A 144179-nucleotide genomic window follows, 5' to 3' on the forward strand; every position below is an offset into this window, starting at 1 on the left:
GGACCTGTTCTGCTAGCATGTATGTGCCAGGACAGATTGTGTTGGCCATTGCAAATTGAAAATGTAGTCACTATTTCACTAGTTTTACAAAAAATGGACTCTCCAAATAAAGCCAATATACAAATATTCCTGCACAATTATTTAGGTTTAGGGTTACATATTAGACCTTTCTATGCATTACTTGCATGTAGGGAGTAAATATGTAGGGTGAGGAGTGGGGCTGGTGCTTTTGGTCCAGTCCCCAATGTCATGTATTTTTCTCTCACCATCTGCACATTGCGCTTGGTTGCATGAGAAGAAAGGTACCTTCCAGCTTAATAAGATACCCCAGTCATACACACTTTATCGGGGTTGCCATATTTTGAAAAGTTGTGTTGAGGTGTTGTGTTGTTGTTGTTTTTACAACGTTGTTGAGCTTTTTTTTTTAATGGCAAATTCGCCAAGAAAAAGAAAACGTTTTTGAGCTATTTTTCAGGAAAATCGGCAAAAACAATATGGCCGACATGGGTTGACATTTTTTTTGTGCGGATTTCCACCTGGACACTGATTCCGTGTATGTCCGGGAAATTCCAAATCTACGGCAACCCTAGTTTTCTTTTCTTTTCACGCAGCAGCGTACATCAAGTGGTTCGTGGAAGAAAAATATGCAGGGCAGAGTCTGAATACCAGTTGCAGGGAATCACAAAGGGGAAGGTGCTACTGCCCCAATATCCTGCATGTTCTTCTGTTTTTATGTTCTACAAGCATGACCCTTCTCAGTCTGCTCAAAAGCTCTGGAGCCAGCTGAGGATTCTCAGGTAAGATCCTCCCTCTATTGTGTGGGCAGGTAGTCCCTTCCCCTACCTGGCCTGGTCACCTTGGCAACGCTTCCCCAGGCGGGATTGGGCAAGTGACTGAGGTAGGCGGAGACCTTCAGGTATCCCACCTGGGGGAAGGCGAAGCCAAGCCTGTGCTAATGGGGCCGCATAGGGTCCAGGGGCTGTGTGCGCAAAGGGCACCCCCCCATTTAATGTGGGGAGCGGTCATTATGTTCTACAAGTATGACCCACTCAGTCTGCTCAAAAAGGGCCTCTCTTGTACCTGTATATAATAGAGGGGAGGGGGAATAAGAACAGCAGTGCAGCTAGAGATGGACCTCTCCCACAGATCAGGCCTCCCCAAATAACCACTCAGAGAGTGGCAGATGATGATTAGAGCACGGCAGACAGGTCTCCGGACCTGGGCCAGCATGGAAGCGATGCCACGGGACAGTCCAGATCACAAACACATAGCTCCTAACACTCTTTTTTATTATTTCTTTAGCCCTCAGACTTCTTTTTTAGCAGTTTACAGTGGTACCTCAGGTTAAGTATTTAATTCGTTCCGGAGGTCTATTCTTAACCTGAAACTGTTCTTAACCTGAAGCACCACTTTAGCTAATGGGGCCTCCTGCTGCTGCTGCTGCACCGCCGGAGCCCGATTTCTGTTCTTATCCTGAAGCAAAGTTCTTAACCTGAAGCACTGTTTCAGGGTTAGCGGAGTGTGTAACCTGAAGCGTATGTAACCTGAAGCACATGTAACCTGAGGTACCACTGTACTGTAACTCCTGAAACGCATTCCATTCTGCACATGGATAACTCCGGTGGTAGTTACTGGTTAGCTAGCTCCTCACTCACTTGTTGATTTTTTTTATGGCCGCATTACACCCATGGACCTGAGGCTTTCCCCCACCCTAGACCATATTCCCTGCCCCACACCAGCTCATTGCCCACCCTAACTGGCTTAATTCTGCTCCCTCCACTATTCTTCCAGCAGTCATGGTCGGTTGTCATAAGCCGAGTTCACCATTCCTACTTCATCCATCTACTTCCCTTCTGTGGTGGCTATGGAAGAAGTGAAGATGCTTCTTCAACGGCCATAGCAAGAGTCAGTCAGGCTAGCAAAGTGGTTTTGCTTCGGCAGCCTTCTTGCCTAACATGAGAGAGTCCCTTTCTCACTATGCAAGATGAAAATGAAGTGAGGTTTGTGTGTGTTTATGAGGTTTATGAGGAGAGTCTGCAAAGCATGCTATGGCATGACTCATTTGCATCATACTGTGCTGGTGGGTGAATTCTGTCACCCTGCAGTGTGGACAGGAATAGGTAAAGGTAAAGGGACCCCTAACCATTAGGCCCAGTCGTGACCGACTCTGGGGTTACGGCGTTCATCTCGCTTTATTGGCCAAGGGAGCCGGCGTACAGCTTCCGGGTCATGTGGCCAGCACGACTAAGCCGCTTCTGGCGAACCAGAGCAGCTCACAGAAACGCCGTTTACCTTCCCGCCAGAGCGGTACCTATTTATCTACTTGCACTTTGACGTGCTTTCGAACTGCTAGGTTGGCAGGAGCAGGGACCGAGCAACGGGAGCTCACTCCGTCGCGGGGATTCGAACCGCCGACCTTCTGATCGGCAAGTCCTAGGCTCTGTGGTTTAACCCACAGCGCCACCCGCGTCCCTATGTGGACAGGAATAGCCAGAGCTTATTTCATTGTATGCCATCATGTGTATGAGACATTTCCCCTACAAGTCATGGGACAACGGGCCTTGCGAGTGGATTATGCAAGGGGAGCATCTTAAATTGGTCAGACAAATCTCTTTCTAAACTACATTAATAGATAGAATCTGCAGGTCCCTTATATGCGTGTGTTAAATGTAACTTATTTTATGCATTCCAATTTAAGAGCACATTCTTTGATATGCTAATGTGGATTTGAAAGTGTCATAACTTCCCTTTTAATAATACGTTCCGTGATAGTGATGCAAACTGTAATTATATATCATGGGCTCAAGCCTAGCATCTACTTATATGTGTGTCAAGTGCATTTATTTCTAAATATATAACTGTGTCAAGTACTTAGAATAGTAGGCAAAAATAAGGGGGAAAGCAAGGGGAAATCTCCTAAGGCAGACTGCGATCTACTCCCACTATTAACAAACTGGCAGGGATCTACCCACTGGATTGACCAAAGTTGTTGATCAGTGGTTAGCCCCGCAAGAGTAGATTGCTGTTATGTACTGAGTTGAATAGGATCCAAAATGCAGCAGTCTGATTGGTCCTAGAACAATAGGATCCAAAATGCAGCAATCTGATTGGTCCTAGAACAATAGGATGCAAAATGCAGCAGTCTGATTGGTCTGCAGGAGCCACCCAATCCAGCTCCAGATGGAAGTGAATCCACAACCTGTTTGGCCTACAGGAGAGTTCCAGAATTAGCCAATCACGTGCAGCCCATTGTGTAAATAATGTATATAAAGCAGATACTTTGGGGAAACTTTCATTCCTCCTCACCACTATGAGCTGAATAAAGAGCATGAAATCCACTCTCGACTCCGAGTATATTTCAGTTGCGATCGACCAGTTGGACATGCCTGCCCTAAGGCGTATGAGAATGCAAGGAAAACCCCAGGAAAGAACATATGGACTAGAGTATTTGATGATAAAATGGCATGCCATATAATAGCTTTTAAGGAGGGGGGAATTGCAATAACCTCAGTGGGGTGAATGAAGAGGTTGCAGAGAATTACAGTCATCAACTGCATTCAGACATCACAAATCATGGGCGTAGCCAAGATTTATTTTAGGGGGGGCAGGCTTTATGTTGGGGGGGCAGAACCAAGTTATCTGTAATGCAATTGGTCAGTTAGTTAAGAATTCCCCCCATTTATTTATTTATTATTAATGTTGCAATACATACAGTGGTACCTCGGGTTACATACGCTTCAGGTTACATACGCTTCAGGTTACAGACTCCGCTAACCCAGAAATAGTGCTTCAGGTTAAGAACTTTGCTTCAGGATAAGAACAGAAATCATGCTCCTGTGGCACGGCAGCAGCAGGAGGCCCCATTAGCTAAAGTGGTGCTTCAGGTTAAGAACAGTTTCAGGTTAAGAACGGACCTCTGAAACGAATTAAGTACTTAACCCGAGGTACCACTGTATATGGAATCTTTACATACATTACTTTTCTGTGGCGATCACACAGGGTCCCCGGACGTTTCACCGTCTGTTGATCCCTGTGCCACCACTTTATTTCTCGCTGCCACCACCCAGGCCCTACCTGGTAAAATACTGAGTCCAGTCAGGGTTAAATTGGAACATAAACTTCTGTTTATTTATTGCAGTTTAACAAGCGTGTGGTTTCATAAACAGTATCGGTCCATTACAATCATGGGGTGCCTATCCAGACCTATAACTCCTGCTAAATCACTCACTAAACCACCTCTCAGATTTTTACTTGTGTTCCTGACTCAGCTTATTTCGCTACACTAACTCAAGCTACCTACAGAATACATTATATTCATAAATTCACATTTTCACATTTCATTATGTACCAACATTTATCCATTTCTTATTTCTTGAACTGTGTCTTCCCTCCACCCATGCGTGACTTCCTTGTTATTATTTTGTTAAGAATTTTTATTAATTTACTTGATGGGGGGCAGCTGCCCCCCTGCACCCCCCTGGCTAAGCCTATGTCACAAGCCATAGTTTATCATGACAAAAATGAGCCTGGGGTTGTGTGCCCCCCCCCCGGCACAGCCATGATGAGGCGTTTGCATGTTTTTGCTTCTTCCACTTTTGATTAATCTCAGTTAGCATGGCATTTGAACCCTAGACCTGGACTTTTTGCTTGCACTCTGGACACTGTCTGTTTCCCCTGCAGTCCTACAGAACTTGACCGCGGGGAAACGTCTATTCAGCTAGATGGATCAAAAGGGTAAAAGAGTATTGGGAAATGATATATAATGAATTGGGTAAAAATATTTTTAAAGTACTTTTCAAAAAAAACCCAAAGTCTTTTTTGTTGGGGATAATTCAGAGGGAAATTCCCAGGTGTCAAAAGAGACTATTTATGTATGCTACTACGGCGGCCCATGTTTCGTTAGCCCAAAAATCGAAAACAAGCTGGGTTCCAACCAAAGAAGAATGGCAACTTAAACAGATGGAATACGTGCAGCTTGAAGATTTAACATATAGAACAAGAGAACAAGAAGAAAGTACGTTTAAAGAAGACTGGAAAATGTTTACTGAATATATAGGTGAAAATAGTGTTCATTTAAAAATGCTGGTAGCATTAAGATAAATTCAACAGTGTAAATAAGTTTTGATGGATGTAATAATGGAACACTGAACGGTTTAGTTCATGTAAAATAGGCAGGGATGTATGGTATGCAAAATGAACCAAGGAAAAGAGAAGAAGGGAAGTCATTGATTTAAGGTTGTTTAAATGAGTATTTTGAAACGGAAATGATAAAATTTAATAAAAATGATAAAATTTATGTATATATGGGATGCGGGTGGCACTGTGGGTTAAACCACAGAGCCTAGGACCTGCCGATCAGAAGGTCGGCGGTTCGAATCCCCACAGCGGAGTGAGCTCCCGTTGCTCGGTCCCTGCCCCAAACCTAGCAGTTTGAAAGCATACCAGAGTGCAAGTAGATAAATAGGTACCACTCCAGTGGGAAGGTAAATGGCATTTACGTGCGCTGTTCTGGTTCACCAGAAGTGGCTTAGTCATGCTGGCCACATGACCCAGAAGCTGTATGCCGGCTCCCTCGGCCAATAAAGCGAGATGAGCGCCACAACCCCAGAGTCGGCCATGACTGGACCTAATGGTCAGGGGTCCATACACACACACACACACACACACACACACACACACACACACACACACAATGGCCTGATTAAATATAAGGCAGATTCCTATGTACCTATGATCCCGCAACTCCAAGGGTTTTTGATGGGGGCAGGCATCTTTCCCCCAGCCATTTCCAAGGATGCAGACTCTCCTTTCTTCCAAAGCAACTTCATCGACAGAGCAATTGCTCCATTAGCTTGCATAGGAGAAAAGAAGAGGCTGGGAGTCTCGTCCCCTTTGCAAGGATGCTTGAGGTAACAGGGTCCTTGCTGTTGGCGGTTGCATTCCAGCCCTACTCATCGCTTGGGATCCAACCTATTATTTCCTCCTGTGCACATTAATGGAGATCTCTCACACTATTAACTTGCATTAACTGTATTCAGACATGTGCAGGCATGTAGTAAAAAAAAGGGGGGGTGGCTGTTCCACCAACCTCCACCTTGTGTGTTAAATAGTAAAGGTAAAGGACTCCTGGACGTTTAAGTCTAGTCAAAGGCGACTATGGGGTTGTGGCGCTCATCTTGCTTTCAGGCCGAGGGAGCCAGTGTTTGTCCATAGTCCATGTAGCCAGCATGACTAAACTGCTTCTGGTGCAATGAAACAGCGTGGTGAAAACCAGAGCGCACGGAAACTCTATTTACCTTCCCGCCACAGCGGTACCTATTTATCTACTTGCACCAGTGTGCTTTCGAACTGCTAAATTGGCAGGAGCTGGGACAGAGCAATGGGAACATAGCTGTCAACTTTTCCCTTTTCTTGCGAGGAATCCTATTTGGAATAAAGGAATTTCCCTTAAAAAAAGGAAAACGTTGACAGCTATGAATGGGAGCTCTCTCCGTCATGGGGATTGAAACTGCCGACCTTCCGATCGGCCGGCCGAAGTGGCTCAGTGGTTTAGACCACAGTGCCACCCGTGTCCTGTGCTGGCAACATAGGACTGTATGGTGCTATATATGGGGATCACTTTATCTTCTCAGTGTCATCTGCTATCAGGAAGCTCTGGGTTCCACATCTCTTACTTTGTGTGATGGAGAAAGGTGAGGGCCTAAGACACTCTTTTTATTATACTTAGCAGAGTCATGTATCCCATAATGGTATTATAAATGAGAGAGATTCAGGAGTGTATTGCATACTGCGTGCTCATGAGCGGTAATTGCCAGTACAGTGACACCTTCCAAACGAAAAAGGCTCCAGTATGTGGAATGTACCCAGAGCACTACATTCTCCCGAGACAACTAGCAAAGACAGGGTTAACTACTTTTGACAAACTCCGCTGAAAAATACTGGCATGAGACTTGCAAGCAGCTACAAGGAAATGTAAACATAAGCTGAAGATGATGAAAACTAATTAGCTAAGTCTTCTGGAATCAAATCTTAACATGATGTGATTATATATCAAGAGGAAAAACACAATGTTTAGACTGCATGTAATTTCAGTAATATGGTAATGAAGCACAGTGCATAATTTCTGACCCAACTAATCCCGCAGGCTTTTGAAATTTCTGTTTTTGACAACAAATCATTGGTAGCGTTCCAGCAGTCGGTGACAATATTGTAATGGATACCAAGAGACCAGTTAAGTATTGAAATGTGAATGAAAATCTCCAGCATTTGTTAAATAGAAAACAAAAACACTCCCGTTTCTGCCAGCCTGGTGAAATTGCAAGCAGGCTGGCAGTTTCAAAGCTCCCAAGATCAGAGACTCTGAATGCTTGTTGATGTGGATCATGAGCAGGAGAGGGCTATTCTGGTCCTATCCTGCTTCTGGGCTTCCCAGAGGAAGCCAGTTAACCACTGTGGAAAAGAAGTTGCCTCTTGAACTAGTGGAGTTTTCCTGAGCAAAATTCAAAGTGTTTTTGCTGACCTTTAAAGCCCTTAATGGCCTTGGCCCAGTATACTTGAAGGAGCATCTCCACCCCCATCATTCAGCCCGGACACTGAGGTCCAGCTCCGAGGGCCTTCTGGCAGTTCCCTCACTGCGAGAAGTGAGGTTATAGGGAACCAGGCAGAGGGCCTTCTCGGTAGTGGCACCCGCCCTGTGGAACGCCCTCCCACCAGATGTCAAGGAAATAAACAACTATCTGAAGACATCTGAAGGCAGCCCTATTTAGGGAAGTTTTTAATGTTTGGTGGTTTATTGCTTTTTTATTAATATTCTGTTGGGAGCCACACAGAGAGGCTGCGGAAACCCAGCTATATGGGCGGGGTATAAATTATTATTATTATTATTCATTGTTCAAACTAATTGTATTGACACAGAACACCTACATGCAAAATATTGTTTTTCAACATTAGGAAGACGTGTGAAAATAAGTACAGGGGAGATATTTTACATCCCACTGGCTTATCTGCTACATTTGCAAAACAAGTGAATAAAATGCTTTAAAACCTGGGGAAAAAAGACCTTCAGGAACAAGAATAAAACAAAGTTCTGAGACCTTAGTGGACTTAAGTGGAAAGAGGAAATGACTAGCCATATTTAGATATTTGAAGTCACCTGGATGAAGGAGCAGATCTGTATTCTGTTGCTCCCGGGGGTGGGGGGTGGGGGTAGGACCCAAAGCAAATGGTTGAAATGATAAGAAAGGGGATTTTGACAACACTACCATCTGCAGTTTTGCAAGGTAGCTTCTCGAAAATCCCAGACAAAACAGGTCGAATCCATCACACATGTCTTATTTTATTGCCCATTTTATGCAAAAAATATATGATAAGCATTTGGGCAATGAAACAGACTCCCTTAGGAGGTAGTAGACTCTCATTCATTTGAAGTTTCTTAAGCATAGGCTCATCATCATGGCCATCTCTTAGCAATGCAGTGGATTTCCTGCACCAGCAGAGAGGTGGACTAGATAACATTTGTAGGTAACAGGTAAAGGCCCCCTGGACAGTTAAGTCCAGTCAAAGGCAACTACAGTGGTATCCTGGGTTACAGACGCTTCAGGTTACGGACCCTTCAGGCTACAGACTCCACTAACCCAGAAATAGTACCTCGGGTTAAGAACTTTGCTTCAGGATGAGAACAGAAATCGCGTGGCGGTAGTGGGAGGCCCCATTAGCTAAAGTGGTACCTCAGGTTAAGAACAGTTTCAGGTTAAGAATGGACCTCCAGTACAGTGTTACCTCAGTTTATGAACTTAATCCATTCCGGTAGTCTGTTCTTAAACCAAAACTGTTCTTAAACCGGGGCACACTTTCCCTAATGAGACCTCCTGCTGCCAACGCCCTTCCACTGTTCGGATTCCATTCTTAGACCAAGGTAAAGTTCTAAAATCGGGACACTACTTCCAGTTTTGCAGAGTTCTTAAACTGAATCGTTCTTAAACAGGACTGTTCTTAAATCGAGGTACCACTGTATGGGGTTGCAGCACTCATCTCGCTTTCAGGCCGAGGGAGCTGGTGTTTGTCCACAGCTTTCTGGGTCATGTAGCCAGCAGGACTAAACCACTTCTGGTGCAACGGAACACTGTGACGGAAACCAGAGCTTCTGTTTACCTTCCTGCCGCAGCAGTACCCATTTATCTACTTGCACTGGCATAATTTCGAACTGCTAGGTTGGCAGGAGCTGGGACAGAACAACGGGAGCTCACTCCCATTGTGGGGATTCGAACCACTGACCCTTCTGATTGGCAAGCCCAAGAGGCTCAGTGGTTTAGACCATAGCGCCACCCTTCCAACTGTATGAGTCTATTACTTGACTACAAAGACATAATTAAATATAAGATCATGTGCTGAAACTCAAGTTCTACTGCATGCCTTGCGATTTCATCACTGAAGTCAGATGCTCCAGATCTACATTTTAAAATAAAATCTTTAAACTAATAATTACCCCACTTCGACACTGACCTGTAAGTTTTCCCTTGTCTTATTTGAGAGAATATAAGTACTTCTCCAGAGTGGCTTAGTTTAATTTGTATGATAATGATTGCTGCAAAATAGGTATCAAATACAGACCTTACGCCATCTGTAATTAATGGCTTCACGACATGCTTTAACATAAAGGTGAAGTTTAAGAGTCTCGTATCTTACCTTGACCTATTTTGGGCAGGTTTGGAAGCAGATAATTTGGGGGCCAAATGAATGCATTTCTTATAGCCCTGATGTAGCAAGAGGAACAGCCTTGCTCAGTGGTCGCAGTGCTGCTGTTACAATTGGCACTGCCCACAGGAAAACAGCTGCAGCCTGCCCAAATGGAAAATGTGCAAAATCCTTATTATTCTCGATCAACTGTCAAAATGCCAATAAGTACAGCATGCGTCCTAAATGTCTGTGTACTACAAAGATACGCACTCCATCTCTGTGCCCTAGGAATACAATGACACCCCTTTGGGTGCCCCCCCCAGACCCGTACAGAGCTTGTCTGAGGCCTGGGACAGAAGTCTTGTTCGAATAAAGTTCTAAACTCAAAACAGCATAAGTCTGGCAGGTCCTTGATGTGCCCTCCAGCCCTCTGAGGCCAGTGTACTTGGCTGCCCAACCCCAGCATGGCCCTGGGTGTCCCTATTAATGAGGGCTTGGTTATTCAGTCAAGGGTACAGGGGAGGTTTTGCTCCTGTTGCAGCACTGCATTTAAACCCCTTCACGGCCTAGGACCCTCGTACCTACGGGACCGCCTCTCCTGGTATGCCCCGCGGAGGACCTTAAGGTCCATAAATAGCAACACTCTAGAGGTCCCGGGCCCTAAGGAGGTTAGATTAGCCTCAACCAGAGCCAGGGCCTTTTCAACACTGGCTCCAGCCTGGTGGAACGCTCTGTCTCATGAGAGCAGGGCCCTGCGGGATCTGATTTCTTTCCGCAGGGCCTGTAAGACAAGGTTGTTCCACCTGGCCTTTGGCTTAGAATCAATTTGATTCCCTCCCCTCCCCCTCTTTCTTTTTTCCTTTCTCCTCCTGTGAAGATTAATGTTTTAATGTTGTATTTTAATCTTGTTTTTAATCAACTTATTTTTATTATTGGTTGTTAGCTGTAGAGCGCATTGGTTGTTACCCTAGAGCGCATTGCAGTAGTCCAAGTGGGAGATAACCAGAGCATGCACCACTCTGGCGAGACAGCCCGCGGGCAGGTAGGGTCTCAGCCTTCGTACCAGATGCAGCTGGCAGACAGCTGCCCTGGACACAGAATTGTGCCACTCTAGGCACTGTGGGTTAAGCCACAGAGCCTAGGACTTGGTGATCAGAAGGTTGGCGGTTCGAATCCCCGTGACAGGGTGAGCTCCCGTTGCTCGGTCCCTGCTCCTGCCAACCTAGCAGTTCGAAAGCACGTCAAAGTGCAAGTAGATAAATAGGTACCGCTCCGGCGGGAAGGTAAACGGCGTTTCCGTGCGCTGCTCTGGTTCGCCAGAAGTGGCTTAGTCATGCTGGCCACATGACCCGGAAGCTGGCTCCCTCTGCCAGTAAAGCGAGATGAGCGCCGCAACCCCAGAGTCGGCCATGACTGGACCTAATGGTCAGGGGTCCCTTTACGTTTAGGATGTGCCCAGGTGCTTTAGGTTTGGGATATGGTCTCCTAGTTACTTGATGGTCTACACACTTTCTCTTCCCAGTCTCTCTCCCCCTGCCCATCTCCTTCCCCACCTTGCCCTTTTCTGGAGCATTTCGCTCATTTGGTTCTGCCCTCTTCCTGCAAGGTTTTCTCCAGGTCCCAGACTTCTTTTGTCTGCCAGGTGTTGGCAACCCTGTGGCATCAGCAGGTGTCTCGTCCTGCTTTCGGATGCTGCTGACCCAGAGACCCTAATTGTCATCCCTGCCCATAATCTGGTGTCAACGTTTGTGTGAAGAATACAAAGGACGCTAGAGAGAACCATTTCCTTCTATTTGCAGATCTGAAATGGAGCAACTTCAAATGAAGAGATGGCTTTTTTTTTTCCCCAGAGGCACCGGCTTTGCTGAAACCAATTATCAAGGGCACTCTATTCTCAAGAGTATCTAAGTGTTTTCAGTGAATAAGGGCCCCTTTTATCTCTTAAGGAGTTAAAAAAATAAATAAATGCAACACTTTTGAGAGCGATTGTTTGGGGGTTTTCGTCTTCCGCGGCTGCCTGTTGCTCTCATAAGAAACTTCCTGCTGATTTGACTTCTCCTTCTGCTGTGAGATGGTTGCCAGGATTTACATGATTGCCAAAAGGAACAACTGGATTGAGAATAAAGAATAATAAGAGCTTTTCCCCCAGGGAGAGAATAAAAGCAAAGGGGGGAGAGAGAGGTGGCTAAACTATACTATCTTCCTATTCAATTACTTTATTCAGCCTCTATTTTGGATTCTACTGCATCTAATAAAAGCCAGAATAGCCTGTTGGCCTGGAATGGAAGGCTGAGATTAACAAGGGAACAATTTCAATTTCAGCAGAAACCCATTTGTAAAAGCGGCTGTTCTGTTCTGCAAGCATGTTGCTTTTGACTTAAAAGTTGACCAGGTTGTAATGCATAGGGGCCATTACAGTTTTGTACATTAAGTTTTGCGTTTGGGGGGGTAGTGGCAGAGGGGACAAATATGAAAAATGTAAAGGAAGATCTGTGTCAACATCATGGCTACCACTTCTCTGGTTTTTTTAATGTGTTATAACATTTTAGGGTGCACACACATAGCAGACACATACTCTGCAGAAAACCAAACCTTCACCCTTCAAAATTTAGGAAATATTCCCCAATGCATGATGCCTTTTGGGTGGTCTTTGGTTAAGGTGTAAAGCAATTTCAAGTCTTAAAAAGTTCTTGCACAGCTTTGTTCTTGGTCTCTTCACCTCCTTGCAAGTGGGGATGGGGAGACGACTCTGCTGCAACAGAAAAATAAAGATCTTCCTTTCTTATGCCGGATCTTGCCTCCATCCATTCTTCTCTGACCAAACATGAACTTAGGGCACACCGAGGCCCTTGGGGAGTTGGGCTGCATAAGCAAATCCCAAATTTTTCTAGAACATACTGGTACGTTTCCGTCACTAAAACGGTGTGCTTAAATGCTAGTATTTTTGTACATGGTGCTTGCAACTGTTTAAACCCTTTTAAAATATGTCCAAAATTTTTTTGCATTGTAGATAGTTGGTAGCAGAGGTTTTTTTTCTGGGGGTACGCAGGGGTACACATACCCCCTAAACATTTTGTGAATCTAAGTTTGGCCTCATTGAGGAGCAGTATTTCAATATGAGTAAGAAAAAGAGAGGACTCCCTAAACCTTTTTAAAGAAAAAAGCACTGGCTGGTAGTATTTCAATTTGTATTTAGCATAAAAGCTCTATGGAGCTAAATAAAGGTAAAGGTACCCCTGACCATTAGGTCCAGTCGCGGACGACTCTGGGGTTGCGGCGCTCATCTCGCTTTATTGGCCGAGGGAGCCGGTGTACAGCTTCCGGGTCATGTGGCCAGCATGACTAAGCCACTTCTGGCGAAACCAGAGCAGCGTATGGAAACGCTGTTTACCTTCCCACTGGAGCGGTACCTATTTATCTACTTACACTTTGACGTGCTTTTGAACTGCTAGGTGGGCAGGAGCTGGGACCGAGCAACGGGAGCTCACCCCGTTGTGGGGATTCGAACTGCCAACCTTCTGATCAGCAAGCCCTAAGCTCAGTGGAATAGAAGACCCCATAATGATTGTCTGTTGGCAACGTAGGACTGTATGACGCTACATATGGGAATCGCTTTATTTTCTCAGTGTCATTTGCTATCAGGAAGCTCTGGGTTTGTATGTAGTTTTGCAACCAAATTTGTATTCCCATAGCTCAATCAGAGATAAAAGGTTGGTAAATCAGGTAGCGTCAGAAATGACAGGTAAAGGAATTGTACAAAAGCAGTATCCAGGAAGCTACTTCTAATGGGACGTGTTGACTAAATCTACACATTTTTAGCTGATCAACATAAGCACAAGAACGATCTTTGAACTGTAAGATGCATCACTGTCCGTCTGGCAATCACAGATTCAGAGAACTGGAAATTGCTGACAAGCAACTTTGGTGATGCTTGCCATCTAGTGGATGCTGCTCATATGCACACGTAATGAAAATAGTATTTTATATATAAATTACAGTTAATATTAAATGACAAGCAGAAAAAATTACAGTTAATATTAAATGACAAGCAGAAAAAAGTAAGTCTGGGTAATAAGACTTAAGCACAGAGCTTAAGTCCAGTTGCGACAGGTATTAGAGATAATGCGATCCCAGAAGTCTCTACACTAGTGCCCAATGTATTATTTCATTTAGTTGAAATGAACTTTGTACATTCTTGCTGCTTGAATAACCTGCTTGGGCACCTTTGTTTAATGATTGGATTGTTGCCTATTATCTTGTAGAAATATTAAGAGAGAGGATGGAAAAACAATTTATATTATCTGTCACAATTCAGTTGGATATGGTTAACCTTTCATCTTTGCCTTTTTCAACCTGTCCTCCCTTCAACCTGCCGTTTCCTCTTAGCTCAGTGTTTTCTAATCAGTATCTGCCAACATGGATAGATATTTGTTCAGTTACATTTAATGTGCTTTATTCCTGCCTCCGGGAATTAAAGAAAAAAAGACCTTTAAGGGGCTTGAAGGGAAGGGATTTGGTCAAGCTTGTTGTTGGTAGCTGTCTCAAGAGACTTCCAGGGGTGAAGTCAAACCACAGCAGTGAAGCCTGGGCAGTGCGTATGTGTCAGGGATCGTGCTGAGGAGGGCTGCACTGAGGAGGAATGGCGGGAGCCACCCCCTCCTCCTGATCCTGATCCTGAATCTCCCTAGGAGCAGTGAGACAGAATAGATTTGGAACAGTGGTTTGCCGAGGGGCATAGTTCAGAAGGAAGATGCTGGAGAGAGCCAGTGTGGTGTAGTGGTTAAGAGCGGTAGTCTTGTAATCTGGTGAACCAGGTTCGCGTCTCCGCTCCTCCACATGCAGCTGCTGGGTGACCTTGGGCTAGTCACACTTCTCTGAAGTCTCTCAGCCTCACACACCTCACATAGTGTTTGTTGTGGGGGAGGAAGGGAAAAGAGATTGTTAGCCGCTTTGAGATTCCTTAGGGTAGTGATAAAGCGGGATATCAAATCCAAACTCTTCTTCTAAAAAAAAAAAGAAGAAAAGAAGAAAAGAAGAAGGAAGAAGCTGGGAAATACTGGATGGGGAACAGCTAGGAGAAGAAACACTGGGAGAGAGAGGGTTAACAGATTCAGTCATTGGACAGCATTCCTCCACCCTCCCCAAGGTCGAGGAGAGCTCAGAAAGTCTCAGAACAGAAAGCAGAGGGTACAAGCTCAGATTACAAGACGTAGAAGTGACGTAGAATAATAGGGACGGAGGGGGTGTAAGCCTTAATTCGGAGCACCGCCATTTCTAGGAGACTTGTTATTTGTTCTCTCTCTGTGGTTATTAAAGATTCTAACTGGTCAGACGTTTACTGCCACAGGGGAGGAAGCCAATTCCTTGCAGCCTGGCAGCCTGGAGGTCCTGGGCTGCCCATACAAAAAGACCCCCCTCTCAGCCTCACTGATGTGGCCCAAAAGAAAGCAGAGCAATACATTCGGCACCAGCTTGGCTGCAGGAGTTGCCGCCGGAAGGAGGCATACAAAGCGCCATCCAACCATCTTAGGGACTCCACTCTGGATTTGTGTAGGATTCCTTAGCCTTTTCTTCTCCTGAAGATATCTTGCAAGGTAGCAGAGGTTTAGGACCAGTTTCCCTTCTCCTACATGGGCTACCTTCCCAGGTGGACGAGTCCCACCTGGGGCATCCTACAGAACAGAATGGCCAAGGTAGTAGGTGGGAAAGATGAGCAAAACTCAGGTCCTTTTCACTAAAGCAAAGAGACTGTTGGATACAGCCCATTTTGTCCAACCATACACATACCGCTAGTGATTCCAGCCATTGTATTGGACAACATAGATTTATTTCCTTTGTGTCATACTTATTCCTTAAAATGGACCATAAATAGAAGAACATTACCTGCTGCTAACCTACCAGAAATTGCTAACAGCAGGGGCCAATGCAAAAAATAGAAACAAAACACTTTCATTAAGTATTTAGCAAGCACCGGTGTTGCAGTGCGAATTCAAAAAATTGAACTGATGCTTTCCATATTGAAATTTGGCTATTACACCAGGTTAACATTCTGCTTTTTGTAGTGTATAGTGTGATCCGTAATGGTTATTACCCTAATCTTACTTCATTTTGGTTGGTAGGAAGCACAAATCCATCTTTTGAACATCTGGAAGAATAAATATACTCAGTGCAAAATAAACCCAATTTCTCTGGTAATATATAATCCCCGGTTAATTTCTGCTATATTACAAAGACTTAGAGTAGCATTTTAACCTGTTCGAATTGCGACTGAGAAGATAAATACAGGGAACTGGTGGAAAACAGCATGTTTAATAACTTTTCTACTGACAGTTTAATGATGTTTGCGTGGTGTACAGATGCCAAATACTGCTGCTGGAATTAAAATCTGTACTGCTTGCTCACTGCAGAGTTGAATTGTTGTATTTCCTTTTCTTTTTATTTCTTGCTGTGTGATGGCGAACATTCATTTCAGTGTATGGAAATAATCCAGAATGCGGATCGCAGACAAGGTAGAGCGTTGCAGGAAAAGCAATCAATAAGAAAACTATTACACAGTACAGTATCCCCAAAGCCTCAGTTTGATCTCTTATGCTGAAAAGCAAGCTAGTGAGTTCTTCAGCTGATAAGAGGATCATAACATTGGTGCATTGCCTTTCATAGTTCATTCTCATTCGAACACTCAAAGATGTTCGAAGTTAATGTTAAGCTTTGGCACACAGATCTTGGGGCTGGGGTGCATAGCCCAATGAAAACTTTGACCCAGTGTTCAATTACAGTGAGGGGAGTCTAATTCCACGTTGGGGATCATTAGGAAGTTGCCAATATCAGAATGCAGTTATATAAGTTATATACATATAAAGCATGGGACGCGGGTGGTGCTGTGGGTTAAACTACAGAGCCTAGGACTTGCCAATCAGAAGGTCGGCGGTTCGAATCCCCGCGACGGGGTGAGCTCCCGTTGTTCGGTCCCTGCTCCTGCCAAGCTAGCAGTTCGAAAGCACACCAGTGCAAGTAGGTAAATAGGTACCGCTCTGGCAGGGAGGTAAATGGTGTTTCCATGCGCTGCTGTGGTTTGCCAGAAGCGGCTTAGTCATGCTGGCCACATGACCCGGAAGCTGTACGCCAGCTCCCTCGGCCAATAAAGTGAGATGAGCACTGCAACCCCAGTCGGCCACGACTGGACCTAATGGTCAGGGGTCCCTTTACCTTTACATATAAAGCATGGGTTGGCAAACTAAGGTCCGCGGGCCGGATCAGGCCCAGTTGCCCTCTGGATCCGACCCACAGATAGTCCTGGAATCGCTGCTTGGATTGGCGTGATCGTTCGGGCTGCACCATTTTCCCCCCATTTTGGGGGGGGGCGCCTTCCCCCCCACACACACCATGGCAGCACCTCCTCCCTCCTGGCTTCTCCCTGCCCTGTGGAGTTAGGGAGCTGGGCTTTGATTGGTGCTAGCCAATCTGAAACCTCGCCACCCGCCCACCAGCCTCTCCATCTATGGCTGCGCTATGGGCATCGTGTTGCGGGGCTTCGGCTGGAGCTTGGCACGCCTGCTGGCCCTGCGCCTGGCGCCCAGGAAAGCTGGCCTGGAAAGGAGAGGCGCCACCACCACCGCTGGCTCCCAACACTGGCAGAGCGATGGAGGAGGTAGGAAATCAGGGGGAGGGGAGGGGAGGGGCTGGGGTGAGAAGACACCCCCCTCCGCCACGCGCGTGTTTGCATGCCGTCTGGCTCGCCACAAGGTCTGAAGGGTGGTGAACCGGCCCCCTCCTTAAAACGTTTGCTGACCCTGATATAAAGGAAGAAGTCTTGGAGGAGCTATGCAAGATGAATTGACCTATCTGGCTTAAGGTCAGGGCTCTCCGCTACTGTCAAACCTCGGTTGTTGAACGTAATCCGTTCTGGAAGCCCGTTCGGCTTCCGAAATGTTCGACAACCGAGGCGCAGCTTCTGATTGGTTGCAAGAGCTTCCTGCACTCAAGCGGAACCTGTGTCAGATGTTCGGCTTCCGAAAAACTTTCGAAAACCAGAGCATTTACTTCTGGGTTTTCGGCGTTCGGGAGCCGAAACGTTCCAAAACGGAGCCGTTCGGGAACCGAGGTTTGACTGTATTTGCTCAAGTTCTACACTACCTCAGGGATTTATTTTTTTTAATGTTTTGACTTATTTTCCATATTACAAAAACAATGAAAGAACAAATTTTCCAACCACCAGCAACAAATCAATTATCCTGGTATTTGTACAGATGTGTCATATGTACTGTAAATAAATACCTATGGGAATTTTGAAGCACCTGCGTGCCTCTAGATATCCACAACCTCAATCTACCCTGTCTTACCTGCTGGCGGACCCTAAAGGCATGCAATGAACATCTTACATACCGTATTTTTTGCTCTAGAAGACTCACTTTTTCCCTCCTAAAAAGGGGAAATGTGTGTGCGTCTTATGGAGCGAATGCAGGCTGCGCAGCTATCCCAGAAGCCAGAACGGCAAGAGGGATCACTGCGCAGCACTGCCTCTCGCTGTTCTAGCTTCTGGTGTAGCCGCGTGAAGCCTCTTCAGGGCCCACGGAGCCTTCATCCCGCTGCCCTGAAGAGGCTTCGCGTGGCTAAGCCAGAACAGCAAGAGGGATAGCTGCGCAGCAATCCCTCTTGCTGTTCTGGCTTCTGGGATTCAGAATATTTTTTTTTTCTTGTTTTCCTCCTCCAAAAACTAGGTGCGTCTCATGGTCTGGTGCGTCTTATAGTGTGAGAAATACGGCAATTGAGCTATAGTTTACCTGCTGCTATTTACTGGGGCTCTCTATGGGTCAAGAGTGCCGGCATCCCCATACCTCTCTAGGCCAATCAATCTCAGGGAGGGAGACAGGTACAGAAAGTTGTCCTACTTCAAACTCTGCCTTCGGACATTGTGTCCAGAAGGAATACGCCAGCTGAGCTATTCAATCGGGATTGAACGTTTGCAGTCCTTACATCCATTTGCTTGAGTGCTTACGTACTTTGTGCAGAGGTAGCTCTGAGGGATATCAAAGCAAGCTTCCCCTCGTCATCACCCAAGAACCTGCAAAAAAACCAAAAAAACCTCCATCTCCTCAGAGTATTGCGAAAGAATGATGTCAATCAACATTTGATGATCTCCTTCTACCGGTCCACAATAAAAAGTGTCCTTTCATACTGCATCATGGTGTGGTACGCTGGTTTGACATCAGCTGATAGGAAGTGCCTACAGAGGGTGGTGAATACAGCACAATATATTATGGGCTGTCCCGTGAATCCGCTGGATGACATAGCGGAAGAATGTTACATCAGGAAAGTAAGGAAAATTCTCAGGGATGATTCACACCCTGGCCGGCACTTTCTTGATCTCCTGCGCTCGGGCAGAAGATATAGAAGCATGATTAGTCGTACCAACAGGGTAAAGAACAGCTTCTATCCGTGGGCTGTTAGGCTGCTGAATGAAAAGATAACAACAGGGCAACTGACTTTCGGGTTTGGTGGGTGTGCGTCAGTAAAGAAGGGGAATTAAGACTAAGAGAGCTGAGTGGGGGGTGCTCGTGTACTCTCACTGTATGCAAGTTGTACAAGTGACAAAAAAGTATTTCAAATTTCAAATACAGCAGTAGGGGCATCGCTTTGGGCTGCGTGTCTGACTGAATCCAGCACTCTTTCTCTCTTGCCCTGCTTCCCTGTGGCATTAGAGCCAAGAGCAGTCACCAATTGGCAATATGCACTTAGGGCTCCCAAGCCTAGATAATAGTAGTAATAATAATTATTTATTTATTTATATCCCGCCCTCCCCAGCCGAAGCCGGGCTCAGAGTGGCTAACAACAGTAAAATAATACAGCATTCTAAAATCAATTCATTGTAAAAGCAGTTCAAATCAAATTCATGGCAACCATTGGGCTAGAGTTCTGTGAGGATTACCAAAGGAGGGGGTCAGGCTATGCCTTGGCCAAAGGCCTGGTGGAACAGCCCTGTCTTGCAGGCCCTAAGGAAAGATGTCAAGTCCCACAAGGCCCTAGTCTCTTGTGACAGAGCATTCCACCAGATCGGAGCCACAGCCGAAAAAGCCCTGGCTCTGGTTGAGGCCAGCCTAACCTCCCTGTGGCACCGGGACCTCCAAGATGTTTTTGTTAGAAGACCATAAGGTCCTCCATGGGACCACATGTTTGCTTTTTCACAGGCCACCAATCACTGTGCTGGTTGGAGTGTTGATCCACCTATGGAAATCTATTTCTGGATGTGGACTGGTTTTGAAATAGGTGCCTGTTGCCATATTCCACTAGCAGAACGGGACGAACAAGCAAGCCTGTTGCAGAAGATTTTCAAGAGAAATCTTTGGAAATAAACATGTAGGAAAGATTAACCTCACGCCGCCACCCCCCAAGCAGCATGGAGACTGATTTAGAAAGCTTTTCATTTCAGTTTTAGTCTACCACAGTTTGCCTGTGGTTACCGCTAATTGTTTTGAACAAACCAGCTTCAAACCACTGCTTGAACTGCTAACTGACCACAGTGTTAACAGCAACTGGTCACAGTAAGTGCCAGGAGCAACTGTAGCTAGCAAAAAATAAAGTAAAAACACCAGTTACTTTTCCCATTGTGTGGAAGGAGCGGAGTGTGTGTGCCGGAGACCTGCTGTAGTTCATACACATCACACCAAGCCATGTTACTTGCATGCTATATTTAAAAGCTGCCTCAAATGCAGCTTGACGATTCATACCCCCAACATAATGGGACTACATAATACCCCGAACGTAAGACTTCATAACTTTTATTGCAATATAAAAAAAGGAATGTTAACAAAACATTTGCCCCCCTTTTGCTCTGCAAAATAAGCTCTGCAAATGGAATATATTCAAATGGATTTTTTAAAAAACACATCTTTGGTAATTAGGAAATTACAAAATATTTCCATTTCCTTCTATAAAGAGCTGGGTTATCATTACCAATATACACTGCTTATTCTTATTTACAATACTCTATGTATCTTCTTAAATATACTTAATGAGAAGCATACCTTCAGCTACTGATTTTATGAAATAAGGCAGCCATTGATATAATAAAAAACAATATTGCAGCCATATACGTTTTTCAAAATAACGAGGGCTAGCACAATACAACTTTCAACATTACAACTTTCAACATTTTTTGACACTGCCAGAGCTTACTAAACTATTGCACAGCTCGCTGAACAGGCATGAGATGGTATTAGGTTGGCCACAAACACCACACCGAATATTAACAGACTGATCTGTTCAGGAAGTTCACTTTTCAAAAGTTGATGATATGGAAGCTCATCATGATAGATGACCTGGGCTTACATATAAGCAGGAGAACCAAAGGAAATGAGAGTGTGAGAAAGAATATGGCCACACCCTCTATCACATGACATCCAACCACTGTCACATGCCATGGGGGCAAAGTGATTGTTAATGTATGCTAAGACTTCTCTCAGGCTCGCTTCCCACTGCATTGCTGCCTAGGGCTGCAGAAGGGCTTCTAGAACAGGCCATTCACAGAGGTTGTCCACTCTTTCCCCCAGTAGGCCTGGTCAGAAGATTGGCATGCACGTATCCAGCTTAGCTTCCGATCAGCTCTCTTCATTCACAGACAAGTGCTGATTTTCATTAGAATTCAGTAGAACAGGGTAGTACAAAGTATGAAAGCCTTTTCTTTACACAATGAAAACCAGCATGTTTCAGTTTTGAGCCAGAAAGGGGGGTCAAACAATACCAGAGAATTTTTATAACGAAGAGACACAAACAGCAGATTTGGCCCTGAAGGTCCGGTTGCAGTTTTCTGTAAAATCACATCAGCAGATACAGCGGTACCTCTGGTTGCGAACGGGATCCGTTCCGGAGCCCCGTTCGCAACCTGAGCAGAAGGCAACCTGCGCCTGCGGGTTGCGATTCGCCGCTTCTGCGCATGCACGTGACGTCATTTTGAGCGTCTGCGCATGCATGAGCGGCAAAACCCGGAAGTAACCCGTTACGTTACTTCTGGGTTGTTGCGGGACGCAACCTGAAAAGATTTAACCCGAAGCCTCTTTAACCCGAGGTATGACTGTACTGACAATTTACAACATATATGTACAACAGTCAACAAGCTTCCATAGATTTCCGGTTATATCCCAAGGCCCTAAGAAATCATTCCAGAATCACTACTTCTTTTGGGAAAATCTCAGCATAGTGCTTTCAGAATTGAAGCTAGCCCGAGATCTAAAAAATAACTGCTGAATATACTGCTTAGCATTACCTAGAGTCAAGCTGGCTTCCTTACATTTTACAAGATTATGTAACATTCCCTAATGTGTCCACGATAAAAGTTCCAATTTCAATTCCAGGGCCTTTTCTTTGTAACCTCCTTCCCTCCCCAGATCTCTTTGAAACTGCAGCTCTTATAAAGAAGACCCTTTAACAAACGATGCAACTATAAATAGCATCCAGCTCCTTAAATAAATAGCATTATGGTTTGTTTAGATGAATGAGGGTCCCGTCTCGTCAGATTGCTATTTGGCATATAAACGGAAAGTAGTTACTCGTCTGTGCGCTGTGCTAAATGAATTTATTCTAGAGAATTAGAATATCGACTGTAATAACGTGACCGTGGCGAGGGCTTTGTTTTTTTTGTAAAGTTACAAAGTGCAGGCTGTAAACTAAAGGTAAAATGCCTTTGCATAAAGTTTTCCTATAGCGAAAAGTGTGCAAAGCATGCCATCATTCTTCTTACAGTTATTGAACATTTCTACCAGTGCCTTTAAGAGGTCAATATTCCAAAGTCTTTTGAAGAGGACTGCTTTAGGATGCAATCCACCAACCTCTTAAGGAAACATCCTTCCACTTATATTGGATTTTTGTCCCACTGGAGTCACAGAAACAAGGGGACCATTTTAATCCAAACACGGTGGCTGAGCAACCTATATCAATTTCACACTGTTGTGCAGAAACACTCTTGGTAGCCGTACTTGATGGTCTATGCCCTCCAATACTGTTAGGGTGCCAATTATGTGGTTTCACGTGAGATGAAGTGTGCAATGTAAAAATAAAAAACCTAAACACCAAAGCTTGTGTGAAATCAAGGGATGGAGGAGTTAGATGTTGCCATGCCATTTGTGTAAGATAACCTAGAATGGCACAAACAGAACTCTGATTGCACTTCTGAGACTATGAGGCCCGATATGAGCAACACTCATAGGAAGATTGTAATCATTTTGGCAAATCTTTATGCAATGTCTGCCCCCCCAAACCTTTCCTCTCTTTCAATACCTGTGCTATCCTTCTCCTAATTGGTTTATATGCCATTTTTCTGGAGACCCTTCCGTTACAAACACCCTAACGTTTTATTTGTTTTAGTGATAACATTGTCGTGGCGATGGTTTTAGGATCTGCTCACCCCCGAAATATGGGAAGGAATGGAACACCACACTGGCAAGCTGCTCCTCAAAGAGATTTGCCAGCAGCTCAAGACAACAGGCCTTGTACCAGCAGAAAACTGACACGCTTCATTCCAGCCCCATGTCGATGAAAAGTTACATTCAGAACAACTGACCAATAAACACGAGTTCTTCTAGAATCAAAGTCCTTGCCGCCTCGTCATCAATGAATGTCCCCGTAGCAATAAGCAAGCAATGTATATTGTGTTGTTGCACAGCTAAAGAGGCGAGGGAGAAAAATAGCCCTTTTGGTATTGAGAGATGTACGGCTGTAGCATCCAAAACCTTCACATGGTTGACCTCTGACCAGCTTCGTCCAGTTTCAGATTGCGTTTCCTGGCTGCCTCGCTGTTGAACTCCACGTCAGACTTCTCCGCGTTGCTGCAGTCCGTCATAGTCGATCCCTCTTTGTCAAGCGTTCCTCCGTTTCGGTGGGAGATTTTCAAATCCGGCTCCTGCGGGCGCTTCCAGTGGGGCCTTGTTGCCATCCACAAAACAACAGCACCAAAGACCAAGATCAGAACACCAAGAACGTTGACAAAGATGGCCTCTGGGGGAGAATCTTTATATTGATATCCAGGGCTCGATCTGGAAAAAGAAAGCTGTTATAAGAGCAGCACTCGAGACCAAACAAGAAAAACACCAATAACTTTTTTAATTTACGGCGACGTAAATAAAAAATACTTACAAAGCAAAAATAAGTTTTTCTGTGAATCCCATGAGGGCTGTCGCAATCACCGTTCCAAAGATTAGAAGGCCAAAATAAGCATGAACTGGCATCAGGGTTGCCCGAAGAGAACCGGGAGCAAAGGGAAGCAGGAAGACAGCAACACCTAGAACAAGCTACACAGAAAGAGCAAGTTATTTTACTGGTATATGTTGTTTAAACACAAACACAAGGACTAAAATAACTACTGCACCAGAATGGGAAATGATGTACCTCACTTATGCCTCACTCCCCCCCCCCCCGAAATTCTGACTGTGAAAAGTTGAAAGCGTGGCTTAAATTTGTGACCTTACAAAAATGGGCTTTTACGATATTGCTGCTGAAACAGACATACGGTAAAACGGAACAGGTGTGAGTGCCTGCAGAATTTTAAGCAAGTGGCTTATATTAGGGCATGGGTAGGCAAACTAAGGCCCGGGGGCTGGATCCGGCCCAATAGCCTTCTCAATCTGGCCTGTGGACGGTCCAGGAATCAGCATGTTTTTCCATGAGTAGAATGTGTCCTTTTATTTAAAATGCATCTCTTGGTTATTTGTGGGGCCTGCCTAGTGTTTTTACATGAATAGAATGTGTGCTTTTATTTAAAATGCATCTCTGGGTTATTTGTTGGGCATAGGAATTCGTTCATTCCCCCCTCCCATTAGTCCACCCCCCCAAGGTCTGAGGGACAGTGGACTGGACCCCTGCTGAAAAAGTTTGCTGACCCCTGTATTAGGGCATTGTCTTTCTCTCCCCCCCCTTTTAATTTTAAAGGTGCGGCTTATATTTGGGTGCGGCTTATATTTGGATCAATACAGTAATTGTAAACCTGAAAACTAAAAATAAATAAATAAAAATTAAGGAAAAGTATTGAAGCAGCCATGATGTATTCTCTCGGAGCACACCCAGTCACATGTTCAAGATAAGTCCCCGTTTGGCTTAGCCTTCCATGCTAACTCAGCCAAGGAGTCCTGTGGCGCTTTAAAGAATATCCAATTAATTGCGGCATAAATTTCCGTGGGCCAGAGCCTACTGAGATGCATAAACTGTCAAACACACATGCAATACAGACAGAAGCCAAGAGGAGGATGCTGTTAAAACCTGGAGCCAGAAGTCCAAGCGATGCAAAGCAGAGTTATGCCCTCTTGCCTTGTAGAGCAGAAAAGCAAACGAGAACCAGACAGGAGGGTAAAATATCACATTAGGAGTGGGTGTGACTGTGACTCATTTCCAAGTCTTTCTTTTTAATGAACAGGCAAAGCAAGATGAACAGCGCAAAAGAGGGACAATAATTTTCGGTAGTGAGCTGGCCGCTCCCGGTCCTACGTCTGATGGAATTCACCTGTTCCCTAGTCTGCCTATAAACACTACAAGGAAGAAGGACAGAAGCAGAGCAGCAAGCTAAGGTCTATATTTCCTATAACTTGATTATTTTTTTTTAAAATATTTTTATTCAAGAATTTTTCCATATAAACATAACATACATAAACATACAAAGACAAAAACAAAACAAAAAACATGTACCATTTCATATCCTAATTTCTTATACCTTCCTTCCCCGACTTCCTCATGCCTCCCTTTTCTGTATTCCAAATTCTTATCAATTACTCAGCAAATCTTCCCTTATTTTAATTTAAGTTTAAGCTAATCTTCCTTATTCTCCTTGTCTTAACCATTACTAATAGTAACCGTTTACTATTGATTTTTTAAAACCTCTCCTCCAGGCTGTTTCATCACATGTGATAAAAATGTTCTAAGCCCAACAACTACTGGAATATGTTTTGGAAGCTGTAATGGAAATATAATGCTCCCCATAATTACCGTATTTTTCGCCCTAGAGGATGCACTTTCCCCCCTCCAAAAATGAAGGGGAAATGTGTGTGCGTCCTATGGGGCGAATGTAGGCTTTCGCTGAAGCCTGGAGAGCGAGAGGGGTCGGTGCGCACCGACCCCTCTCGCTCTCCAGGCTTCAGGAAGCTATCCGCAAGCCTTGGGAGCCTGCGGGAGTTCCCGCCAGGGGCCCTCACACGGCTTGCGGAGAGCTGCCTGCATCCCGAAGCCTGGGGCGCGCAGCGGAGCACACCCGGGCTTCGGGCAGCTCTCCGCAAGCCTGGGGAGACCAGCGCGACGTCGCGCCGAGCTCCCTAGGCTTGCGGATAGCAGCTTGTTCTGGGAGCTGGGGTCGGGGCAAGCTCAGGCTGCGCCTGCGGGGGAAATAATTTTTTTTCTTTATTTCCCGCCCCCCCAAAAAAACTAGGTGCGCCCTATGGGCCGGTGCGCCCTATGGGGCGAAAAATATGGTATATTAAAGGGATTTATTATTACTATTATGGTTTATGAATCGCCTTTCATATATATTTTGACAATATTTACAATCATGAAATAGAAACACACACACCTAAAAGTAGATTTAAACACAATACAAACCATCATCCAAGCAAGAAAGAGACCCAATTCCCAACCTGGCCAAAAAAGCATTTTTTTAAAAAAAACCACACATTTAAGTTGTTTCTGGAAATTGCTAGTAGCGGAGACCTGCTATATCTCAACAAGGCTGCTGCTCCACAAATGGGCAGGCAAAAGTAGGGGTATTAATTATAATTATTATTTATTATTTATACTCCACCCACCTGGCTGGGTTTCCCCAGCCACTCTGGGCGGCTCCCAGCAGAATATTAAAAACACGCTAAAACATCAAACATTAAAAACTTCCCTAAACAGGGCTGCCTTCAGATGTCTTCTAAAAGTCAGGTAGTTGTTTATTTCCTCGACATCTGATGTAAAGGACGATAGGGAAGAAATATTTAATGTAGTTTTCTTAGCTGTACTTTTATGTGGAAGGCACTGAAAACCTCTAGACCAAACAGTGACCATATCCAGAAACAGATTTAACTTATCTAAATAGTGATTAAATAAAGGCGAAAGTAATGCTTAAGCTCATTAAAACTATATCGTTTAAAACCAGAGCTCTTAACTTGTTGGCAAAATATCGCCATCATGTATGGAGCTAAGGTTGCATATTTCTGAAAATGCTACATGTTCACTTTAAATGCTCATCACCTTACACAACAGAGAAGATGAGGTCATTTCAAGATATTAAAGAAAACAAAAACATATTTATATATATTTTTTAAGGTAGGGTTAAGGATTGTCTGCCTAAGAACCAACTGCTCTGTTTCTTACTATTCTGATACGTTGTTTAGCAAGCATGAAATGAGGGCATGTTATTTATCGATGGGTTACTTTGCTCGTCCCAACTGTCTTGAAACGTCTCCCTAAGCAAATAAACGAAGCCCTTGTCAGCTAAAATCCAAGCCAGTGCATTCCTAGTGTGCACCTCCAAACCAAAGAGCCGGCCGCAACACAAGCAAGCTGGGCACTCATCCATGGAGCTGACAGACCAGTTTTGAGTGGGCACAAAGAGTGAGCGCTTTCATCCTCAAAGTAAGTCCCATCACACAGGTGCTCTGGCAAACAACGTGGAGGCGGGGGGACGGGACACAAAATGGTGCTACTCACTGTGTTGCATTCACTCTGTGGATTAGGCTGAGACCCTACCTGCCCGCAGACTGTCTCGCCAGAGTGGTGCATGCTCTAGTTATCTCTTGCTTGGACTACTGCAATGCGCTCTATGTGGGGCTACCTTTGAAGGTGACCCGGAAACTACAACTAATCCAGAATGCGGCAGCTAGACTGGTGACTGGGAGCGGCCACCGAGACCATGTAACACCGGTCCTGAAAGACCTACACTGGCTCCCAGTACGTTTCCAAGCACAATTCAAAGTGTTGGTGCTGACCTTTAAAGCTCTAAACGGCCTCAGTCCAGTATACCTGAAGGAGTGTCTCCACCTCCATCGTTCTGCCTGGACACTGAGGTCCAGCGCCGAGGGCCTTCTGGCGGTCCCCTCACTGCAAAAAGCCAAGTTACAGAGAACCAGGCAGAGGGCCTTCTCGGTAGTGGCACCCGCCCTGTGGAATGCCCTCCCACCAGATGTCAAAGAGAAAAATAACCACCAAACTTTTAGAAGACATCTGAAAGCAGCCCTGTTTAGGGAAGCTTTTAATGTTTAATAGGTTATTGTATTTTAGTGTTTTGTTGGAAGCCGCCCAGAGTGGCTGGGAAAACCCAGCCAGATGGGCGGGGTATAAATAAAAAATTTATTATTATTATTATTATTATTATTATTATTATTATTATTATTATTATTATTATCCCGCCTTTCTCCCAGAACCAGGACTCAAGGCGGCTTACAAAAATTAAAGCAAACATGAATAAAATGCAGAAAGCTAATAACATATATAAAAGCTGATGCTTAAAAAGGATTTAAAATATAGCAAAGTTAAACGGATATAAAAACAAACCCATTAAAATACGGATAAAAACAGCACAGCACTCTTAAAAGCCCCTTCCTTAAAAGCCGCCAGTTCCCAATACCCTGCAGAAATAAAACAGTCTTCACCTGCAGGTGGAAGGAAAAGGAGCCAGTCTTAAGAAGGGAGTTCCAAAGGATGAGGAAACGCAGTGCTGCTGAGCTCTTATCTTTTGTGAACAGCGGCGTCAGGCAACTTTACCTAATAGCCGGAATTGATTCAGGCCGCATCAATATTTGAGGCTTACTTCAGAATCTCAGTGGCTATCTTGTGTCCAGGCCCCCACTGCTTTCTAAGCTCCTACCATTGGGTTTCCCTTCTCACCTTTCAAGTGTTCCTGAAGAATTTCTATTATATGGGAGCTTTAGAATAAGGGTGGGGGTCCTCTGGTAGATCGGCAGGGCATCCAAAGGGCATCTCCTATTATCCCTGAAAATGCTGGCCGAGGCTGAAGGAATCTGTATCCCAACACCGACTAGAGGGCCACAGGCTCCCTGTTCCTGCTGCAGAGCTTCACACTGAATCTAACATTTCTCTTCCTTCGTCTACCATTTTAAAGAACCATTCTGTTATGTACTGAGTTGAATAGGATCCAAAATGCAGCAGTCTGATTGGTCCTAGAACAATAGGATTCAGAATGCAGCAGTCTGATTGGTCCACAGGAGCCACGCAATCCAGCTCCAGGTGGAAGTGAATCTGCAACCTGATTGGCCTACAGGAGAACCCCGGAATTAGCCAATCACATGGGGCCATTGTGTAAATAATGTATATAAAGCAGACATTCTGGGGGAACTTCCATTCCTCCTCACCACTATGAGCTGAATAAAGAGCATGAAATCCACCCTCGACTCCGAGTATATTTCACATTCTAAACCACCTCAGGTACGGTCTTTTATGAAATACACCTAGTGTCATCCATAATGAGGTGGAGGAAGGGGAAACTTTTTGAACCCAGGGCAGATTTTTACTTTTGAAAGGCAAAGGAATCGCGAACGTTTGAACAGGAACCCACACAATGACTTTGCATAAAATCTATTTTTACCCTGCATACAGAATGCTGTTTCCTCTTTAGCATGGTGGCTTAGTACTTGGAAATCATTTTGATGCCCCCCTCCCCCGAAAAGACTAAAATGGATAGATTTTTTTATCTTGTTTTTCCTATTCAATGGCATCCTGTGGTGTCAATTCCAAGATGCTGGCAAACTATTTCTTTCTCCCACCCCCCTAGCCCAGGTGTTGCTTGATTACCAGGGGAAAAGCATTCTTTTTTTTAAAAAAAAGTGCTTGAAATGAATGAATTTGTATACTGAGAATCTAGCCTGCATAAAGAAAACTTGCACTTTTTTACATAATCTATTCTGCTTAAAATGAACAGTTTGGCTTACCTGCCTACAAACTGTTGCATTTTTGTAGTAAATACAAAGTGCCCAATTAAAGCGATTCAAACAGAGGCCGTTCAGCTGTGCAAACATACTCTTAATAAAGATAAGACAGAACAACTTATTCCACCTCTTTAAGTGCCGTTTATAAACGGTGTCTAACCTGCAGAGCATAACAAATGACAGCAGTCAGTCCGATCCAGCTGTGCAGACTGTACATGTTGGGAATACTCTTGGCATTGTGGAAATCCCAAACAGCCACCAGAGCAATAACTGCAAGCACCAGAGCGATGGTATTTAACCCAGCATGGATTAATTTCATCAGGAATTTGCTGCATTTCCAGGTCCACGGTAACCGGTACACAATGATTGCTAGAGGTGGAGAAAGAAAGAGAAGAGTTCAGAATTTTTTAGAAAACTAATTTCTCTTCCCAGAATGTTAAAGGCCGTTCTCGTGTTATTCAAATTGTACCTATCAGCTTTTGAGGATTTAGCTAGGGACGCCTGGCTCAAGAAGTTGCTCCCTCTTCGAAAGCCAAAACTTGCTCAAGAGGAGAACCAGATTTTCACGTGGCACAGTATGAGATTCCTGTGATAAAGATAAAGGTAAAGGGACCCCTGACCATTAGGTCCAGTCGTGGCTGACTCTGGGGTTGCGGCACTCATCTCACTTTATTGGCCGAGGGAGCCGGCGTACAGCTTCTGGGTCATGCGGCCAGCATGACTAAGCCGCCTCTGGAGAACCAGAGCAGCGCACGGAGCGGTACCTATTTATCTACTTGCACTTTGACATGCTTTTGAACTGCTAGGTTGGCAGGAGCAGGGACCGAGCAACGGGAGCTCACCCCGTCATGGGGATTCGAACCGCCGACCTTCTGATCAGCAAGTCCTACACTCTGTGGTTTAACCCACAGCGCCACCCGCATCCCAACATTCCTGTGATGCTTCCTGCTAAACAAGCCACGTTATGCAGCAATGGAGCATGCCAAGCTGAAACGTCACTTCTCCTTAACTTTGGCCCATTCCTTCCGTGATGCCACTAACTCTTTTAACTCCAAAAATGGGGAATTCCCTGATCATTGGGCCACACTGGCTGAGGCTGAAAGAAGCTGGGAGTCCAGCAACATCTGAGAAGCTTCCCATCCCTGCTTTACACTCTTTTCGGGCAACACCTCTGCCGGGAAACTTTTTTTTTAAAAAAAGATGTTTTTCCCTACCATCTTCCCTCAGGACATTTCTCCCAAACATGCATTTGTACCTAGTTTACCAGAGCAATTGTTAATAGTTCCCCCCACATGATTCTGAATGTTGCCAAGGTGAGTCGATTTATATACATGATGGCTTACATCAAGTTTCCTCAGAAACTTTATTTTGCTTTGTTTCCCTGTGCATTAGATGATAATGATAATGATGATGATGATGATGATAATAATAATAATAATAATAATAATAATAATAATAATAATTTATTTATAACCCACCCATCTGGCAGGGTTTCCCCAACCACTCTGGGCGGCTTCCAACAAAATATTAAAATACAACGGTCTGTTAAACAAGCTTCCCTAAACAGGGCTGCCTTCAGATGTCTCCTAAAATCTGGTAGTTGTTTATTTCCTTGACATCTGGTGGGAGGGTGTTCCAGAGGCCGGGTGCCACTACCGTGAAGGCCTGGTTCCCTGTAACTTGACTTCTCGCAGTGAGGGAACCATTAGAAGGCCCTCAGCACTGGACCTCAGTGTACGGGCTGAACGATGGGGGTGGAGACGCTCCTTCAGGTATACTGAAGCTATTAAACAGCACATGGACCTATTTGCAGAAACAACTTGTTCCCTTTGCTTGTCCCTCCTTTTTCCAGGGTTCTAGGCTAGCTTCCCTTCCCCTTTTCTTAAATTTCACGTTTGCACAACAGAGATTACAGATGTCTGCAAATACGCCTTTGCCCTGCCACATGATTTCCACCCTCTTCCCCACGGTCGTGCTATAATCATGTAGCAGATTACATCTGTATCAGCATGGCTAATGCTGACCAGGTTCCCCCAGAGCCAGGATTTGCATGCCAAAGGCTGATTTCAAAGGCAATCTTGCTTGTTGACAATGTAGACCAAAGCACAAGAAAAGGAAACAGTACATAAACCCAACACTCCTGTTCTCTTAACCATGGTTTGGAGATCAGGAATGCTGCATCTGCATCAAACCGATGCGGATTGTTGTGTCTGCATCATGCAGGGTGGGGAGGGGTATGGTTTTCATTCAATTGTTTCAGCAGTGTTGCTCTTCAACCCCACATCCTATGGTCAGAATTGCTGGACAAGTCGATGCCTTACAGAAGCACTTTCCAAACTGCGTGTCACGACGCGTTGGTGTGTCGGCTGCAGTGTGTAGCACTAATAATAATAATAATAATAATAATAATAATAATAATAATAATAATAATATATTATACCCTGCCCATCTGGCTGGGTTTCCCCAGTCACTCTGGGCAGCTCCCAACAAAATATTAAAAACACGATAAAACATTAAAATCTTCCCTAAACAGGGCTGCCTTCAGATTTCTTCCAGCTCCTCCCAGGGCTGGAAAGGGGTTAGTTCAACCTCTGGTTTGCTAGTAAAACTGAATTACAGTGGTACCTCAGGTTAAGTACTTAATTCGTTCCGGAGGTCCGTTCTTAACCTGAAGCACCACTTTAGCTAATGGGGCCTCCTGCTGCCCCCGGAGCACGATTTTTGTTCTCATCCTGAAGCAAAGTTCTTAACCCGAGGTACTATTTCTGGGTTAGCGGAGTCTGTAACCTGAAGCGTCTGTAACCTGAAGCGTATGTAACCCGAGGTACCACTGTACTGTGTCGTGAAATGATGCATGTCTAAAAAGTGTGTGCTCAGCATGAAAAGTTGAGAAAGCTCTTCTTCGGCAGAAGTAGATTGGAAAAAATTTAAGGACTATTTACAGAAATATTGTAAAATTAAGGAATGCTGAATGATGTTGGATTGAAATTGAGTGGTTTCTAGCTGTAATGATATAAAGGAACATGGATGAAAAAAAGGGTTTGGATAGAAAATAAGGTGATATTATAAGCTGTAATGCTTTAAGTTAAGAATTTGCTGAACAAATAATCTGAAATGGAATACAAGAAGGGGAGGTATGAGGAGGTCAGAGAAATTTGTTATTGAAAAGTATGCTTTATGAAATATATGTTTTTTTTTAATCTCTTTGTTTGTTTTTTGTTTGTATAAAAAATTGGAAACTTTAATAAATATCTTTTTTTATAAAAAAAAAGAGAGAGAAAGCTCTGCCTTACAGGTTTTGGGATGATCCCAGGTCCCAGTCATTCAGGCCAGTCAGTTGTTTGATTCAGCTCACAGGTCCTTTGGGGACAGATCCACAGTCCCCAAGCATATTAAAGCATAGTCATAGAATCAAAGAATTGTAGAGTTGGAAGAGATCACAAGGATCCTCTAGTCCAACTCCCTGAAATCCAGGAATCTCTTGCCCAATGTAAGGGCTCAAACCCTCAACTCTGAGATTCAGTTTTTCATGCTCTACCGACTGACTGAGCTACTCAATGCATATTGAAAGCACATGAGTTCCCCCAAATAATTCTGGATACTGTCGTTTGTTAAAGGTGTTGGAAATAGCTCTGTGAGGGGGAAACTACAGTTCCTGGAATTTTGGGGGAGAAGACATGCTTCAAATGTGCATAGAATATGATTTAAATGTGGCTAGCAGTGTGGTAAAGACAAAAAAAAAAAACCCCTAACCTTCCTACAACTTTATTATCTATAGTTCCTTGGAGGCAGAGGCAACTGAGATTTCCTGAAGTGGCATGTCAGTGTAGAAAGACTAAACCCAATCCATTTTCCCCACTCTTCTCCAGTCACCTGGCCAGGAAAAAGCCAGTTCAGGAAGAAGGGGTGAACACAGCAGTTGCTTGCTATGAACAACATCACCTTTAAGGCTCTATAGCCTTATAAAACATTCTAATTTATGTACAGTGCATGCCAAGGTCTACACATCCACTACATAAGTCATAAAGAAAACTCTGTTCCTAAATGGAATGTCCTGGAACTGGAACCAATGTATATTTCCCTATGCTATAGGAAGCACAATATTGACATTTGAAGACGTCGTTTTTTCAAGTTAACTGTACACAACCTTTCTGCAATTTCACAGCTTTTTCTTCCACCCCTCCAAGGAGTTGAAGAAAAGCACATTCAGACTGGAAATATGGTAGCCTTGTTTTCAACAGGTTGAGGGAAAGAGCACCAGTTTAAACACAGAAGAACAAAGAAAATTCAGCTATTAAGTGCTTACATGCAGCTTCTCGTAGGAATGTTTGTATGCCAACAAGTCCTGTTGAGTCCAATGGGGCCTAATAAGCCTTTGGCAAGCAGGCACAGAGATGCTTAAAAAGTGTATCATAATTTTATTTTGGGGCAGGAAGAAGGCTGCACACAATTCTGTCCACGTAGCTCCCCCCCCCTTTCTTAGAAGCATTTTGGCTTCCTCTAATAAGAGCGTCAAATGCTAATAAAAACCTAGTCCTGTGACAGATCACATTCTTTTGTTCCTGGCACATCCACTTACAAACCACACAAATGGATTTGCACGTTGCAATTTTACGAGCACACGTATATTTTATATGCGTTCGTAAAAAGCTACGTTGTGTGAGCTGTTCCGCATTACTGTGCGTCTAACGCGACAGGTAATTCAGGTGAATGCAATTGCTAAAGCTGAAGAATAATGTGACCTAACCGCAGCAAGCTGGCTGAACTGAAAACAGACTGTTGCCAAAGAATGCGCATAGTTAAGTTCTTTCATTTGCCACATACCCTTCTGCTTTTCTACAACTCAATACTCCCTTTGTCTTCCCGCATTCTTGATAGGCATTCTTAGTCTTGTCAGGCTGTGCAAAGACTTCTCTCCCTTTACGTTAAGTATTTACTTCACTTCTGTCACACTGTCCTCTCGTACCCAAGTTATACCTTCTTTATGTCGCATCTTGTCAGTTTGCTTACCCAACTCCCCTCTGCACCTCAACACCGTTTTATTGACACATACAATGCAGCGATGGGTACCCAAATAAGAAATTTGAAATCAACATTAGGAAGCCAAGTGTTGCTCCCTCAAAAAGTGGGGGACCATGTAAAAAGGTGGGAATGTAAAAAGGTGAAATGCTTCTGGGAGATGATATATAATGAGTTGAAAAAAATGTTGAAATATACATTTATAAAGAAACCAGAAGCATTTCTATTGGGCATTGTGGGGAGTGACATAAACAGAAAGGAATGTAAACTCTTTTTATATGCAATAACAGCAGCAAGAACATTATTGGCCCAAAAATTGAAGCAAGAAGAGTTACCGACGATTGAAGAACGGAGGATGAAGTTAATGGACTATGCAGAATTAGATAAACTAACAGGAAGGATTCGAAATTCACGGAAGACTGGAGTAAATTTATTGACTATTTTAAAAGTAATTGTGAAGAACAGACGACGTTTGTAGGGTTGCAAGAAGTTTTGTGAGGTGTATTATTAGAAGTATTGTAAAAATGGACAAGGGGGAGGATGATTTGTTAAGAGATGTAAAGGAATATAAAGTTAAGAAATGCATAAGAAGTGGTTAAAATGGTGGATCATCTAAAAAGATTGTATAAGTGATAAGTTTTGTGGTACATTTTATAATTTATATGTTAAAATTAATAAAAAATATTATAAAAAAGAAAAAGAAAAAGTGGGGGACCAAAATAAAACGCAGTTGAGAAAAAAGAACTAACCATGAATAAGATTATTGTACTTCTTAATATCATCTCTGCTCCTCGTCTTACTTGCCACTTCCCTCTCAGCATCAATAGGGGGGTGGGAAAATCTTGGCTTTCCAAATGTTGTTGGGTTACAAATCCCATCATCTCTCACCACTGACCATGTTGGCTACAGCTGATGGGAACTCTAGTCTAACAAGCTCTAGAGACCAACAACTTCCCCCACCCCTGTTCTAAATAGTATACTGACATAGGGACGCAGGTGGCGCTATGGTCTAAACCACTGAGCCTCTTGGGCTTGCCAATCAGAAGGTCGGCGGTTCGAATCCCTGTCACGGAGTGAGCTCCTATTGCTCTGTCCCTGCTCCTGCCAACCTAGCAGCTCGAAAGCACACCAGTGCAAGTAGATAAATAGGTACTGCTGCGGCGGGAAGATAAACAGCGTTTCCGCAAGCTCTGGTTTCTGTTACGGTGTTCCGTTGCGCCTGAAGCAGTTTAGTCCTGCTGGCCACATGACTCAGAAAGCTGTCTGTGGACAAATGCCAGCTCCCTTGGCCTGAAAGCGAGATGAGCGCCACAACCCCAGTCACCTTTGACTGGACGGTTGTCCAGGGGTCCTTTACCTTAGTATATTGACATGCTGCACATTTTTAAGCTTAAGGTTGTAATTCTATACTGGATACATGTCTAAATATGTCTTAAGGTTGTAATTCTCGAGTAGACATGCAGTGTTACTGATAGCGTGCTGCATGAGGACAGCCTGTTTTTGGCCACAAATTTTGGCTGGGCAGGGGCAGGGGAGATAAAAAAACTTAAATACTTAAGAAGAGCCTGCTGGATCAGGCCAATGGCTGCCCCATCTAGACCAGTATCCTCCTCTCACAGTGGCCAACCAGGATACAACTGCAAGCAGGATACAACCCCAAGAGTAACCTCCCCTCCTGTGGTCTTCAGCAACGGCCATTGTTAAGTATTACTGCCTCCAACTGCTATTGCGAGCATAATAATCATGGCTAGTAGCCACAGATGGCCTTCCACTGCAATCCTTGCAAGCGTGCTGGATTGCGGAATGCGCTGGTCAAGGCTCGAGTTGTGTTAATTTTCTACCAACTGCACAATGCTCCCAAGGCAGCTATTATCATCTACAGCCTTGGGCTAAAATCTTAAGACAAATCTACTCAGATTAAGTCTTTGGGTATACATGTACCAATTTCCCACCTTAAAGGTTCATGACATTATTTTTCTTGCTCATGCACTATCCAGCTCAGTCATGGTAGATAAAATACCGCCCCCCCCCCACAAATTTACAACACGATGAAACAACTTAAGCAAAATCAAATCAATTCCCAAATGAAAAGAAAAATAAGGAGGCTCAAACATTCCAGTTTTCAGTTCACATCAAGTGAGTCAAACATCGGTAAACAGGAAGCGCAGATAATGTTAAGCCTTCCTGGCTTGACGGAATCCAGATGTGGTTGTGACCCTGCCACAAAAAATGCAGTCATGGGAGGGAGTGGGGGATAGAAGGCTTCTTCTTCTTCTTTGCTGCATGTTGTATAAGAAACTGATTGTGTAATTAAATAAGTGGACTACGCCTCAGAAGAATGCATTTTTGGAGCATTTTTGGAGCACACTGCTGGATCACATTTACTCAGAAATAAGTCAAGTATGTTTTGCACTGCACAGTTCTCTGGACAATGAATGCGTTCTGCATTCTCCCTTATCCCCCCCCGGGGGGGGAGTCAAGAATTCAGCAACATGGAATACTTAAAGAGCCCTGCGCTCTGGGACTGATCTGTGTGTTAACAATTCTGGCTGCGTGCAACAGAGCCGGCTTTCAAGAGCTTCAACTTGTTGCAGAAAAAGCAGAAGTAGTGGCAGCTGCGATCTTAATTTTGCTTAAGAAATTTAAGCTGCAATCCTGGCCAACCGAACGCAGCAAAACTGAAAAGTTATAAAACATAGTCTTCTGCAGCCGCAAGGAAACTCAGCAATCCCCATTCAGTTCAATGGAACTTCTTCTTCTTTGGTTTACTCTCAAGTCGCCACGCAGTCTTAGCGAGTGCACACTCGCTTTCTTTTTCTCTCTCCCCCCCCCCATTTTTAACACATTCATTGAAAATGCAAGTTCGTCTTTTCTCTTATTTTTGTCAATTTCCCGCCCCGTCCTCCATGGAGTTTTCGATTCTCCCCTTCTGAACTTTATAACCTCTATAATCGAATCCCTTCTGTTGTTCATAGCTCAAATCCTGCTCGCGAGTTCATCGTACTCCTAATAGTCCAAAACAAGGGCATCCATTCTTTCATAAAACACTCATCGTTAGAGGTGATCTCTGTTGGAAGCCGTCCAGAGCGGCTGGGGCAACTCAGTCAGATGGGTGGGGTACAAAAAACAACATTATTGCTGTTGTTGCTATTTGTCATCGCTCTTGATTTTGCTGTTAATTTCACCAGTTCTGCATAGCCATAGCCATCTGACTTATCCATTCTTCTTTCCTGGGAAGTTCTTCCTTGCCCAAAAAAGAACCCTAGCTGCTGTCGCTACACACCTAAACAACTTTCAATGCTTTCTAACGAGCCGCAGAAGTTTGGGGCAGCTGAGATGCAAGCAGCCCCGTTTCTCTCCATGTATAATTTTTATTAAATTTTCTGTTTTACAACTTAGAATGCTCATTTAGACATCCTTGAAATATCCGTGACTTCCCTTCTTCTCTTTCCGTGGTTCCTTTTCCGTATCATAAATCCCTGCGTATTTTACTAAACCATTCAGTATTCCATTCTTACATCCGTTCAAACTTCTTTTACACTGTTGACTTTATCTCAACGCTGCCAACGTTTTCAAGGGTACACAATTCCCCCCCACCACATATTCAAATAAACACTTTCCAAATAAGTTTAGAGAAGCACCCCCTCCCGCTTTCTCGACCCCCCCCCCACGCAGATTCGAGCCCCTTTTCTCCCCGCGCTTTCCCAACCCCCCGGTGCTTCTCCAAGAAGCGCGCAAAGCTCTGCCTCCGGGCACCGCGCCGCTTGCGCGCTTTTACGCACCGATCCCTTGCACGAAGACGAAGCCCGTGATGAGGAGCACCGGGTGCCAGTTGAACTCGGCGTTCCCCCCGTCCCAGGCGAGCCCCTCGCGGTAGTGCAGAACCCAGACGAGGGCGAAGACGACGGAGCAGAAGCCCAGCAGCAGCGCCAACGCCAGCAGCGCCAGAAAACACCAGTAGCCCTCCATCTTTCCCCCCGACGCCGTTACGCAGCACCGCGGGCTTCTTATAGACCCAAACAAACGCCACAGACGGGGCGGAGCTGCGCCGAGGCAGCTCCAGGCAGGCAGGCATGGCAGGCGGGACCTCCTGATTTCCTCCCCCTGGAGGGGAAGCGAGAGAAGAGGAATTCCGCCCGGGAGGATGGCGGAGGGGGAAGTCGGTTCCCCCCCCCCGTGGCTTTTTCTCCGCCCCCCTCGGGCAATCCGCTATACCCCAGTGGTCAAAATTGTGGAAACAATTTAGGAGAAGTTGTGTTTCTTTTATTTTCTTTTTTAAAAAGAATCTTTACAATTGAATATCAATTGAGAATAATTTTACAGAACAGCTCAATATTACTTGCTTTCAGAACACTTGCCCCCATCCCCCCCACTCCAAAAATGCTTCAAAGCCGTGGTTACCAACCTGGGGCACGCACACGCCCCACAAGGGGAGGCAATTCGAGAATGAGTTATTAAGAGTGATTTTTTTTTGTTTACTTCCTCCACTGAATAGGAGTTCACTCTTTGAATAATAAGAATTATATGTCACGGGGGGGGGGGTGGCGGGCACCAGGATTTTAGAGATGCTTAAGTGGGACCTGGCCAGAAAAGTTTGGGAATCACTGCTTTACAGCGTCTAAGACACTGTTGATAAAACAGTTTCCAAATCTTCATCAGTACCATAGTATAGATCTTCCATAATAAACTGGTTTTGTGGATCATAGCTCAATCCTAAACAGCTCAATCTGAGATTTGCAGTTTTGAAAACTCTTGCTTTTTTCTTTTCAGATCTTGTAAATTCCTTTCATCCATACAAAGCATATAATCAAACGTCAGGAAAACATCTTGTTGTATAACCTGTGGTGCTTTATGGCCCGTCTGAATGACATGATTTCTTAGACAACTTAAAGCCCTTGCATCTGGGCAGCGTCCCACATTCCAGTCAGAAACAGCACCGCTGCCTATCACCCACTTGTTTTCAATGTTTTCCTCAGCCACAAGTTTCCTCAAAATGCCTTAGGCTATGGGAGAGCGGCAAATGTTCCCCAGGCAAACGAATAAAATGGAATTGGCTTCCCCGGCCGCCATCCTCTCTCTTTCAGAAACCACCAACCGAAAAGTTGTGTTTCTGAGGTTTGGTGGCTCATAACATCAGAATCAGGCCATACCATGAAACCATAAGATTATACATTATTGGAAAGATCCTTTAACGCAGAATATAATGCAACAAACTGTGTTATGTTCATTCTGTCAAAAGTTGCAGCCAAATAAAATGAGTTATACACAGAAACCATGATGAAGCATGGATTTCTGTTAGGGGCAGCAGGCTTTTGTTGAGGGGGGCAGAACCTCAGTTAAGTATTTTTATTGATTGGAGGGTGCAACTAAATGGGAAGAAAATTATTTGTGCCAGGTTTGGGGCTGATACAATGTTGGACCTTTGAAGAGGATGCGGTCATGGATTTACCGGCTGGAACATGATGCAAGTGTGCTCTTCTCTTCTGCTGCTCACAGTCCACCTGTGACTTCCTCCTCAGTGCCGGCCCACCCATAAGGCAAGGCAAGGCGACTGCCTCAGGCAGCAGGATCCACAGGGAAGCAGATCCCCCTGTCAATCTTTGTCCCTTGTTCCTGATGTAGACCTTCCCCCACCCTTTCTTCCCTAGCAGGGAGGGAGGTCCCATTTTGGGGTCTGCCTCAGGTGGCAAAATATCTTGGACCAGCCCTGCTCCTATTCCACCCGCCCCGCGTATCTTGGGTGGCAGAATGGCCCTGCTGGCACCATGTGCCACTTGTTTATCTGAGGTGTTTTGCTGGCCTCGCCCCAAAACAGCTCAGCAACTGTGTCTGGATTTTTACTTCTTGAAATATGGCAACCCTAGGCTGTGTGTCTCTCTGTGTGTGTTTTAATGTGTCAAATGCAGAGAGAGAGTGAGTCCGTAAAAAGCTTTATTCCACTCTGTTCGTGAAGACAGCGGTGATACTTTTACAACCCTGAGACCATGCAAAATGATGACATTAAAAAAAAAGGCGCTACAGTGCATTAGACTGTGCACCACCATTAATAATTTATCACTTGTGCTTCCAGGATCACCATCAATGCATGTAGCACATTAATTTGCACGTTTAACAATCTTGTCTTTTCTCTGCCTGTTATTGAAAGAATCATAATACATCACTTTTAACTAATAGCTTCAGACAAATGCCGTTTAAATACTATTGAACAGAAAACAATGCTCTATCCAAATATCGATTTGATATAAATAAGAGCGCTGAAACAAGCACCTATTATGCTTGTTGGGTCTGGGTCCAGTGTCAATTTTAAGATTCACCATCCCATGAACTGTCAGGCAAAACATGTCCAGGTTGAAATGAGGCAAGGAAAAAACATTATTCATGAGAGAAAGCTTGGCAATGTGGAATTCTCTTAGCATAAATATTGCTCCTCCTAAAACCGATGAATAATATTGTAAACACACACAGGAGCGAGACTTTTGTTGCTGCTAGTGATTGAATTATATCTGGATTTCAATGAGAGGCATCTTCTAAAATTGAAATTGAAATACTTTATTGTCACTTGTACAACTTGTATACAGTGAGATTACATGAGCACCCCCCACTCAGCTCTCTTAGTCTTAATTCCCCTTGTTTACTGACGCACACCCACCAAACCCAAAATTCAGTTGCCCTGTTGTTATCTTTTCATTCAGCAGCCTAACAGCCCACACATAGAAGCTGTTCTTTATATAAAGAATAAAGTATAAAGTATTTCTAAGAAGAGGTTCTTCTATAAGACCTTGGAAAGCATGAATTATCCTCCTTGTTTACCCCGTCACAGTGAGACCAGGAAAATAAGAAACCGAAGTAGTACAGTGGTACCTCGGGTTAAGTACTTAATTTGTTCCGGAGGTCCATTCTTAACCTGAAACTGTTCTTACCCTGAAGCACCACTTTAGCTAATGGGGCCTCCCACTGCTGTTTAGTCATGCTGGCTACATGACCCAGAAAGCTGTCTGTGGACAAATGCCGGCTCCCTCGGCCTGAAAGCAAGATGAGCGCCGCAACCCCATACAGTGGTACCTCGGTTTAAGAACAGTCCTGTTTAAGAACGATTCAGTTTAAGAACTCTGCAAAACTGGAAGCAGTGTCCCAGTTTGCGAACTTTACCTTGGTCTAAGAATGGAATCCGAATGGTGGAAGGGCACTGGCAGCAGGAAGCCTCATTAGGGAAAGTGCGCCTCAGTTTAAGAATAATTTCGGTTTAAGAACAGACTACCGGAATGGATTAAGTTCGTAAACCGAGGTAACACTGTACCTCGAGTTAAGAACTTAATTCGTTCTGGAGGTCCGTTCTTAACCTGAAACTGAGCTTAACCTGAGGTACCACTTTAGCTAATGGGGCCTCCCGCTGCTGTCGTGCTGTCGCGGTCGTGCAATTTCTGTTCTCATCCTGAAGCAAAGTTCTTAACCCAAGGTGCTATTTCTGGGTTAGCGGAGTCTGTAACCTGAAGTGTATGTAACCTGAGGTACCACTGTAAAGCTTTTCTACTCTTATGCTCAGAATATGCGCATTCGCCTGTGAATCAACCTTTCCACTATATTTATCTTAAAATACCTCCTAAAAAAAAAACCTTTCAGAAAAACATTTTTCTGACCCACATTTTCTGCCTTCTCTCCATCTGACCCACAGAAGCTGTCAAGAGCTGGCATAAGTGGGCACCTGCCACAGCCCACTGGTGTTTCCTAAACTTGGGTCTCGCCAGATGTTTTTGGACTACATCTCCCATAATCCCTAGCTAGCAGGACCCCTTTGGTCAGGGATCATGGGAATTTTATGTAGAGGAGGAAAGGAGGGAGGGTTATCCTTTTGCTGTTTTGTTTTACTTATTTACGTGTTTTTCTCCCATATTTTATTCTGTGAACCGTCTTGAGATCTTGGGATGAAGGGCGATACATAAATCTAATCAAACAAACAAACTCTTAACTTCCTGCTTTCAAGTCCTGAGACTTCCTGCTTCAAAAATGTCCCTACGGTCCATTCCTGAACAGAGATTAAATTGGTGGCAGGGCAATGAACCTCCTTTACTTACTGCAGATGTCATTCTGCGCTTATGCACATTTTCAAAAGCATGATTTCCTCAATTCTTCCCTAAGCCAGGAGTTCACTTTAACGTTGAGAAAGCTGTCTTCCCACAGGGATCATATGGAAGCTTTTAGTATTTCTCCATTCCTCTCGTATTACTAAACTGTTGAGCAGACCGAATTAATTCAGAGAGTATGATTTCCCAAGTCATATCTCATTAGCAGTGGCTAGGTGGGAAGGTGACCCGGAAACTGCAATTAATCCAGAATGCGGCAGCTAGACTGGTGACTGGGAGTGGCCGCCAGGACCACATAACACCGGTTCTGAGAGATCTGCATTGGCTCCCAGTACGTTTCCGAGCACGATTCAAAGTGTTGGTGCTGACCTTTAAAGCCCTAAACGGCCTCGGTCCAGTATACCTGAAGGAGCGTCTCCACCCCCATCGTTCAGCCCGGACACTGAGATCCAGCGCCGAGGGCCTTCTGGTGGTTCCCTCATTGCGAGAAGCAAAGCTACAGGGAACCAGGCAGAGGGCCTTCTCGGTAGTGGCGCCCGCCCTGTGGAGCGCCCTCCCATCAGATGTCAAAGAGATAAATAATTACCTGTCATTCAGAAGACATCTTAAGGCAGCCCTGTTCAGGGAAGTTTTTAAGATGTAACGCTGTACTGTTTTTAACACTGATTGGGAGCCGCCCAGAGTGGCTGGGGAAACTCAGCCAGATGGGCGGGGTATAAATAATAAATTATTATTATTATTATTATTATTATTATTATTATTATTATTATGTATCCCATTCGTGACAGCCACCACAGAAATGCTCAAACCTATAGTCTCAGAGGCCATCTGTGGCTTGATAAACAACTATCTGACTTTTAGAAGACACCTGAAGGCAACCCTGTTTAGGGAAGTTTTTAATGTTTGATGTTTTATTGTGTTTTTAATATTCTGTTGGGAGCCACCCAGAGTGGCTGGGGAAACCCAGCCAGATGGGCGGGGTATAAATAATAAATTATTATTATTACAGTCAAATCTCAGTTGTCGAATGTAATCTGTTCCGGAAGACTGTTCGACTTCCAAAACGTTCGACAACCAAGGATCAAAGGGCGGTCTGCAATGTCAGTGGAGAAAAAAAGAAAAAAACTCCCCAGAAGCAGTTTGGCTTCCGAAAAACGTTTGAAAACCGGAGCATTTACTTCCAGGTTTTTGGCTTTCAGGAGCCAAAACATTCCAAAACGGAGCCATTCAGGAATCAAGGTTTGACTGTATGTTGTTGTTGTTGATAAAAAGGGACCCCTGACCATTTGGTCCAGTTGCAGACGACTCTGGGGTTGCAGTGCTCATCTCGCTTTATTGGCTGAGGGAGCCGGCGTACAGCTTCCGGGTCATGTAGCCAGCAGGACTAAGCCGCTTCTGGCGAAACCAGAACAGCGCACGGAAACGCCATTTACCTTCCCGCCAGAGCGGTACCTATTTATCTACTTGCACTTCTTTCAATTTCAGGTGTATGCGTGCAGATTAGTAATGATATATTTTCACCATCGAGTGGACAGGATATCTGATGGAAATGTGGAGGTAGGAAGAATGGAGAACGTTTTGTAAATCTAAAGCAAACGCATGACTTTTGATAATATGCCGTAAGAATAAAAGAAACGACGACTCAACATATGAATTTCCAGTTTCATTTTAAAGACAGTCCCCCTCAGACCTTGCCCCGAGTGGAATTTGGGAAATGTTTTGGCTAAAAAGGAAAGCTCTAAAAGGAAGCCAGTACAAACATATCTGAGAATGAAAACATACAATCTTGCCAAATTCAGGACAAACAATAGTATGGAACAGCCAAGTTGACTCTTTGGGGTCATTAGCCTCTGATATCCAGTCCACCGCTAGATAGGGATGGAAAGATATGTCAATTTTAGTTCTCACAGCTCCTCATTTCCCCAATATTAAACTCGGCTCTCCATATTTCTGCAGCGGTTTGTGATTAAAAAACAAAAATCCTCATGAAGGTTCTTCAGCATTTTAGTGCAAATTCTCCTGATAAAACAATTTTTCTATGCAGTTCTTACATGTACACACTTTTGCAAGCAACGTAATTTCAATATAGCATTTTTGTATGTTTTCAAGAATATGTTCATGCACAGGTTCCTCGTGTATATGTGGTTGTTGTTTTTTTGTAAACGCTGGCTGGTTGGAGAACAGCTTTAAAAAATCTTGGTAAGCACGAATTTCGAACGATGGTTGTGTTTTGGCTCTCATATTGTTTCAGAACTGGATTGGTGCGCCTTCGAACCCGAACTGAACTGAATCTCTTCTCCTATCCCTACTTCTGTAAAACTTATGAAGTTTTAGCCACAGGGGCCCTGGCCCAATTATATGTGCGTCTAGAAGTGGACTGCTGCACACTCTCTTAACACCACTTACAAGTCCCACTTGGTAACTTTACTGAGATACCGTATTGGCCTGAATATAAGCCGCACCCAAATATAAGCCACGCCTTTAAAATTGGAAAAGAAAATTGGAAAGAAAAAATACCTGAATATAAGCCGTGTCCATCCTCGCTGCTCCTGGCTACGTACTGGGAGGAGGAGCTGTGCTATGTTGCTGACTGTCGTGGTCTGGTCTACAGGCAATCGAAGTCCCGGCTGAGGACGTCGGGACCGGGGGCAAGTTGGCGGGGTGGAAGCAGGAACGAGAGTCCAGAAATCAGGGGTCCGAGGGTCAGAATGCAGGGAGTCACGAAGTCAAGGGTCCGAGGGTTGAGAAGCAAGGAGTCACGAAGCAAAGGTCCGAGGATCAGGAAGCAAGAAGCCAAACGCAGCAAGGCAGGAAACATGTTGCTGTGGCAAAAAGCCGAAGGGAAATGCTGACCTTATATCCCTTCCCGGCTCTTGCCACCAGGTGCAGCGAGTTACCAAGCGGCCTCACCTGTGCGGCCGCGCCTTGCCTTTCCAGAACAAACTTAGGAAGGCCCCAGTCCTGCAAAGGCCTACTGGTCACAGGGCCTGGCTCCTGCCCGCACTCCTGACACCGACGGACTTTTTCCTTCCTCACTCTCTCCCTTCCTGGCCTTGGGGGAGGGGATGGGGGACTACATGCGGGGTGGGTGCCGCTTTGCCGTGCTCCTGACGCTGTTTGTTCTGCAATCCTGGCTGAAAACCTAAGGTCGCGAATATAAGCCACACTAAACTTTTCACGGTCGGAATTTGGGGGGGAAGTGAGGCTTATATTCAGGCCAATAAGGTAATTGGCGATAAGTCAATCATCTGTTTGAGGGAAGAGCTCAGTCCAGCCCCTGCTCTCCCTTCTCATTACCGTCATACCTTGGGTTGAATGTGCTTCGGGTTGAGCACGGTCGAGTTGTGTTCCGCGGCAACCCGGAAGTAACGGAGTGTGTTACTTCCGGGTTTCGCTGCTCACGCATGCGCAGATGCTCAAAATGAAGTCAAGCGCATGCGCTGAAGCAGCAAAATGCAAACCGTGCACACGCTTGTTATGTTCACTTCAGGATGTGAACGGGGCTCCAGAACGGATCCCGTTCGCATCCCGAGGTACCACTATACTGATAGGACTATGTCATCCAGCATTTGCTCATGAATACTCTAGCATTAGGTCAACTGAGCATGAACTTGCTCTCTAGAGAGTCTACTGTTTTATGGAATCTGAAGATGGCTGTACTGCAATTCTATTTGTGGTCTCACTTAAAGAAGATAAACATTTTAAAGAAAACAGAGATAAATGAAGGAGTGTCTCTACCTCCATCGTCCAGCCCGGATACTGAGGTCCAGCTCCGAGGGCCTTCTGGTGGTTCCCTCACCACGAGACATGAAGCTACAGCGAACCAGGCAGAGGGCCTTCTCGGTAGTGGCACCCACCCTGTGGAACACCCTCCCATCAGATTTTTAGAAGACATCTGGAGGCAGCCTTGTTCAGGGAAGTTTTTAATGGTTGATGTTTTATTGTGTTTTTCATATTTTGTCGGGAGTCGCCCAGAGTGGCTGGGGCAACCCAGTCAGATGGGCGGCATATAAATAATAAAATAAGTATTACAAACGTAGTTTTGAGCTATTGAAAGTCTGTGTGTCATAGAAACCAGTCCATCAAAAGGTATCCTGCTCTTCAGCCAAATGGGTAGCGACCCCTTCTGCCTCCTGAAAACATTGCAAATAAACGCAATTCGCGTTTCATTATGTGTAAGACAACTTCAAAATAAATATGTAGTGGGAATAAATATGTAGTGGAAATTTTTTTTTCCATTACAAAAGGATGTACATTTACACAGAGGAAGCTGAGCAACAACTATTAACCAGCTCAAAGAGGTTTACAAATCCTCGGTGCAAAGTCTCTAAAATGGCTTGAACTACAAAAAAACCTCAAAAGTTTTCCCCATTTTTTCACAAAACAGTCGTTCTCCTTTCCCCTTCTTTATGTCTTCATCTTCCTTAGAACTACTGCAGGTCATTTGGTAAACGTAACAGCTGTAGATCCTGCTGGGCTTCTGTTCTATGTGCACAACTATATTTCTGTCAAAGTAAACTTCATGGTTGTATGTCTGCATGGAGAGAACAAAGAAAACAGTAATTTTCATTTCAGGTAGGCAGGGTAGGGAAGGTACTCCTATGACACACAGGGCTTTGCGGTGAACAACACCTCAGATATGACATCCCTCTGCAGCAAGCAAGTTATAACATGAAGCTTGGGCTAACCAGTGAATATAAGCTCTACTCCAGAGTGGGAACCCATGGCTCCCCAGATGTTGTCGGAGAACTCCTTCCATCATCCCAGACCATTGGCCATGGCAGGGGCTGATTGGGACTTGGGGATTAGGTGCATAGCTGTCAACTTACAGATTTGAAAATAAGGGACCAGCAGCCTCGAAAATAAGGGATCAGCAGCCAAAATAAAGGATTTTAGTCAACCAGCAGCCTAACGAAGCCTCAAGTGGTGGTTCCCACAGCGCAGCAACCCAGCAAAGGGGATGCAGCAAGGAAAACCACCGTCACCTCTCCGCTGGGAAGCGCTGAGCAAAGGCGAGTCCCCAGGCAACGTGGAAGATTTGATTGGCACAAGGCATGGAAGCTCCACCCCCCAGTCGTTCTTAGACTCCTTATCGGGTGAGCAACGCAGCCAAGCAACACAGTTGGAGCCTCCCTCCTCCCTGGCCGGCAGGGAGGGAGGGAGAGGAGCTGCTTCCTTTGAAACCTGGGAAATTTAAGGGACATCATCAATAAGGGACAGCAGCGGGACACGGCGCTGGGATAAGGGACTTTCCCGTCAAATAAGGGACGGTTGACAGCTATGCTCAGCTGGCAGGGCAGGGAGGAGAGAATGAGAGGCAGGAAAGCAGAGACAGAGGGAGGAGTCTGCTCCTCCTGTGACGCAACAGAACTGGCAGCTGCTGAAGGCAAAAAGCGGCTGGATGGAGGCTGCAGCCCGTTGGGGGCGTTTTGTTCAATCCACCAGCAAAGCGCTCATTGTCAACAGGTAAAGGACCCCTGGGCGGTTAAGTCCAGTCAAGGGCGACTGGGGTTGCGGCACTCATCTCGCTTTCAGGCCGAGGGAGCCGGCATTTGTCCACAGGCAGCTTTCTGGGCCATGTGGCCAGCATGACTAAACTGCTTCTGGCGCAATGGACACCATGAGGGAAACCAGAGCGCACGGAAACACCATTTACATTCCCGCCGCAGAGGTACCTGTTTATCTACTTGCACTGGCATGCTTTCAAACTGCTAGGTTGGCAGGAGCTGGGACAGAGCAATGGGAGCTCACCCCATCGCGGGGATTCGAACTGCGACCTTCTGATCAGCGAGCCCAAGAGCAGGGGTCAGCAAACCTTTTCAGCAGGGGGCCGGTCCACTGTCCCTCAGACCTTGTGGGGGGCCAGACTATATATTTTTTTTGGTGTGGGGGAAATGAACAAATTCCTATGCCCCGCAAATAACCCAGAGATGCATTTTAAATAAAAGGGCACATTCTACTCATGTAAAAACACCCAGTCTGTGGGCTGGATTTAGAAGGCGATTGGGCCGGATCCAGTCCCCAGGGCTGTAGTTTGCCTATCCATGCTTAAGAGGCTCAGTGGTTTAGGCCACAGCGCCACCCACGTCCCAGGAATAGCTAGAGGAGCAAATCAACCTTCCTGCCCCCAATCAGCCCTCTGGGTCTTGATGGAACAGTGGGGCAACTGTCACATTTGCAGCCATGCCCAACAGGAGATGGGGCAGGTGGTGGGAGGGGCGGCAAATTACTGCACCAGATCCAGCAATCGGGTCCACATCGGGCGCAGTGCCATCACTACAGCAGGGATGCTGTGAGTGGCACTTCCACCTGCTAGCCTGCTTGGAAGGGGGAATTCTGGCAGAAATTGGCCAGAAGTTGGCCAGCAGAGTAGGGCTGCGGTTGGATTTTTCTTTCAACAAGTCTACTGCACTCAGAAGCGTATAATATTGAGCACGTATATCAACTTTTTTTTGGAACATCACTGATGCATACTTGATAAATCATATTTTTTTCTTTTTCTTTTTACCAATGCAAATTCTATAAATCTTAAGTCACAGGCAAGCAATAATGCCAGCTAGTAAGAGTGCACACATTTTTCCAGGTGACTTTTATATGCCCTCTTGGGTTTCCCAAACTTTGGATCTCCAGCTGTTTTTGGACTACAGTTCCTATCATCCCTGACCACTGGTCCTAAAAGATAGAGATGATGGGAGTTGTAGTCCAAAAACAGCTGGAGACCCACATTGGGGGGGGGGGGACTACTCTAGCCAGATCTCAGAGTATCTCAGCCTTCACTTCCTTCTTAAATAAAAAAAGTACCATATTTTTCGCTCTATAGGACATACTTTTTCCCCTCCAAAAATTAAGGGGAAATGTGTGTGCGTCCTATGGAGCAAATGCAGGCTGCTTGGCTTCAGCAATAGCAACGCCAAGCCTCCGAAGTGCAGAGGGAGCGCTCCCTCCATGCTCAGGAGGCTTCGCGTTGCTTTCGCTGAAGCCTGGAGAGCGAGAGGGGTTGGTGCGCACCGATCCCTCTTGCTCTCTTGGCTTCGCTTCGCTGCAGAGGCGCTGCGCAGCTTTCCCTGTCTGCACAGCTTTCCCTCTCTGTGCAGCGCCCCTTCAGTGAAGCGGGAGGAGAAATGGAAGGAGCTCGGTTTCTCCTGCGGCTTCGCTGAAGGGGCGCTGCGCAGAGAGGGGGAGAATTTTTTTTTTACTGTTCTCAAAATATTGTCGTCTCTAGGTAAACCTGAAAACTAAAACACCAAGTATTGCTGATGGAGCCTTCGTAACAGTGATGAACAAGTTACTCAACCCCAATATTAGAGAAGGTTCAGTGTTTTATGTTGTACTGTTCAGTGTTTTATAGAGCTGACCTTTAAAGCCCTAAATGGCCTCAGTCCAGTATATCTGAAGGAGCGTTTCCACCCCCAACGTTCTACCCGGACACTGAGGTCCAGCGCTGAGGGCCTTCTGGCGGTTCCCTCGCTGTGAGAAGCCAAGTTACAGGGAACCAGGCAGAGGGCCTTCTCGGTAGTGGCACCCGCCCTGTGGAACGCCCTCCCACCAGAAGTCAAAGAGAACAACAACTACCAGACTTTTAGAAGACATCTGAAGGCAGCCCTGTTGAGGGAAGCTTTTAATGTTTGATGCATTACTGTATTTTAATATTGTGTTGGAAGCCGCCCAGAGTGGCTGGGGAAACCTAGCCAGATGGGCGGGGTATAAATAAATAATAACATAGAAAAGAAAATAACATAGTCTTATACACGGAAAAGTATGGTACGTTAAGTGGGATTATACTCACCACATCCCAAGATTCCTCAAACGGAATGCTCTTAAGTCGAGTCCCGTACTCGTTGCAGTGGAAGTCAAGGTGGGCGGCTCCATCTGCTCCTATCTGAGTAACTGCCACAACGGACAGTAAATTCAGTTCATCTTCATAGTCCACAATTTTGAAAGTCTTATTAAAAACAGGAGCTCGGGTTACTCAGAAAGTTAAGTTGTTTAGCCACAGTTTTTAAAAACATCTCCTAGCTATTGCGCGGGTAAAAACAAACAGACGGAAGACAGGGAACCAGGCAGAGGGCCTTCTCGGTAGTAGCGCCCTCACTGTGGAATGCCCTCCCACCAGATGTCAAAGAGAACAACAACTACCAGACTTTTAGAAGACATCTGAAGGCAGCCCTGTTTAGGGAAGCTTTTAATGTTTGCTTTATTACGGTATTTTTTTAAAAAATTGGAAACCGCCCAGAGTGGCTGGGGAAGCCCAGCCAGATGGGCGGGGTATAAATAATAAATTATTATTATTATTATTATTATTATTATTATTATTATTATTATTATTATTTCTAAAAGAAGTTTCGGGAAGCTTTTAATGTTTAATAGACTACTGTGTTTTAATATTTTGTTGGAAGCCGCCAGAGTGGCTGGGGAAACCCAGCCAGATGGGCGGGGTATGTATAAATACATACATACATACATACATACATATTATTATTATTATTATCATTATCATCATCATCATTATTAGAGAAACGGCTGTAATCTATAAATGGTCCTGTCAACAATTGCTGCCTCTTGCTTTCCAGCCATTTGAGTTTTTGATACTTTTCACTTGGAGCCTCTAGAAGTATGATCTCTCTGTGTGTCTTAGTTGCAGTGCAGTCCCCAAATCCAGGAAAATATTTTAAAGTGTTTCACGGTGAAACGGGCCCAATTCAAAGTGCTGGTTTTGACCTATAAAGCCTTAAATGGCTCAGGTCCGCAATACCTCAAGGACTGCCTCTTTCCATATGAACCTACCCGGACCCTGAGATCATCTTCTGAGGCCCTCCTTTGTGTGCCTCCTCCTCCAGAGGTCCGGAGGGTGGCAACACGAGAACGGGGCCTTCTCTGCAGTGGCTCCCTGTCTATGGAATGCTCTCCCCAGGGAAGTTTGCCTGGCGCTTTCATTCCACACCTTTAGGTGCCAGGCAGAAATGTCTCCTTTTTAACCAGGCCTTGGGTTGATTTGATTGACATCCTATGCCCTTTTAAAGTGTGGTTTTTGGGGGAGGGGTTATTGGGTGGTTGTTTTTATTCCGATTACGGTATATATTTTGTGGTTTTGTATTTTGATTTTGTTCTGTGAACCGCCCTGAGACCTCTGGGTCTAGGGCGGTAGATAAATCCAATAAACAATAATAATGGTAATAATTTAAACCATAAAACCCAACAGCAGGCATACAATGGGTAAAATTCCGCCTGCTTGCGTGTTTTCTCTCTCTTTCTAAATTTGGTAACTGAATATAAATGAACTACAGGTTTTAAAGGCCATGGAGGAACCCTTGCCATGTTTTTCACCCAGACGGTATTCATTTCCATGGAAACAAGGCTGCAGTTTCCAGAAGCGGAGGAATTAGAATTCTTGTGGCTGTGTCATCTCAGCTCCAGTTCCTGATGGGAGGGTGAAAAATGGGTTCCAAAAATAGTTTCTAATGATGCTGGGGGCACACTGTTCAGATCTGTAGTGTTTTGCCTAGGTTGTTTACCGTCCTTTTCCATGAACCTTAGGCTTGCAAATAGCAGAAAATCGGTCGCAGGCATTGCAGTGTGCAGTCAAACCGGACAGTCAGATAACCAAAATGCTCACCGGCCAATTAGGTTCCCTGTACATTTCTCAATATCTAGGACAGTGCTAGCCTGACATTTCTAAAGCATAGCCTAACATTTCGCTCGACTAGTACGCCCCATGTGTCATTCCCTCCCCTGCAAACAGGGAACACAAAAAGCTGTATTTTTAGCGGAAAGTTAGTTTCCCAGGTGTGTGCTGGCAGACTCCTAGCTGACCAGTGGTGGACTAGAAAACAAAGAGATCAAAATGGGGGGAAAGCAAAAGCAAAAGGAATTGGTATACAGTGGTACCTCGGGTTACAGACGCTTCAGGTTACATACTCTGCTAACCCAGAAATATTGCTTCAGGTTAAGAACTTTGCTTCAGGATAAGAACAGAAATTGGGCCCCAGCGGTGCGGCGGCAGCAGGAGGCCCCATTAGCTAAAGTGGTGCTTCAGGTTAAGAACAGTTTCAGGTTAAGAACGGACCTTCAGAACGAATTAAGTACTTAACCCGAGGTACCACTGTATAGCAGAGTTCCTGTCATTCCCGGCTTGAACTCAGATACATTTGACAACATTTAAATTAGCAGGGTGTGTGTGGGGGGGTGGGTGGGTGTGGTTGTACACACGAGTAAGTTACATTTTATATGCACACACAAACGTTTGCATAAAACTATGTTGTACTCAGAGAAGACCCACTGAAATCAATGCACCTAAATCAGTTATGCCCATTGACCTCAATGGTTCTACTCTGAGCAGACCTAGCATCAGATACAACACAAGTTCTACAAAGCCAACGAGGCTCATTTCACGAGCTGCCTTATTCAAGATCACAGAATTTTTGGTTACCTCTTGCCCAGGGTCATCATCCAATAGTGTCATACGTTTCTTCACAACTCGGCCAGACGCTGTTACCGTTACAGAGTTCTTAACCTTTGAGGTTAGAATATGAGAGAGAGAGAGAAATGAGACAAATAGTAAAATTAAGGACAACGCTAACTGAAGTTTTCATTTACTTTTTTGTTTGTTAAATATGGATTTTCAGCAGGTTTCTACTTAAGGACAGGTTGGTTAAAGTTTCAAAACGATTTGAAAAATGCGGACTGCATCTAGAAAAAACACAGACACCATCTTCTTGGGCGTCTTTGCTGAAAAGATTTAAAGGATAATTACAAAGCATTCAGGAGAATAATGAAGTCAACAGTACATTCTCAACTGCTGCAGCAGAAATACAGACTTATAGTCACTGCACTCCAGAGAAGTAGCTTTTAAGCTTGGTGGGTATTTATTTATAGCACAGAAAAGCTAGATAAAGATTCTTCACTGTTGTTTATTCAAAACCACATTCAAAATACTGTTTGAGCTGTTTCTCATCCTCCCTTTATTAGCTATGTTATTTCTCTCTCATAACTATGTCCTAGCTCATTAAAAACAATACAATTCAATGTCACAGTAAACAACATTTAATGGTTTGTTGTGAATGTGCCGATCTAAGCTGTTTGTTTCCTCCCTACTTAGCGTTATGTCTGAACCAGGGATTAAGATTTGTTCCACAGAATCATACAAGTTAGAAGGGATCCTAAAGGACATCTAGTCCAACCCCCTGCATACAGGAATCACGGCTCGAGAATCCCTGACAGAGGGCTATCGAAGCTCTCTATAAAAACCTCAAATGAATCCACTACTTTCTGAGGTAGTCTGCCCATTTTGCTCCAAACAAACCATGTTCAGGAAACCAAGAACAAAGCTTGGCCACAGGCTGTGTTTTGCTAGGAGTGAAACAAACCATAATCCCTGTTTTTGGACAGAATGGTAAGCCAGTTATTGTGTCCCATCCCCCTCCCACCAACGCACAAGGAGAGTAGAGCTAAGATGATGCAAATTGCTTATGGCTTACTGCAACACGCAACACAGACGTTCAAACAACAGCATCATATTATGTCGCTGACTGCTCAGTGTTTAGATCTAAGCACCTCTCACGTGGGGACTGTGGTTTGGTAATTAATGTTTCTCCAACATCTCACAGCTCTTCCCCCATTCCTGCTATAAATCAGGAGGTAAATAGTGTACAGGAAGTAAGAGCCATGGAAATCCAGGTTCTAAGCATGAGTGGGGAACCTGTGGCCTGTCATATGTTGCTGGGCTCCTGATCCAATCTTCTCTGACCACTGAACATGGAGGGCTAGGGCTGATGAGAGTGCCCAAACTAGAAAACATTTCTTCTTTTTAAATAGCTTAAAAACCCTGTTTGAATACCCTGCCTTCACGTTTCCAAGCCTTGCTCTACAACCACGAGGATTGGAAGCCTTTTCGTTTCCAAAACAAAATCTAGTTCTTAGAAAATAAACAATACAGTGGTACCTCTGAAGACAAACGGAATCTGTGCCAGAAGTCCGTTCGACTTCCAAAACGTTCGGAAACCAAGGCACAGCTTCTGATTGGCTGCAGGAAGCTCCTGCAGCCATTCGGAAGCCACAGAAGACGTTCATGTTCCAAAGAACGTTTGCAAACCGGAACATGGTTTGCGGCGTTCGGGAGCCAAAATGTTCGACTCGCAAGGCGTTTGGGATCCAAGGTATGATTGTAATAACAATAGTTCTTTTTAGCTCCACTTGGTACACAAAGACTACACAATTTAGCAACTTATGCACAAGGGGCAAATCCCATCTTTCTCTGACGTTAGCAACTTTTTCTTGATAGGCTTTGACAGCATGCATTTTCTCTAGGTCTTTTCAATGGTACGTTTTTGTGATCTGCTTCCATGCAACAACTTTCAGATGCAATGGAAACATTTTAAAGCCACACTCTCCCCTAAACAGTTAACAGCTTCAGCAGAGGACCAAGCCTGCCTCTTGCTACACAATGGCCACAAAGGATTGATTCACACCCATGAATCTTCATCACCTGATAACCATTCATGCATCCAGCTCAAAGTTGTCTCCACTGAAAAGTACTGACGCAGGTGAACAGAGAAGTTTTGACTGTGAATGAGTGAGGAAGCTGCATGTGTGAACCAGCCCTAAATGAGACTTACTTTTCCCCCATCTGTGCTAGAGCTGAAATGAGAAGAATGGTCTCTACAATATACAAATTGCACAAATAAAAAAGTTTAATAATAGTAATAATAACAACAACAACAATCCAGGTTTGTTGTTACATTCTCACATTATTTCTCCTGTTGGCCTGTATGACAAAGTCTTCCGTAACTTCCTGCTCTTCTGCATTATTTTCAGATTCCTTCAGCTTCAAAACTCTGGTTGAGAAAAATGAAACCAAGAGAGTCACGTTGACAGGAAGGTGTGATGGGGAAATAAAACACTAATTTCACAGCCACTACGCATTCTGAGATGGAGTGATGGAGTCAGGAACCAGCACATTTTTAATAAGCACATATTTGGCATCTCTTGGGTGGTGGAATCAGAACCTGCCATATGTCAGACCATACAATGCTGCTTCTTGTGTTCCTGTGTGTAATGGCGGTATCAAAGGGCATGATCCAGGACTCTGTTGCGTACATGCAATTGCATTTCTACTTTAAAACATTTCTACTTTAATTCATTAATTCATTTAATTCAGTAAAACATTTCTACTTTAATTCTTTCATTCTGAGAATCCAGAAATCAATCACCTTTGAAAATATAAACTGGAAGATCTAGCTATGTGATATTGCTATAAATTCATGTTAGGTGATTCAAGATCATGATAAACAATGAACCTCCAATAAAAAAATAAAGATGATAAACAGGATGCCTCCAAAAAGCTTGAAGGCAACAACCCACCATTTATATATGCCTCTGCCTCTGAACATATAGGTTCCATTTAGCTATCACGGCTATGAATTTGCCTAACCCTTTCCCAAACACATCAATAAGGACAGAGAAACCTTGGCCAATCAGAAGTTCAGCTTGGACAGCTAAAGATAAAAGGTAAAGGACTCCTGGACAGTTAAGTCCAGTCAAAGGCGACCATGGGGTTGTGGCGCTCATCTCGCTTTCAGGCCGAGGGAGTCTGCGTTTGTCTGCAGACAGCTTTCCAGCTCACTTGGCCAGCATAACCAAACCACTTCTGGCACAACGGGACACCGTTACAGAAACCAGAGCACACAGAAACGCTGTTTACCTTCCCCTCGCAGCGGTATCTATTTATCTACTTGCACTGGCGTGCTTTTGAACTGCTAGGTTGGCAGGAGATGAGACAGAGCAACGGGAGCTCACCCCGTCATGGGGATTCAAACCGCCGACCTTCTGATCGGCAAGCCAAGAGGCTCAGTGGTTTAGACCACAGCGCCACCTGCGAGCTTGGACAGTGAATCCCTCAATGAAGACTAAAGAACGACGGAGTCACAGGTAGGCACAGGCTACTTTCACAGCAAGACTTACTTAATCAAACTTGGTCCCACATGCAGCACTCTTCCAGACGTGTCTGGGTGGAAAGATACCCAGTCAGGTTCCAACGAGGAACATTCCATATCCTGGATGCCGTTCTTTGCCTGGAATGGTGAAACAAAACATGTAAGTTATCTCGAACAAACACAGAAGAGACTCCTCTATCTAATGTACACTGAGAAGTTATAGCACGCATTTGTATTCTGATCTTCCTAGAAGGAAGTATGGGGTGTTGTTCAATTTTAGGCATCTTAACATTGGTTTCCACAGTCCAAATTTGCCCCACTTCTCACAGAATGTTGTTCAATATCTCATCCCAGAATACAACCCATTTGGCCAACCTTGCAGTTCTGTTTTCAACCCATATTGACCACTAAGAAATCTATTCCTGGGGGTGGGGGCACAAAGAGTGTAAAATTTGAAATAAAACATGCAATTTTCCATCTAATTTATTACAAGGGTACTTTACCAAAGTAATTTAAAAAATGGATGAGCTACGACAGGTATGAGCCCTTCAGATTTTGATGCCAAAGCAATTAGACTGAAACACAATTTAATGCTTGCCTGTATAAATTGCCTACTAACTGGATACGACACATTCCCTGTATATTTATTTATTTATTTATTTAAAAAATCAGAGGTGGGGAACCTGTGGCCCTCCAGATATTGTCATGCTCCATATCGCATCAGCCCATAGCTGTCAACGTTTCCCTTCTTTAAAGGGAAATTCCCTTATTCCGAATAGGATTCCTCGCAAGGAAAGGGAAAAGTTGACAGCTATGCATCAGCCCCAACAAGCACAGAGCTGCAATGTAAGTTGCAGTACAAAGTGGGCACCACGTTGGGAAAAGCTGCTTTAAATACTGAACCCACTATTTTCACCCTGCGGCCTCCAAATATTACTGTAAGGTTGCAAGCAAGATGGGCAGAAGATGCACATCTTTGCAACAGGAAAACAGCCACTCAAAAGTATGTGGCATGCGTCTTGCTCACATTGTGGGATCTTATCCCTAGAATTTGTATTCATGTCTGTGCTTAATCCAACAATACAAGGATGTTTCCTTATATAGTAGTACCTCGGGTTACATACGCTTCAGGTTACAGACTCCGCTAACCCAGAAATAGTACCTTGGGTTAAGAATTTTGCTTCAGGATGAGAACAGAAATCGCGCGGCAGCAGCACAGCGGCAGCAGGAGGCCCCATTAGCTAAAGTGGTACCTCAGGTTAAGAACAGTTTCAGGTTAAGAACGGACCTCCAGAACGAATCACAGTACTTTTCGCTCTATAAGACGCACCAGGCCATAAGACGCACCTAGTTTTTGGAGGAGGAAAACAAGAAAAAATAATATTCTGAATCTCAGAAGCCAGAACAACAAGAGGGATCACTGTGCAGCGATCCCTCTTGCTGTTCTGGCTTCTGGGATAGCTGCGCAGCCTGTATTCGCTCCATAAGACGCACACACATTTCCCCTTACTTTTTGGGAGGGAAAAAGTGAGTCCTATAGAGCAAAAAATATGGTAAGTACTTAACCCGAGGTACCACTGTATACAAACACAAAACAGGGCAACCTAATGTTGAACGTGATTCTACATACGTGACTCTATCTTGAAATGGGGCAATCAGGCAAACACAAGTGAAAAATGAGAAATGAATTATGGAAACATAGAATTGTAGAGCTGGAACGGAATTATCTAGTCCAGCCCCTTGCAATCCAGGAATCTGCGATCTTGAGATTAAAAGTCTCATGCTCTACCGACTGAGCTATCAGGAAATAATGCTGAATGGTTATCTTCCTATTTTACACACCCACGATTTTCTGATTGATATGTGACACTTGAACAGATTTACCAAAGTGTGGTCTTTCAATGAACAAATGTGGAAGATTCCTCTCTGTTTTTTCTTGTTAGGGGTGATGATGTAATGCCAAGGGTATCCTCCAATTTCAAATGTGTTCTCCAGGGAAGACACTTCAAAAAGCAGATCTGGGGTACCTGCGAATGTTAACATGAACAGCTTCACAATTCCATTTGTTCTTCGGTAAAGCTTTAAAGATCGCACACACAAGAGTTTACGGCCACTAAACACCGAAAGTTTATAGTGCAACAGTGATTATGCAGAACCCTGCAACCTTGCATTCAATTAGCAGTACACAAAACAGACACCTGGACAATATACCGCATTTTTCATTCTATAGGACACACTTTTCCCCCTCCAAAAATTGAGGGGAAATGTGCTTGCGTCCTTTGGAGCAAATGCAGGCTCCTTGGCTTCAGCGAAAGCAAAGCGAAGCCTTTGGAGCACAGAGGGAGTGCTCCCTCCGCGCTCCAAAGGCTTTGCGTTGCTTTCGCTGAAGCCTGGAGAGCGAGAGGCGTCAGTGCGCACCGACCCCTCTTGCTCTCCAGGCTTCAGGGATAGCCGCATGCAGCCCCTCCAGTAGGAAGAGGCTACACGGGGCTAGGGCTTCCTCTTTAGCCCCGCGCAGCCTCTCCCGGCAGGAGTAAAGGTAAAGGTAAAGGTACCCCTGCCCGTACGGGCCAGTCTTGCCAGACTCTAGGGTTGTGCGCCCATCTCACTCTATAGGCCGGGGGGCCAGCGCTGTCCGCAGACACTTCCGGGTCACGTGGCCAGCGTGACAAGCTGCATCTGGCGAGCCAGCGCAGCACACGGAACGCCGTTTACCTTCCCGCTAGTAAGCGGTCCCTATTTATCTACTTGCACCCGGGGGTGCTTTCGAACTGCTAGGTTGGCAGGCGCTGGGACCGAGCAACGGGAGCGCACCCCGCCGCGGGGATTCGAACCGCCGACCTTTCGATCGGCAAGTCCTAGGCGCTGAGGCTTTAACCCACAGCGCCACCCGCGTCCCGGCAGGAGAGAGGAAGCCAAAACAGCGAGCGGGATCCATCCCGCTGGCTGCCTTGGCTTGTGCCATAGCCACGCGCAACCCCTCCAGAAGGGAGAGGTTGTGTGCAGCTTGTACGCTGCTCTTTGGGGCTGGGGGGGGGGAAATAAGATTTTTTTTCTTGATTTCCCCCCCTAAAAACTAGGTGCGCCCTATGGTCCAGTGCGCCCTATGGAGCGAAAAATACGGTAATAAAGGCCACAAGAAATCACATTTCCCCTTTACGGATTGTGTTTATTTTATTAATTTGTGAATCGCCTTTCACGTGTGTCTCAGGGCAATTCACAAGTATAGTATATAAACAGTCAAAAGCAGTTTACAAAACAGTACAAAATAACCACTAAGGATAGCTTGCCTGAACAAAAGTATCTTCAATTGTTTCCACAAAGTACACATGTTAGGTGCCTGCAACTCTCATAAGACATGCTGAAAGCCCAGTAGCTCAGAGCTACTGTGGAGTGGGTTTCTAGTATTTTAGGAACTTCAAGGAAGAAGTCTCCCGGACAATGCAGTGACCTATTTCATACATAAGGGATAATGTGGTCTCCTAAGTAACCTGGTCCTGAGCTGCACAGGGCCTTGTATGTTAGCACCAAAACCTTGAAGTTTGCCTGGTAAAGGATTGCTTGCCACTGCAAATCTTGCAAGCAATATGCTGGCGGTAGTTTGCTCCCCAAAGCAGCCTAGCTGCATTCAGAACCCATGTGGAGGACATTGCAGTTATCCAATCTTGCATGGACAGTAGTGTTCATGCTAGTGCCTGATCCAGGAATGGACATTAACTGTCTTACCAGCTGAAGCTGTTACATTGCATTGTACGTTGCAAATTGCACAGTACAGTCATACCTTGGTTTTCGAATAGCTTAGTTCTCGAATGTTTTGGCTCTGCAACGCCACAAACCTGGAAGTGACCGTTCTGGTTTGCAAACTGTTTTTGGAAGCTGAATGTCTGACGGGGCTTCCGATTGGCTGCAGGAGCTTCCTGCAGCCAATCAGAAGCCGTGCTTTGGTTTCTGAACGTTTTGGAAGTCAACCCGACTTCCAGAACGGATTCCATTTGACTTCCAAAGTACGACTGTACTAGGTTTTATGCTCTCCAAAGCCACAGGGGACAGGATAACAGTCCAAAGCTAGAGAGAGAGAGAGATAGAGAGAGAGAGAGAGAGAGAGAGAGAGAGAGAAAGAAAGGCTGCAATCCTATATATCCTTTCCTGGGAGTAAGCCCAAACTAATGCAGTGGTGCTTACTTCGGAGGAGACACGCAAAGGACTGCATTAACAGTATTAATACAAATTCTAAAACAATTACTATACCAATGCACATAAAAGCAGCAGTTTCTGGCAGCGCTAGGGCTTTTTCTAAAACATGAAACTGACCACTTGTGGTAATGAAACTATAACCCCGTAGAAATACCTGTTATTTTAATATTGCAGGGAAGGCCAAAGGGGTATTTTCCCACAATCCCACCGCTGCCGTTCCAGTACTTTTGTCCCAGATCCACCTGGCACACTGTGAACTAAAAGAAAACAAAAGAAACCTACTTAATTCTTTTGACACATGATTGTTATGTACCATAAAGAAGGCTGATCACCAAAGAATGGATGCTTTTGAATTATGGTGCTGGAGGAGACTCTTGAGAGTCCCATGGACTGCAAGAAGATCAAACCTCTCCATTCTTAAGGAAATCAGCCCTAAGTGCTCACTGGAAGGACAGATCCTGAAGCTGAGGCTCCAATACTTTGGCCACCTCATGAGAAGAGAAGACTCCCTGGAAAAGACCCTGATGCTGGGAAAGATGGAGGGCACAAGGAGAAGGGGACGACAGAGGACAAGATGATTGGACAGTGTTCTCGAAGCTACCAGCATGAGTTTGACCAAACTACGGGAGGCAGTGGAAGACAGGAGTGCCTGGCGTGCTCTGGTCCATGGGGTCACGAAGAGTTGGACATGACTAAACAACTAAACAACAACAACAACAAATGATTGTTCTATTCTAAAGAAAGTTGCTGCACTGTTTTCTCATCGAATGAAGTTTTAAGTCTGCTTGTTTTTAAGTTATTCCTTGTTTCTAAATCTGAGCTTCAACATTTATCTCTGGAAGCATACGCAAATGAAAACGGAGTGAGAACCTGAAGCCTAGAAGGGCCTCTCTGTTTGGTCCTCAGAACTCTCCCAGGCCTTGCCCCTCACTGGCCCTTCCTTTGCACCCACAGCGTTCTTGCCTGGCTGGAATGTGATCTTGAACTCTTGATGCGTCTCGCTTGCCTGAATCAGGGCAGTCCAACTTTTCAGACCATGTGGGCCATACAGTGGTACCTCGGGTTAAGTACTTAATTCATTCCGGAGGTCCGTACTTAACCTGAAACTGTTCTTAACCTGAAGCACCACTTTAGTTAATGGGGCCTCCTGCTGCTGCCGCGCCACCGGAGCACGATTTCTGTTCTCATCCTGAAGCAAAGTTCTTAACCTGAAGCACTATTTCTGGGTTAGCGGAGTCTGTAACCTGAAGCGTATGTAACCTGAAGCGTATGTAACCCGAGGTACCACTGTACTTTGGCAGGGAACCCACAAGATGCACACTGCCTTGTTGGGCAGGGGCAGAGGCGAGCAAGGCCAAAATTTGACACCCCACCTCCGCACCCTTTGTGCTGCCTTCCCAAAGCCGGGTAAGGGAGGCCCTGGCCTTTGGGAAGGAGTTGCAAGGCTCTGGTAGGGTCCTAGAGCCCTTCCACCTCCTTCCCAATGCAGGGAAAGCACTAACTAGGCTTTGGGAAGTAGGCAAAAGGACTCTAGGACACTGTCAGGGCCCTCACACCTCCTTCCCCAAGCCCAGTGCCTCACTTACCTGGCTTGGGGAAGGCTGGGGGGTGGAGAGCATCAAATGTTGCCTCGAGGGCCACATGCAGGCCTTGGGCTGTGCGTTGGACCACCCTAGTCTGGATGAAGGACCACCCTAGTCTGGCTGGTTTTGCCTCAGGGTCCTGTCCACCTACCAGCATGAGGAAGTTTGCTCACAGAAGGGAATGTGGCTGACAAAGGTTCTGAGGCACTGCAAAATGCTATGGCTAGGATGATACTGCTCGCTCGCTTTTTGTTTTTTTAAATATACAAACATACATTTCATACAATCCTTAAAAATGTTCAAACACACCTACACTCAATCCCACAGATAATTCCTTTTCCCATCACCATCCACCACCCCTCACCCCACCTTTGTGTTAGACTTCCAATCTACTCAATTGCAATTTCTTTCCATTTCTATTACTTTTTTTCCACACACCTTTAACCTAATTTCATGCTTCTTTTTCTATTACACATTGTTATCCATCTTATTTAGTATTCCAGTATTTAAAACGGAACTTGTTTATTCTAATAGTTCTGATTTTTCAATATGGTTTTGCAAGTATCCTTTAAACACCTTCCAGTCCCTGTCTATCTTCTCTTTTGAGATCCTTCCAATTTCTCCCCTTGTTTTGGATATATTGTAGTACTCCTATAATTTGGCAATGTAAATTCGTGAAGCGTTCCATTTTTATTTTTGCTCGCTCGCTTTTTGGAACAATGGACTTCTCCAGCCAGGTGCCCTGCAAATGCCCCGTTGAACACCAAATGCCATTAGGCACAAGACCAGTTGTCGGGGATGGCAGAAGTTGCACACCAGCAATCTCTGTAGGGCATTGGGGTGGGAAAGTCCGATCCGGGGAGGCACATCTCTGCCGCCCACAAAAAATAAGCTGACCTCATTTTGTTTCCATTGTTGTTCTTTTCCCATACACTTCTTTTGGAGTTCCGTGGACAGCAAATTCCCCCTCTCTGTATGATTCAGGAACCAAGTTTATGCTGATGTGCAGTAGGGGATATTTGTTACTGACTCATATCAATGCCTTTTTAACCTTTGCTTCACCCCTCTGTCTGCTGCTTCTCCCCAACCTTAAGCATATAAGCTACATTACTCTAAAACAACTTCTGCATCGACGGCGCTGTACTGATTCTGCTTGTGGTCCTTTACCTGCTCAGTGATAGCCTGGAAGCTGTACAGCCTGACAAGGCCAGAGCTGTGTGTCACAACCAGCATGTTATGAGACAACGTGGCGTCTGCCATGCTGTTTCCAAAGATCTGGATTGAGCGGAAAGAAAATAAATGAAGAGATCAGTAGAGGCCTCCTACACTTGACAAAAATCACCAGCATTGGTTAGAAATTAGGACCTGGAGCCATACAGCACAGTATATACCGTACTTTTCTGTGTATAAGACTAGGGTTTTTTTTAACCAAAAAATAATGTTAAAAAGGGGGATAGTCTTATAAAGGTAAAGGGTAAAGGGACCCTTGACCATTAGGTCCAGTCGCGGACAACTCTGGGGTTGCAGCGCTCATCTCACTTTATTGGCCGAGGGAGCCAGCGTACAGCTTCCGGGTCATGTGGCCAGCATGACTAAGCCACTTCTGGCGAACCAGAGCAGTGCATGGGAACGCCGTTTACCTACCCGCTGGAGCGGTACCTATTTATCTACTTGCACTTTGACGTGCTTTCGAACTGCTAGGTTGGCAGGAGCAGACACCCAGCAACGGGAGCTCACCCCGTTGCGGGGATTCAAACCGCCAACCTTCTGATCGGCAAGTCCTAGGCTCTGTGGTTTAACCCACAGCGCTGGGGGCAATTGCCCCCATCTTCTTAATTTTGAGTCCCTCAAAATAGGGAGTGTCTTATACATGGGGGCGTGTTATACATGGGAAAATACGGTATATTTAATAATAATAATGGCTTCTCAGGGTTTCTAAAACAAGCAATTTGTACCGATCGATGGCTTTACTTTCTGAAAAGAGAAAAGAGGCCAGCTAACCCCTAGGATAGCAGACTTACTTTTTTGTCAAGTTCTAGCATCCCGATAAACGAAAGCGGAAGAACTCTGAACACGGCAAGGAAGAAAAGCACAGACTGCTGGATGCCAGCCTAGGAAGGAACATTCCGGAAACAGTTATCACACTTCAGCTTGGGCATGATAGGACACAGGTCGATACGAATTATTGTTATCTTCTTCCTCAAGCACATATAAAGGTATGCACTTATGATGGTATAGTCTCTCGGGAGAGAGCAACAGGGCTACCACTCTGAAAACAGATGCACTAGGGGTGTGGATTGGCTTTCTGTACTTCCCGAATTAAGAGGTGAGTGGGGTGATCTGGATAAGATTGCCCAAGTTGGATCGAGCCATTAACAAGCAGTGTTAGAAACTGATATATGAAAGCTAGGAGCTAAAGGGCACCTTAAACCCAGGTTATGGGCTCAACAAAGAATGTCTAGGCACACTTTTTTTATAACAAGGATACAAAGCTGAAAATGAAAGAACTGCAGCTAAAATATTAGGTTCATTTTTCACATGGTCTAGTCCTTCCCCTGCCCACCCCCTTAATATTATTAAGAGGGTCTCTTCTCCGGTCTTCAGAGAGTGGCTGGAAGTGCGGAAGCAGAAAAAGCTCTTCCTTTCCTTCCACTCTGCAGCTTTAATCTGAAATCTTAGGCGCAGAACTGCGCCCAGAGATCAGAAACGGCTTGCGCTAAAGAAATTCCTTGTCGCAAAACATGCCTGGAACAATGGGAGCTTCAAACGCTGTTCACAAGGCATCTTGAGTCAGATCAGGGACTCCCAAAATTCTGAGATACTTTATAGACTCAGAAGCCCCAAGTATCCTTGTCATTTAAAGACACAGTAATCCCATAAGCAAAATCAGGGAGAAACAGTTCCTGAAGCTTCCTGTATAGCGTGCCATGAGAAGCAGCCCCAAAGGTCTCCTATTGAAAGCAAATACTTTCAAGCCAACGTACCTGCCGTGCGGCCGCAGGGAGCTTCAGCTGAGCTGACTTGACAACCATGACCTCTTGAGGAACATCCCAACTTAGATATCTAGCGGTAAAAGGTAAACGGACCAAATAAAAGGTAAACGGACCGAAACACACCAAAATGAAATGCCATTTATTTTCTGGGAAAGTGAACTGCTTTGTTTTCAACGTCCTTTAGAATATGGGGCCCGTGGCAAATCCCTCGCTGAGATGCTCTGAATACTTCACTCTCTCAGGCCCTTCCTTCTACCAGAGTGGCTCTCTGTTGATCTCTGATGGGTTGTGTTTGTCAGGAGCTCAGCCTACACTCGAGTAGGACCCTGGAAGACACATGCCCGACTGGCATGTTCCCTCCCTCCTGGTCGATCGTTCAGGAGCTTCAAAAGCTTTCTTCTGCCCGAACATCACAGCGACAGATGCTAACAGACATCAGCATACTTAGGGATCCGCAGAGTCTGCGCAGTTCGCATGACAGACCTCAGCAACTCAGCATTTTGGCTAATCTACTTTATTTACATATAAACATACATGGCCCCTTCATGGATCACTGCCTTGCCGTGGCGAAGGGGCTTTAATAACTCAGAGAAACTATGAACTATGCCGAGCAGAGCGCTATGGACAGGTCATAGTGGAGAGTTTTGACCAAACGTGATCCACCTGGAGCAGGAACCGGCAAGCCACTCCAGTATCCCTGCCAAGAAAACTCCATGGAAAAGCTATGGGTTTTCACAGTAGTGATGTATGGAAGTGAGAGCTGGACCATAAAGAAGGCTGATCGCCAAAGAATCGATGCTTTTGAATTATGGTGCTGGAGGAGACTCTTGAGAGTCCCATGGACTGCAAGAAGATCAAACGTATCCATTCTGAAGGAAATCAGCCCTGAGTGCTCACTGGAAGGACAGATCCTGAAGCTGAGGCTCCAATACTTTGGCCACCTCATGAGAAGACTCCCTGGAAAAGACCCTGATGTTGGGAAAGATGGAGGGCACTAGGACAAGGGGACGACAGAGGACGAGATGGTTGGATAGTGTTCTCGAAGCTACCAGCATGAGTTTGACCAAACTGCCGGAGGCAGTGGAAGACAGGAGAACCTGGCGTGCTCTGGTCCATGGGGTCACGAAGAGTCGGACACGACTAAACAACAACAAAACACACATGGAGCACTGCAACATGGCTCCCTCTCTCTCTAGCATCAGACAGCAAAGAGAAAAAGGACAAAGGACAATAGTCCCACTTCAAGGAACACAGTAACACAAATATCCTGTCTCTGTCACTTCCCACTCTGTGGAGTCAAAACACATACTGTCATGTGATAGACAAAAATCCCATGACTGCAATCACGGAGCAGGAATTCTAACAGTGTTGCTGCGGTGCAAACACAGCAGAGGAGCCAACCTGAGGTTCATGCCTTTCCACCACACTGACCTCGCCACCTCCTCACCCCTTCTGGAAGGCAGCAGCTGACTAGAGGCCGGGTGAGAGCTGCCACCCCATCAAGCCATGTCCTGCTGCCCTTTTCCCATTCTGGAACTGCCAAGAAAAAGGATTGACCTACTTAGACAAAAGGAAGTAAGCAATGGCAGTCCCTGTTAAACAACACCTATTATTTAAGAGGCTCTGTTGGTAATAAGCAAGCCGTGAAGAAGCGGAAGCATTCTCTCCCCAGTAAGAAAGCGATATTAAAATCATTTTGGAATCAATCTTCCTGGGACCCAAGCAGCTATCACCTCTTCCAGCTTCCACGAAAAGGCTGTGATTAAGGCAAAGGCCAGTCATAATCTGATAAAGGTTGGTGCTTCCGTCCTGAGTGCATGACTCAGAAATAGAGACAATTATCAATTCCAGGGAGAGGCACTTTTGAGTTGGGAGGGAAATTTGGCTTTGTTTGCATTTCAATAAGAAACTAGCTAATCTGCACTAACCTGCAAATCGAAAGGCAGCCAACTTCTGAAATTCGCATCTCCAGAATGTACAAATGCAGTTCTCCAACCAAACAATACGTAAAGATTTGCATTATATTAGGGGCAAATATGGGTTAAAGTGCATATATTAGCAAAAATAACAGACAAAAAAAGCACGCAAGGGAAGACTGCTTACAAAAACGCATCATAACAAGCATGATTTTGTATGCAGTTCTGTATATTAGTCAAATCTACAGCAAACAAATTGTCTTTTTAATGAGAAATTCATATTAGAACGCTGGCAAATTTTCATGGGATTTTTTTTAAAAATGCAAATTGCTGCAGAAATGCGGAGAACTAAATTTAAAGCTGGAAAATGATATACCAAGAGGTATATTTATCCATTCCTACTTTGTACTTTGTACTTTGGATTGTGCTGAAGTGAAGTCCTGCTGAGTGCAATGGCTCTTACTCGCTAGTAAGTGGACACAGGATAGTGGCCTAGAGTAGTAAGCCCCACTAGGAGGGACTTGGTTTCAAGTAAGCATTCATAGGATTTCACTCTGTGCTTAGAAGTAACCCTCAAGCAATCTTATACTAAAGCCTACCTTCTTTACCTGAATTTGCAGTGGGAAGTAAGGTACACTTTTTCAAGTATTTCTCCCGTACTTGCAGAAAGGCGAAAGAGCCAGTTGTTTGCTGTCAGAACCAACAAGGAAGGTTTGTAGTCTGATGGAGTCGGCAGCACTTCACCCTGAAATAGAGAATGTTCCTATGTTGTGTATTTTTGTGTTTTTATATTGTAAACCGCCCTGTGATCCTCGGAGGAAGGGTGGTATAGAAATTAAATCATGATTAAGAATAGTAATGATAATACAGTGGTACCTCGGGTTACATACGCTTCAGGTTACATACGCTTCAGATTACAGACTCCGCTAACCCAGAAATAGTGCTTCAGGTTAAGAACTTTGCTTCAGGATATGAACAGAAATCGTGCTCCTGCAGCGCGGCGGCAGCAGGAGGCCCCATTAGCTAAAGTGGTGCTTTAGGTTAAGAACAGTTTCAGGTTAAGAACGGACCTCCAGAACGAATTAAGTACTTAACCTGAGGTACCACTGTAACTACAACCACGGGGTCGGAGCTAAACAATACAAACTGAGAGCATTTGCAGATGACCTAGTACTTACTTTACAAGAGCCAGAAGCTAGTACGAAAAGAGTTTTGGAAATAATTCAAGAGTTTGGTCAAATGGCAGGATTTAAATTGAATAAGTTAAAGACTAAGGTATTGGAGAAAAATTTAACACAGATTGAAAAAGAAAGGTTTCAGAATGAGACGGGGTTGACTGTGGTTAAAAAAGTGAAATACCTGGGTGTGAATATGACAGCTAAGAATGTGAATTTATTTAAAGACAATTATGAAAAAACTTGGACAGAAGTGAAAAAAGATCTGGAGATCTGGTCAAACTTGAAGCTTTCCTTGTTAGGTCGAATTGCAGTTATAAAAATGAATGTATTGCCAAGAATGTTGTTTTTGTTTCAAGCATTACAAATAATGGATAAAATGGACTGTTTCAAGAAGTGGCAGAAAGATATATCTAAATTTGTCTGGCAGGGCAAGAAGCCCAGAATAAAATTTAAGATATTAACGGATTCAAAGGAAAGAGGGGGGTTTGCCCTGCCAGACTTTAAATTGTACTATGAAGCGGCAGCTTTCTGCTGGCTAAAAGATTGGCTGCTTCTTGAAAACACAGACATTTTGGATTTGGAAGGTTTTAACAATATTTTTGGGTGGCATGCATATCTGTGGTATGACAAGGTTAAAGCACACAAAAGTTTTAAAAACCATATTGTCAGAAAAGCACTATTAAATGTCTGGGTTAGATATAAAGATTTGCTGGAAAATAAAACTCCAAGGTGGTTGTCGCCAATGGAAGCTAAGGCAGTTAAAAAGTTAAATATGGAGTCGAAATGGCCAAGATATTGGGAAATTCTGGAAAAGGAAGGGGACAAATTGAGATTGCAGAGTTTTGAGAAATTAAAAGGGAAGGTGAGAGATTGGTTGCACTATCATCAAATAAATGAAGTGTTTAAAATGGACAGTAAAATTGGCTTCCAGGTGGAAAAATCAAAATTAGAGACTGAACTGTTAGAATCCAGTACTAAGAATTTGTCAAAAATGTATAACTTGCTGCTGAAATGGAATACACAAGATGAAACGGTTAAATCAACTATGATTAAATGGGCTCAGGACATTGGTCATAATATTTTGTTTGCTGACTGGGAAAAGTTGTGGACCACCGGGATGAAATTTACGGCATGTAATGCCTTAAGAGAAAATATAATGAAAATGATTTATAGGTGGTACATAACCCCAGTCAAGCTTGCAAAGATCTACCACTTGCCTGACAATAAATGTTGGAAATGTAAGGAAAAGGAAGGTACATTTTTTCACCTCTGGTGGACGTGCCCGAAGATTATTTTTTTTTTTAATAATATTTTTATTAAACAATTTTTTATATAACAGAAACAAAACATACATGAACAAACATTCAACAATAATAAAACATAAAACAAGTACCATTTCATAACCCAATTTCTAAACCTTACTTCCTCGACCTCCTCTTACTTCCCGTTTCTGTATTCCAAATTCTTACAGTTATTCAGCGAAATCTTGCCTTATTTTATTATAAATTTATGCTAATCACCCTTATTCTCTTTGTCATAACCATTACTGATAGTAACCATTTGTTTTAATCCAACATCATTCTAACTGTCTCCAATTTTATAATATTTCTTTAAATAGTCCTTGAACTTTTTCCATTCTTCTTCCGCCGCTTCTCTTCCCTGGTCTCGGATTCTGCTCGTCATCTCTGCCAAGCTCATATAGTCCATCACCTTCATCTGCCATTCTTCCAGTGTGGGTAGATCCTGTGTCTTCCAGTACTTTGCAATAAGTATTCTAGCTGCTGTTGTAGCATACATAAAAAAAGTTGTATCTGTCTTTAACACCCCCTGGCCGACAATACCCAAGAGAAAGGCCTCTGGTTTCTTGGGGAAAGTATATTTAAATACCTTTTTCAGTTCGTTATAAATCATTTCCCAGAATGCCTTAATCTTCGTCGTGCCCGAAGATTAAGGCATTCTGGGAAATGATTTATAATGAACTGAAAAAGGTATTTAAATATACTTTCCCCAAGAAACCAGAGGCCTTTCTCTTGGGCATTGTCGGCCAAGGGGTGTTAAAGACAGATACAACTTTTTTTATGTATGCTACAACAGCAGCTAGAATACTCATTGCAAAGTACTGGAAGACACAGGATCTACCCACACTGGAAGAATGGCAGATGAAGGTGATGGACTACATGGGCTTGGCAGAAATGACGAGCAGAATCCGAAACCAGGGAAAAGAAGCGGCGGAAGAAGAATGGAAAAAGTTTAAGGACTATTTAAAGAAATATTACAAAATTAATGACAGTTAGAATGATGTTGGACTGAAGTAAATGGTTACTATTAGTAATGGTTAAGACAAGGAGAATAAGGATGATTAGCTTAAATTTATAGCAAAATAAGGGAAGATTTGCTGAACAATTGATTAGAATTTGGAATACAGAAACGGGAGGCATGAGGAAGTCGAAGAAGAAAGGTTTAAGAAATTAGGACATGAAATGGTACTTGTTTCTTGTTTTGTTTCTGTCTTTTGTTTGTTTATGTATGTTTTGTTTGTATGAATATAAAAATTGTTTAATAAAAATATTATTAAAAAAAAAAAAAAACTACAACCACGGGCAGCTCTCCCCATCTCTTTGTTGGAGTCTCAGCTCCTTATCTGTGAAGTGATTCTCAACCGCGACAATGGGTTCACGTCCCAACCCCAAATAGTGAACCTGTGTGAATACCAGAAGAAGAAGAAGAAGAAGAAGAAGAGGAGGAGGAGTTTGGACTTGATATCCCGCCTTTCACTCCCTTTAAGGAGTCTCAAAGCGGCTAACAATCTCCTTTCCCTTCCTCCCCCCACAACGAACACTCTGTGCGGTGAGTGGGGCTGAGAGACTTCAGAGAAGTGTGCCTAGCCCAAGGTCACCCAGCAGCTGCATGTGGAGGAGCGGGGAAGCGAACCTGGTTCACCAGATTACGAGTCCACTGCTCTTAACCACTACACCACACTGGCTTTCCTACGGAGAAAATGCGAAGCGCTGAACTTAAGGCACCTCTGAACATTTGCTCTACACAATTTGTAGACTTGGTTCACCTCTGATAGGGATCCCAATGTGCAATGTGTCCCTGTGGACAGAACACACAAGCAACACATTACACTCCACTTCTGGACTTGTAACATATGAGCCCCTTCATCCTCCAGCTGTTATGCGAATGGATATTTTGCCATCCTTTCAATCAGTGTTTGAAACTCCCCTTGTTCCTGGCGCATTTTGCGACAGGGAATTTCAGTAGCGCGAGCAGTTTCTGAGTTCTGGGTGCAGTACTGCGCCTAAGATTTCAGATTAAAACTGCAGAGTGGGAGGAAAGGAAGAGCTTTTTCTGCCTCCCCACTTCCAGCTACTCTATGAAGACTGGAGAAGAGACCCTCTTAAGGATATTAGGGGGGTGGGGAGGGCAAGGAATAAAGGTAAAGGTAAAGGGACCCCTGACCATTAGGTCCAGTTGTGACCGACTCTGGGGTTGCGGCGCTCATCTCGCTTTATTGGCCGAGGGAGCCGGCGTACAGCTTCCGGGTCAGGTGGCCAGCAGGACTAAGCCGCTTCTGGCGAACCAGAGCAGCGCACGGAAACGCCATTTACCTTCCCGCTGGAGCGGTACCTATTTATCTACTTGCACTTTGACGTGCTTTCGGAACCTCCAACCTTCTGATCAGCAAGTCCGAGGCTGTGTGGTTTAACCCACAGCGCCACCCGCGGGCAAGGAATAGACCTTGTGAAAAATGAACCTAATATTTTAGATGCAGTTCATTCATTTTCAGCTTTGTATCCTTGTTATAAAAAAGTGCGCCTAGACATTCCATTGTTGCGCCCATAACCTAGGTTTAAGGTGCCTTTTAGCTCCTGGCTTTCATATCTCTGTTTCTAACACTGTTTCCAATATGGAATAATGCAACAACAACATAGCATAACACAAGCACTTGCTAGTTACAGCAGCCTCAGGTGTGGATTTTCAGAACGTGCACCCTATTATGACTTGCAAACCCACCAGCTGCTTGCTTTAAAACATTTCTTATACAGTGTATTGAGGCTTCACAATCTTGTAAGGAAACTTACAAAATGATGGGTTTTGTCCACACCCATAGCATATTTGAACCTGATTACCGGAAGATGACTGTACACATCTAAATGCCTGAGCAGACAGGAGCTGCCCACACTTTAAAAGATGCCGATTACTTTAGTCCCAAAAGGCAGCTCCCCAAAGATTATTTCATATGTTGGACTTCTAGTTAAAAGCAAAGAAGGAAGGAAAATAATAATATGCTAAGGATGACACAAGGGAGTCTGGTTCTTGTTTTTCTCAGCAAAGTTGTTTCGTTGGGGGAAAAAAAAAGAAATCTTACCACTGGGCATTCCAATAACAAAGCATCTTCTATTTTTTCCGATCTAGGCCGCCCTGGCATTTGATAAATTATCCTCGGCTCCGGTGTGGTGCTGAGAAAGCGAGGGAGGAATTAGAGTATATTATTTTCCATGATTCAAAAAGTATTTTTAGCTATTATTATAAATAACAATCAAGACTTTATACACACCGTATATATAAGTGCATGACGCCCACGCCCCCAGAATCCTGGAAACTATGGTTCACCCCTTAGGGTAAAGGTAAAAGGACCCCTGACCATTAGGTCCAGTCGTGGCCGACTCTGGGGTTGCGGCGCTCATCTCGCTTTATTGGCCGAGGGAGCCGGCGTTTGTCTGCAGACAGTTTTTCCGGGTCATGTGGCCAGCATGACTAAGCCGCTTCTGGCGAACCAGAGCAGTGCATGGAAACACCGTTTACCTTCCCGCCAGAGCGGTACCTATTTATCTACTAGCACTTTGACATGCTTTCAAACTGCTAGGTTGACAGAAGCAGGGACCGAGCAACGGGAGCTCACCCCGTCACAGGGATTCGAACCGCCGACCTTCTGATCGGCAGGTCATAGGCTCTGTAGTTTAACCCACAGCGCCACCTGCATCCCAGTTCATCCCTTACAGAGCTACAATTCCAAGCACCCTTAGCAAAGAATACGTCCTTCCTCTCCTCTCTTCTTCATTCCCTTTTCCCTCCTATTGCCAGACGAGGCAGGGGCCTGGGACTGCCTCTGGCAAAAGCTCTCCTGTTCTTGCCTGTCATCTCTGAGGTGCAAAGGCACCATCAGGGCAAGACTTCTGGGAAGATGTCCATGCCTCACTCAGAAACATGAGCCCGGATGGTCCTCAAAAACCCAGTTGGGCTGGCTTACTGCACTTTGAAGTAATGCACATTACCATCTAAGGAGCTCCTCTCTGTTAGAATTCCTGCTCCATGGTTGCAATCATGGGATTGTTGTCTTTCACATGACGGTATATGTTTTGACTCCACAGAGTGGGAAGTGACGGAGACAGGATGTTTGTGTTACTGTGTTCCATGAAGTGGGACTATTGTCCTTTGTTTTTTCCTCTTTGCTGTCTGATGCTAGAGAGAGAGGGAGCCATGTTGCAGTGCTCCGTGTGTGTTTATATGCAAATGAAGTAGATTAGCCAAGATGCTGAGTCACGCGAGATGCTCAAACTCTGCAGATCCCTAAGTGTGCCGGTGTCGGTTGGCATCAGTCGCTGTGATGTACATGCAGAAGAAAGCTTTTGAAGCTCCCGAACGAAAGACCAGGAGGGAGAGAATATGCCAGTCGGGCATGTTTCTCTGCAAGGGTCCTACTCGAGTGTAGGCTGAACTCCTAACACTCTGCAGGAAGATCATTAAGTTCAGGGCCTAAAATGAACAAGTTGCACCAATGTCAAGGAGAGGTGCATGTATGTTGCGACATATGGCTGCTGTGAACTTCTATCTGACCACTTCTATCTTCCCCGAATACCATAACCAAGATTATTTGATTTCTGTTGGATGCTGCAAATAGATGCTGCAAATGCAATGGTAGGGCAGTCTACAACTTAAAAACAACAACTAAGACAGTCACCCACAGGCGCCTTATCCCCCTTGAGGTCTGGCCGTGGCATGCACAAAATGTCTGAGGCCTTCTTTTCTCCCCTTAAAAGTAAGGTAAAAGGTAAAGGACCCCTGGATGGTTAAGTCCAGTCAAAGGCAACTATGGGGTTGCGGCGCTCATCTCGCTTTCAGGACAAGGGAGCCGGCGTTCATGCACAGACAGCTTCTTGGGCCATGTGGCCAGCATGACTAAACCGCTTCTGGTGCAACAGGACACTGTGACGGAAACCAGAGCGCACAGAAACGCCGTTTACCTTCCCACTATAGCAGTACCTATTTATCTACTTGCACTGGTGTGCTTTCGCCGCCTGTATGCATACAGCTGTGTGCAGGCACGTGTATTCATGCAGTTATTTAAAAATCCATATGCTTAGGATTTCTAAACAACCACGTGCATTTCTTTTAACATAAATCCTCTCCCGTTTGAAAAACAATTTTGACCTCGGATGTGAATGCAAAAATAAAGAGGTCTTATTTATTATATTTATTTGTCACTTACAAACAAAAAAATCTTTTGTCTTAAAGTGACTTACACACACATACACAAACGCATGTATATAAGATGGGTATGTGTGTGCACGCGCCCACGTGTGTGTGTATATACAGTGGACGCTCGGGTTGCGAACGTGATCCATGCGGGATGCATGTCCGCAACCCGCAATGGCACATCTGCACATGCGCGGGTTGCAATTGGGTGCTTCTGCACATGCGCAAAGTGCAATTTAGCGCTTCTGCGCATGCGCCGAAACCCGGAAGTAACCCGTTCCGGTATTTCCAGGTTTCGACAGTCTGCAACCCGAAAAAACGCAACCTGAAGTGTCTGTAACCTGAGGCATGACTATGTGCGTGTGTGTGTGTATACACACACACAGTGGTACCTCGGGTTACTTACGCTTCAGGTTACATACGCTTCAGGTTACAGACTCCGCTAACCCAGAAATAGTGCTTCAGGTTAAGAACGGACCTCCGGAACGAATTAAGTGCTTAACCCGAAGTACCACTGTGTGTATATATATATATATATATATATATATATATATAGCCATGGCACACTAGGGATTTGAACTTTGTTCTCCCCACTTCTAGTTCAAGGTTCAATACTCTAACCACTGCACCACGTTGTCTCCCCAAAAATACTGTAGTTCTTAAAATGAGATATTCCGTGCCACATTGCAATCCTCCATTTTACAAATATTTATGCAGGAGATAGCATCGCAAGATAGAGGAGAAAAATCACTTCTAAATATATGTTTTTTAAATAAAATACCTGCTCACACAGCACTGATAGTTGTCGAAATAAATCCTCCCACTTTGATAAGCAATTGGAGATGTGGAATGTGTTGTCCAAACGTTCCTGAATGTTGTACTTTCCTGAAATAAATCACAGTGATCTGTTATAAAAAATGTGGTTTAGGAAATATACCTGAAATGGCCCTACATTAATCATTTGTATTCATTTTGTAGTGAATGCAAAGCCTGTTTTCCGTATTAGGCTAAAGGATCCTAGGAAAGGAACTCTAGCAAACTGGTTTGTTTTTTAATGATTATGGCTGCAATCATGTGCCTATGTGTGGGCATGCATAGGTTTCAGTAATGTCTTAATTAAGGTGAAAAGAAAACATAAATTAAGAAGTAGAAGTAGCATTTCTACATTACAAATATTTTGGGCTGAGGTGATAAAGAGTGGCAACCCTTTTCCATCTTCAATTACAAAGTCTTAACTATAGAATCCTAAAAGTTTCTACAATTTCTCATAGTCTATCAGTTACCCTGAGTGATTAATCCTTGAACTGACCTTAGTCAACAACTTCTGGCAAGATAGGGGGCTTTGATTTCATAACCAAGGAGGATAAATCATATTGGATTATACAGCATGGTTTTTGTTGTTTTTTTAAAGTTGATTTTTTTTCTTGGTCACCCTGAGTGGAGCACAGGCATCTGTAGGTCAGGATCTTTATTTTTTTTAATAGACAATATAAACATTCAGGAGTAAGCCCAATGAACAAATATGGGACTTACTTCTGAGTAGATACTTATTGGATTGCACCAATGATAGAACCAAAAGAGTCAGTAATACTGTGCGTGAAACTCATTGATCTTCTATGTATCAAATTAAAGGTAAAGGGACCCTGACAATTAGGTCCAGTCGTGACCGACTCTGGGGTTGTGGCACTCATCTCGCTTTATTGGCCGAGGGAGCCAGCGTACAGCTTCCGGATCATGTGGCCAGCATGACTAAGCCGCTTCTGGCGAACCAGAGCAGCGCACGGAAACACCGTTTACCTTCCCACCTTCCTACTTGCACTTTAACATGCTTTTGAACTGCTAGGTTGGCAGAAGCAGGGACCGAGCAACAGGAGCTCACCCCGTCGCGGGGATTCGAACCGCTGACCTTCTGATCGGCAAGTCCTAGGCTCTGTGGTTTAACCCATAGCGCCACCCGTGTATCAAATTAAAGTCCCCTTAATCTTGCCTGCATTAACAATCCCTGAAAATTCACCCCGTTAGTACTGCTTCACACACTACAAATTTTCTACATGAGAAACCTATCAGGGATTATCACAATTTATGATTGACATATGGGTTTCGTTTCTACACAGAAGTACTTTCTTCACAAGATGTAACGAATTCAGCTGCAACACAGGGCTAATGGGTTTTCAGTACCTATTTACCTGGCATACCAGCTTCCTCAGAATCCCCATGTTTTTTCTATAGACCACACCAGCATCTTTTGTGTGAAATCCCTGTGACCGTCTGGTGAGTGCAAAGCAAATATTTCGATTTTCGAATGCGTCAGCGGAGGGTAATCTGCTTGTGGCAGATAAGGCAGACAAACTGGAAAGCATGTTGGTGGAACATCAAACTTCCACTTGCTTCCACCCAAGTAGTCTAAACAAAATGGGGGAGGGAGAAAAAAGTTGTTCAGTTAGCCAAATATGGAAATAAACCACAGCAAAAACTAAAACTCATCTGTACAATCCTATGTGCTAGATTTGCAGTTTGGAAAAAGGGAGCAAGGCTCCTGCACCTTTATGAGTTGTCTGGAATGAATGAATGAATGAATGAATGAATGAATGAATAAATAAATAAATAAATAAAATAATAATAATAATAATAATAATAATAATAATAATAATAATTTTTATTTATACCCCACCCTCCCCAGCCAAGGCCGGGCTCAGGGCGGCTAACAAGCAATAATAAAAACAAGTTGACTGAATACAACTTAAAAACAATATTAAAATACAACAATTAAAATATTGAAACAATATTTTAATTTTAATCAATTTTCATCATCATCATTTATTATTTATACCCCGCCCATCTGGCTGGGTTTTCCCAGTCACTCTAGGCGGCTCCCAACAGAAGATTAAAAACACTCATGAGCATAACTGGGAGGAGCACCACCCCCCCATCAAGCAAATAAATAAAAATACTTAATTAACTGACCAATCGCGTAGCTCGGTTCTCTCCCCCCCCCCAACATAAATCCCGGCTACGCCCATGAGAGCCCCATCCTATTTCCCCGATCACCCTACTATGGACACCCATGCATAAACAGCCATGTAATCCTATTCAGGGGTCAGCAAACTTTTTCAGCAGGGGGCCGGTCCACTGTCCCTCAGACCTTGTGGGGGCCAGACTATATTTTTTTTGGGGGGGGGAATATGAACGAATTCCTATGCCCCACAAATAACCTAGAGATGCATTTTAAGTAAAAGGACCCATTCTACTCATGTAAAAACATGCTGATTCCCAGACCGTCCGCGGGCCGGATTGATAAGGCTATTGGGTTAGATCCAGCCCCCAGGTCTTAGTTTGCTACCCATGTCCTATATACATCTCTACCCAAAGTCTCACCAGATTTTCAAGCGTGCATAGGATTACAGCCTTGGGGTGTCAAGCCCGTGCAAATTTACTCACAGGCCAGTCCCACTGTGTTCAATGGGGCTTTCTTTCTTTATCTTGGGATAAACCCCACGGAACTTAAAAGAGGCTTCCTTCTCAATCAAACATGCTCAGCATTGCAAACTGGCAGCGTGCATAGGGTCCCAGTTCCCTCAGTCAGGAAGACACGTAGGAGTCAACAGCTCCTTCAAAAACTCCGGAAATGCATGGGAATCTATTTCCTGTTTCAGACAGTTCACACTAGGGTTACCAGACGTCCCCGGTTCCCGGGGACAGTCCCCGGATTTGCAAATCTGTCCCTGGACAAATTCCATCCCCAGAATGTCCTCAGATTTGCAAAGCTGTCCCCGGGAAACGTGGCAGCGGCAGCCTCACCATCCCCACTAATGACTCCCTGTTGCTAGGTAAAGGTAAAGGGAGCCCTGACCGTTAGGTCCAGTCGCGGACGACTCTGGGATTGTGGCGCTCATCTTGCTTTACTGGCTGAGGGAGCCGGCGTACATCTTCCGGGTCATGTGGCCAGCATGACTAAGCCGCTTCTGGCAAACCAGAGCAGTGCATGGAAATGCTGTTTACCTTCCCGCCAGAGTGGTACCTATTTATCTACTTGCACTTTGATGTGCTTTCTAACTGCTAGGTTGGCAGGAGCTGGGACCGAGCAACAGGAACCCACCCCGTCGCAGGGATTCGAACCACCGACCTTCTGATCGGCAAGTCCTAGGCTCTGTGCCACCCGCGACCCTCACTGTTGCTAATCATCTTCCCAAAAAAAAAAAGGGTTCATTGAAAAAAACCTGGTAACCATAGTTTACACTTGTCTGCCTATCACCAGCGATTGCAATGTGAGCTCACGTGGCATTTCGCCCCCGACATTTCTCTCTCCGTACATTACCGGGATAGAGAAGGGGAGGGGGGCATCTTTTAAATTCCGGACTCGAGGCAATCGCTGAGGGACCCAATTTACGGTTCTGAAGGTGTAATCCTCGCGCGTAAACTTACTTGGGAGTCAAGACTCACTGGAACGCATTGGGGCTTCTCTGCGAATGCAAGCAAAAGGGGTCAGGGATGTAACCGCAGGCGCTGGATCTCTATGTGATCGGTGTGGAATATGCCGCCCGACAACCGTCCAGATCAAGATCCGCCCAGCAGGAACTTACTCGGGAGTAAGCCCGATGGCACACGAGGCGGGGCTTAGTGATCGACTCAACAGGCACAGGACTCCATTGCAAATCTTCCAAGCGGGAAAGGCTGCCGTTTCGCACAAAGCAACTTTAAAACAATATATAGATATATAATATAGCCTCTTTTTATGCCCTCACGCGCCTCCGACTACCCAGCGCGCGCGCGCGCAGAACAATAACAAACCTCTCAGGACCGGCGCAGGAATTAAAACCGCGCGCGCCTCCAAAACCGGGCCTGTTTCTTCGGCAGGGACACTTTCGTTTCCCCGTCTCCGCCTCTTCGCAATGCACGGCGGGAAACGTAGTTCCCCCCGCCATCAACTACCTCCGAGGGGAGCGGAGCGCGAGAGTCTCGGGGACTACGACTCCCGAAACCCTCTGCGCGCGCAAGTGCGGGAGGCCGCACGCTGGTTCGGGTTTCCCCGGCTTAACCGGCTGCTGGTTTGCAGCGCGGGAGCGGAGGCTTGAGAAGGTTGCACGAAGGAGGCGTGCAAGCGTTTAGGGCAGCACCTTGCATCATTATCATTATTAATACCCACGCACTGCACATTTCTGCTTATTTTTTTGGAATACCATTACATTTGATAACTGTTAACGACTGGACGCGAGGAAGCACGTGGATAAGGATGTCCGAAAAGTGTTTTGGTTTGTTTTTGTTTTTTGGCACTGCATGGCACATAGCGCCCTGAAGGTGAGTTCTTTTCTCCTCGTAGGAATCAAGGTTGCATTAGATATTACCTGCTTTCAAAAAACCGTTTTGGTTAAAACTGCTGACCCGGCAGAGAAAAAAACCCCATTAAAACCCTAAAATTAAATGCCCGAATGTCTTAGGTTAGTCGAGCTAAGAGAGCAGTCCTAACCCCGCGTCTGGTGGACTATTGAAAAAGATGACATGGACTATTGAAAAAGATGCAGTAGAAAAGGTTTAATATAGGACCTACGGAGGGGAAGGTGGGAAGTCCCGAAATTCGGAGGAATATTTAATTGTGGATGTGTATGGTTGTATTGTTATAATTCTATATTAGTAAAATCAAATAAAAATGAATTTCAAAAAGGAAAGGAAAATTGACAATACTGGCGTCGGCATTTGCAGTGCGTGAAAGATGCGTTAAATAGAAGCATCTGGGTTTACTTATGCAGATGCAAGGAAAGCTACTTGAGACTGAAAGGCTCCCACGTGTGTTCGCTCCCTTAGGAGTAAGAGACTCAATGAGTGGAGCCTCCTTCTGGGCTACATCTTGAACTTTCTTAACATGCCAAGAGGGATATGGGAGTCTCTGTGGTTCAGTGGAAACACTAGTTGAGAAATGGTGGTGGAGGCCCTGTGCCTGATGTGAGGAACTTCTGCCAAGCTTGGTATGTCTAAGTCAGTTGTGGGAACCTTTGTCTGTGGGTCCCCAGATGATGGACTACAACTCCCATCATCCCTGAGCTCTGGCCTTGCTAGCTAGGGGTGATGGGAGTTGTAGTTCAACAACATCTGGGGACCCACAGGTTGAGAAAGGCTCCTCCAGGTGGTTGCTGAACTACAACTCCCCTGCCCCCCCAGCAGGTGTAGTCAGTGGCAAGGGATGATGGGAATTGTAGTTCAGCAAAAATATCTGGCGGGACAAAAGTTGCTCTCACATGGTCTAATGAGTGAATGCCTTTATCTGTGGCACTGGATCTTGAAAATGTTTAGAAACTTCAGCTGGGTCAGAATGCAACAATTAGATTTTTAAGCTGGATTTGCATCTCTCTCTGATTCTTCTGAGTCTATGCTGCTTTCTAGTTTGTTTCCTGGTTCAGTGCAAGGTTCTGATTATAAAGTCCTAAACTCTTGGAACCTGGGTATCTGAAAGGCTCTGTTACTATATTCTAGAGACATCAAGGAAGTCTGCCTTATTAGCCAGGAAAGCATGCGCTGTCTAGGGCTGCTTCCCAAAGGTGCACAGAGCACATCAGGTGGCAGCACACATGGCTTTTCCCTCAGGAAAGTGTTAGATGAGAGGAGTGGGGCTCTTGACTACACTTGTTGGCTTTGCCAGTAACGCCACCGAATAACGGTGATTTCTAGTTAGGTTGCAAACAGCCCTTCCCCCTGCCTTTGCTTTAAAAATGATGCCGTAATGAAATTCAAAGAAGGAAACTATCACCAAAACAGTGGTGTTTTTGGTGCCATGAAATATTTGAGTGCTATTAGCTATATAGGGTTGACATGCTACACTAAGGTTACCAGATTTTTTTCAAAGAATCCGGGGACACTTTTTTTAAAAAAAGAGAAAAAAGTTATTTTAGGTTTTTTTTAAAAAAATTAAGAAGTAATATCTTCTCGTCTGTGGTCTCCTCTCTTGCATGGCCTTCCCTGGGCTGCTCTCTTGGAGGGCTAGCTGCTGTGGAGTAGGCTCAGGCCTGGGCTCAGCCACGTGTCCTTGCACTTCTGGTGCTCTCCTACCTCTCCTTCTCAGTAGCAGCGGCAGTGGCGCAGCAAGGTCGGGGCTCCCCTTTCCCCCCTCCTTCCTCTTTCTTTTCCTTATTCTTCTTCTCTCCTCCTTCTCCCTGCATCGGCTCCAGGGTTTTCCTGGCCCTGGAATGCTGCTGGGCAGGTGGCCTGGTGCTCTCGCTCCCGGCTCGATTTGGGTCTCAGGATGTGTGTGTCAGCGGTTCCCCCAGTTGATGTGCTGGGCGTCCCCGGTCCCCCCTCGGCAGTGGCAGCGGCAGTCTCAGCAGCCAGGAGCCAGCCTGGTAGTGCAGTTGGCTCTGGCTGGCTTCAGGAGCTGCTCGCTGCCGTGGCGCCCGCCATTTTGCCTCGCCAGAAGTCCCCATATGATGTGTCTTGTGCCATTGAACCAATCATGCAACATTCATTCCCTACTAATAAAACTAGAACACTTAAATATAAATCTGTGGACATTAAATAAATATAAATCTGTGGACATTCCCGGGATGGATTTTTGTCCGGGACAAATTTGTAAATCCGGGGACGTCTGGTAACTATATGCTACACCTCTCCCCAGAATAGTGAAGGTTTTGGAATCCTTTGAGGAGCAACTGAAAGTGATGGGGAATGTTTAGTTTGGAAAAGAGAAGATTAAGGAAGGGCACGTATTGCATTGCAGTCAAATATCTAAACTGCTCTCATGTAAAAGATGGAGAAGACTTGTTCCCTGTTGCTCCAGGGGGCAAGACGACGGCCAGTAGGTGGAAATTGAAGGAAAACACATCTTGGCTAAGCATTAGGTTAACATTCATTTTGGTAAGAGCTTTGACTATGGAGCAGATGCCCTCAGGATGTGCTAAGCTCTCCATCACTGGAAGCTACTTGTAATGGCTACTAGTCACAGTGACTGTATTCTACCTCCACTGTCAAAGGCACTTCTGAACGCCAGTTTTTGGGGATTGCTGGTGGGCAGAGTTCTGTTATGCTCAGGTTCTACTTATGGGTTTCCCACAGGCATCTGGTTCTCCACCGTGAGAAAGGGATGGAGTACTAGATGGGCCATTGGCCTAATTCAGCAGAGCTCTTCCTAGGTTCTTGTGTTAAGTATTTGAGCAGAGACCAGGCGATGCTGCAGTTGCAGATCTTGCATTGAGCCTCTGAAACACCTTCCAACATGATGATTCTCAAAGGCTGTTCAAACTCGATGAATCTATGGCACACATAAAATAGGTATTGAAAATCTGTAATAAATTTAAAAGGCCACAAAAAAGACTAAAATTGTACCTCAATTGCTTGGGGGAAATAAAGGTGTCAAAATGGCATCAAAATGTCAATAAAGTAGGTGTCAGGCAAATCTTTCCTGGGAGTTTCTTCAGCAGTAGATTATTCAGGATGGTGCTGTTGGGCCTACTATTAAAGGGTTACATGAGCATGTTTTGCAATATGTTGTTGAAAGTCAAGTGATCTGTCATTTCTTTAGCAATTAAGCTGTCCCATAGTAGGCTGGGCTGACACATTAAAAAGATTGTATGAGAGGCAGGTAGCAACAAATATTTTGTTCCAATGAGTCTGGCTTGAGTCAACAAGGTTCAAAGCAGTACGGATAATCTTGATTGCATTATTTGTACAACTCTGGCATAATTCGACTTTCCATTGATGTGCAAGATCAGGGTTTTTTGTTTTTGTTTTTTAAAAAACCAATCCACAGCCTTCCTTCAATTTTCAGTGAGACTGGTTACTCCTCCGTCTTTTGAAGTCTTCCGAAATGGCAGTGTTTTAACAATTATTAGATAAGCATGTCTCATGTAAACTACAAGCCAGCAGAAAAATCTCTATTTCCCCCCTCTTATTTTTGGCAGATATTTTGACCATCTGTTTAATTATCTCCTCTGGGCTTGTTTCCATGTTAGTATATTTCCAGGCTGTTCCAAGTATTGCTCTTAGCAGGAATGCAACTTTTGTTGGACTTGAGTCTCCACGTATTTGAAGGCTCCACATACACATCAGGCAGCTTTGCTGCTAATTCCCCCACTGTCAGAGTTGCCACCTAACATGGTGGCACTGCCTTATTCTGGAATGGGTGGGGGACAGTGGAAAGTGGCAGAGGGGGGTAAAGTAAAGGTAAAGGGACCCCTGACCATTAGGTCCAGTCGTGACCGACTCTGGGGTTGCGGCGCTCATCTCGCTTTATTGGCCAAGGGAGCCGGTGTACAGCTTCCGGGTCAGGTGGCCAGCAGGACTAAGCCGCTTCTGGCGAACCAGAACAGTGCATAGAAACGCCGTTTACCTTCCCGCTGGAGCGGTACCTATTTATCTACTTGCACTTTGACGTGCTAGGTGGGCAGGAGCAGGGACCGATCAACGGGAGCTCACCCTGTCGTGGGGATTCGAACCGCCGACCTTCTGATCGGCAAGTCCTAGGCTCTGTGGTTTAACCCACAGCGCCACCCACGTCCTATAGCAGGGGGGGTAGGGAGAGACAAAAATCTGGCTCCTGTTTGGAAGCCATTGGTGGCGGTACAATAGAACGGAGGCTCTCAAAAGCTGGTTCCTCAGCGCATCAGGGGTATGGTCTACTCTACTGTTGGGTGCTAGTGGCTCCCCAGGGTCTAGGCTTGAAGTCTTCCCCTTCAGCTGAGATGCCAGAGATTGTTTGCAAAAGCTCCTGGGGGGACGGCAGACCCCCCCCCCAGTACCTCTGAGCGTCTCCCAGTAGGAACGTCTCTGGAATGGCATGTCCCTTCACTCCAGAGTGCCCCTCTGCGACACTTCTCATTTGAAAACTGCACACAAGTCTTCTGGCATCACACAGCAAGAAGACAGAGACATCCGTAGATCTAAACTACATTTTATTCACAATATAGACAGAGAATCCATAATCACGTCTGTGTTCTCCAAACTTTGGCAGAAACAGAAAGCATACAGCAAAAGCGAAAGTACAGTCTAATAACACTCTCAGACAGAAGAGATAAGACAGTCTTCCATTCCCACACTCTTCTCAGACATCTCATGTGATTTACACCAACCACACCAGCCAGCATCGGCTACATAAAATCCTGACAGAGATTGTGCCTGAGATCTTCTGCATACAAAAATGGTACTTGTTCATTGAGTTCTGTCCCTTTTGCTTGGTTGCTTGTTGATAGGCCACATGAAGAATTGGCATATTTGTAGACCAGTCAAGTATTTCTGAACAGGCCATGGTTATAATGCACTGACACTTCCCTGAAATTGCAGTGTTAGAAATTCAGCAATAATAATAATAATAATAATAATAATAATAATAATAATAATAATAATTTATTATTTGTACCCCACCCATCTGGCTGGGTTTCCCCAGCCACTCTGGGCAGATTCCAACAAAGATTAAAAATGCATCAAAATGTCACACATTAAAAACCACTCCGTCTGGTGGGATATTATTATTATTATTATTATCATCATCATCATCACCACCATCTTAATCATTGCTATTATTATTAATTCCATTTCTATGCCGCTTTATATTTTAAATAACAAATCTCATAGCAGTTTACAACACATAAAAACATCAATTAATGCAGAATAAAAATAATTCAAGCTGTAAGGAAAATATTTCAGATCCTTCTCTAAGTGATATTTTGCTTTCCCCAGTTGCCAACCTAGCATCCAGAGATCTCCATGTGGTCGCAATTGGACCCGCAGTAGTCACAAAACGTGCCTGGCACCTGCCTAATTTTGAACACTGTGGCTGTAGGCAGTTGTTAGAAATGAAACTTGTTCATCAGGTACCGTAATACCTCGGGTTAAGTACTTAATTCGTTCCGGAGGTCCGTACTTAACCTGAAACTGTTCTTAACCTGAAGCACCACTTTAGCTAATGGGGCCTCCTGCTGCCGCTGTGCTGCCGGAGCACAATTTCTGTTCTTATCCTGAAGCAAAGTTCTTAACCTGAAGCACTATTTCTGGGTTAGCGGAGTCTGTAACCTGAAGTGTATGTAACCTGAAGCATATGTAACCCGAGGTACCACTGTACTGAGAGGGTAGGAGATTATCATGCTCACAGCACAGAGATTTTTGGTGGGAAGAGAGCCTCTAGATTTCCACTTTTATGACATGCAAAAGCTCTGCTGACTTCATAAGAGGCAACTTTGGTCGGACAGTATTAAGGAATGTAAATTGTGGAAGTTTTATGGTAATGCTGTACATTATTTCAGGCACGTGCTTTCCAAGCACTGAGCCTTCCTTTGTTTCGTTTTTACAAATCCATGATATAATTTTGCAGGCTCTGTGTGTGCACGGACGCCATTTCCGCAGTGCCCACTTTGCTCAAGTGTATGGAACCAGAAAAAGAGCAGTGAAAGAAATTCTTTGAAGAAACTTAATCTTTGGAGTGGGAGAAGAAAAGTCAAGCAGAGGAACAACGCATTGCCACAGGAACAGAATGTTTCTCCAGCGATGAGTGTTTTGATATTATTATTTTTTTAAAGGTGCAACAAATGAAACATAACCCCCCCCCCCAGAAACCTTCTTATTAAAGTACACAAGCACAATAATCCGAATGCACAGTATGTCTCTTTGTCTCTGGCAAATGCTTAGTAATGCACATTTTGTTTCTTCCCAGGCAAATTTATCATTAGTCACTATTGTAACTGAGACATTTGTTATAGAAAGGCAATTAATTGCAGAGTCATGACTGGATCTCCATAAGGTCACTTAATGCTCCTGCGTCGTGCTGGTGGGATAGAGGGAGGTGGGAAGCGGAAGTATTTTACCAATCTTAGGGTCACACAGATCTATATCCAGTCAGGTTTTTAAAAATACAGTGGTACCTCGGGTTACAGATGCTTCAGGTTACAGACTCCACTAACCCAGAAATAGTACCTCGGGTTAAGAACTTTGCTTCAGGATGAGAACAGAAATCGCGCTGCGGTGGCAGCGGGAGGCCCCATTAGCTAAAGTGGTACCTCAGGTTATGAACGGTTTCAGGTTAAGAACAGACCTCTGGAACGAATTAAGTTCTTAACCTGAGGTACCACTGTAAACATTGCGTTACATTTGGCAAATAGCTTCGGTGTAATGCAGAAATCTGTGTGTATACTCCAGCTTTCTTCCATGGAGCTCAAAGTAGCATACATGCCCCCCCCCCCAAAACACATTATTCTCACAAGAATCCTGTGGTTAGTTGGTTAGGCTGAGAGAATGTGACTCAGTAACTCAGCGCCACTCAGTTTTGTAGCAGGTATGTATGAACCTGCTCTCCTAAGCACTAACTATTATACGTCGTTTTATTAAAAATTGTTGATAGGAGTGCAGAGATGGTTATTGGCTACCTACTGTGTTTGTATTTCAAAAACCATTGGGCACCAAAGATAGGATCTATCTGAATTCATATTCCAGAAACACAGGTATCATATTGAGTAATCATATTGTACCAGGCTTCCTCAACCTCGGCCCTCCAGATGTTTTGAGACTACAGTTCCCATCATCCCTGACCACTGGTCCTGCTAGCTGGGGATCATGGGAGTTGTAGGCCAAAAACATCTAGCCGAGGTTGAGGAAGCCTGTATAATTATACAATAAAGCAGTAGGTAAATTGTGCCAGAAACGGGCAAATGTACGATGAAACTAATGAAGCTTAAGATTCAGGGTTTGTAATCCTGGAGGGCCCATTTGCTTAATTTTTTGGGGGGTGTTTGTAGACCCAGTTTGAGTTGCATGGCTCAAATCCTTCTCTGATGCATCATTCATGGATATAACATTGGGCAGACTAAATTTCCATACACACTGCCCAAGCTTGCACCGGGGGCAAGCTAACGCAGGGGTTTTCTCCACCCCCTGCAGGCGCACTCCATTGTCTCTTGAGACCAGACGGACGCCAGCCAACCAACCAATGGTTAGGGGGAAGTTTGTTGAAACATCACAGAACAATTGGCCACAACCCTAGGAAAACACCCAGGCTGAAGTCCAATGCCACCGTCACACTTGCAGAATGGCTTTTGAGCCACCCTCTAATGACATAAATGGAGGTTATTTTTCTGCAATTCCCCTTTCCTCTTGCAACCCTCTGTGCCTCCCCCCACCCACCGCACCGCACACCTCCCAATCTGTTTCATAGAATTTGAGAGCCCTCCAGAACAGCATGGAAGGTTGCTTTGGAGACAGGAGTAGGAAAATGAAATGGGGAGAAAATTTCCCATTCCTTCCTGTCTCCTTAACAGTTGCCTTCACTGGATCAAAAGCATTTCTAGAAAAGAAGAGTAGCATTGGATTTTACCCATGGAGTAGTGCAAGTTAAAGGATTGCGGGTAGCGCTGTGGCCTAAACCACTGAGCCTCTTGGGCTTGCCAACTGGAAGGTTGGCGGTTCAAATCCCCGCGACGGGGTGAGCTCCCGTTGCTCCGTTCCAGCTCCTGCCAACCTAGCAGTTTGAAAGCACATCAAAGTGCAAGTAGATAAATAGGTACCACTGTGGCGGGAAGGTAAATGGCGTTTCCGTGCGCCCTGGTTTCCGTCACAGTGTCCCGTTGCACCAGAAGCGATTTAGTCATGCTGGCCACATGACCCAGAAAGCTGTCTCTGGACAAATGCCGTTTCTCTGGGCCTGAAAGCGAGATGAGTGCCGCACCCCATAGTCGCCTTTGACTGGATTTAACCGTCCAGGGGTCCTTTACCTTTTTTTACCTTTACCTAGTGCAAGTTAAGGTAAGAAAATTATCTATATTATTTCCATCTTGATCATGATATTGTCTGCTCCTGTTGCTCGGTCCCTGCTCCTGCAAACCTAGCAGTTTGAAAGCACGTCAAAGTGCAAGTAGATAAATAGGTACCGCTCCGGCGGGAAGGTAAACGGTGTTTCCGTGCGCTGCTCTGGTTCGCTAGAAGCGGCTTAGTCATGCTGGCTACATGACCCAGAAGCTGTACGCCGGCTCCCTCGGCCAATAAAGCAAGATGAGCGCCGCAACCCCAGAGTCGGTCACGACTTGGACCTAACGGTCAGGGGTCCCTTTACCTTTACCTTTAATTGGGTTTTGTACATAGCTCCCGACGAAGGTGATTTCTCTGAAACACCATACAGTTGATTACCAGACGCTCTGGAGAGTCTCTTTTTGGATCCTCCCCCCCCCCCCCCCCCGTTAGACATGTTGAGGTGCTCAGCTCAGCTGCCATTCTCAGGACACGGTTAAATTGTGAGAAATCACCCTTTAATGGAACTTAACCATTTTTTAAACTTTCTGTTTTTTTTACTTGGGTTTTCCACCAGTATCTAGCTGCATGATGGAAAGAAAACAAACTCAAAACATGCATTAGCATTTCAGTGGTTAGCTCCTTCTAAACAACAACTGAAAAAGGAAAAAGATAGAGAAAACCAACCTACATTTGTGTTGCTACGGAAGAGACAGGAATTCTTAAGCTTAACTGAAATAATTAAGTTTGCAAGAAATCTATACTCCTGTTTAATTTTGCTTTCAGGGTGTTTTGCTGCTGCTGCTACTGCTGCGCTGAAATGCTATTTGTTAAAAGATTCTTTGCTTCGCATCTGAAGACCAGCAAGATCTCCCATCGGTTCCAGAGTAACAAACGACCAGTTGCTCCCCTTGGGTCACGAGTTTTGTTGGATCCAGATAAAGTTTTTGATCACAACATGTGGTATGATTAATGCAATTTGCTACTGTGTTATCAGTTTGTCTTTTAAATATAGGTAGGAATTTATTTATTTATTTTATTGAGAATCTAAACACAGAGGCTGAATGCTTTCCTGCCATTCAGAGGCCAGAATCCATAGCCAGCAGAAGAGAGAGACCTTACGTGCAAATGGAAAGTGTTTTAATCTTTGTCTGTTAATTTAGAGAGACAGACCAACTGATATCCAGTGGTCGGTCAAAATAATTATCTCAATGTTTTCAGAGATTAATTGGATACCTTGGATATCTGCCCTGCCCTCATATGTGATATATATCTGTTTACCAATTCCAGGAAATTTGAGTGGGCACTTGTTTCACCATCACAACAATGGCTACCATCCATGTTCCATTAACTTTTAAAAATAGAACATGAAGTAGAGCCATGTTATGAAATAAATGATGGATGTACTAGTAGCAGGAGGTTGAGATTGTTATTATTATTAATTGAATTTATATACCAACCTTTGCCCCCCCCCCCAAATTATGAATCTTTGTAAATTGTGTTTCTAAAGGATCTTTTGTTATTGCCAAATGCCAGTGTGTTTGCATTATTAAGTTTGTTATGAATAAAAAAATCATTTTAAGTTAGAGCTTAATAATTATTTCACTATTAATATATTTCTTAATTGTATTTCACTATTAATATACTTCTTAATTGTATTTCACTTCAACAATTACTTTGATAAAATAACATATTTTGTTATGTGCTAATGGCTTTAGATACCTATTAGGTCCATAAATTACCGTATAGCATATATTCAATACAAAAAACAGTGACAATTGAACATATAAAGGACATCTGGACATATAAAGGGCCCCATTACCTTCAGTAGCTTAGGGCCTCATCAAACCTAAATCCGGCCCTGCGTATAACCCATTGCAATAATCTAACCTTGAGGTTACCAGAGCATAGACAACAGTAGTTAGGCTATCCCTGTCCAGATAGGGGCGTATCCATACCATAATAGGAGATGAGCCCTTACTTCCTTCTTCCTACCTTGTGGAAGACCTTGATGCTCTTGTTAGGTTGGGATGAGTGAAGCAAGTTGTATGGGACTCATTTCCCTACTTCCAGGCAAGCAGTTTGGCTCTGTGCTCCTTCTAAGTCAGGGATGGGCAGGTTGCAGACCTCCAGATACCGTTGGACTTCAACTCCCATCAGCCCCTGCTCTCACTTCCATACACCACTGCTGGGAAAACCATAGCTTTAACTATACGGACATTTGATGGCAAGGTGATGTCTCTGCTTTTTAAGATGCTGTCTAGGTTTGTCATTGCTTTTCTCCCAAGAAGCAGGCGTCTTTTAATTTCGTGACTGCTGTCACCATCTGCAGTAATCATGGAGCCCAAGAAAGTAAAATCTCTCACTGCCTCCGTTTCTTCCCCTTCTATTTGCCAGGAGGTGATGGGCCCAGTGGCCATGATCTTCGTTTTTTTGATGTTGAGCTTCAGACCATATTTTGCGCTCTCCTCTTTCACCCTCATTAAAAGGTTCTTTAATTCCTCCTCACTTTCTGCCATCAAGGTTGTGTCATCTGCATATCTGAGGTTGTTTATATTTCTTACTTGCTTCTGTGGCATGCCTTAGGACCTAGCCATTAAGTCATCAGCCCCTTTTGAATTTTTGGCACTGAAATTCCTAGGGAATAGTTCGCGTTGCTCAGCGTTTTTCCACTCTTGTTTTGGTGCAATACTGTGGCGTGGCCGTGGCTCCAATCCTTTACTGAGGCCTGGCTAACATTAGAACACCATTATTTGACATAGGGAGATTTAAATCTTTATCCCACTCAAATCCATCTGTTGCGCTCTATAATTAAAAGCTCCCTGCAGCTCACCTCTGGTTGCTGTTTTGGGTTGTGCTTAGTGGTCTGGCAACACATGGGAGCAATTACAAGTATTTCTTCAGAAACAAAACCAGCTGCAACATTCCTCTATCGGATTACCCACACCTTTACTGAGTATATTTCTGTACGTATCTGTATGTCATGCTTTGACTTGCTGGGCGACCATGTTTTGATAACTACAAATCTGTGGCGGAATGGCGGCCGCATAGCGCAGCTGTGTGTCATTTTAGGAGATAATGAGCCCTTATTAACGGGAATCAAACGGCACAGACCCTATCACGAGCGCACGGGCTTGTGTTTTGGAGAGATGGCATGTTTGCGAAAGGACGAACTTTCCACTGGCGCTCGCTCCAGAAGGCTGCGGAATGTCCTGTAACGAAAAGGCGACACACACCACAGAGGCATTCGAATGCTGCCGTGGACCGTGAGGAGAGGGCAGTACAAGGAGTTTGTCAGCGCAGAGCCTTCTGGAACGCTCCACAAAGCAAAAGAATGGAGCATAAGAATGGCAGGAGCTCCAGAGGGCATCAAGGCCTACTTTAAAGACCTGGGAGAGTGAAGTGGGGGGTGAGGTGGAGAGAAGCTAATGGAATCTGGAATATACAATGCATTTGATTACATGTGGTGCTTAAGGGGAGAAAAGAAAAGAAAAGACTCTGGAAGCTTTTAAAAATAAAAGGCATCCTTTCCCCCCCTCCCCTTGCAATTCCCCCCCCTCCCCCTTGCAGGGACCACATGAAGTGGTCACAGGAAGAAGAAGAAACAGCCAAGGAAAAAGCCGCAGAGAATTCACTCATCAGAGTCCAACCAGAGCTGCAAGGTAAAATACCCTAATAACAATTAAAACTGCAATACACCCACCCTTTTGTTTACGCGCTAATCCTTAGCATCACCATCTCCTTCTTTTCCTATGCGCTGTACAGTCATACCTTGGAAGTCGAATGGAATCCGTTCCAGAAGTCCATTCAGCTTCCAAAATGTTTGGAAACCCAAGCGTGGCTTCCGATTGGCTGCAGGAAGCTCCTGCAGCCAATCGGAAGCCGCGCCGGACATTCGGCTTCTGAAAATCATTCGGAAACCGGAACACTCACTTCCGGGTTTCGATCGTTCGGGAGCCGATTTGTTCGGGACCCAAGACGTTCGAGATCCAAAGTGCGACTGTGTTGACTGTGACATATATTAACGTTGCTCCCTCCTGGCTCACGAAATATTGACATCTAACTCTGCTCTGACCTCCCAAGCACATCTGGTGTTACTCTCCCGCTTTCTACAGCTGGTTGACCATCAGGGTGATAACAGCATGTACATGGTCACTACATGAATTTAATGTCAGTGTTCGGTTTTCTAAAAGATCTGTCGATGTATCTTTTCCCAGAATTAATAAACCTCAGCTTGATATGGGAATCTGTAGATCTGAAATGAACCCGTTTAATTATTTTTACAACCAAAAAAACTTGATCCTCTCTTCAGGCAATTTTTGCAGGACAGTTCGCCTAGTCATGCTGTTTTTTTGGGGTAACCACAGTAGTGAAATCTAGGTTAATGGGAAACAGGCAGAAATACCATGTGGTACAGTCCTCTTTGGTGTCTCTGTGCATGTTAGGCAGATGAGCTTTTAGGAAGACCTCCAGAGTTTGACAAGCTGGGGAGGAAAAACATGTGCAAGATATTGAGACTGTGTTTATTTAAAATCCCTGTATGTTTTTAACCTGTGTTTCAGGCAAAATGTGATTTGAAGGAGCAGCTTACAACAATTTTAAAAATCATCCCACAAAGTACTGGTTTAAAATGCAAGAGTAATAGTAGTAGTAGTAGTAGTAGTAGTTATTAAACTTCCTCTCACTGGTTGTGTGTTGCCCCCTGTGCTGATGTCTTTTCAACATTGGTGGAAGATGTTGCTAAATTTGGCCTTCAAGGTACTGTTGAGATGGTTGGCCTGTTTGTTGTGAATCATGTGCTTCTGGAATTATGTGGAAGATTTGAGAGTTTTGATAACGTTATGGCTTTAATGTGAACTATTTTAATATAATTCTTGTATACTACTCTGGAGGTGAAAAATTAGTGGTGTGTGCATATGCAAACGTGTTTTTCTTGCTTCCCCTGTTCCACGTTGTTCGGGAAGAAGGCACCTCATCATTACGTCATGGTCTGGTGAAGCCATGCCGGAAGTTATGAAGGAGGAGGTGGCAGAGACAATTCAACACGTGGCTGCTGTTTTCTGATTATGCCCATAGTTGTAAACACTGAAATGCTCTTGCCCCTGCTATTCAGACGAGGTAGTAGTCTGGCTGATCAAGAATATTTGTTTCAAGTCATTAAAAGTCTGAGGGCGGCCTTGTTTATCTAATATGTGAACTGGGAATACTTGGAAAACCCCCACACATTTTCACTTGGACGTATCCAAGTATTTCATCATTCCATAAAAGATGGAAAAATCTGTATGAGTGTGGGAGTGGTTGTCACCAGAGGTATGTGCACGGTCCGTTGAGAAGCTCAAATGTGAGGCTACACACTTGCTGCCCTTTGCAAATGGAGGGGGAAATCTTAGGCCAGAAATAGATGTCCTGAATTTGATTAGTCTTGTAGTCATTTGCTCACACAGCCTCTTCAGATGTTGCTTGATGCAACGGGCTCAGGAGCAGACAAGAGTGCCCACCTGACCTCCAATCAGTCTTGTTGTCCCTGCTTAATGGAAAGTATAAGAAGAAGGGCAAGGCAGTGGCGAGGTTTTGTTGTTTAGTCGTGTCCGACTCTTCGTGACTCCATGGACCAGAGCACGCCAGGCACTCCTGTCTTCCACTGCCTCCCGCAGTTTGGTCAATTTCATGTTGGCAGCTTCGAGAACACTGTCCAACCATCTCGTCCTCTGTCGTCCCCTTCTCCTTGGGCCCTCCATCTTTCCCAACATCAGGGTCTTTTCCAGGGAGACTTCTCTTCTCATGAGGTGGCCAAAGTATTGGAGCCTCAGCTTCACGATCTGTCCTTCCAGTGAGCACTCAGGGCTGATTTCCTTCAGGATGGATAGGTTTGATCTTCTTGCAGTCCATGGGACTCTCAAAAGTCTCCTCCAGCACCATAATTCAAAAGCATCAATTCTTCGGCGATTAGCCTTCTTTATGGTCCAGCTCTCACTTCCATACATCACTACTGGGAAAACCATAGCTTTAACTATACGGACCCTTGTTGGCAAGGTGATGCCTCTGCTTTTTAAGATGCTGTCTAGGTTTGTCATTGCTTTTCTCCCAAGAAGCAGGCGTCTTTTAATTTCGTGGCTGCTGTCACCATCTGCAGTGATCATGGAGCCCAAGAAAGTAAAATCTCTCACTGCCTCCATTTCTTCCCCGGTGGCCATGATCTTAGTTTTCGGTTTTAGTGGTGAGGTTGGTGCAGGGCAAATGCAGCGTCAGGATGACCCTGGAAAGTCACACATTTCAGTGTATTCCCTGACTGCATTGTGTGATGTACCTGTGCATTTCCCCTCATGGATCCTTGACACCATGCTGTAGCCACTCCTTGAGAGCCAACCGGTATCGCTTTGGCTGACGTTTGCATTTACCTGGAGACCTGGAACGAAAGGTTCTTGCAAGGATGAATTAGGACTGCAATGTGTTGCTTTGTATTGCAAAACTGCCACAGCCACGGTGAATCTTGCTGCTTCTCTTCATTGTGGAAAATCCTGTTTTGTGTTTCTGTTTCTCTCTCTCTCTCTCTCTCTCTCTCTCTGTGTGTGTGTGTGTGTATGCATCCATCCTTTCTCTCCATTTCCACCTGGCCAATGAAGTTCCTCTAGGTCTTCAGAGTTTACTCTTCGTATAATCTTTTCGGCTTCAATTCTGAAATAAGTGCAGACTTGCAAATTTGCCTCGTTTGACATTCTTCCTACTCTTTTAAAGATTAATTGAAGCATGGTTAGCATTCGCTGGAAATTAAATAAGTAGAGTGCAGGCAGTAGCTTATGGCTGAGATATATTGGACTCAGGAGGCCATTCTTTCTCTTATGAATGCCTGCATGCTTAAAATGGGACTAGGTGAGCATTGCCAATAATGCTTCCTCTCAAAGCTTCATCTTCTTTCTGCATGTGGCAGCACATTTTGACCTATTTATTGTTAACAATGAGCCGAGCTGAAACTAATGAGTAGGTTATTTTAGGTCATTGGAAATCACTGTAAAAAAGAAGAAGAAGCAATAAATAAAAGGCAATGTTCCTCCAACATGCTGCAGCATTGCCAAAAAGGATCATTGTGAAGGACCTTGGTACAAAAAGGAAGAGCAAGAATGAATAAACTGATAGACTTTCAAGCACTTTCTCTGCTTATTAACATGGTCAGCTGCTTTTCAAGCATGCTTATTAGGCAAAGAGGAGGCTATTGCGTCTAAAAGGAAGAAGAAGAATGTAGTGTTTGTTTAGCGACTTTACACGCTGCTCTGTTCTGATTTCCTCTCTTTTGTTTTTTTTTTTTTTATAAATTTTTTTATTGCTTTTTTCCAGAATCTAAATCCATCATCAATAACACAACAAAAGCGGTTTTACAGAAAGAAAAAGAAATTAAACAAGAAAAAATTCATTTTTCGAAGTCTTTTTTTTTTTTTTCATCATCCACTGGACTTCCCCATCTCCTCCATCCCTGCATTCTTTATAATAAATATAAACAGCAAATTAATACCTTGTTTCCTGTGTTTTTGTATTTTCATCTAATTATTCACTCTGAAATTAAAACTTTTCTCAATCATTAACTTTGTTTCTATCAACTCCGAATTTCAATACTGAAGCATATTTACCTCAAACCTTAGCAAATTTTTAACATTCATATATCTTATAATGTTTTTGTAAATAGTCCTTAAATTTTTTCCAATCCTCTTCCGCAGCCTCTTCTCCCAGGTCTCGGATTCTGCCAGTCATTTCGGCTAGTTGCATATAGTCCATCAGTTGTGTGTGCCATTCTTCCAGTGTGGGTAGCTCCTGTGCCTTCCAGTATTTAGCTATGAGAATTCTTGCTGCAGTCGTTGCATATAGAAAGAAGGTTCTGTCTTTCTTAGGTATCCTCTGGCCCACAATGCCCAAGAGGAAGGCCTCTGGTTTCTTCTGAAAGGTATACTTAAATACCTTTTTCAACTCGTTATAAATCATTTCCCAGAAGGCCTTCACCCTCGGGCATGTCCACCAGAGGTGGTAAAAAGTTCCTTCAGCCTCCTTACATTTCCAACATTTATTATCAGACAAATGGTATATCTTTGCAAGTTTGACTGGGGTCATGTACCACCTGTACATCATTTTCATAATATTTTCCTTTAAGGCACTACATGCCGTAAATTTCATACCGGTGGTCCATAACCTTTCCCAGTCCTCAAACATAATGTTGTATCCAATATCTTGTGCCCATTTTATCATGGCTGATTTGACTGTCTCATCTTGAGTATTCCATTTAAGCAGCAAGTTGTACATTCTTGAAAGCACTTTCGTCTTAGGTTCAAGTAATTCTAGTTCTAATTTTGATTTTTCCACCTGGAAACCAATTTTTTTATCTTTTTTAAAGATCTCTAAAATTTGGGCATAGTGAAACCAGTCTCGCACCTTCCCTTTCAATTTTTCAAAGCTCTGCAACCTCCAAGTGTCACCCACTCTTTCTATTATTTCACAGTATTTTGCCCAGCCACCCCCCATATTAAGTATTTTTGTGGCTTTAGCCTCCATCGGTGATAACCACCTCGGAGTCTTGTTTTCAAATAAGTCCTTGTATTTAGTCCAGACAGAAAACAGAGATTTCCTTACAATATGGTTTTTAAACAACTTATGAGACTTTACCTTGTCGTACCACAAATATGCATGCCACCCAAAAGCATTGTTGAACCCTTCCAGATCTAGGACATCAGTGTTTTCTAGCAAAAACCAATCTTTCAGCCAGCAGAGGGATGCAGCTTCATAATACAACCTTAAGTCCGGCAGGGCAAAACCCCCTCTTTCCTTTGCATCTGTTAATATTTTAAATTTTATTCGGGGCTTTTTGCCCTGCCAGACAAACTTCATAATGTCCCTCTGCCACTTTCCAAAACATTCCACTCTGTCCACGATCTGTAGGGTCTGGAACAGAAACAGCATTTTTGGCAATACATTCATCTTTACTGCTACAATTCTTCCCAACAAGGAAAGTTTCAATCTTGACCAGATTTCTAGATCCTTTTTAATTTCAGACCAACATTTTTCATAATTATCTTTAAACAGATTCAAATTTTTCCCAGTCAAGTTGACCCCCAGGTATTTCACTTTATTAACAACGTTTAGTTCTGTTTCCTTCTGAAACCCATCTATTTCTAAAGGTGTCAAGTTTTTTGCCAAAACCTTAGTTTTTTGTTTGTTTAACTTGAATCCCGCCACCCGACCAAACTCAGAAATTAATTCCAATACTCTTTTTGTGCTGGACACCGGCTCCTGTAATGTCAAAACCAAGTCATCTGCAAAGGCCTTCAGTTTATATTGTTTTCCTCCGACCTGTATTCCTTCCACCTGCTGATCCTTCCTGATCAAATTTAGCAAAACCTCAAGGACAGAAATAAATAGCAAGGGTGATAGGGGGCACCCCTGTCGTGTTCCTTTTTCAATTTTAAACTCTTCTGTCACCACTGATTTCCTCTCTTTTGAAGGATGCTGCAAAAAGGCAACATCCTGAAACAATGCCAAGCGAATAGCAACCGAAAGCCGGCAGCCATGTCTGATCAGCAGCGCTTCCAGATGGGTGTTAATTGTGGGATTGTTATTCCTCGCTAGAGACGGCCAATCCGTCCGACTCTTGTTTCTCCCAGTTTTTCATTTTTCCACTCTTCAGTTTGCTACACTTCCACATCAGTTTGCCATTAAAAAAAAGTTCTCATAAAAAAATTAACATTTGCATTTTTGTGTGAGTTGCTCCCAATACACACACGTTTATATGCAATTTTACCTCATACATTTATTTATTTTTTGCAAAGCAATTTCGCCTAATGTAATGCATTGTTGTATGTTAGTTTCTTCAGTACAGTCATACCTCATGTTATGTTTGCTTCACGTTATGTTCTTTCAGGTTACGTCCCACGGCGACCCAGAAGTACCGGAAAGGGTTACTTCCGGGGTTCGCCACTCGTGCATGAGCAGAAGTGCTAAATCGCACTTCACGCATGTGCACAAGCACCAAATTGCGTTGCACACCTGTGCAGATACGGCGCTTCAGGTTGAGCTCTTTTCATGTTGCGAAGGCGCCTCCGGAATGGCATGTCCCTTCACTCCAGAGTGCCCATATGCGACATTTCTCATATGAAAAGTGCACACAAGTCTTCTGGCATCGCACAGTAAGAAGATAGAGACATCCGTAGATCTAAACTACGTTTTATTCACAATATAGACAGAGAATCAATAAGCACATCTGTGTTCTCCAGACTCTGGCAGAAACAGAAAGCATACAGCAAAAGCGAAAGTACAGTGCAATAACATTCTCAGACGGAAAAGATAAGACAGTCTTCCGTTCCCACACTCTTCTCAGACATCTCATGTGATTTACACCAACCACACCAGCCAGCATCGGCTACATAAAATCCTGACAGGTAGGAGCGGTGAGGGAAGACATCAGTGCTATTTTTCTAGAAAAAGAGGTGCCGGAACTCACCATGAATATGTCCCTTGTTCTTTTACAATGGCAATGACGCCCACCTGAGAGGGGCCAGAACTGAGTTCCAGCTGTAAAACCCCCCTGGGGAAGACTTGCATCAGGAGGAAGGAGGGAAGAAAGATTGACATCAAGATTGGCTGCCCCAGTGGACCCTGCCGCCTGAGGTAGTTGCCTCACCTGGCCTCATAGGTGGGGCTGTCCTCAGGGTGAATACAAATCAGTGCTTGGAAAAAAAATTAATTGGATTTTTAAAATTTAAATTAGATTTTTTAAAACTTAAATCAGATTTTTACATTTTAAATGATTTTTTAAATTTAAATTAGATTTTTTAAAACTTAAATCAGATTTTTACATTTTAAATGATTTTTTTAAATTTAAATTAGATTTTTTAAAATTTAAATCAGATTTTTACATTTTAAATGATTTTTTAAATTTAAATTAGATTTTTTAAAACTTAAATCAGATTTTTACATTTTAAATGATTTTTTAACTTTAAATCAGATTTTTAAAATTTAAATTGGATTTATAAAATAAACGGCTTTTGGAGGAAAAAACTTTCTAAACAGTTTTGTGTTTACCAAAGACTATTCATCAGGAAATAAGGATTTAAGTTTATCATGTGTGCTAAAACGCAGTGTAAGCTTTTTTTAATCACATCAGTTAACAAACATGGCTACATATGCTATAATGTTATTGTTTTAGTTAAATAAATTGTTTATATTGTTATTAAGGAAAGGATTATTTTTCTCCTTCCAATAAAGTATAGCGGAAGAGTTGCCCAAATATAAACAGTTAGCTTATTAAACCTCACAATAACTTCATAATTCTCTCGCAATGCATTTCTAATAGTATAACCAAACCAGCAATTTTTGATATAAATGTAAAAGCTACTCTGAAAATTTATTATTCCAAAAATGAAACCTTCATCTGGTTGCAAATATTAAGATTATACCAGCAAGAATGAGTCTTTCTGTAAAAAATATGATTTAAATCAAGTCTTACTGACTAGTGATTTAGATCGTGATTTAAATTGATTTGATATAAATCAACTCCACCCTGGCTGCCATGGGTCAGGTGCTTGTTTTACATGCAGAAGGTCTCTGTTCAGTCCCCAGCATCAGTCCCCAGGTCTTGAGAAAGATTGCATCTGAATCCCCTGAAGAGCCACTTCCACCTCCAGACCAGCAGTGATGGACCTTGGATTCCATCAGCTGCCGTCCATGTGGTTAATGGTCAGGGGCAAAAGAATTGTAGTGCAGCATCTCTTGGAGGGTCGCAGAGAGTGAGGTGGCCTTTCCCGAAAGAATTTGAATTGACATGCTTTGCCCCACATCCCTGGCCGCAGGTTCCCCATCTCTGATTCAGACAGTGCTGAGTTATATGGACCAGTGGTCTGGCTTGATATACAACCAAAACATAAGGAATAATTATTACGGTCATACCTTGGAAGTCGAATCTGTTCCGGAAGTCCATTCGACTTCCAAAACGTTTGGAAGCAAAAGCCGTCCTCCGATTGGCTGCAGGAAGCTCCTGCAGCCAATCAGAAGCCGCGTAGGCCGCATCGGACGTTCGGGTTCCAAAGAACGTCCGCAAACCGGAACACTCACTTCTGGGCTTGCACCGTTCGGGAGCCAAAAGGTTCCACTTGCAAGGCGTTCGGATTCCAAGGTACGACTGTGCTTCCATTTAAGTTCATCAAGCACTCCTTTTGAATTCTCTTTCTTGGGGAACTGGGATTATTAATTAATAAACTGCCAGCATTTGTATCTCCCCTTTCTGTAAGAGTGTGTTGATGGCTGTAAAACATGTGCATAAAATATATAAACTCTCTTGAGTTCATGGTTCATAGGACCAGTCTTGATAACTTGATTATTAAATCTGTTTGAAACAGCACTGGTTTTCTATTGTAACCAATTTCAGTCCTGTTCCAAAGATGCACATCTATTCTGAAAGGGATAGCGGCGGTGCTGTTTCCTCCGCTTTTCATGGAAAAGAACCCATTTTCCCACAGCCCAGTTATGTGTGTTCTATAAATAGCAAGCCGGTGGCATGTGCTTTGGGTTGGTAGAGCAGTGTAAATTAGGATTTACGCATGCGTGTTAATAATATAAATAAATAAATAAATAAATTATTTATACCCCGCCCATCTGGCTGGGCTTCCCCAGCCACTCTGGGCGGCTTCCAACAAAATATTAAAATACAGTGGTACTTCACGTTACATACGCTTCAGGTTACACACTCCGCTAACCCAGAAATAGTGCTTCAGGTTAAGAACTTTGCTTCAGGACAAGAACAGAACTTGGGCTCTGGTGGTGCAGCAGCAGCAGGAGGCCCCATTAGCTAAAGTGGTGCTTCAGGTTAAGAACAGTTTCAGGTTAAGAACGGACCTCTGGAACGAATTAAGTACTTAACCCGAGGTACCACTGTACCGTAATGCATCAAACATTAAAAGCTTCCCTAAACAGGGCTGCCTTCAGATGTCTTCTAAAAGTCTGGTGGTTGTTGTTCTCTTTGAAATCTGGTGGGAGGGCGTTCCACAGGGCGGGTACCACTACCGAGAAGGCCCTCTGCCTGGTTTCCTGTAACTTGGATTCTCGCAGTGAGGGAACCGCCAGAAGGTCCTCGGCACTGGACCTCAGCGTCCGGGTAGAACGATGGGGGTGGAGACGCTCCTTCAAATATACTGGATGCTTCCCTTGTGTTCTGTCCACTACAAAGAAAAGGGAGAGGTGTGAGGATCATGTTGATGAGAACTCAAGTTATGGGATCCTGAATACTTTTGCATCTCTTCTGTTTTGTCTTCTAGCATCACTTATTCGTGGATTTAGTGAAAATACGGCTTTGGGTCAAAATTCACCTATTTACATATAGAACGTTCACATGTGTTTTAATCTTCGTTTAGGGTATTGTTGATTTTAATTATCTTTTATATGCTGTTTTTAACTGTCTTCGATAAATTTGATGTTTTGGTTTTTGTAAACCATTTAGAAGTTTTATTGCAGTTGAACAGTGTGTTAATTTTGTTGACTAAAATTGACTAAGGCTATGTTGATTTTTCAAAATCCTATCGATCTGTAACCTTGATGCAAATCATTTATTGCAGGAAACTCAAATTAGCTGCTGTCCTTATACCAGTGCAGGTCTTAGTAATATTCAAGTTGCCTACCATCATTTGAAATCTCCATCCTTACCTTTCATTATCAGTAATGTTTAGTTTTAATTATCCCCACCACCACTCGTTTATGCCAGCGATTCTTTATGCTTATGGTTTCTTGGTTTCTTTTTGGTTTTGGTTTTAAATCTAGCAAAGTATGAGAGAGAAGCCAGTAGATATTGGAATGAATTTTACAAGATCCACAAGAACCATTTTTTCAAAGATCGCAAGTGGTTGTTCGTGGAATTTCCAGAAATTCTCCCAGAAGGAAAATCTGACCTTTGTAGAAAAGTGGCTACAGAAAACTTGAGATGTACTGGTTTACTTGAAGACAACCATCTTTGTGAGGATAATTCTGCTGCAAAAGTTTCTTCCGTTTTGAGCGCGTGTTATGATAACTCTGCAGCTGATGAGCAAATTGTCAAGAGCACTGGAAAACAATTTCCTGGCGCTGATGCTGCTTACCGAATATTAGAGGTACGGTGGACCTTTCTATTCTGTGTCCAACACCATATTCCCCTGGGGTTTTTGATGCTTATGCAGAAGTGCAAAAATTGGATTGATCCTGAGACTTGTACTCTGCCTTGTTTTGGCAATCCTCCTTTCCCCTTCAGTCCAACCCATAGAGCAAGGCCTCCTGATCATTGGGAGAGGCTTATTTTGGGGGCGGTGGGGTCAACCTATGCTTTTCCTTCTACCCTCTTCCACATGTGTTTCTGTGGATCCAACCCATATGCAGCCTTGTGAATAGTTACCTATTTCTTAACTCACCTGCTGTGGCTACCAGAGTAAAGTAATTTCTTGGTGTATCAAACAAGATGAAGCCCTTCCTTGTGAAAAAAGGAGGACACACACAGAACTATTCCCTGAAGATATTTTAAAGTTTAATTCTTAGTCTGTTCTCGCCCTGCCCCCCTAAATGTTGGAAAATATTTTTTTTTATAAATGTGATCAGCTTAATATTTTGCTTTTGTCTTTACTACCAGGTTGGCTGTGGTGCTGGTAACAGTGTTTTCCCTATTTTGGAAGTGATTCGGTAAGCTAAAAAGATAAAAAGTTACATGCTACAGTAATGAGGAGGGAACAGCTGCTTTGCCGTAACTCCTACTAAGAATTTTCACTGTTGTTCAAGAATGAGGAACCTCTGGTCCTCCCGATGTTTTTTGCCCCAGAACTCCTATCTATCATCCTTGACCTTTGATCATGCTGGCCGGCTCTGATGAGTGTTGTTTTTATTATAATTTATTAAATTGGTATACTGCCCTTCATCCGAGGATCACAACGCACTTCACAACATAAAAATACAATATGAGAACACAAAGTACATAATAAGAAACCAAAAAAACCCCAATAACCCTGTGGCGTTCACACAGGGTCCCCGGACGTTTCACCGTCTGTTGATCCCTGTGCCACCACTTTATTTCTCGCTGCCACCACCCAGGCCCTACCTGGAACAATACTGAGTCCAGTCAGGGTTAAATTGGAATATAAACTTCTGTTTATTTATTGCAGTTTAACAAGCGTGTGGTTTCATAAACGGTATCGGTCAATTACAATCATGGCGTGCCTATCCAGTCCTGTAACTTCCACTACCTGCTCTCACTCACTAAACCACCTCTCAGATATTTACTTGTCTTCCTAGCCCCTAACTGTTCCTGACTCAGCTTATTTCACTACACTAACTCACCCTACCCGCAGACTCTATCCCAAGCCACTCCCACTCCAACAAACCACCCAACTCCCAACAAACTCCTCCTTCGCCCCTCCCAGAGCTGGTTTTATAGTCCCTCTGACTCCACCCCCCTGGGTTCTGATTGGGTAACCTGTTTAACTATTTCACCTCCAGCACGCTCATATGTTAATGTCACAAACCCCCCTCCAAAAAACAAACAAACCACATTTAAAAGGCCATATAATATTTAATCATTCCAAGGCCTGGTTATAGAGAAACGTTTACACCCGGCCCTTAAAGATATGCAATGAAGGCATCAGGCAAGCCTCCTCGAGGAGAGCATTCCACAAATGGGGAGCCACCACAGAAAAGGCCCGCCCTTGTGTTGCCACCCTCCGGACCTCCAGTGGCTTCCCACAACATCTGGAGGGCCACAGGTTACTCATCCCTGCTATAGGTGATGATAGCATGAGATGTTCCATTGGGTACGAAGTTTCGTTGGCCTTCATAGGTCCAAAACTGTACATTGGTACCTCGGGTTACGGACGCTTCAGGTTACAGACTCCTCTAACCCAGAAATAGTACCTCTGGTTAAGAACTTTGCTTCCGGATGAGAACAGAAATCACGCAGCGGCAGCGGGAGGCCCCATTAGCTAAAGTGGTGCTTCAGGTTAAGAACAGTTTCAGGTTAAGAACGGACCTCCAGAACGAATTAGGTTCTTAACCCGAGATACTACTGTACCATGAATTGGACTCCAAATGAATCAGATGCCGGCACAGGCAAGAAACAACCAGTGTAATGTGTTCATAATTTGTAAAATCTGCATGTGCGGAAAATCTCTTGGTCAGCAGTATTTCCAGCTATTTGTGGTTGTTCCATTGTAGCTACGCTTCAGAGTAATCAGTGAAAATTAAAGTTGTGATTGACATTGCTGCTGGTTCTTAAGAGCAAAGCAGATCCAAAAATTTTTTCCCCTTTATTTCAGCTCTTCCTAAAGTGAAACACTGCACTGTACTGGCAATTGTTCTTGGTACAGTCGTACCTTGCATGTTTGACTTACAAAACGTTTGGAAACCAAAGCGTGGCTTCTGATTGGCTGCAGGAAGCTCCTGCAACCAATCGGAAGCTGCGGAAGCCCCATTGGACATTCGGCTTCCAAAAGAATGTTAGAAAACTGGACCACTCACTTCTGGGTTTTGATTGTTCAGGAGCCAAGGCGTTTGAAATCCAAGGTACAACTGTACTGGAGAATGCTGCCTTATGTCCTTGGTGTCTGATAATCTTAAATACACAAGGGAGTTTGGAGCTGGCTCTGTAGCAGATGGAGGCGGGGGAAGAAGTTACCCCTGTATCGGAGCCAGCCTGCGTTTTTCATTCAGAAATTGAATAGAGACAGGTTGCGCTGGGACTGCTGTTGGAGGACCACATTCCCTTGTGATACTAGCAAGTGGGATCGAAAGGTCTCTTGTAGCTACATCCCTTTCCTTTTTGCTCAGTTCTATAATATTGCGCAGGGACGCAGGTGGCGCTGTGGGTTAAACCACAGAGTCTAGGACTTGCCGATCAGAAGGACGGCGGTTCGAATCCCCGCGATGGGGTGAGCTCCCGTTGCTCGGTCCCTGCTCCTGCCAACCTAGCAGTTCGAAAGCACGTCAAAGTGCAAGTAGATAAATAGGTACTGCTCCGGCGGGAAGGTAAACGGCGTTTCCGTGCGCTGCTCTGGTTCGGCAGAAGCGGCTTAGTCATGCTGGCCACATGACCCGGAAGCTGTACGCCGGCTCCCTTGGCCAATAAAGCGAGATGAGCGCCGCAACCCTTGAGTCGGTCACAACTGGACCTAATGGTCAGGGGTCCCTTTACCTTTTATAATATTGTGCAACGGCTACCAAATGCAGCTTCGTCACAGACAAAGCAATGGCCTAGTAGGGATGGAGTCCTGGAGAAGTAAGCGTTTCGCTCATTTCCCAACAAGACGTTTAACCCCCTCCACCCTCAACTTTCCCGTTCGCTTCCCTCTGCCTTTGCCCTTTCCACATCTCCCAAGAACTAGGTTTAGGTGATTTGATTATGCCTGCAGATGGATCCCCGGTGAAAATCGCTTCACAAAAGCAATTAGGGGGGCTGATATTTCCCTTGTTTCTTTCTCCAGCCACCATCCCAGAGTCTTTCTGTATTGCTGTGATTTTGCTTCAGAAGCGGTGGAGCTCATCAAGGTATTTAAAACGTGGCGATTCGTTTGCGAGAGCATCCTTTAATCTTTGGGTTCGCCAGCTAGTGAAATAGGCATCAGTACCGATATAGAGCTCAAAGACTGCAACAGCTTGGAATTATAGTTCCTTTTGCAATGAAGTAGTGCGTGTGGAACTTGTTCATATGTTCTCCTGCCTAGTGGGTGTTTCCAGATGATGCCCTAGAGAGGATTTGAGACCTTGGTACCTGGAGGCGTGCTTCCTCCCAGATATTATTCCATACTTGCATCATTCAAAATCAGAGGGCTCTCCCCATCTGCTTCTGCTGACTGGTGTGGTAGTGTGGAGCAGGGTCTTCTCAGGTGTGGTGCTAACCTCTAGATCAGGGGCAGGCAACCTAAGGCCCGGGGGCCGGATGCGGCCCAATCGCCTTCTCAATCTGGCTTGCGGATGGTCCGGGAATCAGCATGTTTTTATCTTGAGTAAAATGTGCCCTTTTATTTAAAATGCATCTCTGGGTTATTTGTGGGGCCTGCCTGGTGTTTTTACATGAGTAGAATGTGTGCTTCTATTTAAAATGCATCTCTGGGTTATTTGTGGGGCATAGGAATTCGTTCACTCCCCCCCCCCCCAAAAAAAATAGTCTGGCCCACCACATGGTCTGAGGGACGGTGGACCGGCCCACGGCTGAAAAAGGTTGCTGACCCCTGCTCTAGAGGTGGTTCCCCATGTGTGGTCCGCACACCAAGGGGGGTCCATAGCACATACCTGCCAACTGTCTGGGACATCCCATTTTTGTGACTAGTGCGGCCCGGAAGATGCACGTCCGGGTTTTGGGCTGGTACCTGTTGGAGCGTATGGCAGCACCATTCACATAACGAAAATTTAAAAAGCAGATTTTTTTAATTTAAACTGGATTTTTAAAATAAACTGCTTTTAGAGGAAAAGATAGTTTTCTGTTTAAGTTACATTATAATGCAAAGGCTATTCGTCAGGAAATAAGGGTTTGTTTTAAGTTTTTCATGTGTGCTAAAACTCAGTCTAAGTTTTTTATAAAAATAAAAATGTTTAACCACATCAGTTAACAAGCATGCTATAATGTTATTGTTTTAGTTGAACAAATTGTTTAAATTGTTGTTAAGGAAAGGATTATTTTACTCTTTCCGATAAAGTACAGCGGAAAAGTTGTCCAAATATCAACAGTTAACTTATTAAACCACACAATAATTTCATAATTAACAGTCGATGTATTTCTAATAGTATAACCAAATCAGTAATTTTTGATATAACTGTAAAAACTACTCTGAAAATTTATTATTCCAAAAATGAATCCTTCATCTGGTTGTAAATATTAAGATTATACCACGAGATTATAACACGAGTGTTAGCATCGGCCATGCAGGAGAGTGATATTAAAAAAGCTCAGGGCAATCTTCCCCCATTTTCTAAATTTTTAGTCCCCCAAAATAGGGGGCGTCTTATACATGGGGGAGTGGATGCTCGGGTTGCAAACATGATCCGTACGGGATGCACGTTCACAACCCGCAGCATTCGCAACCCGCAGCGGCGCATCTGCGCACACGCAGGTTGCGATTTAGCGCTTCTGCACATGCGCGACCGCCGGAACCCGGAAGTAACCCATTACGGTACTTCCGGTTTTCCGCGCGTCCGTAACCGGAAAAAACACAACCTGCAGCATCTGTAACCCTAGGTATGACTGTACGCGGAACAGTGTGGTAATTTGGTGAGAGCTTTATATCTGGTTTTTGTATAAACTGGTCCTTAGAAATGGGGTGGGTTGTTTTCTTTTCCTTTTCCGAAATCTGAATTGCTGAGGAGGAGGGATTTTGAGGGGAGCGTTTCTGTGTCACAGGAAAGAGATTCTAAGTAGTTTGAGAGTCTCTCTGTTTGTTCTTTCGGATTGGGGGGGACTTGTTAACAGTCGCATCCACTCATCGATTCCTCCCGGTGTTTTGCCTTTGTTCACGACGTGTGTGATGGTGCCTCGCCCTACCCTTTCCCAGATGGCAGCCTGGATGTCATTCTCCTCATCTTTGTGCTGTCTTCCGTTCACCCTGACAGGTAAATGAAGGCTGGAAAAGGTGGGGGACAGAGCCAAACACGGTAAATGTCTCTCTTCATCTGGAGTGGCTTTCAGGGCTATCTTTAGAGAGAGGGTGAATTTATTACTGAAGAGTCCTCTGGTTCACTTGCACGCTGGGCATTTAAAATCCCAATTCTCTCCCGTTCACAGCGAGAGCCGGTCGAAAGAGCGCTTTGCTAATGAGGCTCCTTGTCTCCCTCAGAAGAGGCTTCTTTGGCAAAATGAATGCCTATTAAAGATGGCGGCTCTTTCCAAAATATTACAGATGACTTCTTCTTTTCCCCTTGAAAAAAAAAATTGAAATGAAACCGGCGAAATCCAAATGGCCACCTTCATGCACCAAAGATATTCCCAGCTTTGTTCTCCAAACAGCTGAGCTTTCTGATTTGCTTTCAGAGAAAATCGCATTTCCCTCATTTCTTCCTGTTTGTTCGGGAGGCAAGCGGGTGATGAGTCATAGGCAAAAGAATATTTTGCCAAGCCCGGGTGGGGAAAGGGAAGAAATATCTCTTCCCTGCACCTTTTGCTAACTCTTAAGCCGCAAAGCTTCAGGTTTTCTGTGCAAATTTCCACCATTAGCCTGTGTAGATCTTCCTGTTTTGTTCCCCCACCGTCAGGTAATCTGATGAAGGTTGCTGTGATTAATATCCCTCAATTCTAATACTGCAAAAGGCTGTATTTAAGTGTTTTGTTTTATTTATTTTCCAAATTTTTTTATTACTTTTCCAGATTTATAACAAACAAATAGAAAAAAGAAAATCAAAAAACAAACCAACAAACATTTATCCTGATTGTAATAATTCCACTTTTGATAACATTGTTAGGTGAACAGTGTGTAACAATGTATTTAAGTGTTTTAAATAAACATGTATGTTCCACTAAAATCAGTGAAACTGGTTGCCGAATAAGTATGCCAAAATTAGGTCCGAGCTGCAGTTTGTATCCTAAAATCACTGTTGTTCTTTCTCTCGCCACTCACCTTATCATAGTATTATCCTAATTCCAAAGGTTAATGCACTAAAAGATAGCTGTTTGTTCTAATTTCCTAAATATTTAAATAAATTCCCCCGAACAAGCGCCTGTTAATAAAAAATACTGATCTCGGTTTGGGGGGGGGTGAGGAAGAGGCAAATAATTTTTAGCGGGCAACGTGCAAAAGGCCACGAGGGTTCTTCTCATGTACGAACCTTCATTCAGCATTTAAATTATCACCTGATTAGTTTTTAGGGCACTTACAGCCTGTCATTATTTTATGGGTGGGGTTCAGTCACGCCCTGGCAAATTCAGGTTGTGGAATTCAAAATGCTTTGGTTCTCTTGAGTTCACCCCAGAATGAACTTTCTATGATAAGGAAAGTGGAAGGAAATTACATTCTGAAGTGTGGAGTGACAATTGCTGGACACAATGTCCTGTAATCTCCCCACAAACTTTGTGCAAACGAATCAAGAGGAATGCTTTTTTTTAAGGGTTTATTGAGTTTTCAAAAACAACAACATCAGACCCTCCAAGTGTCCCTATTTTCCAGGGACAGCCCCGGATTTAGAGAAGCCGTACAGGTTTCTGATTTGATCCTGGAATGGCCCATTTTTCCTTAGGATGTCCCTAGGTTTCATCGGAGAAATGTTAAGAGGGTATGGGGTTATGCAACCGCCGAGCCAAGGAGATAAGTAACTATACAATCTTTAGAAGACATTTGAAGGCAGCCCTGTATAGGGAAGTTTTTAAATGTTTAATGTTTTGTTACGTTTTTATATATGTTGGAAGCTGCCCAGAGTGGCTGGGGCAACTCAGTCAGATGGGCGGAGTATTATTATTATTAGCAGATTATTATTAATATTAATATTACTGCTACTACTACTATGGGATAAGATGTCCTTATTTTCATCGAAGAAATGTTGAGGGTATACAACATGCAAACAAGACAAACAAACAAAAAAGAACAAAAACTTTGCGGGTCACGTTATTGGAATTAAAATAAAATAAGCAGAAGTAGGTTTTGTAGATATATCAAAATAAAATTATATAAAGGCACCTTTTGGAAGGAAAAGCTATATATTAATAAGGCAGCCTTGCCACTTAGAGGTATGTCTTGTCAGGGGCAAGCTAGTGTTTTGTGTTTTTGAATTACACCCTGATGGTGTGTGTGTGTGGCTGGCTATTCTATTTTCACAGGATCCAAGGAGTTATAAACAGGCTGGCCAGATTATTGAAACCTGGAGGAATGATTCTCTTTCGGGACTACGGAAGATACGACGCTTCTCAGCTTCGTTTCAAAAAAGGTGCTTCTCAAAGAGACAGTTGCTTTGTTTGTCTACTTGTTGTGAGTCCTCAGTAGGGATACAGTAATCTAGCCTTCCTTTTCTCCTATTAGGCCGCTGCTTGTCGGAGAACTTCTACGTAAGAGGCGACGGCACCAGAGCTTATTTCTTCACAAAAGGTATTTGGGCCAGCACCATGGTTGAGCAGTGTCAGTTTACCTCAAAGGGATAACCTCTCCTCATGGATTGCTTCCAAGCCCCACTTTGCTTTAGGAACGCTTGCTGGTTCAGGACAAAGGGCAAAACCTTATTCTCCAATGAGATCAGGGCTGTGTTCATGCCATACATCATTCCAAAGAATCCTGGGAACTCTCATTTGGGAATTATAGCTCTGTGAGGGTGTCAATCACAAGTCCCAGAATTTTTTTTAGGGGAAGCCATGTGCTTAAATGTATGGTGTGTATGCAGACTCAGTTAAATTAGGCTCAATAAAATAAAATAATTGATTACAGGTGGGTGGATTTCGGTTGAACATGAGGAGAAAGCTCAGCCAAATGTGGGCTGTTTGTGGAAACCTTTTCCTCACAACAGCTCAGGTGGGATCCTGAAAGCCAGTTGATAATTTGCACTTAAAATGTTGTATTATTGCATGAACCATTTTGAGAGAAACACTATATATAATAATGGGATTCCTCCAGTAGGATACAACTATTGCATTCAAAATAACGGTTTGGGAGGAGAGTAGAAGTTGCAGCGCAGCACATTGTTGAGAGCAGTATTTTAATTCCATGTGGTGGTTTGTCCGGTTGTGCTGGGGGTGTCTTACAGCAGTGTGGGGCACACATAGAATCATAGAATCATAGAGTTGGAAGAGACCACAAGGGCCATCGAGTCCAACCCCCTGCCAAGCAGGAAACACCATCAGAGCACTCCTGACATATGGTTGTCAAGCCTCTGCTTAAAGACCTCCAAAGAAGGAGACTCCACCACACTCCTTGGCAGCAAATTCCACTGTCGAACAGCTCTTACTGTCAGGAAGTTCTTCCTAATGTTTAGGTGGAATCTTCTTTCTTGTAGTTTGGATCCATTGCTCCGTGTCCACTTCTCTGGAGCAGCAGAAAACAACCTTTCTCCCTCCTCTATGTGACATCCTTTTATATATTTGAACATGGCTATCATATCACCCCTTAGCCTCCTCTTCTCCAGGCTAAACATGCCCAGCTCCCTTAGCCGTTCCTCATAAGGCATCGTTTCCAGGCCTTTGATCATTTTGGTTGCCCTCCTCTGGACACGTTCCAGTTTGTCAGTGTCCTTCTTGAACTGTGGTGCCCAGAACTGGACACAGTACTCCAGGTGAGGTCTGACCAGAGCAGAATACAGTGGCACTATTACTTCCCTTGATCTAGATGCTATACTCCTATTGATGCAGCCCAGAATTGCATTGGCTTTTTTAGCTGCCGCGTCACACTGTTGGCTCATGTCAAGTTTGTGGTCAACCAAGACTCCTAGATCCTTTTCACATGTAGTGCTCTCAAGCCAGGTGTCACCCATCTTGTATTTGTGCCTCTCATTTTTTTTGCCCAAGTGCAAAGAGCCAGTGTGGTGTAGTGGTTAAGAGCGGTAGTCACGTAATCTGGGTAACCGGGTTCGCGTCTCCGCTCCTCCACATGCAGCTGCTGGGTGACCTTGGGCCAGTCACACTTCTTTGAAGTCTCTCAGCCCCACTCACCTCACAGAGTGTTTGTTGTGGGGGAGGAAGGGAAAGGAGAATGTTAGCCGCTTTGAGACTCCTGAAGGGGAGTGAAAGGCGGGATATCAAATCCAAACTCTTCTTCTTCTACTTTACATTTCTCCCTGTTAAAATTCATCTTGTTTGTTTTGGCCCAGTTCTCTAATCTGTCAAGGTCGTTTTGAAGTGTGATCCTGTCCTCTGGGGTGTTAGCCACCCCTCCCAGTTTGGTGTCATCTGCAAATTTGATCAGGATGCCCTTGAGTCCATCATCCAAGTCGTTGATAAAGATGTTGAATAAGACCGGGCCCAAGACAGAACCCTGTGGCACCCCACTAGTCACTCTTCTCCAGGATGAAGAGGAACCATTGATGAGCACCCTTTGGGTTCGGTCAGTCAGCCAGTTACACATCCACTGAGTGGTAGCATAGTCAAGATCGCATTTTACCAGCTTCTTTACACACTGTGGGGCACACACGGATGTCTGCATCGACAGGGGAAGAGGCTTCAACTTGGCACGAGATCCCTTTTCTTTCTGTGGAGTCCTGTCCTAGGCCCCTGTCTGTCATGCTTAATTAACTCTGAATTAGCTGGCGTTTCGGCGTGTGTGTGCTTTTAAATCAGTCCCACAGAGGTCTTTCTCTTCTGGATTATGAGATGTGACCAAACTCACATTTACTTCCCATAATATTTTCTATTAACTGAAAGCTTTGGGAGGGGAGAGGAGAACAGGCGCCTGCAAAGAGGGCTTTCAACTTTGGTGTGACTGATGAGTTTTCGTACACCACCGGGCATGAGATTCTGTAATGAAATTCATGTGGCGCCGTGAAATGCGTCTCCTTTCCCCTGCCTTGTAGGGTTAGTGTCCGCTGCTTGGCTTTCAGAACAGCAAGAAAGAGGGAGCGTGTTCCATCCCTGACATACTCTTAACTAGGGCTGGGCAATATCTGGCTTTCAAGATCGTGATGTATCAGCTGAGGAGCTGGCAATACGTCACGGCTTCCCAGTTGCCAGTAGCAGCGCAGGCAGGCAGATACGAGTGAGGTGTGCTATGTATACCTGAAGGCCCAGTATCCCTGAAGGAGCATCTCCACCCCCAATGTTCAGCACGGACACTGAGGTCCAGTGCTGAGAGCCTTCTGGCGGTTCCCTCACTGCGAGAAGTGAGGTTACAGGGAACCAGGCAGTGGGCCTTCTCGGGAGTGGCGCCTGCCCTGTGAAATGCTCTCCCATCAGATGTCAAGAAAATAAACAACTATCTGACTTTTAGAAGACATCTAAAAGCAGCCCTGTTTAGGGAAGTTTTTAAGGTTTGGTGTTTCTTCGTGTTTTAAATATTCTGTTGGGAGCCACCCAGAGTGGCTGGGGAAACCTAGCCAGATGGGTGGGGTATAAATTTATTATTATTATTATTATTATTATTATTATTATTATTATTATTATGCTGGTGGAAGCCACTGAGCCATGATATATCCCAGCTTCCTTTTGGGTGAAACTCACCAGAAATGGTGAAACTCAGCAGAAAAATAAGAAATCAAGTTAACAAACTATTTATTTAAAAAATGGAAATGATCTACTGAATATTTGCAGACAATCTGTAAACAGAAAAGAACATTGGCAGGATTATTGCAATAACCTGCAGTTTTATATGAGTATACATTTAAAGTAGATGAATTAATGATTAAGTTAATTTGGAATACAGTCGTACCTTGGTTTTCGAACAGCTCAGTTCTTGAACGTTTTGGTTCCCAAATGCCCCAAACCCGGAGTGACTGTTCTGATTTACAAACGATTTTTGCAACTGACAGGGCTTGCGCGGCTTCAGATTGGTTGCAGGAGCTTCCTGCAGCCAATCAGAAGCCACGCTTTGGTTTCCAAACATTCTGGAAGTCGAATGGACTTCCAGAACAGATTCTGTTCAACTTCCATGGTACGACTGTATACGGAAAATATAAAAAATAAATTTAAGGAACCACAGGAAAAGGGGAAGCCGAGTTTGGAAATGTTAAAACGACTGTAAAATTATTGAAATGTATAACACTGAAAATCATAAATAAAAATTAAAAAAAGAAATAAAGATATATCGCCAGCTCAAAATGTCTTAAACGGGTATCACAGTTTGAATGTCATACCAGTTCCAGACAATTAATCGTAATATCAACCAGGTCTACTCTTAACTTAAACTGAATAACTATCGTATAGCTGGGAGGATAGAAATGGTTGCTTCAAGCTAGTCCTCTTGAATTAGGAATTCCAGAGCTTGCCAGGTAGCCTGAGTAGGTACCGCTTCCTGCTTTGTGAGAGATCGAATCCCGGAAGTGGCATGCTCTGCTAGGCAGAACTAGACATCTTTGACTACCTTGTTGCTTGCATATGCGACAAGGCCGTGCTCTAGCGTAAGCATTTGCCTGCAAACCCTTTCACTGGCATTTGTGCGCAGTTGAAGCTGTGGCTGCCACAGATTAGGCAGGTGACGGCACTGCCCTCCCTCCCAGCCTGTAGCCCTCCAGGGGGTGCCCTCAGATGCTTGGGTCGCAGTCCCAGGAGGTATAAGCCTCTTAGCGAAACGCTCACTTAAGGGGAGCAGGGTTGGAGGTGCAGTGCAGCGCAGCCCAAGGTCAAGCACAGATAACCAGTCCAGGTCCAAAACACGATCCAGAGATGAGGTCAGGCGACAGACGGTTCAGGCAAGGTACAACACAGCAACAAGGGAGCTCTCGAATCAGGAGCAGGCATGCTGTACAAGGAGCCAGGGGGACGGTGTTGTTTCTAGGCCTGGGCCATGTATCAATACATCATCCTAGACCGGTTTGAGGGCCAGAGCAAGATATTGCCTTCCCCTGAAGGTATATCGCAGGTGGGGCTTGCCTTACCTTCTCTGGCTGCCTAATTCCTCCCTGTGCCAGCCACTGGTGGAGGAGGAAGCTGCCTCTGAGGCGCTTTGGCTTCCCCCCAGTGCCGAATGATGCTCCTTTTCAACATCACGATGTATCGCTATATCGTGATGTTTAGCTGGTGATACATCACAATGTTGAAAAGTTGGTATCACCTAGTGTGACGTTAATATATGAGAGTGCTGGAGGTGAAATAGTTAAACGGGTTACCCAATCAGAACCCAGGGGGTGGAGTCAGAGGGACTATAAAACCAGCTCTGGGAGGGGCGAAGAGGAGTTGTTTGTTGGGAGTTGGGTGGTTGGTTGGAGTGGGAGTGAATTGGGATAGAGTCTGTGGGTAGGTTGAGTTAGTGTAGCGAAATAAGCTGAGTCAGGAACAGTTAGGAACTAGGAAGACAAGTAAAAATCTGAGAGGTGGTTTAGTGAGTGAGAGCAGGGAGCGGAAGTTATAGGTCTGGATAGGCACCCCATGGTTGTAATTGACCGATACCGTTTATGAAACCACACGCTTGTTAAACTGCAATAAATAAGCAGAAGTTTATGTTCCAATTTAACCCTGACTGGACTCAGTATTTTACCGGGTAAGGCCTGGGTGGTGGCAGCGAGAAATAAAGTGGTGGCACAGGGATCAATAGACGGTGAAACGTCCAGGGTCCCTGTGTGATCGCCACACCCAGCCCTAGTTGTTTCCAGCCACTTGGAAAGCTCACGAAGGATGATGATAATGGATAAAGGATGATGATGATTATGATTATGATGATGATGATTTTTACAGTGGTACCTCGGGTTAAGAACTTAATTCGTTCTGGAGGTCCGTTCTTAACCTGAAACTGTTCTTAACCTGAGGTACCACGTGACTTTGTTAGCAGCATCCTACATAGATCTTTTATTATTATTATTATTATTATTATTATTATTATTATTATTATTATTGCACTGTTTTAAATGAGTGTAACTTGGCTATTTATTTTACAAAACACAGATGAAATACACAGCATTTTCTCTTCGGCGGGCTTAACCGAAGTGCAGAACCTGCTCGATCGACGTCTGCAAGTGAACAGGAAGAAGAAGGTGAAGATCCATCGGGTCTGGATTCAAGGCAAGTTCCAAAAACAAGGGGAGCTGACTCAAGAGTAGGCAAGAAAATGCTGCAGGTAAACACAGCTCTTAGCCTGAGAAGACATTTCCCCTCAAACGTCCTGATAAACCAGGAACGCATTTGAGCAGAAACACTTTATTTACCATTTCCGCATATGTTGATGTGAATTGGACACAACCCAGAAGTGCGTGTGACTTGCCTCTTGCACACTCATTGGGAAGGAATTTCTACATTGCAGGGGCTAGTTGAGCCTCATAGTCCCTTCCAACTCTACAATTCTGTGATTCTGTGAATGAAACGGTTTCGGCTGCTTTTGTGTTCCGTTCATTGCTGGAAAGCAATTGCTTTTTAATTACTGTCCCGACCAGGAGATTCAAAAGATCGCTGGAGGGCCAAAGGTTTGGGTCAGGATTTTGACAGTGAAGGTGGGGTGGGGAAAGACTAAAAGTGGAGAAAAAGAGACCAAAGGGGAAATGAAACTTCAAGACTAAAAGAGGGGAAGGAGGAAGAGGAGGAGACCAAAACAATTACGGGAAAGAGAAAGTTGAACTGAGCTCTCCTGCCCTTCGGATTGGCCAACAGTTTGGTAGGAGATGAGGAATGAATGCAGAGAAGTAAAGCTGGAAAGAGGAGTAAGAGCGTTATTGTGGGAAGAAGAAAGCAAAACCACCCCTTCCCACAAATACATTTAAACAGATAAAGGAAGTTAATCAGCTGAAGGCCAGGTTGAAGACGAACGTTTTGCCTAGTGCCTTAAAGCTGTATAATGAAGGCATCAGGCAATCCTTCCCAGGGAGAGCATTCGACAAACAGGGAGCCACTGCAGAGAAGGCCCTGTTCTCATGTTGCCACCCTCTGGACACAAAGGCACACAAAGAAGAGCCTCAGAAGATGAACTCAGGGTCCAGATAGGTTCCTATGGGGAGAGGCAGTCCTTTAGGTACCGTATTTTTTGCTCTATAAGACTCACTTTTTCCCTCCTAAAAAGTAAGGGGAAATGTGTGTGCATCTTATGGAGCAAATGCAGGCTGCACAGCTATCCCAGAAGCCAGAACAGCAAGAGGGATTGCTGCTTTCACTGCGCAGCGATCCCTCTTGCTGTTCTGGCTTCTGAGATTCAGAATATTTTTTTTCTTGTTTTCCTCCTCCAAAAACTAGGTGCGTCTTGTGGGCTGGTGCGTCTTATAAAGCGAAAAAATACAGTATTTCAGTCCTGAGATGCTTAAGGCTTTATAGGTCAAAACCAGCCCTTTGAATTGAGCCCAGAAACTAATTGGCAGCCAGTGCAGTTGGGCCATTTGCAAAGCTGACACGTGGTTAAATATCCTGAAAGAAAGGAAAGGACGTTTGAGGTTGTTGGGGGTTTTTTTAGCAAACTGGAATTGGTTTGTGAGCTTTTGGAACACCTGTTTTAATCAAAGCATATTTTTTTTTACACTTGTTTGGTGAGCTATATGAAGCATAAGGTGAATGGATATAATAGTATGAACTGTACATGCATATGGAACAATGTATCTGGTATGCAACCCTTTGGAATTAATAAAAAACAGAAAATGTTGTAGTTTGTTAATTACTGTTTATGCAGCGCCATTCGCATGGTACTTTGACAGTAACAAAAAAATAGGTCTCTGCTCTAAGGGGAGAAGAAAAGGCGGAAGTGGGGATCATTTACTCGATTCCCATACGTGCCCTTGGACAGAGCTATGAGAGATCTCATCTATACCCTCTATCTCTGCTTTTAAAAACGCCATGGAAGTGTTACGTGGTTATGTAACTGTGTCTTGGTGAGCTTTCATTATTTGGCTGCACTTGGAAAATTAGTCATCAGCCTGTACTAAGCATTCAGCATTTTATAGCCCTGCAGAAAAGTTGCTGACTGCTGTATAATGTTGCGCTTTTTACTCGCCCCTAGCCATTCCACAGTGGCAAACGGAAGATGAAAGATATGAGACCTAGGAAATGTCACACGTCTCAAACTGAAGGGTTCCTTCAGTTCATGGCAGGATCCTGGAGAAGTTCCTCACTTGAGGAAGAGGGGGAATTTTTGCCAGTTTTGCACAGTTCCTCTTGTGTTGTCCCAGATGGTACCCTGGTCCTCCATAACAGCTTTTTTTGCGGGGAGGGGGGCGGAAAGAGCACAATGATCTGCAGGAGGAATTGGCAAAGATCACCTCTCTGCTCCTTTCCCTAAGAGCAAGATTGGATCCAGTTGAATGAGTCCATGGTTCAGGCTAATTTTTTAACGTTAGACACCCATGTTTGAAATCTTGCAGCACTATCCTCGTCTACTCAGAAGTTAAATCCTGTTGAATTCAGTGGGGTTTACTCTCAGGTAAGTGACGTTAGGCGTGCAGCCTTGGAGTGCTGGATTACACTCATATTCCTTCATATTCAACTGTTTTTATTACTGCCGGGAGTTTTCTGCTGTACTGTTCCGCTTAATGTCCATAGCTAATAGAAATTGTCTTGAGCGTTTTTGAGGAGTAGACCCAAAATGCTAGTTGTATTATGTAGCTGTCGTCTTAACCGCTGAATCATAAGTGAAGACATACATCCTGTGTGGTTTTCTCGCATTTGATCAGCTATGTATAGTCTCGTTTCATGGAAACTGACAGCATGATCTGAGGAACACGGCAATGTTGTGTGTTCTATACACATTCAGAGAAAGCAAGTTTACAGTCGTATTAATAGTTTAAAGCAGGAATGTGGAACCTGAAGATGCTGTTTGGACTTCCAGCTCCTCAACAGAGGATCGGGCGTGATGGGAATTGTAGACTGCGTACCCAGTAAATATGTGGTTAGTGTAACACACTGAAGCAGGCATTCTTTTTGGAGGAAATGGGGTTTAACTCCAGCCATGATTGAAGAAAACGGCTTCCTTCATAGATCTTGAAGCTAATATCTGGACAAACATGGACTTCCACCAGTTCAGTGTGCTCAGTGAATGCAAAATACTTAAACGTGAGACATCGCTTCTTGACTTTTAGGAGGGACCTACAGATATTTCTTAAAACACCGATTTGTACTCTGCATATCCACAAAATCTTTCAGTGCTGTCATTCTTGCCAAGAAAGAATGATTGGCATGAACATATGCTTTTAACCCTTGAAACGGAATGTTTTGTGCAAAATGTTTCTATTAATATCAATATTAACACTGGGTTTGTAAAGATGGGAGGGGATCCTATCTGAACATTGAGTTATTTGTGTCTTAATGATAAAACTAAGATAACGGAGAATTTTGGATACAGTCAGCACCCCATTTTTTCCAGCTGTATCTTGGGGGGAAATTCAGATGCTCAAATAAAAGGGAGTGTTGTTGTAGGGGGTGCACAAGAGGACTTGGACTATTGAAGATTCTGTTCTGCAATTCTATACAAGTTATTATACAAAACTACACCTGGCTTGTGTGACGGAGAACTGGGTGCGCGAAGGGGAAACTGTTACCTTACGACAGATGGCGCCCCCGGGTTTCTCCGTCCTCCACCAGTCGCGGACTGTGGGCCGGGGGGGGAGGGGTGGCATTATTAATCCGGGAAGATTGTTCTTTCAGGGCTCTACCATCGCCATCGATCCCCAGCATTGAATGTGTTGGCCTAGTGTGGGGCTCCGAGGTGAGCTTGGCTGTCTGGCTGGTGTACCGGCCACCTAGTGCACCAGCAGCCACCCTGTCAGGCCTGCTGGAGGCGGTGGCCGGCTGGGCCTTGGAGTTCCCTAACCTATTGGTATTGGGGGACTTCAACATCCATGCTGATGCCACTCCCTCCTCACAGGCTCTGGACCTGGTGTCTTCCATGGCGACACTAGGGCTCTCCCAGTTTGTTTCGGGCCCCACACATCAAGCAGGCCACACACTGGATTTGATCTTTGGCGCCGGTATAGATGTGATCATGTCTCCTTCGATGAAGGTGGCATGGTCTGATCACTACGCTCTGAAAGCCAGGATTGATTTTCCACCCCCACCCTGCTTAGGTGGCGAGCCAATTTGGGCTCGCCCGCAGAGGCTGATGGACCCTGATAGATTCCGTCAGGCCTTGCGGGACCTTGCTCCCCCTGGCGACTCATTGACTGAGCTTGTTGAGGGCTGGAATATCCAGCTCCTGGCAGCCATCGATGAGATCGCACCTAGGCGCCCTCTGCGACCCCGCAGAAACCAGGCTCCCTGGTTTACCGATGAGCTTCGGAAAATGAAGCGGGACCTCAGACGGCTAGAGCGAGTATGGCGGGATGCCCGTGACGGAGCCTCAAGAACATCTTATAGGGTTTTTATGAAAACCTACGAGATGGCAGTGAAGGCCGCTAAGAAGTCCTACTTCTCGGCCTCCATTGCCTCCGCTAGCTCTCGCCCGGCGCAATTATTTAGTATAATTAGGTCTTTAACGTCCCTTGAAGGACAGCCAAATTTAAATAACAATTTGACACACAGCTGTGAGGCATTTGCGAGCTTTTTTGCGGAGAAGGTCCTGTTGCTCCGCCATGACCTCCCTGCCAATTTGGATACAATAAAGGAACTAGAGGCCCCTCAACTGTCCTCGGGTCCAGTATTGGACCACTTTGACCGGATATCCCCAGCCGATGTGGACAGACTCCTCCGAGCTGGAAAGCCCACCACCTGTCCTCTCGACCCGTGCCCGTCTTGGCTGATTAGAGCGTGTCCAGACGTGGTGCGGGCCCCCCTGGGTGATATCATCAATTTGTCCCTTGGCACCGGGATATTCCCAGGGGAACTGAAGGAGGCAGTGGTGCGTCCGCTCTTAAAGAAAACATCATTAGATCCCTTAGATCTATCCAATTACCGCCCGGTTTCGAATCTTCCATTCCTGGGTAAGGTGATTGAGAGAGCGGTTGCTGAACAGCTTGGTAGGTTTCTGGATGAAACATCTGCTCTCGATCCATTCCAGTCCGGCTTCCGCGCTGGTCATGGGACCGAGACGGCTCTGGTCGCCCTAACAGATGATCTCCGCAGGCAGCTGGATCGAGGCGGGTCGGGGCTGCTGATTCTTCTAGACCTGTCAGCAGCCTTCGACATGGTCGATCACGAACTCCTAGACCACCGCCTTGCCGACGTGGGGATCCAGGGCACAGTCCTCCAATGGCTGCGCTCGTTTCTCTCTGGTCGGGGACAGAGGGTGGCGCTTGGGGGGGAATTGTCATCGCGCCACTCCTTGGTGTGTGGAGTGCCTCAGGGTGCGATTCTCTCCCCGATGCTTTTTAACATCTGTCAGAGGCTCAGGAGCAGAAGAGCAGGGGAGAGAGCAAATAGAGAGCGGAGGAGAGGAATCAGAGGGGAGCGTAGGGGAATATGACAGTGGACCGAGAGATTCCATGAGCTTCTCCAGCGAATCAGAAGATTCCCAGGAGGGGGCGCCTATGGTAAGGGCGAGGCGAGTCCCAGGGGGGACGATCCATAAACAAGGAACCAGAGGGGAGTCCCAAAGGAGTAGCGGAGGAGTAGGGCCAGTTCCCCCACCAGAGCACAGTGGGGGGGAAGAGTCACGTGAGTCAGGACCAGCTTCTCCTCCATCGGGGAGTGGGGAGACGGAGGGAAGGCCAGGTCCAGCTAGCCTCCCCAAAGGGGGGAGCAGTGACACAAGTGTAACGGTCAGAAGGAAAGTGGGAGGCTGCGCGCGCGCGCCAAGTTCAAATGTGGAGGAGCGCGGGACAGCAGAAAACCCGGATTGGGAGCCAGGTCCTAAAGCCAGAAGGAGGGGGGGAGAAGAGTCAGCAGAATCAGCGTCAGAGGAATCTAGGAGGGCTGAGACTCCGACTAGCAGAAGGACCCAGAGAAAGAAGGAACAGAGGAAGAGGTGGAGTAAGGCTAGAATCTTAAGCTGGTGTCAGGGGGGAGGAGATTCAGATGGGACTTCTACGGTCTGATGGATAGACGTAGCGTTGCGCGCTGTGCGTCTGGAAATGAAACTGAACTTTAATAAAGACTTTTAAACTTGAGCAAGAAGCAGCGTTGGTCTTGTGTGAGCTGGGACCTTGGGCAGCGCTGACAACATCTTTATGCGCCCCCTCGCCCAGCTTGTCCGGAGTTTTGGGCTGGGTTGCCATCAGTATGCCGATGACACCCAACTCTATCTGTTGATGGATGGCCATCTTGACTCGGCCCCAGACACACTGACCAGATGTCTGGAAGCTGTGGCTGGATGGTTACGTGGGAGTCGGTTGACGTTAAATCCTTCGAAGACAGAGGTCCTCTGGCTGGGACGGAGCGATATGGGATTGAGGGGGCAACTCCCATCTCTTGCGGGGGTGCAATTAGTGCCAGCATCGTCCGTTAAGAGTTTGGGTGTAATCTTCGATACCTCCCTCTCTGTAGAGGCGCAGATTACAGCTATAACAAAGGCAGCATTTTTTCATCTCCGCCAAGCTAAGCAGTTGGCTCCTTATCTCTCTCGCCCTGACCTAGCCACTGTGATCCATGCGACGGTCACCTCCAGACTGGATTATTGTAACTCGCTCTACGTGGGGCTGCCCTTGAGACTGACCCAGAAACTCCAGCGGGTGCAGAATGCCGCGGCGAGACTCCTTATGGGGTCTTCGCTGCGAGATCATATTCATCCGGTACTATACCAGCTGCACTGGCTCCCGGTGGAGTACAGGATAAGGTTTAAGGTGCTGGTTTTAACCTTTAAAGCCCTATACGGCCTAGGACCCTCGTACCTACGGGACCGCCTCTCCTGGTATGTCCCACAGAGAAATTTACGGTCTGCAAATAAAAACATCCTGAAGATCCCAGGCCACAGAGAGGTTAGGCTGACCTCAACTAGAGCCAGGGCTTTCTCGGCCGCGGCTCCAATCTGGTGGAATGCTCTGTCACAAGAGACTAGGGCCCTGCGGGACCTGACATCTTTCCGCAGGGCCTGCAAGACAGAGCTGTTCCACCAGGCCTTTGGTCAGGGCGCAGCCTGACCCCCTCCTCTGGCAATCTGCACAGAATTTTGCTTAATGGTTGCCATCAATTTGATTTTAATTTGATTTTAATTAATTTTATAATGAATGTTTTTAGAATGTTGGATTATTTGATTGTTGTTAGCCGTCCTGAGACCAGCTTCGGCTGGGGAGGGCGGGATATAAATAAAATTTATTATTATTATTATTATTAATCGTACAGAGGTCTAGTTTGCAGCACTGCAAGATTCCTGGGGTTACAGCCAGGTTTGTTGATGGTCTAAAGTGAAGAACAGCTGGAAAAAAACAGGTTTCCCTTGTAATTTATTTCCTTTCCTTTCTGTAGCTTAACTTTTAATCAGCAAAGGGACTTTGGGTCAGTCAAAACTGAAGAACTGAAGCCATGGCTGGGTATAATCCAGGCTTGACTTTACATAGAAATAAACCAGTGGTAGTTTTGTATCCCAGATAAACAAGCCATACTTGTTAATAATGTGTGAACACAAATTAGTAGATTGAAAAGGACACCATGCTACCGCTTTCAAAGTGTGAAATTGTGTTTATTTTTAAACTAGAGTGCTCTCTTTCTTTCTCTCTCACACACATAGAGGGAGGAAAGCAAGTCGCACAAGCAACATTGAATTTATAAGAGTTTGACAGAAATCAATAGGTGTTTTTTGGCAGGAGCCCCTTCTTAAAACTTTGGTTTTTATTCTACCTCTGCTAGCTTTAAGGGGAAATAGGAGCAGTTCCAAAACAAAAAAGGCAGCCATGATGAACAGCATTGCAGCATGTTTTAAAGACTAAAAAACAAACAGCTAGTTGACTTACCTAGAGAAAGACTATTGGATGCTGTAAATATTTGTTTTGCTTTGAAACAATGAAATGTAAGGCAGCCTCTTGTGAAAAGGAATTGGTCCAGAGGCTTTAGAACAGATTCTGATCTGATTTAGGCCATTTGAAACCTACAGTGCAGTGAAAAGCAGGGGCAAAACCCCAGTATTCCTTAGATCAAAACGGCAAGCACTGTGTCTTTTATTTTAAAACACCCCTCTATCTTAATATGTTGTTAAAGGAGGAAAGTGGAGTTCTGTCACTGATGGAAAGTTACATTTTTAAATCGATACCCTTCCTGTGCAAATTTGCCACATCTTAATCGAGCCTGGGAGAGAGGTGCTGGCGGCCTTGTTTATAAATTTGACAGGATGAAGTGAGATGAAAATGGTTCTTGTTAACCATTGAGGGAAATAAGGTTTCAGAGGCAGCCCCATGTATGTGTTGCACTAATATAACCCAGAAGTTACCAGAGCACAGATAACACTTATATTTTCAGGAAGCATGTAATTAAGATGTGGAGCCATGGACCTAGTTAATGAAGTAATGGACACCAGCCAGTTGGCGCCAGAGACACTTGCACAATCGCTCTCCATGCAGCAAAACCAGGGAAGGAAGCTTGCCAACAACTTAAGTACTTGTGGGGCATCAAACAAATGTAGGGATTTATAGTGGCTGATCAGTCCAATGTGGACCAACATGTATATTTGAGGGGGTTCCACACCCTCTGAAGCAGTGGATACGTAGTGTTAAGTTGTGGGTGAACATATCAGACGACACAGCAATTCTTCAAACAGCTCTTGTTTATTCACAGGCCAGAACAGAACTGAACTGAAGGGTTCAGCCAGCCTGCTTATAGAGAGCTCCAGTACAACATAACTGTAACAACTTTCTGTAACTATCCAATCACTGAACGTCACTTTCGATCCCTTATTTGCATATGTGGACCTGAATAAAAACTATCTACATTATCCCCCTGCTGGCCCAGGGTGAGAACTTCAGTACATAACACATAGCTTGGGAGTACAGTGGTACCTTGGTTTACGAACTTAATCCATTCCAGAAGTCCGTTCTTAAACCAAAACTGTTCTTAAACCAAGGCGCGCTTTCCCTAATGAGGCGGTGCCCTCCCACCGTTCGGATTCCGTTCTTGCGGAGTTTGTAAACCAAACCATTCTTAAACCGGACTGTTCTTAAACCGAGGTACCACTGTACTTCTAAATCTACTTTTGTCACTTGAGGCTCAGAGTGCCTTCCATCAGCCTTGGCTGGTGGCCCAGCTGCTGCACCCCTATCTGGACAGGGATACCCTAATTTCTGTTATCTGTAATTTCTGGGTTAGATTAGTGCAACACATACATGGGGCTGCCTCGGAAACTTCAGCTAGTGTGGAATTGGGCTGCCCAGTTGCTCACTGGGGCAAGGCAGTTTGAGCATATAACACCAATCCTGGCTCCAATTTGTGAATCTCATCTGGCCTATAAAAACAGGTTGCTGAACAGACTCTTGGGCCGGAGTGCTGTTGGCAGGGACGTTGTTGCTGTTGGTTTTCTGTATCTTTAGATCTTCTTGTGGTTTTTGTGGAGATTGTCCAACTTGGTTGTGTAATTTTTAATGTTTATGACTTACTGTTTATGACAACTTTTGTTATGTTGTAGTTAATGTGTTTTTTCATGTTGCAAGCTGCCTTGAGCATGCTTTGAAGTATGGAAAGGTGGCACACAAATAAAATTATGTGTGCATGTAACAACAACAACAACAACAACAACAACAACAACAACAACAACAACATAATAGATCCCACAAGCCTGAAGTATGTCTGTTGCTGCTTTTTGTGTGTGCATTGGATGGGTGATATCTAAAGGGAAGAAGCTATTCACAAAGTCTTTCTATTTCCTTTTTTTTCAATGTTGCAATAGTGCAAACCATACTGCGTCAAGATTGACAGATTCCTGGAAAGAGAATAGATTTTTTCACATGAGGAGTTACATACTTCTTTCCTGCCTTTATTTATTTATATTTACTGCCTTTCCTATCACATGAACCCAGGGCCTGGGGTGGACAGCTATTTGCTTCTTGTTTCCTAACATTACGTGTCATTGCAGAGACTAAGTTGCTAGAGTAATGATGGCAAATGTTTAACTACAGTGGTACCTCAGGTTAAGAACTTAATTTGTTCTGAGGGTCCGTTCTTAACCTGAAATTGTTCTTAACCTGAGGTACCACTTTAGCTAATAGGGCCTCCCACTGCCGCCGCACGATTCCTGTTCTCATCCTGAGGTAAAGTTCTTAACCTGAGGTACTATTTCTGGGTTAGCGGTGTCTGTAACCTGAAGCGTCTGTAACCCAAGGTACCACTGTATATAAATTCTTTATACATCATATAAACACAACTCTTTTCACATTATCTAATTGAGTAGAAGCAATTAAGGACCAACCTTTAGAACAGGAAATACAAATAGATCAGTTCTTATATATTTTTTGCTCTATAAGACTCACGTTTTCCCTCCTAAAAAGTAAGGGGAAATGTGTGTGCGTCTTATGGAGCGAATGCAGGCTGCACAGCTATCCCAGAAGCCAGAACAGCAAGAAGGATTGCTGCTTTCACTGCGCAGCGATCCCTCTTGCTGTTCTGGCTTCTGAGATTCAGAATATTTTTTTCCTTGTTTTCCTCCTCCAAAAACTAGGTGCGTCTTATGGTCTGGTGCGTCTTATGGAGCGAAAAATACGGCACTTAATGTCGAAATAGAAGCTTTTGTGTTCCACGTATGTCTTAGCGAATACAAGTGTCAAATGTAACAACTTTAAGGAGCAGTAGTTGCAAAAGATAAGCTTTTCTTTGTAATGTTCCACATCTGCCTTTGCAAAGTATGGTTGTTGTATACAGCTGCTGTATGCAGGTATCAGACGAAGGAAATGAAAGATCTTAACATGTGCCTTTGCGAAATATAGTTGTTGTATGCCGGTGTCAGACGAAAGAGTTCTCTGTTCCTATAGGCAGTCAGGGGACCAATCCTGTGCATGCCTACTCAGAAGTAAGTCCCCTTGAGTTCAATGAGCTTTACTCCCATGGAAACAGGTACAGGTTTGCAGCCACAGTCGCACACTCGCCCCCCCCCCCGGTTGCAGTACAGTGCTTCACAAAAGAATCTGGCATGGAGATCCCTGTATGTTAAAAATCACTGGGTAAAAATGTACCCCCATATAAAATGCATCAAAGAACAGGATGGCTTAAGGAATGGCATGGATCGTGGCCAAGTTGTGTGTACGCTGCTTCACAAACCAGCAGTGGGTTGCAGAGTAAACAGAAGTGTGTAAACAGCCTACAAAGTGGGCAATAAATCTCATATTTTCCGTCTTCCTTGGCGATACATCACAAATTACTCTTCTTTGATGATGCACTTCATCAGCCAGTTAAGCAGTGCAGTTAATGAATGGTGGTTATATAAGAATGAGGCAGTTTATTCAGTTAGGACCGACACTCCCAGAGGGAAATTCTCTGTCCTGCTTGCTTCAAAACAAAAACACAGCATTTTCTTACTACGGTGGTAAAATTAAATCGGCAATAGCAACTCGGTTACAATCTATGTCGTAATCTTCCCTGCTTATAGTTGAATGGAATACCCCTGGGTGCGTGGTGTAGCTTGAATTCATATTTTCTGCTTAGAAGCTGATCTGCATTCATTGTGCACAGCTGAATTGTCATTAATGAACTGTGTGGGGACAAGTGGAGTTATGTAATATGATAACTTTCGTCTTTAGCTGCATGCATGAATGTTTAGCTGCTCATCGTGTAGGACGAAGAAGCGGTCATTGGTGGTATCAGTGCACACGACACATTAGAAAGGGCAAGAGGTCTGCATTCCTGATGAGTCTACAGTCTAAAATCACATCATTATAGCTACTGGGACATAGCAAATGAAGCTGCTTTGATGGTGAGCTTTATAACTCCCAAAACATAAAAAATAGCACTATTTCCAAACATCTATTTGTCTTCCATTATGCATGTATACATAATTGCTTGATTTGACCACTGAGGTAATGTTCAATATTTTGAATAAACATCTGTATTTTGTACTTGAGTGTAAATCATTCTGGCTATATTAAAAGGGGAGTTAATTATTTCGGTATCATCTGGTAGTTCATGCAGGTATCCAAACATGACATTCTCCTGGTAAACCTATAAAATCTTCAAGATGTTTCAAAATTGAAAGGCAAGTACTACAAGTTTATAATATCTGAACAATTCCAAAACATGCCAACTATATCTGGCTACATACATGTTTAATATATATTATATTGTATATTTTTCAGTACCCCAAATGTAGATGGCTTAATGTATTAGGTATGCAACAGTGAATGAATTAGGGAAATTGTAAAACATGTGGTATTATAGTATAGCATACACTAAAACATATATGCAAATAGATAAGAGTTCATATATTTTGGAGTTGTCCAAACATTCAGATCAGTGAGATTTACTCCCATGTAAGTGTGTAAGCATGCCAGATACACTATATGGAAGCTTGATTTTACCGTTAATTAAAAACGGTCTCTCATATCATATTCCATGTGCAGCAGGATTCTTTAGAGATTTCATTGAAGGGGAACAAGTGGTTAATGTGCACACTATAATATTATTCGTTTCCTTCTAAACCCTCTGCAAAACCCAACTTTTTTGTGATACCTCTGACACCACTTCTGAATCTCCATAACTAGTGCTGGCCCAAGACAACATCCTACTTGAAGAAAAGCCCTAATGCCACCCCCACTGACACCCAGTGCCAGGGTTAATATTTACAAATTATTTTCACTCCAGTTACTGCCTCCATCTTTGCTCTCATCATGGTGCTGCCGGAAGCATCTCTCTGCTTTCCTTAACTGAGGCTGCGTATGCACCATATGTTTAAAGCACTTCCTTCACTAAGGCCATATAACACTGGTTCTGTTCTAAAGGATCTTCACTGGCTCCCAGTACGTTTCCGAGCACAATTCAAAAATGTTGGTGCTGACCTTTAAAGCCTTAAACGGCTTCAGCCTAGTATACCTGAAGGAGCGTCTCCACCCCATCGCTCAGCCTGAGGTCCAACTCCGAGGGCCTTCTGGCGGTTCCCTCACTGTGAGCAGTGAGGTTACAGGGAGCCAGGCAGAGGGCCTTCTCGGTGGTGGCGCCTGCCCTGTGGAACACCCTCCCATCAGATGTCAAGGAAATAAACAACTGACTATTAGAAGACATTTGAAGGCTGCCCTGTTTAGGGAGTTTTTAATGTTTGATATTTTACTATGTTTTATATATGCTGTAAGTCGCCGAGAGTGGCTGGGGAAACCTAGCCAGATGGGTGGGATATAAATAATAAAATTATTATTATTAATCCTGGGAACTGTAGTTTGTTAAGGGTGCTGGGGATTATAGCTGTGTGAATGGGAAATTATAGCTCCCAGAATTCTTTTTGTGTATGCTCTAACTGAACATGTAACTAAGATATTTATATGATCTTCCCCCATCTACCCCTTTCCTGCCTCTGATGTGTCCCCTTCTCTTTCTATTTCTTGTAATGTCTAGGAGGCAAGGACCCATCCTCTCATTTATTTATTTTTATGAAGCACTGTGTACATGGCTTTATGGATTGATATAAATCGCCTGTAACAAACATGGCATTTTATAGCAACCTCTAGAGATAAGCAAAAACTGCCAGTTTTGATCTGTAATTAATTTTAATTTAAGATTCATTTTCCAGATGACACCAGTCGCCTAAAAAAACAAAAGAAAAGAAAAAAAACCGGAGTTTGACTTAATTGCAGCTTTGGGTTGTTAAGTCCACACCGATCATGTCATCAGTGCAGATCAGGCCCTCGGTGCCTTATAAGCAGGTGGGGGCCTGTACAATCTGACTCAAGCTCTGTAGTGGCAGACAGAGTGAAGCTCTTGTGTGCTCCAAGAACCACTAGAAAGTAAAATAAATAAATAGTAATTGGTGATGTACAGTGGTACCTCGGGTTACATACACTTCAGGTTACAGTCGCTTCAGGTTACAGACTCCGCTAACCCAGAAATAGTACCTCGGGTTAAGAACTTTGCTTCAGGATGAGAACAGAAATCGTGCTCCGCTGGCGCGGCAGCAGCAGGAGGCCCCATTAGCTAACGTGGTGCTTCAGGTTAAGAACAGTTTCAGGTTAAGAACGGACCTCCAGAATGAATATGAATTTAGTACTTAACCCGAGGTACCACTGTACTGGCCTTTCATTTCAGACTGCCTTCTCTCTCTCTCTCTCTCTCTCTCTCTCTCTCTCTCTCTCTCTCTCTCCCTCCCCCCCAATCCTTTCTCTGATTATGAGACATCCCTGAAGAAAAGCACTTCACCGCTTGCAAAACTGCAGCTAATAAATGTCAGGAATAATATAGCAACAGCAGAACGGTATAAAAAAAGTAGTTCCCCCCAAAGCAGTACTTTTTCTATAGTCCCATTGATTAGAGCGCAAAAAGAAAAAAGAGAGAAAGTCTAAAAACTAATTTGATAGGAACTCAAACGGTGTCTGAATAATTAGCATTTAGAGAGACTGGTCCTTTCTGTTTAATTAGGTTTGCTGAATCCATTTTAGATGCTTGTGACTGCTGCATGGATTGAGCATCCGCAGTACTCCCCCCCCCCCATGAAAGAGTAACCCTTGGAAACTAGTTGGCATGTAATACATTTCTGTTTCGTATAATAGGATAGTCGTGCAGGACTCTGAACTGAATGCTACACATTTTTTTAGTCATTCACTAGCGGCTGAAACGACTGCCTAGCCTGCCTGGGATATACCAGGCAGCTTTCGAAATTCTGTTGAGATATTAATATATTTCCAGTCACGATAAAAGAAGGAGGTCTGGCTTTGTTTGTGTGGAATTTAAAATACAAGAGCCGTTACAAATTCTGCAGCGAAATGAAGTGGGAGAAGCATCATTCATCTTGTGTTCATAAAGTAATTAAGGCACTTGCTCAGCAATTAATTTTTAACTAGGACCATCTTTAGAATCGAGGACTGAGTAAAGAGCCAGCAATATTGGCCTCACCTGCTGACCCACTCGGATGCAAATTCAGACTGTGGCAAAAAAGGAGCTCTTTTAATTCCTTTCTCCAAAATGTGAAAAGCCAACAGAGACTGTCTTCGTGTTGGTGCAGTCCAGAGCTGTAACTACACATTTCTTTAAAACCTGCCACTGTTTTCTCCCCCTCTCAATCTGTGAGGGAAAAATGATACACACACATATCTAGCCAAGGAGATAAGTAACTATACAACCTTTAAAAGACATCTGAAGGCAGCCCTGTATAGGGAAGCTTTAAAATGTTTAATGTTGTACTGTTGTTGTTGTTTAGTCGTTTGGTCGTGTCCGACTCTTTGTGACCCCATGGACCAAAGCACGCCAGGCACTCCTGTCTTCCACTGCTTCCCGCAGTTTGGTCAAACTCATGCTAGTAGCTTCGAGAACACTGTCCCACCATCTTGTCCTCTGTCGTCCCCTTCTCCTTGTGCCCTCCATCTTTCCCAACATCAGGGTCTTTTCCAGGGAGTCTTCTCTTCTCATGAGGTGGCCATAGTATTGGAGCCTCAGCTTCACGATCTGTCCTTCCAGTGAGCACTCTGGGCTGATTTCCTTCAGAATGGATAGGTTTGATCTTCTTGCAGTCCATGGGACTCTCAAGAGTCTCCTCCAGCACCAGAATTCAAAAGCATCAGTTCTTTGGCGATCAGCCTTCTTTGTGGTCCAGCTCTTATATATGTTGGAAGCCACCCACCCAAAGTGTATGGGACAACCCAGTCAGATGGGTGGGGTTGATGATGATGATAGAAAAAGACTATTTCATCAGAGAAATGTTGGAGGGTATGCAAAAGTGTAGACCCTACATGGCTTGAGGCCTTCCAGAAAATCTTCAACCTGCGGCTTCTAGATACTGTCGGACTACAAGTCTCATAATGCCCAGCCATTGACCCCGCTGGTTGGGACGATGGGAGTTGTCCAACATCTGGAAGGCCAGTTAAGGCTTGTCTGGTGCCGTTGCTAATGCTTTTAGGCACCAGGCCAGATGAAGGTGTGTGGGTTTGTTTGGTTTTTTTGCATTTCCAGACTTTCAACTTCGGCTGTGATGTTTCTGGCGTTACCTTTTAAGGCTGTCAGCTGTTCTTTAATTATGTGTGTTTTATACCCTGCTGTAAACGGCCCTTAAAAATTTTAATGGAAGGGAAATAAATAAAGATAACGAATTTGGGGGAGAATTCCATAATTCCCTTCGCATATGAAGTGCTTGCCTTTGCCTGTTTCAGCATGTTATGGGAAAGCCTAGAAATAGTACAGTGGAACTTTGGTTTTCGAGTGTCTCAGAAGCCAGACGTTTCGGTTTTCGAACCCCAAAAACCCAGAAGTAGTTGCTTCTGTTTTCAAACATGCCTTGGAAGTCAAACGGCTTCCGAGGCGCGTTTCTCAATTTTCTCCATTGACCGCCCATTGCGCCTCGGTTGTTGAACATTTCGGAAGTTGGGTGGTCTTCCGGAACGGATTACATTCGACAGCCAAGGTTCCGCTGTACTCAATTTCTAGACAACAACTGGAGCCTGGTTGGAAGCATCACCCCATAATACCAGACTGGTGTGCCGACAAGTGTGTGACACGGCGGTAAAGGTAAAGGTAAAGGGATCCCTGACCATTAGGTCCAGTCGTGACCAACTCTGGGGTTGCGGCGCTCATCATGACTAGGAAGCTGTACGCCGAGGGAGCCGGCGTACAGCTTCCTAGTCATGTGGCCAGCATGACTAAGCCACTTCTGGAGAACCAGAGTAGCGCACGGAAACGCCGTTTACCTTCCCGCCGGAGAGGTACCTATTTATCTACTTGCACTTTGAGGTGCTTTCAAACTGCTAGGTGGGCAGGAGCAGGGACCGAGCAATGGGAGCTCACACCGTCGCGGGGATTCGAACTGCCGACCTTCTGATCGGCAAGTGCTAGGCTCTGTGGTTTAACCCACAGCGCCACCCGTGTCCCACGTGACACGGTGGTAAAGATGCATAAATCTGCCTGCATTAGTTAGGTGTGGAGAACAGGTTCATGTGATACGAGTGTATAGGCTTCTGTGTTTTATTTGGACAGGGAGACAAGGGTTAAATCTCTGCTTAGCCCACTGTGACCTTAAGTCACTCACTATTTGGATCACAAACTTCACCTGCTGCCCAGGGATTGGGTTGTTTCGTAGATAAAAGTGGGGACTAAAGTTAAGATAGAAAGGGCACCTGAGGTCCTAGGAACGGAACAGAGGATTCAAATGTGTAAATATATTTTTTTTTAATAACAAAAACTAGTTGTGTATATGCCAGTGGTGGGAGGGGCAAAGCAGTTTAGCACCTCCTATCATACATGGTTTGCTCAGACTCAGCCTGGGAAGCCAAGCCTAGGAGAACAATCCGCCATAATGTTAGGCAGAGTAAGGCGGTCCCCTCAGGCTGATGATTTTGGGTGTCGCAAAATGGCAGGAAAAAATTGTGGTTATAATGAACAACCATTTCGCACCAGCAACCATTTGTGGACCCAATTTATGGTCCACAACAAACTACCTCTGGGGATATTTGGCCCACAACAAAAACTGAGAGCTAGAAACCACGATAATTCTCCACACCTCAGATGTTTATCTGCTTAGTCCTTGATTCCTACTACTGCCCTCCCCCGTTTTTACTGACCTAACGATTTTGGCTATCTTTTCTGCTTCACAAGTAGAAACCTAATAGGAAGTTTAACACTTGATCTTAGAAATGATTCATCCTTTGTAAGGGGGTAGAAGGACAGATAAATTAGACAGCATTTGCATGCATACACACACATATAAACACTTGATCATGTGCTAATGCTTTTGTCACGTTCCTATTTAGGATCGAGGCTGATCTATTTTTAAAACGATGCCTTTGTTATGTGACATATTGTTCTATTATAAAGTTGTACAATTAGCTTTTCCCCTCTACTTGCCCAGAGGAAGAATGTTGAGTCAATATGTATACACTTCTCTCAGACAAAATGATTTCATGGTGCTTTGTGTTTGTTTTTTCCAGTCTACCTCCTTATTTCCTTCCAGCTTTTCTGGCACTGCAGTCCTTTGTTCTGAGAATACTGTTATCCCCATATATTGCAGATTTGGACTGAGAGAAATAATGCCTTGTCTAGAGCCATCTAGTAATGTTTATGGATGAGAGGAAATGTGGATTTCATCATTCTCACTAATACTACACTACACCACACCAGCTCTGGGCCATAATTTATACTGTGTAGATCTGTGTTATCTCTGGTGGTTTAGAGATGGTATTGGGTGGGAGCCACGGCAAGTCCTACTCAGATTAAACCCATTGAAATAGACATGGGTGATGTAGGTGCATTCATTTCAATGGGTCTCCTGAAATTCTCTGAGAAGGATTAACTTTGGATACAAGCCATGGTTGTCAAGTTTGGCATTTGTTGCCAAGTCTATACTATGCACACCTTTTTAATCCATGTGCTTTTATCCCAGTGTAGTCTAGTTTTTAATACATGGCAAACTAAGTCCCTGGGGCCGGATCCGACCCAATCGCCTTCTAAATTCGGCCCACGAACGGTCCGGGAATCAGCATGTTTTTACATGAGTAGAATGTGTCCTTTTATTTAAAATGCATCTCTGGGGCCTGCGTGGTGTTTTTACATGAGTAGAATGTGTGCTTTTATTTAAAATGCATCTCTGGGTTATTTGTGGGGCATAGGAATTCATTCATTTTTTATTTTATGTTTTTTAATGATATTTATTAGAATTTTTCAAAAATTACAGAGAAAGAAAAAAGAAGAAAACGACAACAAATTTTCCCCCCCAAAACATACATAACAATACATAAAAAAGAAAAAAAACATAAAAGCCAATACAACAATAGCAATAAAAACACACATCCAATATTCCATATCTTTATCTTTCATTTACTTGTTTCATCAACCTCCTCACACCTCCCTTTTTGTATTCTAGTTTAGTTATTTATTTCAGCAAATTCTTTCCATCTTTCTCAATTTTTATTGAGTAGTTTGTCTTAACAGTCTAACCTATTAATTAACTCAGCAAAACCTTTCCATCTTTCACTATATTCTGTCATTCAGTGTACCTTACTTTATTTTAACCTTATCTTACCATAAAGTACCTTAAAGCTTAAAACTTAATATTTGTTTGTACATAATTCCTTATATCATTTCTACTAAAGCCAAATATTTTCATTCCAACATTTTTCCTAATACTCATTAATTTTACACTAATTCCCAAAACAAATTTTTAATAATTTTCTTCCAATCTTCCTCCAGCGTCTCTTCTTCCTGGTCTCGGGTTATGTCAGTCCATTCCATCTAGTCCATCAACCTGGTAATCTTATGTCCGAGGCTCTTAAGTCTTTTCCATGTCCCTTCTGCAGATCTTCTTCTTGTTTTTACTTGCCCTGTACCTTGTCTTTTGTTGATCTCCTTCTTAATTTCTTTCCTTTCTCATTGAGGAGTAGGTCTCGGGGATGTTCCAACTCGAAAATATCTCCGTCTCTCCTCAGCAGATCGGCCCATTCCCCACAGTCCCATTCCCCACAGTCAACAGTGTAACCCAGAAAATATATAAAGGCATGTTTCAAAGCCCCTCCAAGCTTAAGGGCCCCCACAACTCCAGACCCCTCCTGGCCCACTCCAAATTCAGCCTTCAACAACAACGGCTTATGCTCCTGCAGGGCCTCGGGCCTCTCCATTTGTGTTGCTTGAGGTTCAACAGCAGCCTCCTCCATTATCTTCTGCGTTTGCACTTGCTCTATCAAAACAGGTTCCAGGGTTGGCTCCTGAATGTTTTCTGTATAAATATTCACTGTTTGTCCAAAATTTTTGACTGCAGCAGTCATCAAATCCATCTTCTCATGCATCTGCTCCAACAAAGCGCTTGTCTTGCAAAAAGCAAGCACCAAAACTTCTTCCAGACACATTTTTATTCAAGGTCACAGTCTGGTCCCACGATCCTAATCTCCACAGCTGTAAAGTACCCAGATCGACTCCAGCAACAATTTAACAAGCTCCCTCTAGAGGAGACGATTTCTATTTGTATCCATCTTTTGAAAGCAGGTCCAACAAAAGAAAATTACTTTCATTTTTCGGATTTTTTGTTTCTTTTAAATGCAAAAGGCAACATTGGAATCAATTTGTTTCTCTTCTTTAACTATCTGTCAAAAGATGTTCCATTCACAGTCAATGAACTTCACCAAAAATCTCTGTCTCTGACACCCCGTTCCCAGGTTTGAGACGGTGGAAATTTATCATTCTTTACTCTCTCTCCTGCAGGCTTGAACAGTCAAAATTCCCCCTCTTTGCTCCTGCTTCCAAGAGGGGTTTAGATGGTTAAAACAGGAGGAATTTTAAACCTTTATGTACAACTTTCCAGACTTTAGCTTGCACAATTTTTGCTTCAGACTATTTACAAAGGCGGAAGGCGGACTTCCTGTTTAGAACCTTCCCGCTTGAGTGCCAAATTAAAATGTTTCTTAGCCCAATTTTCCGTTCTACTCACGGGTACTTGTTTAGAGTCCAATTGTCCACAGGAAAAAGTCAGCGCTCTCCGGCAACAGCTGTGCGGCTTCACTCCGTAAAAATAGCGGTTGATTCAAAACACCGCGCCGCTCACCCCACATCGCTTCGGATCCCCGAAAAAGGGGTTTTCCTTGCGTGTGGGGGGGGCGCTCCTGGTGTCAGCTGAATCCCATGTTCCCAGGCTTCCTCCGCCTGGGATTTTTAGAGGGTCTCCGCCTTCGCCGCGGCGGCAAGACCCGATTTTCGCGGAGCGGGTTCCTCTGGATCAGAGGAATTCCGCCATTGCCGATGGCGCTAACCCGGAAGTCCTGCACATAGAGGTCTAAACACACAAGGCAGGATTCGACTGACTTGCTTGTGCAGTGGGGATTGCCCCACTCTCTGGTCCCTCAGAATTGGCTCTGGCGAGTCAGGAGAAGCCCCAGAACAAAGTGCAGGGAGAGAAGCAGGCAGATCGTTGCCTGTGGTAAGCTGAAATTCTTGCACAGATGGAAGAGCACAACATTGAATCCCTCCCATAGGCTAGAACTATGTGGTAATATGATGATGGTGGTGGTGATTAAGAATACCACGCCCATCTGGCTGGGCCTCCCAAGCCACCCTGGATGGCTTCCAGCAGAATGTCAAACGTTAAAAACCTCTCAATACAGGGCTGCCTTCAGATGTCTTCTAAAAGTCAGATAGTTGTTTATTTCCTTGCCATCTGATGGGAGGGCGTTCCACCGGGTGGGTGCCACTACCGAGAAGGCCGTCTGCCTGGTTCCCTGTAGCTTCACTTCTCGCAATAAGGGAACCGCCAGAAGGCCCTGGGAGCTGGACCTCAATGTTCTGGCTGAATGATGGGGGTGGAGACACTCCTTCAGGTATACTGGGCCGAGGCCATTTAAGGCTTTAAAGTACCGACACTTGCTCACTGATATGTTCAATGGTATGTTCATTCCATTTGTGCAGGGTAGAGGTTGTACAACTGGAGTAGTGTGTAAATGTGATGCTTATCATGGGCATTATGTTGCTGGCCAACATTTCTCTTCTCCCCATCCCATGTGTACATTAGACTTGTCTGCATAGGGCTTTTGTCTTTAGAAACAACAACAAGAAGAAGAGTTTGGATTTGATATCCCGCTTTATCACTACCTGAAGGAGTCTCAAAGCGGCTAACATTCTCCTTTCCCTTCCTCCCCTACAACAAACACTCTGCAAGGTGAGTGAGGCTGAGAGAATTCAGAGAAGTGTGACTGGCCCAAGGTCACCCAGCAGCTGCATGTGGAGGAGCGGAGACGCGAACCCGGTTCCCCAGATTACGAGACTACCACTCTTAACCACTACACCACACATAAGAAAGTATTTTGGAACAGTTATGCAAGAAGAGCCTGAACTAGTTATTAAACACGTAAAATCTTCAGAGATTTTTGCCAATGGAATAGCATGTAATTGGCATCATGAGAGCAAAATAATAAATATTATTTTCCCCAAGGGCTTCTTTGTACATTACTTCTTCAGATACGTAGATATTTTAACTAGTATAAGTAAAATATTTAAATTTTACAAAGAGATAAATACAGGACTATTTTTCTAGAAAAAGAGGTGTGGGAACTCACCATGAATGCCTCTCTTGTTCTCTTATAATGGCAATGGTGCCCATCTGAGAGGTGCCGGAACTGAGTTCTGGTGAGTTCTGGCAGAAAAAAGCCCTGGATAAAAAGCTAAGGTAGACTTAACTAGTTTATGTAAAATGTATATTCTTGCATACCTAATGTGTTGGTTGTGGTCTTATGTTGAGTGGACACCAAGTAGCAAGTCTGTGTTGGGCACCGCATTGTGTGACAAGGCCCTGAACATGGTAGAAGTAATGTTTTATTTTTGAATTCTTCACATGATTTTACCCGCAAGACAGTTTTTTCTTCTTGGGCTTTTGTGATTCTTTCATCGTAGCACTGTTATTACACCTCAGGTGTTATTAACTCTTGACAGGTGTGTTTATGCGAACAAGGGCCAGAACACTTATTATCAATCCAGTTATTAGCTATTCCCTTCGGGGAGCATCTCTGCGCACAACGGGAACTGAAGTATTAATCGCCACCCATGGATGCAGAAAATAACTACAAGTAAGGATGTGATCAACAAGAAACAGGTGGGAAGAGCCGCCAGTATTCATTTACCTATGGATGTGTTAAGGTATGCACCACTGGCCATATAAGAAAACAACCTTAAACATTTAAGCAGTTGTACTGTGATAGGAATTTTGAGGTCTTAGATATATGGTAATGTTCATAACCGCACGTACATAGATCAGCACAGCCATTTTGATTCCTAAACTGAGCAAATGTTTTCTCTGCAAGGTCAAAGTGGAAAAGCCTCCCCATTGTCTTTTCCTTCACAAATCCTGTCTTAAGGGTATGTCTGTGTTAGAATAGGGTGTGAGCCTGTGACCTGGCCCAGGAACTAAGTACCGGTATTTATCACTACAAAAGAATGGCCAGGCTCCCAGGCAATCCAATCAAGTAACCTGCCAGACAGGAGATAAACAAGGACAAGAGAAAAACAACATTTAAATTTCTGTTTAGACCGCCTTTTCTGTGATGTAGGTATGATGTATCGGGGGGGGGGGTCTTAGGTTACACCCCTTCTGTGATGTATGTATGATGATTCTGGGGGTGGTCTTGATCTACAGGGTGGCAATTTCAAAAGTCTTTATAAGGTCTTGCACACCATTTTTCTGGGTCCTCCTCCTTTCCTGCATGTGAGGGGAGCACCCTGTTGCAACAGATCAATAAAGATCAAGCTTACTAGCTGCTTTGCTTCTCAATATTCTCTGGTTGGCCTCTGTTATTTTCTCCTACCAATAGGGAACCTATGTAAGGACTCTATATGGGCTCTTGGATACCCCATAAGGGAAAAGGGCAATTTTTGTTTACAACAGTATCTAATCCCCATTTTCTGAATCCACCACTTTGAACTAACTCTCTGCCCTCCAGTTTTTCTTTCCTTTTTTTAAAAAATTGTTTAGTTTTTTCAGATTTTGAAATTTACAATTATCAAACAACCAACATAGAAAGAGAATTCTGGAGAATCTCCTGCACTTCCCTCCTCCCTTTGTGGGTCCTTACATTAACCTTTTCCTCCTGTATCTTGTCTATTAATCCAAAATCTATTAAATCTCCGTTATAACTAAAATCCAACATTAAACTACAAGTGTTATTCCAATCCTACTAATAAATTTAATTGTTTGCAATGGTTTTTAAGGTAAATTATATATTTTCCCCGTTCCGTTTTTTCTTTCCTATGTAGCCATCGTTCATCTCTTGCTATCTACAATTCTTCACCTTTAAAGGGCAATCTTGTGCTGAATTTAGGGGGAAGGTGTCCAGTGTTGGCCCAAGACATGGTGCTTCCTTAAACGGACCCCAGACTCCCCTCCCACTCTCTGCCCTCCAAGTCGGCTTCAGGCGAGACCTGCTTCACTTCCAGCTGGAGGTGGAGCCTTGCGTCAGATTTTCAAGGCTTCGGATGTCTCCCCATTGAATGGCTATGTGATGACTGCTGGTGTCAACGCCAAGTAGGGGCTGCTCCGAGGCAGCGCATCAGGGCTTTGACAGCTACTCCCAGACATGGCCCCAGAGCAGGGACTGCTCCAGAAGCTCAGGCTGTCCGTCTCAATAGCTACAAAACTCTGAAGGCAGTCTGAAGCTTCCGACTCGCCTCAGTACTTTGTGACTTAGGTTGGTGGTTTGCTCTGCTTCACTTGAATACTCCAGGTTTCACCCATAGTGGATGGACATCCCTACAGCAGAGCCACTGGCTGGGTACCAAGATTAGAGATTGTGATGACTTTCTCAAATTTCATGTGAGAATCAGTTGGTATTCTGCAGCACAAATTTCTTCCGTCATAACAAAATAAGGAACCGAACGGCAAGCGTTATCGAAGCACGCCTTTATAAGTATGCAACCCATTTCAAAGTCAAATCTGTTGAGCTACTGAAATGTGTATTCTCTTTAATTGAGGTGATGACTATTGCCATTAACATTGCCTCGGCCCAGTATACCTGAAGGAGTGTCTCCACCCCCATCATTCTGCCCGGACGCTGAGGTCCAGCACCGAGGGCCTTCTGGCGGTTCCCTCATTGCAAGAAGCAAAGCTACAGGGAACCAGACAGAGGGCCTTGTCAGTAGTGGCGCCTGCTCTGTGGAACGCCAACCCATCAGATGTCAAAGAGATAAATACAACTACCTGACATTTAGAAGACATCTGAAGTTTTTAATGTGTGACATTTTAATATATTTTTAATCTTTCTTGGAAGCTGCCCAGAGTGGCTGGGGAAACCCAGCCAGATGGGCGGGGTATAAAGAATACATTATTATTATATTATTATAGTCATTTTTTGTTTCTAATCCCACCTCCTACCCTGATTTTGTGGAAGATGTAGTCAGGCTTAATGGTACTAAGTGGGTAGTTCATTTTTTTTCTCTTGTAAAAGTCATACAGAGAGAGATTGAGAGATCACCATGTAGCACAAAATGCCATTGCCATGGCTTTCTCTAACAGCTGATAATAAAAATAATACTATTTATGTACATTACCAGGTTAGCCAGAAATCTATTTCCAACCAGCAGTAAGTCCCATTTAATGGTGTTCACTCTCAGGTAAGTCGAGTTAGGATTCCACCATGATTGCATTTTTAAAAACCAACTGCTAAGTAAGTATCACATAAAAACTCAGCCACCTCTGCCCTCTTTGCCATTTTATTGCTTGTTTTGAGACTATAGTAAGAAAAATATATATTTGTGATTTGAAGGGCATGGGATTGCTCTGTTGGAATGGCACTAAGCCGAGAACAAAGACACCACAATACAAACAAATTGCAACCACTGGGGACATGCAAATGGATGCTTGGTGGTTGTGGACAACTATCAAAAACAGTAGCAGGACTGCATATAGTGAAAGCCATCACACATGGAGTTCGCCCAGCTCAGCCCGGAGAATGGAAGCCAATTACATCATTTTTGCAAAATGCCAGAGTAAGCTGAGCTGATGTGCGTTGTACAAGTTGCAGGTGGAAACAGCCAAGTTCAGGCAAGGACAACGTGAGAAGAAAAAAACGAACAGGTAAATGAACCTCTTCACTAATGAGATGAAATATGAACAGTTCTCTTTTGACCCTTGATTCTCTATGAAGTTGACAAGGGGCACTGCCTCCTCTACAACATTAATACAGGTCCCAATTCTCTGAGCAGACCTGCAGTTTGAGTTCTTAAACCCAGGTACAGTGGTACCTCGGGTTACATACGCTTCAGGTTACATACGCTTCAGGTTACATACGCTTCAGGTTACATATGCTTCAGGTTACAGACTTCGCTAACCCAGAAATAGTACCTCGGGTTAAGAACTTTGCTTCAGGCTGAGAACAGAAATCGTGCAGCGGCGGCACAGCGGCAGCAGGAGGCCCCATTACCTAAAGTGGTGCTTCAGGTTAAGAACAGTTTCAGGTTAAGAACAGACCTCCAGAACGAATTAAGTTCTTAACCCGAGGTACCACTGTATAGGGAAGCTTTGACCCTCCAGATCTGGCTGAACTATCATCCCTGACCATTGTTCATGCTTGCTATGACTGATGGGAGTTGTGGTTTAGCATGATCTGGAGAGACAAATGTTCCCAGGGGTGCCAACTTGAATAAAATATTGGGGGGGGGACAGGTAAGCCCCACCCCATATAATTGTTCACATGCTGCAGCACACACATACCATTTGAATGGCAATGCCCATTAACGGGGGGTGGGCCCCTCAAATATTTTATTGGGGGAGCAGAGACCCCTTGACCCCTAGGAGTTGGCTCCTATGAATCTCTCCAATTCTGACACACACATCACTACAAAACCATCCTGCTCCGATCCAAAGGTCTGCATCGAGTCATGTTGCTGTAAGAAGAAACTGGAGCCCACCAAAGATGCTCTTAAATATGATCAACATCGTTAGCTGAGACTAGGGCTACCTCAGTTCAGTGGAGATTTCCCCTAAATTTGAGAATTGCTGTAGAATAAAAAGCCAATGTTTTAGCTGTTGGTATTTGTTGAAAAGCACTTTAAATTTAGCTGAAAAGAGCAGTCCTAGAGAGATTGAAAATGCCCCCCTATTGGTCAGCGTGTTTATGACGTTAGCACTCTGCTTCCCAGCAACTGTGAATACATTAATAGATATATCAACAATTAAACAATACTTAATCATTTCATTCAACAGAGTCCTTGAAATTGTCAAACCTCGCTCCTCTCTGCTTAAGTGTCATCATAAAAATCATATAAAGCGACCTTCCCAACACCCATTTCCACACCACAGTCCAGTCAGATTCCTGCTGGGTTGCGAAGGTTTCTTTATTAATTTCAATTTTTTATTAAACTGCTTCCCAGGCGTAATGCCTCCTAAAGCATTACATACAACGAAGTACAATGGGATCAAATAATGAAAACATTAACAAAATATATACACATTACAGTTCCGCAAACCATCAAATAAACTGTCTATGAATCCACCATCAGAGGACACAACAAAGACAAAGAACAGCAGCAAAACGTAAAGAGCATTGGAAACAGAAGTGAAATGGCAGCCTGGGTGAAAATATTTTAACTCCCACCATTTGAGTACAAACTGAGCATGCACAAAGACACGAGTTTTACCAGCATGTGCACACATTAAAAAACAAAAACAAAAAAACACCTTAGCAAGGGGAAATGGCAGAATGATTTAATAACTATTCATTTTCATTGTGATCCTGTTAATTATTTTGCTACTTTATTATTTCTCCTAGTGTCTAATAGAGCGCGAATATATGAAGGCTTGGATGTGGAAGCACGTAGGCAGAAGTTAGCACAAAGCAATAAAGGAAAAAAAGAATACCGTATTTTTTGCTCTATAAGACTCACTTTTTCCCTCCTAAAAAGTAAGGGGAAATGTGTGTGTGTCTTATGGAGCGAGTGCAGGCTGCACAGCTATCACAGAAGCCAGAACAGCAAGAGGGATTGCTGCTTTCACTGCACAGCAATCCCTCTTGCTGTTCTGGCTTCTGAGATTCAGAATATTTTTTTCCTTGTTTTCCTCCTCCAAAAACTAGGTGCGTCTTGTGGTCTGGTGCGTCTTATAGAGCGAAAAATACGGTAACATTTAGCAGGCCCACCCCCCAAGTTGGCGATTTCAACAATATTAAACATTTTGCTGAAAGGAATGACAGTGGGACTGGGGGAGAGTGGGGAAGGGGAAAGATGTGTAGATATGGTGTTTTATTAATCCATTCCACCCCCACCCCCCAAAAAACCTGGTGCATAGTGTCCACTTATCAGATTACACTATTCCTGGATCAGGGAAATCCATATTTGGGCTCCACATTTTTACTTGCTATAGTCTTCTGTGTACATAAAAGAGACCGGTTCTGTCCAGCTCTGCCCACTAGTTTGGATGGCAATTGGTGGAATAGCAAACAGATATTAATGGTCGAAGAAAATGAACCTGTGGTAGGTCATGTGCCAGTTGCTCACTGGATCTGAGTGGCCCATTTGTGATACAGTGGTACCTCAGGTTACATACACTTCAGGTTACAGACTCCGCTAACCCAGAAATAGTACCTCGGGTTAAGAACTTTGCTTCAGGATGAGAACAGAAATCGTGCTCC

At 44.3% G+C, this 144179-nt stretch overlaps 3 protein-coding genes and 1 pseudogene across 9 annotated transcripts; 1 reads left to right on the plus strand and 3 right to left on the minus strand.

Moving 5' to 3' along the window:
* Positions 1 to 21725: 21725 nt before the first annotated feature.
* Positions 21726 to 38683, minus strand: LOC128398527 (plasma membrane ascorbate-dependent reductase CYBRD1). Its single transcript, XM_053359735.1, has 4 exons — positions 38372 to 38683; positions 29731 to 29939; positions 23800 to 23954; positions 21726 to 23699 (listed from the first exon to the last, which is right to left on the minus strand). The coding sequence occupies exons 1-4, from the start codon at positions 38556 to 38558 to the stop codon at positions 23399 to 23401; spliced, it is 852 nt and encodes a 283-aa protein (XP_053215710.1). The 5' UTR covers positions 38559 to 38683; the 3' UTR covers positions 21726 to 23398.
* A 475-nt stretch (positions 38684 to 39158) lies between these two features.
* Positions 39159 to 39665, minus strand: LOC128407422 (low molecular weight phosphotyrosine protein phosphatase-like; annotated as a pseudogene).
* A 6921-nt stretch (positions 39666 to 46586) lies between these two features.
* DCAF17 (DDB1 and CUL4 associated factor 17) lies at positions 46587 to 79818 on the minus strand. 4 transcript variants are annotated; one of them, XM_053359794.1, is made up of 15 exons: positions 79731 to 79818; positions 77129 to 77345; positions 75724 to 75827; positions 72835 to 72925; positions 67893 to 68029; positions 65360 to 65438; positions 64397 to 64486; positions 63543 to 63650; positions 60947 to 61049; positions 58483 to 58625; positions 56627 to 56736; positions 55413 to 55500; positions 53097 to 53180; positions 50457 to 50612; positions 46587 to 47204 (listed from the first exon to the last, which is right to left on the minus strand). In XM_053359794.1, the coding sequence occupies exons 2-15, from the start codon at positions 77300 to 77302 to the stop codon at positions 47013 to 47015; spliced, it is 1659 nt and encodes a 552-aa protein (XP_053215769.1). In that variant the 5' UTR covers positions 77303 to 77345; positions 79731 to 79818; the 3' UTR covers positions 46587 to 47012. The 4 variants fall into 4 exon arrangements, 3 of the variants coding, with proteins under 3 accessions (XP_053215769.1, XP_053215759.1, XP_053215780.1); XM_053359784.1 differs by having other exon boundaries at positions 79365 to 79776; XR_008327161.1 differs by having other exon boundaries at positions 47102 to 47204; positions 50457 to 50557; positions 79365 to 79776.
* A 99-nt stretch (positions 79819 to 79917) lies between these two features.
* Positions 79918 to 117769, plus strand: METTL8 (methyltransferase 8, methylcytidine). Of its 4 annotated transcripts, none has more exons than XM_053359845.1 (9): positions 79918 to 80237; positions 92202 to 92293; positions 102417 to 102742; positions 103252 to 103301; positions 106088 to 106151; positions 108070 to 108209; positions 110404 to 110510; positions 110603 to 110668; positions 116095 to 117769. In XM_053359845.1, exons 2-9 carry the CDS (start codon positions 92209 to 92211, stop codon positions 116247 to 116249), a joined length of 993 nt encoding a protein of 330 aa, XP_053215820.1. In that variant the 5' UTR covers positions 79918 to 80237; positions 92202 to 92208; the 3' UTR covers positions 116250 to 117769. The 4 variants fall into 4 exon arrangements, with proteins under 4 accessions (XP_053215820.1, XP_053215822.1, XP_053215823.1 ...); XM_053359836.1 differs by lacking the exon at positions 79918 to 80237 and adding an exon at positions 89333 to 89594; XM_053359847.1 differs by lacking the exons at positions 79918 to 80237; positions 110404 to 110510; positions 110603 to 110668; positions 116095 to 117769 and adding exons at positions 89319 to 89594; positions 108382 to 108924.
* The last annotated feature ends 26410 nt before the right edge of the window (positions 117770 to 144179 follow it).

The sequence above is a fragment of the Podarcis raffonei genome, chromosome 1 (assembly GCF_027172205.1).
Source record: "Podarcis raffonei isolate rPodRaf1 chromosome 1, rPodRaf1.pri, whole genome shotgun sequence".
Lineage (NCBI taxonomy): Eukaryota > Metazoa > Chordata > Lepidosauria > Squamata > Lacertidae > Podarcis > Podarcis raffonei.

Excerpts from the sequence above, each read along its gene's own strand:
- LOC128398527 (XM_053359735.1), bottom strand. The coding sequence starts at position 38,558 with ATGGAGGGCTACTGGTGTTTTCTGGCGCTGCTGGCGTTGGCGCTGCTG. Across the intron at positions 23,955-29,730 it reads TCATTTGTTATGCTCTGCAG|CTTGTTCTAGGTGTTGCTGT; the intron begins GTTAGACACCGT and ends CTTTCTGTGTAG. Across the intron at positions 23,700-23,799 it reads GAAAAACTTATTTTTGCTTT|ATCGAGCCCTGGATATCAAT; the intron begins GTAAGTATTTTT and ends TTCTTTTTCCAG.
- DCAF17 (XM_053359794.1), bottom strand. The coding sequence starts at position 77,302 with ATGCTTTCCAGTTTGTCTGCCTTATCTGCCACAAGCAGATTACCCTCC. Across the intron at positions 64,487-65,359 it reads TCCCTGCGGCCGCACGGCAG|GCTGGCATCCAGCAGTCTGT; the intron begins GTACGTTGGCTT and ends GTTCCTTCCTAG. Across the intron at positions 58,626-60,946 it reads CTGCAATATTAAAATAACAG|GTACCCCAGATCTGCTTTTT; the intron begins GTATTTCTACGG and ends TAACATTCGCAG.
- METTL8 (XM_053359836.1), top strand. The coding sequence starts at position 89,452 with ATGCTATTTGTTAAAAGATTCTTTGCTTCGCATCTGAAGACCAGCAAG. Across the intron at positions 108,210-110,403 it reads TCTTCCGTTCACCCTGACAG|GATCCAAGGAGTTATAAACA; the intron begins GTAAATGAAGGC and ends CTATTTTCACAG. Across the intron at positions 110,669-116,094 it reads AGCTTATTTCTTCACAAAAG|ATGAAATACACAGCATTTTC; the intron begins GTATTTGGGCCA and ends TACAAAACACAG.